Source organism: Ranitomeya imitator, chromosome 5, assembly GCF_032444005.1.
Source record: "Ranitomeya imitator isolate aRanImi1 chromosome 5, aRanImi1.pri, whole genome shotgun sequence".
In the NCBI taxonomy this organism is placed as follows: Eukaryota; Metazoa; Chordata; class Amphibia; order Anura; family Dendrobatidae; genus Ranitomeya; species Ranitomeya imitator.
The window spans coordinates 587,313,635-587,435,530 of NC_091286.1; the positions used below are offsets into that span (position 1 = coordinate 587,313,635).

At 46.1% G+C, this 121,896-nt stretch overlaps 1 protein-coding gene across 3 annotated transcripts; it reads left to right on the forward strand.

Moving 5' to 3' along the window:
• The first annotated feature begins 11,191 nt into the window (after positions 1 to 11,191).
• On the forward strand, positions 11,192 to 96,910 carry LOC138638550 (uncharacterized). Of its 3 annotated transcripts, none has more exons than XM_069727934.1 (12): positions 11,192 to 11,345; positions 15,245 to 15,295; positions 65,471 to 65,530; positions 71,268 to 71,342; positions 74,136 to 74,198; positions 76,909 to 76,950; positions 79,680 to 79,762; positions 83,018 to 83,123; positions 85,163 to 85,280; positions 88,228 to 88,416; positions 92,493 to 92,683; positions 94,663 to 96,910. In XM_069727934.1, the coding sequence occupies exons 1-12, from the start codon at positions 11,249 to 11,251 to the stop codon at positions 96,630 to 96,632; spliced, it is 3,045 nt and encodes a 1,014-aa protein (XP_069584035.1). In that variant the 5' UTR covers positions 11,192 to 11,248; the 3' UTR covers positions 96,633 to 96,910. The 3 variants fall into 3 exon arrangements, with proteins under 3 accessions (XP_069584035.1, XP_069584037.1, XP_069584036.1); XM_069727935.1 differs by having other exon boundaries at positions 11,209 to 11,345; positions 65,471 to 65,526; positions 71,267 to 71,342; XM_069727936.1 differs by lacking the exon at positions 15,245 to 15,295.
• The last annotated feature ends 24,986 nt before the right edge of the window (positions 96,911 to 121,896 follow it).

Genomic DNA, 121,896 nt, shown 5'->3' on the forward strand with positions numbered 1-121,896 from the left:
GACACTAGCTGCCGGGCAAGCAAGCTCCTGCAATGCATATTCTGCCAATTCTGGCCAGGTGTCTAATTTGGATGCCCAGTAATCAAATGGGAATGACGGTTGAGGGAGAACGTCGATAAGGGATGAAAAATAGTTTGTAACCATACTGGACAAATGTTGTCTCCTGTCACTTTGAATTGATGCTGCAGTACCTGTCCTGTCTGCGGTCCTAGAAAAATCACTCCACAACCTGGTCAGAAAACCCCTCTGGCCAACGCCACTTCTGATTTCTGCCCCTCTAACACCTCTGGTCTGCTGGCCCCTGGAGCTCGTGTGAGAACGATCACGGGCGCTGTGTGCAGGGAATGCCAGAAGCAAACGGTCAACAAGAGTTGATTGTTTTGTTGCTAATATTAGTTCCAAGTTCTCATGTGGCATAATATTTTGCAATTTGCCTTTATAGCGAGGATCAAGGAGGCAGGCCAACCAGTAATCGTCATCGTTCATCATTTTTGTAATGCGTGTGTCCCTTTTGAGGATACGCAAGGCATAATCCGCCATGTGGGCCAAAGTTCCCGTTGTCAAATCTGCGGTTGTGCTTGGTTGAGGGGCAGTTGCAGGCAAATCTACGTCACTTGTGTCCCTCAAAAAACCAGAACCCGGCCTTGCCACGCCACCAATTTCCCGTGCCCCCGGGAAAGCTTCCTCATTAAAAATATACTCATCCCCATCATCCTCCTCATCCTCCACCTCCTCTTCGCCCGGTACCTCGTCATGTACACTGCCCTGACCAGACAATCGCTGACTGTCATCAAGGCTTTCCTCTTCCTCTGGTGCAGACGCCTGATCCTTTATGTGCGTCAAACTTTGCATCAGCAGACGCATTAGGGGGATGCTCATGCTTATTATGGCGTTGTCTGCACTAACCAGCCGTGTGCATTCCTCAAAACACTGAAGGACTTGACACATGTCTTGAATCTTCGACCACTGCACACCTGACAACTCCATGTCTGCCATCCTACTGCCTGCCCGTGTATGTGTATCCTCCCACAAAAACATAACAGCCCGCCTCTGTTCGCACAGTCTCTGAAGCATGTGCAGTGTTGAGTTCCACCTTGTTGCAACGTCTATGATTAGGCGATGCTGGGGAAGGTTCAAAGAACGCTGATAGGTCTGCATACGGCTGGAGTGTACAGGCGAACGGCGGATATGTGCGCAAAGTCCACGCACTTTGAGGAGCAGGTCGGATAACCCCGGATAACTTTTCAGGAAGCACTGCACCACCAGGTTTAAGGTGTGAGCCAGGCAAGGAATGTGTTTCAGTTGGGAAAGGGAGATGGCAGCCATGAAATTCCTTCCGTTATCACTCACTACCTTGCCTGCCTCAAGATCTACAGTGCCCAGCCACGACTGCGTTTCTTGCTGCAAGAACTCGGACAGAACTTCCGCGGTGTGTCTATTGTCGCCCAAACACTTCATAGCCAATACAGCCTGCTGACGTATGCCAGTAGCTGCCCCATAATGGGAGACCTGGTGTGCAACAGTGGCAGGTGCGGATGGAGTGTTTGTGCGACTGCGGTCTGTGGACGAGCTCTTGCTTCTGCAGGAGGACGAGGAGGAGGAGGAGGAGGAGGGGGTGCGAACGGCTACAGACAACTGTTTACTAGACCGTGGGCTAGGCAGAACTGTCCCAAACTTGCTGTCCCCTGTGGACCCTGAATCCACCACATTTACCCAGTGTGCCGTGATGGACACGTAACGTCCCTGGCCATGCCTACTGGTCCATGCATCTGTTGTCAGGTGCACCTTTGTGCTCACAGATTGCCTGAGTGCATGGACGATGCGCTCTTTAACATGCTGGTGGAGGGCTGGGATGGCTTTTCTGGAAAAAAAGTGTCGACTGGGTAGCTCGTAGCGTGGTACAGCGTAGTCCATCAGGTCTTTGAAAGCTTCGCTTTCAACTAACCGGTAGGGCATCATCTCTAACGAGATTAGTCTAGCTATGTGGGCGTTCAAACCCTGTGTACGCGGATGCGAGGCTAAGTACTTCCTTTTTCTAACCATAGTCTCATGTAGGGTGAGCTGGACTGGAGAGATGGAGATCGTGGAACTAGCGGGGGTGCCGGTGGACATGGCAGACTGAGAGACGGTGGGAGATGGTATTGTTGCCGCCGGTGCCCTAGATGCAGTGTTTCCTACTACGAAACTGGTGATTCCCTGACCCTGACTGCTTTGGCCTGGCAAAGATACCTGCACAGATACAGCAGGTGGTGCGCTAAATGGTGGTCCTACACTGCCGGAAGGGATGTTGCGTTGATGACTAGCTTCATTGGCCGAGGGTGCAACAACCTTAAGGGACGTTTGGTAGTTAGTCCAAGCTTTCAAATGCATGGTGGTTAAATGTCTATGCATGCAACTAGTATTGAGACTTTTCAGATTCTGACCTCTGCTTAAGGAAGTAGAACATTTTTGACAGATGACTTTGCGCTGATCAATTGGATGTTGTTTAAAAAAATGCCAGACTGCACTCTTTCTAGCATCGGATACCTTTTCAGGCATTGCAGACTGAGCTTTAACCGGATGGCCACGCTGTCCTCCACCAGGTTTTGGCTTTGCCACGCGTTTTGGGCAAGATACGGGCCCGGCAGATGGAACCTGTGGCGATGTTGATGCCTGCTGCGGCCCCTCCTCCTCCTCTGCTTCAGAACTGCTGCCGCCTGCACCCTGTTCCCCCAATGGCTGCCAATCGGGGTCAAGAACTGGGTCATCTAATAACTCTTCTTGTACCTCCTGCGCAACTTCGTCTGTGTCACCGTGTCGTTCGGTGGTATAGCGTTCGTGATGGGGCAACATAGTCTCATCAGGGTCTGATTCTTGATCAGCACCCTGCGAGGGCAATGTTGTGGTCTGAGTCAAAGGACCAGCATAGTAGTCTGGCTGTGGCTGTGCGTCACTGCACTCCATGTCAGATTCAATTTGTAATGGGCATGGACTGTTAACTGCTTCACTTTCTAAGCCAGGGACGGTATGTGTAAAGAGCTCCATGGAGTAACCCGTTGTGTCGCCTGCTGCATTCTTCTCTGTTGTTGTTTTTGCTGAAGAGGACAAGGAAGTGACTTGTCCCTGACCGTGAACATCCACTAACGACGCGCTGCTTTTACTTTTACCAGTTTCACGAGAGGAGGCAAAAGAGCTAGAGGCTGAGTCAGCAAGATAAGCCAAAACTTGCTCTTGCTGCTCCGGCTTTAAAAGCGGTTTTCCTAATCCCAGAAAAGGGAGCGTTCGAGGCCTTGTGTAGCCGGACGACGAACCTGGCTCCACAGCTCCAGACTTAGGTGCAATATTTTTTTCCCCACGACCACCTGATGCTCCACCACTACCACTACCCTCATTACCAGCTGACAATGAACGCCCCCGGCCACGACCTCTTCCACTAGACTTCCTCATTGTTTTAAAAACGTAACCAAACTAACGTTATTTGTTGCAGTCACACAACTTACACGGTGAGCTATAACTTCAGTATGATTTAGCTACCCCTTTACAGGTTGGTGAGACCACCGCGAAAATCAGGCACAATGTTACACACTCTTTTTTTGGTGGCTGCAAATTAGAGAGATGCCCCACACGCAGGACTGTCACTGAAGCACAAATGTTAATATTAATGTCACACTATTATTTGTTTTTTATTTTTATTTTTTTCAGGAACACTTTAGAAACCCCCCCAAAAAAAAAAGAAATTTGATTTTTGCAGGGAGAATTTAGAAAACAAATGTAACAAACTATATGCTTTCTATGGGCCACTGAGTGAGAGATGACGCACACAGGAATCAGGAGTGGCACACAAGCCCAGAGGCCAATATTTTTCTACCAATGATTGATGGAGTTATTTTCTCTGGTAGATTTTGGAACCCAAATCAAGGAAAAAAAATATAGGCTTTCTATGGACCACAATTGGAGAGAGAGAGAGAGAGAGAGAGAGAGAGAGAGAGAGAGATGGCACACCCAGGAGTCAAGACTGGCACACAAGCAGAAAGGCCAATATTAATCTCCCACTGTTTTTTTTTTTTTTTTTTTTTTTGTCAGGGAGACTTTAGAAAAAAAAATAATAAAAAAAATATGATTTTATCAGGAAGAATTTAGAAACCAAATAAAATAAAATGATTTTTTCAGGGAGAATTTATAAAACAAATAAAAACAAAAATAGGCGTTCTATGGCCCACTGACTGAGAGATGACGCACACAGGAATCAGGAGTGGCACACAAGCCCAGAGGCCAATATTTTTCTACCAATGATTGATGTAGTTATTTTCTCTGGTAGATTTTGGAACCCAAATCAAGGAAAAAAAATATAGGCTTTCTATGGACCACAATTGGAGAGAGAGAGAGAGAGAGAGAGAGAGAGAGAGAGAGAGATGGCACACCCAGGAGTCAAGACTGGCACACAAGCAGAAAGGCCAATATTAATCTCCCACTGTTTTTTTTGGTTGTTTTTTTTTTTTTTTTTCAGGGAGACTTTAGAAAAAAAAATAATAAAAAAAATATGATTTTATCAGGAAGAATTTAGAAACCAAATAAAATAAAATGATTTTTTCAGGGAGAATTTAGAAAACAAATAAAACCAAAAATAGGCGTTCTATGGCCCACTGACTGAGAGATGACGCACCCAGGAGTCAAGACTGGCACACAAGCAGAAAGGCCAATATTAATCTCCCACTGTTTTTTTTTTTTTTTTTTTTTTTTTCAGGGAGACTTTAGAAAAAAAAATAATAAAAAAAATATGATTTTATCAGGAAGAATTTAGAAACCAAATAAAATAAAATGATTTTTTCAGGGAGAATTTACAAAACAAATAAAAACAAAAATAGGCGTTCTATGGCCCACTGACTGAGAGATGACGCACCCAGGAGTCAAGACTGGCACACAAGCAGAAAGGCCAATATTAATCTCCCACTGTTTTTTTTTTTTTTTTTTCAGGGAGACTTTAGAAAAAAAAATAATAAAAAAAATATGATTTTATCAGGAAGAATTTAGAAACCAAATAAAATAAAATGATTTTTTCAGGGAGAATTTATAAAACAAATAAAAACAAAAATAGGCGTTCTATGGCCCACTGACTGAGAGATGACGCACACAGGAATCAGAAGTGGCACACAAGCCCAGAGGCCAATATTTTTCTACCAATGATTGATGTAGTTATTTTCTCTGGTAGATTTTGGAACCCAAATCAAGGAAAAAAAATATAGGCTTTCTATGGACCACAATTGGAGAGAGAGAGAGAGAGAGAGAGAGAGAGAGAGAGAGAGAGAGATGGCACACCCAGGAGTCAAGACTGGCACACAAGCAGAAAGGCCAATATTAATCTCCCACTGTTTTTTTTGGTTGTTTTTTTTTTTTTTTTTCAGGGAGACTTTAGAAAAAAAAATAATAAAAAAAATATGATTTTATCAGGAAGAATTTAGAAACCAAATAAAATAAAATGATTTTTTCAGGGAGAATTTAGAAAACAAATAAAACCAAAAATAGGCGTTCTATGGCCCACTGACTGAGAGATGACGCACCCAGGAGTCAAGACTGGCACACAAGCAGAAAGGCCAATATTAATCTCCCACTGTTTTTTTTTTTTTTTTTTTTTTTTTCAGGGAGACTTTAGAAAAAAAAATAATAAAAAAAATATGATTTTATCAGGAAGAATTTAGAAACCAAATAAAATAAAATGATTTTTTCAGGGAGAATTTAGAAAACAAATAAAACCAAAAATAGGCGTTCTATGGCCCACTGACTAAGAGAGAGAGAGAGAGATGGAACGCTTAGTACTGGCACACAAGCCCAAAGGGCAATATTAATCTCCCTTTTTTTTTCCAGGGAGAATTTCTAAAACCCCCCCCAAAAAAAAAATAGGCTTTCTATGGCCCACTATTTGTGAGAGAGATGGGACGCTCAGGACTGGCACAGATGGCACGCTCAGGACTGGCACAGAAGCCCAGAGGCCAATATTAATCTCCCTTTTTTTCTGGGAGAATTTATAAAACCAAAAAAAAAATTAAATAGGCTTTCTATGGCCCACTATTTGTGAGAGAGATGGCACGCTCAGGACTGGCACAGATGGCACGCTCACAACTGGCACACAAGCCCAGAGGCCAATATTAATCTCCCTTTTTTCAGGGAAAATTTATAAAACCAAAAAAAAAATTAAATAGGCTTTCTATGGCCCACTATTTGTGAGAGAGATGGGACGCTCAGGACTGGCACAGATGGCACGCTCAGGACTGGCACAGAAGCCCAGAGGCCAATATTAATCTCCCTTTTTTTCTGGGAGAATTTATAAAACCAAAAAAAAAATTAAATAGGCTTTCTATGGCCCACTATTTGTGAGAGAGATGGGACGCTCAGGACTGGCACAGATGGCACGCTCAGGACTGGCACAGAAGCCCAGAGGCCAATATTAATCTCCCTTTTTTTCTGGGAGAATTTATAAAACCAAAAAAATATTTAAATAGGCTTTCTATGGCCCACTATTTGTGAGAGAGATGGCACGCTCAGGACTGGCACAGATGGCACGCTCACAACTGGCACACAAGCCCAGAGGCCAATATTAATCTCCCTTTTTTCAGGGAGAATTTATAAAACCCCAAAAAAAATAAAATAGGCTTTCTATGGCCCACTATTTGTGAGAGAGATGGCACACTCAGGACTGGCACACAAGCCCAAAGGCCAATATTAATCTCCCACTGTATTTTTATCAGGGAGAATTTATACACCCCACAAAAAAAAATACAGAAAAATGAAAAGGCTTTCTATGGCCCACTATGTGAGAGAGATGGCACACACAGGGATGGCACTCTAGCAGAAATGCCAAATTGCCAATCTTAATCTCCCACCAAAAAAAAAAAAAAAAAAAAACAGGGAATGTCCTACAATTACTATCTCCCTGCCTGCAGTAATCTCAGCCAGGTATGGCAGGCAGCTACTATCTCCCTGCCTGCAGTAATCTCAGCCAGGTATGGCAGGCAGCAATAAGGAGTGGACTGATGCACAAATGAAATAAAAAGTGTGGACAAACAAAAAAGATAGCTGTGCAGAAAGGAAGGAACAAGAGGATTTGTGCTTTGAAAAAAGCAGTTGGTTTGCACAGCGGCGTACACACAGCAATGCAGCTATCAGGGAGCCTTCTAGGGCAGCCCAATGAGCTACAGCGCTGAGGGGAAAAAAAAAAACTTCCACTGTCCCTGCACACCGAGGGTGGTGTTGGACAGTGCAAATCGCTGCAGCACAAGCGGTTTTGTGGTTAATGGACCCTGCCTAACGCTATCCCTGCTTCTGACAAAGCGGCAGCAACCTCTCCCTAAGCTCAGATCAGCAGCAGTAAGATGGCGGTCGGCGGGAACGCCTCTTTATAGCCCCTGTGACGTCGCAGACAGCAAGCCAATCACTGCAATGCCCTTCTCTAAGATGGTGGGGACCAGGACCTATGTCATCACGCTGCCCACACTCTGCGTTTACCTTCATTGGCTGAGAAATGGCGCTTTTCGCGTCATTGAAACGCGACTTTGGCGCGAAAGTCGCGTACCGCATGGCCGACCACGCACAGGGGTCGGATCGGGTTTCATGAAACCCCGACTTAGCCAAAAGTCGGCGACTTTTGAAAATGTTCGACCCGTTTCGCTCAACCCTAATAGACAGCTTTTGAAACTTGATGGCCATCACAGTCCCCCAGAACCAGTTCCCCAGTCTCCATTACTTCTCTAAGAAAGTTATGCCTGCCCCACACCAGTATGTCACAGACAATATCACCTGTTCCCTAAAAAAAATCTATGTCTGCCAGATTTTGCATTTCTCCACTGACGCCTGAATGAGCAAACATGGGCAGGAGCATTACATCTCACTGACTGGGCACTGGGTAACTCTGGTGGATGTTGGGGCAGGCGATCAAGGGGCAGCTCCACAAGTTTTGGAATCCTGAAACCTTTGCAGGACAAACATCAGTATCTAACACTTCCTCCATTGCTTCTGGCTCCTCCACCTTCAGTAAAGCCTCCACCTGCGCCCTCACCTCTCACTTAATGAGAAACAAGTTCCAACAGTGCAGAGAGAATTCACCCTCGCACGGCACTCTGCAGCCAGGGCTCACTGCAGTCAGGCAGTGTTCAAATTAATATGCATTGGAGATTGCAGTCAAACAGCTCAAGAATTGTGGACAGTTATCCAGGCCAAGTTAGGGCATTGGCTGTCTCCATTGAACCTGGAGCCAGGAAAGGCCATAATGGTGCAAACTTGATGGTGGCCTTACGCAGGGGCAACCTGACACACATGCCTTGCATGGCTGACATCCTCAAACTGGTGGTACAGCAATTCTAGAGCACACCTAGACCCCTTACTTTGCAGTCTCCTGCTAATTAAAATCACCTGTGCCAAATGGGAGGAGTGCTGGTCCAAGAAAGAGACAAGAACATGCTTTGTACAAAAAGAAAAAAAAGAGCATGAACCGCACATCCCAAAATCATACGTTGATCTAAAGCCGCTAGAACAAAGCATGTTCTTGTCTTTCTTGGACCAGCACTCCTCCCATTTGGAACAGGTGATTTTAATTAGCAGGAGACTGCAAAGTAAAGGGTCTAGCCCATTTTGTCTCTCACTGAAGAGCTGGAGGAAGGTGAGTTTCAATGCTCCTTTCATTTTGGTGCTGGTGCTGTGTGGCGGCCATTGTTGCTGTGGCTTTGTGCTGGTGGGGCGGCGCGGTCTGGAGTCTTGGGGGCTCAGTCTCGCAGCATGGGCGCTGTGGGGCAACAGGCCGTCCGCCCTGCTGGTGCATGGCCGCTGTGGCGGTGGTCGCCGCACGGCTCCGCTCTGTTAGGGCGGTAGGACTCACTATGAGGTTTGCCGTGAAGTGGCAGTGGGCTTCATACAGTCTGATCAGAATGTTAAACTGAAAACCTCATGTTCAGTATATAAATTTTTGCCTAGCGGCTTTAGATCAACGTATGATTTTGGGATGTGCGGTTCATGTTCTTTTTTTTTCTTTTTGTACAAAGCATGTTCTTGTCTTTCTTGGACCAGCACTCCTCCCATTTGGCACAGGTGATTTTAATTAGCAGGAGACTGCAAAGTAAAGGGTCTAGCCCATTTTGGCTCTCACTGAAGAGCTGGAGGAAGGTGAGTTTCAATGCTCCTTTCATTTTGGTGCTGGTGCTGTGTGGCGGCCATTGTTGCTGTGGCTTTGTGCTGGTGGGGCGGCGTGGTCTGGAGTCATGGGGGCTCAGTCTCGCAGCATGGGCGCTGTGGGGCAACGGGCCGTCCGCCCTGCTGGTGCATGGCCGCTGTGGCGGTGGTCGCCGCACGGCTCCGCTCCGTTAGGGCGGTAGGACTCACTACGAGGTTTGCCGTGAAGTGGCAGTGGGCTTCATACAGTCTGATCAGAATGTTAAACTGAAAACCTCATGTTCAGTATATAAATTTTTGCCTAGCGGCTTTAGATCAACGTATGATTTTGGGATGTGCGGTTCATGTTCTTTTTTTTTCTTTTTGTACAAAGCATGTTCTTGTCTTTCTTGGACCAGCACTCCTCCCATTTGGCACAGGTGATTTTAATTAGCAGGAGACTGCAAAGTAAAGGGTCTAGCCCATTTTGGCTCACTGAAGAGCTGGAGGAAGGTGAGTTTCAATGCTCCTTTCATTTTGGTGCTGGTGCTGTGTGGCGGCCATTGTTGCTGTGGCTTTGTGCTGGTGGGGCGGCGTGGTCTGGAGTCATGGGGGCTCAGTCTCGCAGCATGGGCGCTGTGGGGCAACGGGCCGTCCGCCCTGCTGGTGCATGGCCGCTGTGGCGGTGGTCGCCGCACGGCTCCGCTCTGTTAGGGCGGTAGGACTCACTACGAGGTTTGCCGTGAAGTGGCAGTGGGCTTCATACAGTCTGATCAGAATGTTAAACTTAAAACCTCATGTTCAGTATATAAATTTTTGCCTAGCGGCTTTAGATCAACGTATGATTTTGGGATGTGCGGTTCATGTTCTTTTTTTTTCTTTTTGTACATTATTACAACACTTCCTTACTCACTAGGTCTTAATTGAAACTTCAATTCAAAGCTCTAAATGCTGGTCCAGACCCTGATACATCATGCATGGACCATGGCTCTCTGCTTCTGTGCCATTATAAAATGTTCTATTGTGGCTCAATTGATGCCACTTTCTATGGTGTCTGCCCCTAATTTTAGCTGTTTTGGGAAGCTTTTTGTCACCCCTTTATGTGTTGTGTATACTTTTGGTTTGCCTCCCATTGAATTTAATGGTGTTCAGGTAATCCTATTAGGAAGTTTCATCAACCTTTCCCTGAGAAGCTGTGTCCCAAGAGTTCGGAGGCCTCTCAAATCAGGGGGGATACTGTGACATCCTTGCCAGTGTCTGTCTCCTCTTTGTCCGTATCAGTTGATGATACAATATGGTAGCAACGCTTTTGCCTTGGGACTTAAGGTTTTACCCTTATAAGCTTTGAAGTTTATTCTTACCTTGGTAGGATTTCTCCCTGCTGAAACCTCTCAGGAAGGCTGCTGTCTCTTTAACCTTCTGAGATTCAGTCTCGGTTGTTCTTCACTGCCTCCAGCACTGAAGGGGTGTTACAACATCATGAAGATTGGTGGCCTAAGAATGAAGACTGGATTAGAATGAGCAAGCAAGAAGCTAGGCAGAGGTGAGTGAGTAATGTTAATTATTTTAACCCGTTCCCGGCCCTCGTCGCTATATACTTTGATTCATGTAAATCGAAATTCAATAAATATGTAATCCAAACCTATTATTAAATTGGTTCATCTCTAGGGGCTATGATAAATATTTAGCATTGCGTCCTGGTGGTAACATCTAGTTTCACCTAGGGGCACATAAGACTGTTTGTCAATCCTCAGTGGTGCTAACAGTCTTATAGTGTTTTGAAAGCCTCAATCAAAAGTTTTATTATCAAGTCAATTCTGTGTACAAAATTATTCAGTCATTATCTCGAAAAACAGAGATTATTTGCAGATCTGTCTGGGAGGAGAGGTTATGTTTTCAGCTTTGTATTATCAGTCACTTGTGTGTAAGGCAGCGTAGTTGACGAAATAAGGTGTTTAACCAAAGGTCATGTGAGCACACCCAAACTCAAGTTCAAAAAAGGGATTGTGTTGACAGTGCGTCATATTGGGCTTGTATCTACGAGGTTTTATATGCATTTGCAGTTTAAAGTTCATGCAGTCAGTAACACTGAAAACAACCAGGATCCTACACAATATAACCCTGGAAATGCATCATGGCACTGCACCACCAACTCAATCAGTGGCAAAGGTTACTACTGGCGATCCTCTGCTTTCCGCTGCTCCCATTCTACTTGTGCGTGTACTACCTATGTAAGTACTACTCTGTCTTATGCAGTATAGACACATTGATTTGGGAACATTTTGACAGACAATTGGGGTAGAAAAGGCAACACTATTTTTTCATAGTTTGCCTGCTAGCCCATACCTGGTCTATAAATTTGTTGTATGGGAATAGCTGCTTTTTGCAAATTTATGGGCAGATAACCTTTGAATTTCTTTGCATTTTATTGTGTGATCATAACCACCTTCAGGTAATAATTCCAATTATATTCAAGAACATTGCTAATAGGAAGGGAGAGAAGGCAAACGTAAATGTTCACTTGGAGTTTTGTAACATGTCAGTATGATATAAAACACTACTATGTGGCGTGCAACAGAAGGGACCAGAACTGGTCCAAAAACAAGTCCCAGCCATCCCTGTAGAGAAAGCTAAAGGTGTGTTCATTTCATCAGTAAAGTGAAGAGATTTTATTTTTATAGGTTTGGCTCTATGGCTATAACTTTCACTGCATAGGTTGGTAGTGGCCAAAACGCTAAGATAAATGGTGGTCCAGAAAATATTCTTTTATGCACACTCTGACCACAACCATAATAAATACTAAATTTAATAATTACACAAATTAACACACAAAAGATTTACTTAACTTCCAATGTTATTACTCCCAAAGCTGAAATATCTCTTAGATCAATCCGGTCATTTGAGGTAAAACATGGGAATTAATTTCTCAGGAAGCCTTGTCTGTAAGATTCCCTACAACATCTGGATCTCCACAAGGAGAAATAGTGCCCTCTATACCATAGAGTCTGTATGGCGTGAATAGGATTTATTTTATCATGTCATCTCTATGTCTCTGTACATCTCTGTTTGTCTTGTGACCATTGTCACGCCAATCATTTGTTATTCTGCTCTACAAAGCCGTTCTGTATAACTCAGGAGTGTGTAAGGTATTTACGGCTGCAATCAAAGCTCACAGGTGCTTGAGAAAGATCTCCTGAACGCCGGAGGACTGACCTCCGCCCAGATGTTTATAGTGCTCTCCGATACTAAGAAAGCAATAAAACAATAGAGAAACGTAAAAGCACCTGAATACACTTGTATCCAACCAGGATTTTATCTTGGATAATAAGCTCAAACTAAATTATAATACTTATTAACTGTTAACCCCTGGAGGTATTTTCGTTTTTGCGTTTTCGTTTCTTGCTTCCTTCTTCCAAAAGCCATAACTTTTTTTATTTTTCCGTCAAAATGGCCATGTGAGGGCTTGTTTATGCGGGATGAGTGCAATCCCTCAGTTGTTTTTTGTTTGTTTTTTACCATGTTCACTAAATGCTAAAACTGGCCAGAAATTATGATTCTCCAGGTCATTATGAGTTCATAGACATAAATGTGTCTATGGTCTTTTTTATTTAGGTAAGTGGTGAAAGAAAATTCCAAAATTTGTTTAAAAAAATTGTGCCATTTTCTAGTACCCTTAGCGTCTCCATTTTTTGTAATTTCGGGTTTGGTGAGGGCTTATTTTTTGCGTGCCGAGCTGACGTTTTTAGTGATATCATTTTGGTGTAGATACAATCTTTTGATCGCCTGTTATTGCATTTTAATGCATTGTTGCAGCGACCAAAAAAATGTACGGTAATTCTGGGGTTTTTACCTTTTTTCTTGCTACACCGTTAGGGATAGGTTTAATGTTTTTTATATATAGCTATATCAGGCGATTCTGAAAGTGGCAATACCAAATATGTGTCTGTTCGATTTTTTTGATTCTTTTACTTTGAATGCCCCATTTTTGAAAGGGGGGCAATTTGAACTTTTATAATTTTTTATACATTTTTTTTACTTTTGGCATGCTTCGATAGTCTCCATGGGAGACTAGAACCTGCCATAATCCAATCGCCTCTGCAACATGAAGGCGATGATCAGATCGCCTGTATGTAGCAGAATTGCTCACTTGCTATGAGCACCGACAACCAGGTGGCGCTCATAGTAATCTGACAGTGACAACCAAAGGAGTCTGCTGGAGACCTCTGGTTGTCGTGCTAACCCATCTGTGACCCACGATCATGTGACGGGTTCACCGTTGTCATAAATCATGAAGGATTTCTTTGTACAAGTGAATGATATTACTTAAAGGTACCGTCACATTAAGCGATGCTGCAGCGATATAGGCAACGATGCCGATCGCTGCAGCGTCGCTGTGTGGTTGCTGGAGAGCTGTCACACAGACAGCTCTCCAGCGACCAACGATGCCGAAGTCCCCTGGTAACCAGGATAAACATCGGGTTACTAATCGCAGGGCCGCGCTTAGTAACCCGATGTTTACCCTGGTTACCATTGTAAATGTAAAAAAAAACAAACACTACATACTTACATTCCGGTGTCTGTCCCCCGTCGTCAGCTTCCCTGCATTGTGTCAGCGCTGGCTGGCCGTAAAGTAGAGCGGTGACGTCACCGCTGTCCTTTACGGCCGGCCGGCGCTCACAGTCAGTGCGGGAAGCTGACGGAGAGGGGACAGACACCGGAATGTAAGTATGTACTGTTTGTTTTTTTTACATTTACAATGGTAACCAGGGTAAACATCGGGTTACTAAGCGTGGCCCTGCGCTTAGTAACCCGATGTTTACTCTGGTTACCAGTGAAGACATCGCTGAATCGGCGTCACACACGCCGATTCAGCGATGTCTGCGGGAGTCCAGCGACGAAATAAAGTTCTGGACTTTCTGCTCCGACCAACGATGTCACAGCAGGATCCAGATCGCTGCTGCGTGTCAAACTCAACAATATCGCTAGCCAGGACGCTGCAACGTCACGGATCGCTAGCGATATTGTTGTTAAGTTGTTCAGTGTGAAGGTACCTTAAGTCTCATGCACAGATTTCACCCATACTAATGAGTGTGAAAAACGCATCAAAAACGCATGCAAAAAAATGCTTGTATATTATGGTGCATTTTTCCAGTCAACACGTTCATTCAGCAGATTTTTCTGCTGCAAATATTGAATGTGTACACGTACTCTTACTCTAGCTATCTGTATCAGAGAGCTGTTGGCCAAAAAACTACCTGTATCTAGTGAATCTCTTCCAACTCCCCATGAACATGCATGATTGGATCTGAAAAGCTTGTAGAACTAAATAGGATGCTGCAGACATTAGTTTTGGATTGTCATATAGGGAAATAAAGAATTGGACCTGTTAAAATAAATTCCGGCACCATATACAGATTAGATACATGGGTAGCACAGTGGCTCAGTTGTTAGCATTGCCGCGCTGGAGTCCTGGGTTCAAATCCCACCAAGAAAAAAATCTGCAAGGAGTTTGCATATTCTCCCAGTGTTTGCGTGGGTTTCCTCCAGGTTCTCCGGTTTCCTCCAAAGACATACTGATAGGGAATTTAGATTTTGAGCCCCATCGGGGACAGCGATGATTATGTGTGTAGACTGTAAAGCGCTGCGGAATATGTTAGTGCTATATAACAATAAAGATTATTATTATTAGATAATAGGCTAATTGGGCATAAACTGCTCTAGATTGTGAGAACGACTGTGTCTACCATTCCTAGTGTCACTTAGGGACATTATGTGAATTAGCATTTTTGCAATACAAGTATGGGATTGTGGACACCCAGGGGGATTTTATTCTGTTGACTGGGTGGATTTGAAATTTGCAACATATTAATTTATGCTGTGAATTATGGTACAAAGGAAGAATTCTGCAACAAATAAACGCCATTCATGTAGCACAATCCACAATGACATCTACACGTTTTTGGTGTGGATTTTGCTGCAAATTTAACACTAAGTCTAGGGGTTTACGACCAACTTAGACATCAGACTGTGCATCTAAGCAAAAATTCTATCTCACTTACAAGGCAATATTGTGTATGTGTCACCATTCATCCTGCAACTCTATTGATACTGATATGTCATTTGCATCCAGGTCTTAAAAATAAAAATGAAACAGAACCAGATGGAAAATATCAAGATTTAGGTAAGATTTATTTCTTAGTTATATAATAAGACTGTATTAATAATATCGGACAGTAGCGGGCAGTTTGTGGAATTAATCACTCGGAATATTGCCCTAGATCGCTGGAGCGCCCTCCGTACGTTCGGCTGTTGAGGGAGATACAAACAGCAGTGGGGTCTCCAGGTATAGGATATGATCTTAAGTGGAGGTGACTAATAAATAAGTCAATCCCAACCCTGGACAACCTCTGTTTGCCAAAGTCATTTTTCTACAGCATTGTATGTGTCGATCTACAGTGCCTTGCGAAAGTATTCGGCCCCCTGGAACTTTTCAACCTTTTCCCGTATATCATGCTTCAAACCTAAAGATACCAAATGTAAATTTTTGGTGAAGAATCAACAACAAGTGGAACACAATTGTGAAGTTGTCGTCGCCCTGGGCCCTGTCACATGAAGGGGCCCACCGGGAGCCAGGGCGAGGCCACTTCTGTGAGGAGGCAGAACACAGCATAGGAGCAGAGCAGTATAATGTCTGCTCCCATCTGACAGAGACTCTGCAAGCTGGCTAGCACAGTGGCCGGCTGCAGAGTCTCCCTCCTGCAGTGAATGGTGCTGCCTGTCTTTTCCTGGGCTGCAGCTCTGAATATTGACTCTGTGCAGTGTGCACGCTGGGTCCTAGTGCCATTTCACTGACACACAGACACTTCCTGGTCCGGCCTGCAAACTTCATCAGTGGGGATGGAACTTACTAGCTTTACTAAATTCAGGTATGTCACTGTGAGGTGAATGTGAGACCATTGGGGTATTGTGGACCCTGAAAGTAGGTGAGGGAGGACAGGGTTCGGGGGGGAAAATGTGAGACCATGGAGGTATTGTGGAAGAGGGGAGGCAGGGCACAGGGGGGTGAATGTGAGGCAATGGGGGTATTGTGGGGGAGGGGAGACAGGGTACTGGGGGGTGAATGTGACCATGAAGGTATTGTGGGGGAGGGGAGACAGGGTACTGGGGGTGAATGTGACCATGGGGGTATTGTGGGGGAGGGGAGACAGGGCACTGGAGCATGAATGTGACCATGGGGGTATTGTGGGGGAGGGGAGGCAGGGTACTGGGGGGTGAATGTGAGACCATTGGGGTATTGTAGGGGCTGAAAGTAGGTGAGGGAGGACAGGGTACTGGGGGGTGAATGTGAGACCATGGGGGTATTGTGGGGGAGGGGAGACAGGGCACTGGAGGGTGAATGTGACCATGGGGGTATTGTGGGGGAGGGGAGACTGGGCACTGGGGGGTGAATGTGAGACCATGGGGGTATTGTGGGGGAGGGGAGACTGGGTACTGGGGGGTGAATGTGAGGCAATGGGGGTATTGTGGGGGAGGGGAGACAGGGTACTGGGGGGGTGAATGTGACCATGGGGGTATTGTGGGGGAGGGGAGACAGGGCACTGGAGGGTGAATGTGAGGCCATGGGGGTGTGGTGGGTGAGGTGAGGACAGGGCACTAAGGGGGTGGATGTGAGGTGATGGGGGTATTGTTGGGGCTGAAATGGGGGAGGGGGACAGGGCACTGGGGGCTGAATATTAAGTTTTGTTATGTTATTTTATTATATGTACTCCACATGTAATATTTGCTGTCTGGGGGGGGGGTAGGGGGCTTTTGATACGTACCACTTGGGTCTTCTATGAGTACTAGTATAAGAAGCCCCATACAGTAACCAAGAGCTGCATCACATTTACAGCACCACTCCAGTATTTTTTTTTTATTTCACTGCTGGAGCGGAGCTGAAAATCCAAGTCCCCTGCCCCCTGTCTAATACTCACCTTCAGGGGTTTTCATCGGATTTCACCTCAGCTCCGTCTCCTGCAAAATAGAGCAGCCAGCTAACGAATTAACCTCGTCGTCACCTGTGGAAGGAAACTCAGAAACACCCACAGCCACCAGAGGAATTCCATGGACAGAACCAGCCGAAGTACCATTCATGACCACAGGAGGGAGCTTGACAACAGAATTCACAACAGTACCCCCCCTTGAGGAGGGGTCACCGAACCCTCACCAGAGCCCCCAGGCCGACCAGGATGAGCCAAATGAAAGACACGAACCAGATCGGCAGCATGAACATCAGAGGCAAAAACCCAGGAATTATCTTCCTGACCATAACCCTTCCACTTGACCAGGTACTGGAGTTTCCGTCTCGAAATACGAGAATCCAAAATCTTCTCCACCACATACTCCAACTCCCCCTCAACCAACATCGGGGCAGGAGGATCAACGGATGGAACCACAGGCGCCATGTATCTCCGCAACAACGACCTATGGAACACATTATGGATGGCAAAAGAAGCAGGAAGGGCCAAACGAAATGACACAGGATTGATAACCTCAGAAATCTTATATGGACCAATGAAACGAGGCTTAAACTTAGGAGAGGAAACCTTCATAGGAACATAACGAGACGACAACCAAACCAAATCCCCAACACGAAGTCGGGGACCCACACAGCGCCGGCGGTTAGCGAAACGTTGAGCCTTCTCCTGGGACAATGTCAAATTGTCCACCACATGAGTCCACATCTGCTGCAACCTATCCACCACAGTATCTACACCAGGACAGACTGAAGACTCAACCTGCCCTGAAGAGAAACGCGGATGGAAACCAGAATTGCAGAAAAACGGCGAAACCAAAGTAGCCGAGCTGGCCCGATTATTAAGGGGGAACTCAGCCAACGGCAAAAAGGACACCCAATCATCCTGATCAGCAGAAACAAAGCATCTCAGATATGTTTCCAAAGTCTGATTAGTTCGTTCGGTTTGGCCATTTGTCTGAGGATGGAAAGCCGAGGAAAAAGACAAATCAATGCCCATCCTAGCACAAAAAGATTGCCAAAACCTTGAAACAAACTGGGAACCTCTGTCAGAAACGATGTTCTCCGGGATACCATGTAAACGAACCACATGCTGGAAAAATAATGGCACCAAATCAGAGGAGGAAGGCAATTTAGACAAAGGTACCAAATGGACCATCTTGGAAAAGCGATCACAAACCACCCAAATGACCAACATCTTTTGAGAGACGGGGAGATCCGAAATAAAATCCATAGAAATATGCGTCCAGGGCCTCTTCGGAACCGGCAAGGGCAGAAGCAACCCACTGGCACGAGAACAGCAGGGCTTAGCCGAGCACAAGTCCCACAGGACTGCACAAAAGAACGCACATCCCGTGACAAAGACGGCCACTAAAAGGATCTAGCCACCAAATCTCTGGTACCAAAGATTCCAGGATGCCCAGCCAACACTGAACAATGAATCTCAGAGATAACTCTACTAGTCCATCTATCAGGGACAAATAGTTTCTCCGCTGGGCAACGGTCAGGTCTATCAGTCTGAAATTTTTGCAGCCCCCGCCGCAAATCAGGGGAGATGGCAGACAATATTACCCCCTCTTTGAGAATACTCGCCGGCTCAGGAACACCCGGAGAGTCAGGCACAAAACTCCTTGACAGGGCATCAGCCTTCACATTCTTAGAGCACGGAAGGTACGAAACCACAAAATCAAAACGGGAGAAAAATAACGACCATCGAGCCTGTCTCGGATTCAACCGTTTGCCAGACTCAAGATAAGTCAAATTCTTGTGATCTGTCAAGACCACCACGCGATGCTTGGCTCCTTCAAGCCAATGACGCCACTCCTCGAATGCCCACTTCATGGCCAACAACTCTCGATTACCAACATCATAATTGCGCTCAGCAGGCGAAAACTTTCTAGAAAAGAAAGCACATGGCTTCATCACCGAGCCATCAGAACTTCTTTGCGACAAAACAGCCCCAGCTCCAATCTCAGAAGCATCAACCTCAACCTGAAACGGGAGCGAAACATCTGGCTGGCACAACACAGGGGCAGAAGAAAAACGACGCTTCAACTCCTGAAAAGCCTCTACAGCCGCAGAAGACCAATTGACCACATCAGCACCCTTATTGGTCAAATCAGTCAGTGGTTTAGCAACACTAGAAAAATTAGTGATGAAGCGCCGATAAAAATTAGCAAAGCCCAGGAACTTTTGCAGGCTCTTCACAGATGTCGGCTGAGTCCAATCGTAAATGGCCTGGACTTTAACAGGGTCCATCTCGATAGTAGAAGGGGAAAAAATGAACCCCAAAAATGAAACCTTCTGAACTCCAAAGAGACACTTTGACCCCTTCACAAACAAGGAATTCACACGAAGGACCTGGAACACCATTCTGACCTGCTTCACATGAGACTCCCAATCATCCGAAAAGACCAAAATATCATCCAAATACACAATCAGGAATTTATCCAGGTACTCTCAGAAGATGTCATGCATAAAGGACTGAAATACTGATGGAGCATTGGAAAGCCCGAATGGCATAACCAGGTACTCAAAATGGCCCTCGGGCGTATTAAATGCTGTTTTCCATTCATCGCCTTGTTTAATACGCACAAGATTATACGCCCCTCGAAGATCTATCTTGGTGAACCAACTAGCCCCTTTAATACGAGCAAACAAATCAGACAGCAACGGCAAAGGATACTGAAATTTGACTGTAATTTTATTGAGAAGGCAGTAATCAATACAAGGTCTCAAAGAACCATCCTTCTTGGCCACAAAAAAGAACCCTGCTCCTAACGGTGATGACGACGGGCGAATATGGCCTTTCTCCAAGGATTCCTTTATATAACTCCGCATAGCGGCGTGTTCTGGCACAGATAAATTGAACAGTCGGCCCTTAGGAAACTTACTACCAGGAATCAAATTAATTCCACAATCGCAATCCCTATGAGGAGGTAGGGCACTGGCTTTGGGCCCATCAAATACATCCCGATAATCCGACAAAAACTCTGGAACTTCAGAAGGAGTGGAAGACGAAATAGACAAAAATGGAACATCACCATGTACCCCCTGGCAACCCCAGCTGGACACAGACATAGATTTCCAGTCCAATACTGGATTATGGACCTGTAGCCATGGCAACCCCAAAACGACCACATCATGCAGATTATGCAACACCAGAAAGCGGATATCCTCCTGATCTGCAGGAGCCATGCACATGGTCAATTGGGTCCAGTACTGGGGCTTATTCTTGGCCAAAGGCGTAGCATCAATTCCTCTCAATGGAATAGGATACTGCAAGGGCTCCAAGAAAAAACCACAGCGCCTAGCATACTCCAAGTCCATCAAATTCAGGGCAGCGCCTGAATCCACAAATGCCATAACAGAATAGGATGACAAAGAGCAAATCAGAGTAACGGACAATAGAAATTTCGACTGTACCGTACCAATGGTGGCAGACCTAGCGAAACGCTTAGTGCGCTTAGGACAATCGGAGATAGCATGAGTGGAATCACCACAGTAAAAACATAGCCCATTCCGACGTTTGTGTTCTTGCCGTTCAGCTCTGGTCAAAGTCCTATCACATTGCATAGGCTCAGGCCCATGCTCAGATAGTACCGCCAAATGGTGCACAGCTTTACGCTCACGCAAGCGTCGATCGATCTGAATGGCCAAAGACATAGACTCATTCAGACCAGCAGCCGTGGGAAATCCCGCCATGACATCCTTAAGGGCTTCAGAGAGACCCTTTCTGAAAATTGCTGCCAGGGCACATTCATTCCACTGAGTGAGTACAGACCACTTTCTAAACTTCTGACAATATATCTCTGCTTCATCCTGACCCTGACACAGAGCCAGCAAGATTTTCTCTGCCTGATCCACTGAATTAGGTTCGTCATAAAGCAATCCAAGCGCCAGGAAAAACGCATCAACATCACGCAATGCCGGATCTCCTGGAGCAAGGGAAAATGCCCAGTCTTGAGGGTCACCACGTAACAAAGAAATAATGATTTTTACTTGTTGAACAGGGTCACCTGAGGAGCGAGGTTTCAAGGCAAGAAACAATTTACAATTATTTTTGAAATTCAAGAACTTAGATCTATCACCAAAAAACAAATCAGGAATTGGAATCCTAGGCTCTGACATCGGATTCTGAACCACAAAATCTTGAATGTTTTGTACACTTATAGTGAGATTATCCATCAAAGAGGACAGACCTTGAATGTCCATGTCAACACCTGTGTTCTGAACCACCCAGATGTAAAGGGGAAAAGAGAGACAAAACACACTGCAAAGAAAAAAAAATGGTCTCAGAACTTCTCTTATCCCTCTATTGAGATGCATTAGTACTTTGGGCCACTTGTACTGTTATGACCTGGTGGTCAGGACAATAATGGACCTGGTGGATAAGAGCACACGGAATGACCTGATAGTTACTGATAATATAGTACGAGCTCTGGGACGTGGGAACTCTGCTGACCGCAATCCCTAATCCTATCAACCACACTAGAAATAGCCGTGGATTGCTCCTAACGCTCCCTATGCAACTCGGCACAGCCTAAGGAACTAGCTAGCCCTGAAGATAGAAAAATAAAGCCTACCTTGCCTCAGAGAAATTCCCCAAAGGAAAAGGCATCCCCCCACATATAATGACTGTGAGTAAAGATGAAAATACAAACACAGAGATGAAATAGATTTAGCAAAGTGAGGCCCGACTTACTGAACAGACCGAGGATAGGAAAGGTAGCTTTGCGGTCAGCACAAAAACCTGCAAAAGACCACGCAGAGGGCGCAAAAAGACCCTCCGCACCGACTCACGGTGCGGAGGCGCTCCCTCTGCGTCCCAGAGCTTCCAGCAAGCAAGACAACAAACAAAATAGCGAGCTGGACAGAAAAATAGCAAACCAGAGAAAAACAAGCAGGCAACTTAGCTTCGGCTGGGAAGACAGGTGACAAGAACGATCCAGGAGTGAACAAGACCAATACTGGAACATTGACAGGTGGCATGGAGCAAAGATCTAAGTGGAGTTAAATAGAGCAGCCAGCTAACGAATTAACCTCGTCACCTGTGGAAGGAAACTCAGAAACACCCACAGCCACCAGAGGAATTCCATGGACAGAACCAGTCGAAGTACCATTCATGACCACAGGAGGGAGCTTGACAACAGAATTCACAACAGCACTGTATCTACACTATATGGATGAAAAATTTGGGCCATACTTCTTAATAATTGACTTCAGATTTTGTATTTAGTCTCCTTACCACAGATGTAGAAAATCTAGCGCATCGTCGTGACATTTTCCTGTACTAACATTTAGAAAAGCATGGCTCTTTCTATAGAGCTCCACTAGTACCAGCTCTGTCCTGTAATAGGAGCCTCTGTTGTATGTCAGGTCATGCATGCAATTTCTTCCCTGATCAGTAGGGTTGAGCGAAACGGGTCGGTCATTTTCATAAGTCGCCGACTTTTGGCAAAGTCGGGTTTCATGATACCCGACCCGATCCCTGTTTGGGGTTGGCCATGCGGTACGTGACTTTCGCGCCAAAGTCGCGTTTCAATGACGTGAAAAGTACCATTTCTCAGCCAATGAAGATGGAAGTGTGGGCAGCGTGATGACATGGGTCTCAGTCCCCACCATCTTAGAGAAGGGCATTGCAGTGATTGGCTTGCTTTCTGCAGCGTCACAGGGGCTATAAAGGGGTTTTCCCGCCGACCGCCATCTTACTGCTGCTGATCTGAGCATAGGGAGAGGTTGCTGCCGCTTCGTCAGAAGCAGGGATAGTGTTAGGCAGGGTACATTAACCCCCAAACCGCTTATGCTGTAGCGATTTCCACTGTCCAACACCACCTTTTGTTTGCGGGGACAGTGGAGGCTACATTTCTTTTCCCTCAGCGCTGTAGCTCATTGGGCTGCCCTAGAGGGCTCCCTGATAGCTGCATTGCTGTTTGTACGCCGCTGTGCAAACCAACTGCTTTTTTCAAAGCACAAATCCTGTTGCTCCTTCCTTTCTGCACAGCTATCTTGTTTGTCCACACTTTTGACTTTTTTGTGCAGCAGTCCACTCCTTGTTATTGCTGCCTGCCATACTTTGCTGAGATTACTGCAGGGAGATGGTAATTGTAGGACAGTCCTTTTTTTTTTTTTTTGTTTCGTTATATCTCTTCAAGCCACTTTCTGCCACAGAAAATATACTCTAATATAGTGGCCCAGATTTATTCACTAGTCTCCCTGAAGAAAAAAAAAAAAGGGTGCAGATTAAAATTGGCAAATCTGCATCAGTGGCAGTCCTGTGTGTGGCATCTATGTCTCATTTTCTGGCACAGAAAACATACAGTCTAACAGTGGGCCTGATTTCTTGCCAATTCTCCCATCAATAAAAAAAAAATAGTGGAAGATTAAGATTGGCATTTCTGCTTCAGTGCCAGTCCTGTGTGTGCCACCTGTCTCAAATTTTGTGCCACATTAAACCTAGTGTGTAATACTGGGCCAGATTTCTTTTAAATTCTCCCTGAAAAAAAAACAGTGGGTGATTAAGATTGGCATTTCTGCTTCAGTGCCAGTCCTGTGTGTGCCACCTGTCTCAAATTTTGTGCCACATTAAACCTAGTGTGTAAAACTGGGCTAGCTTTTTTTAAAATTCTCCCTGAAAAAAAAAAGTTGGAGATTAAGATTGACAATTCTGCCTCATTGCCAGTGCTGTGTGTGCCACCTGTCTCAAATTGTGTGCCACATTAAACCTAGTGTGTAATACTGGGCCAGATTTCTTTTCAATTCTCCCTGAAAAAAAAAAAGTGGGAGATTAAGATTGACATTTCTGTTTCAGTGCCACTCCTGTGTGTGCCACCTGTCTCAAATTGTGTGCCACATTAAACCTAGTGTGTAATACTGGGGCAGATTTCTTTTAAATTCTCCCTGAAAAAAAAAAATAGTGGGAGATTAAGATTGGCATTTCTGCTTTAGTGCCAGTCCTGTGTGTGCCACCTGTCTCAAATTGTGTGCCACATTAAACCTAATGTGTAATACTGGGCCAGATTTCTTTTAAATTCTCCCTGAAAAAAAAAATAGTGGGAGATTAAGATTGGCATTTCTGCTTCAGGGCCAGTCCTGTGTGTGCCACCTGTCTCAAATTGTGTGCCACATTAAACCTAATGTGTAATACTGGGCCAGATTTCTTTTAAATTCTCCCTGAAAAAAAAATAGTGGGAGATTAAGATTGGCAATTCTGCCTCATTGCCTGTGCTCTGTGTCGCATCTGTCTCTAATTTTGTGCCACAGAGCATATACTGTATAAGAGTGGGCCACATCTCTTCAATATTCTCCCAGAAAAAATAAAAAGGGGGAGATTTTTTTTGGTAGTGTCTGCATCAGCGTCAGTCCTGTTAGTAGCATATCTGTCTGCCACTGAAGCAGTGTACTGTTATACATTGGGCCTGATTTTCCCTGCAGTCTCACCCACCTATAAAGGGATATATAAATCCAACAGAAGTTTGAGTTCACCTTGTAACTGGTTTTACAGTAACAAATACCATTAGTTGGGTTACGTTTTTCAAACAATGAGGAAGTCTGGTGGAAGAGGTCGTGGCCGTGGGCGGTCATTGCCAGCTGGTAATGATGGTAGTGGTGGTGGAGCATCAGGTGGTCGTGGGAAAAGCAATATAGCACCTAAGTCTCGAGTTGTTGAGCCAGGTTCGTCGTCTGGCTACACAAGGCCTCGAACGCTCCCTTTTCTGGGAGTAGGAAAACCGCTTTTAAAGCCGGAGCAGCAAGAACAAGTTTTGGCTTTCCTTGCTGACTCAGCCTCTAGCTCTTTCGCCTCCTCTTCTTAAACTGCTAAATGTAAAAGCAGTGCGTTGTTAGTGGATGTTCACGGTCAGGGACAAGTCGCTTCCTTGTCTTCTTCACCAAGAACAACAGAGAAGGATGTGTCAGGCGACACAACGGGTTACTCCATGGAGCTCTTTACACATACCGTTCCTGGGTTAGAAAGTGAAACAGTTAACAGGCCATGCCCATTACAAGTTGAATCGGACATGGAGTGCACAGATGCACAGCCACAGCCAGATTACTATGCTGTTCCTTTGACTCAGAGCAGAACATTGCCCTCGCAGTGTACTGATCCAGAATCAGACCCTGATGACACTATGGTGCCCCGTCACGAACGCTATACCACAGGCTTACACGGTGACACAGACGAAGTTGCACACGAGATAGAGGAGGAGGTCATAGATGACCCAGTTGTTGACTCTGATTGGCAGCCATTGGGGGAACAGGGTGCAGGCGGCAGTAGCTCTGAAGCGGAGGAAGAGGAGCCGCAGAAGGCATCAACATCGCAACAGGTTCCATCAGCTGGGCCCGTATCTGGCCAAAAACGCGTGGCAAACCCAAAACCAGTTGTAGGACAGCGTGGCCATGCGGTTAAAGAAGCTCAGTCTGCAATGCCTGAAAAGGTATCCAATAGTAGAAAGAGTGCAGTCTGGCATTTTTTTAAACAACATCCAAATGATCAGCGCAAAGTCATCTGTCAAAAATGTTCAACTACCTTAAGCAGAGGTCAGAATCTTAAAAGTCTAAATACAAGTTGCATGCGTAGACATTTAACCACCATGCATTTGCAAGCCTGGACTAACTACCAAACGTCCCTTAAGGTTGTAGCACCCTCGGCCAATGAAGCTAGTCAGCAACGCTATATCCCTTCCCTCACTGTAAGCCCACCATTTCCAGCACCACCTGCAGTAAATGTGCAAGTGTCGTCGCCAGGCCAAAGCAGTCAGGGAATCACCAGGTTCGTGGTAGGAAACACTGCATGTAAGGCACCAGCAAGAATACCATCTCCAACCCTCTCTCAGTCTGCCATGTCCACCGGCACCCCCGCTAGTTCCACCATCTGCAGCTCTCCAGTCCAGCTCACCCTACATGAGACTCTCGTTAGGAAAAGGAAGTACTCATCCTCGCATCCACGTACACAAGGTTTGAACGCCCACATTACTAGACTAATCTCATTAGAGATGATGCCCTACTGGTTAGTTGAAAGCGAAGCTTTCAAAGCCCTGATGGACTACGCTGTACCATGCTACGACCTACCCAGTCGACACTTCTTTTCGAGAAAAGCCATCCCAGCCCTCCACCAGCATGTAAAAGACCGCATCGTCCATGCACTCAGGCAATCTGTGAGTACAAAGGTGCACCTGACAACAGATGCATGGACCAGTAGGCATGGCCAGGGACGTTATGTGTCCATCACGGCACACTGGGTTAATGTGGTGGATGCAGGGTCCACAGGGGACAGCAATATTGGGACAGTTCTGCCTAGCCCACGGTCTAGGAAACAGTTGGCTGTAGGCGTTCGCCCCCCCTTCTCCTCCTCGTCCTCCTGCAGAAGCGAGAGCTCGTCCACAGACCGCAGTCGCACAACCACTCCATCCGCAGCTGCCACTGTTGCACACGAGGTGTCCCATTATTGGACACCTAGTGGCAAGCGTCAGCAGGCTGTATTGGCAATGAAGTGTTTGGGCGACAACAGACACACCGCGGAAGTTCTGTCCGAGTTCTTGCAGAAAGAAACGCAGTCATGGCAGGGCACTGTACATCTTGAGGCAGGCAAGGTAGTGAGTGATAACGGAAGGAATTTTACGGCTGCCATAGCCCTTTCCCAACTGAAACACATTCCTTGCCTGGCTCACACCTTAAACCTGGTGGTACAGTGCTTCCTGAAAAGTTATCCGGGGTTACCCGACCTGCTCCTCAAAGTGCGCAGACTTTGCACGCATATCCGCCATTCGCCCATACACTCCAGCCGTATGCAGAACCATCAGCAGTCTTTGAACCTTCCCCAGCATCGCCTAATCATCGACGTTGCAACAAGGTGGAACTCCACACTGCACATGCTTCAGAGACTGTGCGATCAGAGGCGTGCTGTTATGTATTTGTGGGAGGATACACATACACGGGCAGGCAGTTGGATGGCAGACATTGAGTTGTCAGGTGTGCAGTGGTCGAAGGTACAAGACCTGTGTCAAGTCCTCCAGTGTTTTGAGGAATGCACATGGCTGGTTAGTGCAGACAACGCCATAATAAGCATGAGCATCCCCCTAATGCGTCTGCTAATGCAAAGTTTGACGCACATAAAGGAGCAGGCGGGCGAAGAGGAGGAGGACAAGGAGGATGATGGGGATGAGTATTTTTTGAATGAGGAAGCTTCTCCGGGGCCAATAGAAACTGGTGGCGTTGCAAGGCCGGGTTCAGGTTTTTTGAGGGAGACAAGTGACGTAGATTTGCCTGAAACTGCCCCTCAACCCAGCACAACCGCAGATTTGACAACTGGAACTTTGGCCCACATGGCGGATTATGCCTTACATATCCTCAAAAGGGACCCACGCATTATTAAAATGATGATCGATGATGATTACTGGTTGGCCTGCCTCCTTGATCCTCGCTATAAAGGCAAATTGCAAAATATCATGCCACATGAGAACCTCAAACAAATATTAGCAACCAAACAAGCAACTCTGGTAGACCGTTTGATTCAGGCATTCCCAGCACACAGCGCCGGTGATGGTTCTCACACGAGCTGCAGGGGGCAACAGGGCAGAGGTGTTAGAGGTGCACAAATCAGAAGTGGCGTTGGACAGAGGGGTTTTCTGATCAGGTTGTGGAGTGATTTCGCAATGACCGCAGACAGGACAGGTACTGCAGCATCAATTCAAAGTGACAGGAGACAACATTTGTCCAGTAGGGTTACTAACTATTTTTCATCCCTTATCGATGTTCTCCCTCAACCTTCATTCCCATTTGATTACTGGGCATCCAAAATAGACACCTGGCCTGAATTGACAGAATATGCATTGCAGGAGCTTGCTTGCCCAGCAGCTAGTGTGCTATCAGAAAGAGTATTCAGTGCTGCTGGTTCAATATTGACCGAAAAAAGGACTTGTCTGGCTACCCAAAATGTTGATGATCTAACCTTCATTAAAATGAACCACTCATGGATTTCGAATTATTTTGCCCCACCTTTCCCGGCTGACACCTAGCTCTCCTATAAAAAGGTCTCGCTTGTGGACTGGTCTTACTGACTGTTCCAATCTCTTAATTTGCAGCAGCTGTTTGTCCAGCATACATGTTTACACCTCCCTAAATGGGCTAACTCCCCCCACGGGGCCGTGGTCTCGCCACTTGGCGCAAGCACCTGTGAGAGTGCCGTTTGTCTGAAGAGGTGGGTGTTCCCGTTTTTGGTCGATGGCACTGCCACTGGGTCCCTCATAGTACAATAAAGTGTCTCTGGCGGTGGTGGCGCGCAACCAACGTCAGACACACCGTTGTAACATGAGGGGCCCTGGGCCTGTACCGCCGGCCACAAGAGAGTTCCCCCCCAGCTCAAACACTGTTCTACCACTTGGAAAATTATCTCTCACAGCTCCACCAATGTTTAGTCTATGCGCTGACATCCTTCAATGCCTGGCACTGACAATACCAATTTGTTGACATGTATGATGCTAATTAAAATAGTCAGGGTCAGTGTCTTATATTGACACCAGGAAATACTTAGCGCCAAATTACTAGGTCTGAAACTCAGCAGAGGAGCCCACCCCTGTACCTAAGTATGCCACCCTTTTGTTTTTTGGTTTTGTTGTTTTGCGAGACATTAACATCTATTTATTTTTTGGGAATACTAACTGTGTCAGACACTCCTTCCAATCGTCCTCCGTTGACCACACCAATGCTGCCTGTGTACCCCTGCGAGATAATTCAAACTGCTTTGAGCCTATTTTTTAAAATTTTAGGCCTACTAAGTCTGTCTGCGGTCCCTCCTTCCATTTGTCCTCCGCTGAGCACAACAATGCCAACCGTGTACCCATGTAACTTTTTTCAACCTGCAGTGAGCCTACTTTGTGGTGTAAGGCCTACTAGCATTGTCTGTCTGCGCCACTTAATACAGCTGTCGTCCTCTTAAAAAAAAAGGCTGATTTTCAGCTTGTCAGAATTATAAAACTGCATTGGGGCCACAAGTTTTGTTGTGGTCTACAAACTGAGTCTTCCGCTCCAAGGTGTTCTCTCTGTTGCCTCTCCCTCGCTTCTATCTTGAAGCTCTTGTTAAGTAGTTGTTGAAACAACACTGCATTAGGCCTACAAGTTGGGTCTGGGTTGTAGAGACAGTGTCTGCCGCTCCAAGGTGTTCTCCTGGTTGCCTTTCCTGAGCTTCAATCTTCAGGCTCTTGTTAAATAGTTTTTTAATCGAACAACTGCAGTGGGGCTACTAGTTTGGTTGGGGCCTACTAACGATGTCTGCCGCTCCTATGTGTTCTCCTGGTTGCCTTTCCTGAGCTTCAATCTTCAGGCTCTTGTTAAATAGTTTTTTAATCGAACAACTGCAGTGTGGCTACTAGTTTGGTTGGGGCCTACTAACAGTGTCTGCTGCTCCAAGGTGTTCTCCTGGTTTCCTGCCCTGAAATTCCATTTTCAGGCTCTCGTTAAGTAGTTGTTGAAACAACACTGCATTAGGCCTACAAGCTGGGTCATGGTTGTAGAGACGGTGTCTGCCGCTCTAAGGTGTTCTCCAGTTTGCCTCTCCCTAGCTTCTATCTTGAAGCTCTCATTAAGTAGTTGTTGAAACAACACTGCATTAGGCCTACAAGTTGGGTCTGGGATGTAGAGACGGTGTCTGCCGCTCCAAGGTGTTCTCCAGGTTGCCTCTCCCTAGCTTCTATCTTGAAGCTCTCGTTAAGTAGTTGTTGAAACAACACTGCATTAGGCCTACAAGTTGGGTCTGGGTTCTACAAATGGTGTCTTCTGCTCCAAGGTGTTCTCCAGGTTGCCTCTCCCTAGCTTGTATCTTGAAGCTCTCGTTAAGTAGTTGTTGAAATAACACTGCATTAGGCCTACAAGTTGGGTCTTGGTTGTAGAGACGGTGTCTGGCGCTCCAAGGTGTTCTCCTGGTTGCCTTTCCTGAGCTTCAATCTTCAGGCTCTTGTTAAATAGTTTTTTAATCGAACAAACTGCAGTGGGGCTACTGGTTTGGTTGGGGCCTACTAACGGTGTATGCCGCTCCTTGATGTTCTCCTACACTGAACAAACCAGTGCCGCCTGTTTACTTCTGTTACCAATTTGGAACTGCATTTAGCCTACTTACTGATTTGGGCCTACTCACTGTGTCTCATTACAGTTGTACTCCACTGAACAAAGCAATGCCCCCTGGTTAGTCCTGTTACCAATTTTGAACTGCATTTAGCCCACTTTATTATTTGGGCCTATATCTGTGTTTCCTCCTCATCCTGCCCATTGCCAAGCCAGTGATAGATGAGTCTGCTGGTATATTGACCCAGAACGCTACATTCACCGTTCATGCTACACAGCCAGAATATGACCCTGCTGAAAGTCAGGTTCCCCTTCCCGCATACCATACCACCTTACACAGGGACAAAGAAGAAGGTGCAGATGAAAGTGCAGGTTCCTTCATCAGGTGGGGGGGAATACTCATTGGCGACATCACTGGCCCCTCATAGTACACAAAAGTGTCGCTGCCAGTGGGAGGCGCCCCCGCCGTGCAATCACACCGCCAGTAGGCATGGCCAGGGACGTTATGTGTCCATCACGGCACACTGGGTTAATGTGGTGGATGCAGGGTCCACAGGGGACAGCAATATTGGGACAGTTCTGCCTAGCCCACGGTCTAGGAAACAGTTGGCTGTAGGCGTTCGCCCCCCCTTCTCCTCCTCGTCCTCCTGCAGAAGCGAGAGCTCGTCCACAGACCGCAGTCGCACAACCACTCCATCCGCAGCTGCCACTGTTGCACACGAGGTGTCCCATTATTGGACACCTAGTGGCAAGCGTCAGCAGGCTGTATTGGCAATGAAGTGTTTGGGCGACAACAGACACACCGCGGAAGTTCTGTCCGAGTTCTTGCAGAAAGAAACGCAGTCATGGCAGGGCACTGTACATCTTGAGGCAGGCAAGGTAGTGAGTGATAACGGAAGGAATTTTACGGCTGCCATAGCCCTTTCCCAACTGAAACACATTCCTTGCCTGGCTCACACCTTAAACCTGGTGGTACAGTGCTTCCTGAAAAGTTATCCGGGGTTACCCGACCTGCTCCTCAAAGTGCGCAGACTTTGCACGCATATCCGCCATTCGCCCATACACTCCAGCCGTATGCAGAACCATCAGCAGTCTTTGAACCTTCCCCAGCATCGCCTAATCATCGACGTTGCAACAAGGTGGAACTCCACACTGCACATGCTTCAGAGACTGTGCGATCAGAGGCGTGCTGTTATGTATTTGTGGGAGGATACACATACACGGGCAGGCAGTTGGATGGCAGACATTGAGTTGTCAGGTGTGCAGTGGTCGAAGGTACAAGACCTGTGTCAAGTCCTTCAGTGTTTTGAGGAATGCACATGGCTGGTTAGTGCAGACAACGCCATAATAAGCATGAGCATCCCCCTAATGCGTCTGCTAATGCAAAGTTTGATGCACATAAAGGAGCAGGCGGGCGAAGAGGAGGAGGACAAGGAGGATGATGGGGATGAGTATTTTTTGAATGAGGAAGCTTCTCCGGGGCCAATAGAAACTGGTGGCGTTGCAAGGCCGGGTTCAGGTTTTTTGAGGGAGACAAGTGACGTAGATTTGCCTGAAACTGCCCCTCAACCCAGCACAACCGCAGATTTGACAACTGGAACTTTGGCCCACATGGCGGATTATGCCTTACATATCCTCAAAAGGGACCCACGCATTATTAAAATGATGATCGATGATGATTACTGGTTGGCCTGCCTCCTTGATCCTCGCTATAAAGGCAAATTGCAAAATATCATGCCACATGAGAACCTCAAACAAATATTAGCAACCAAACAAGCAACTCTGGTAGACCGTTTGATTCAGGCATTCCCAGCACACAGCGCCGGTGATGGTTCTCACACGAGCTGCAGGGGGCAACAGGGCAGAGGTGTTAGAGGTGCACAAATCAGAAGTGGCGTTGGACAGAGGGGTTTTCTGATCAGGTTGTGGAGTGATTTCGCAATGACCGCAGACAGGACAGGTACTGCAGCATCAATTCAAAGTGACAGGAGACAACATTTGTCCAGTAGGGTTACTAACTATTTTTCATCCCTTATCGATGTTCTCCCTCAACCTTCATTCCCATTTGATTACTGGGCATCCAAAATAGACACCTGGCCTGAATTGACAGAATATGCATTGCAGGAGCTTGCTTGCCCAGCAGCTAGTGTGCTATCAGAAAGAGTATTCAGTGCTGCTGGTTCAATATTGACCGAAAAAAGGACTTGTCTGGCTACCCAAAATGTTGATGATCTAACCTTCATTAAAATGAACCACTCATGGATTTCGAATTATTTTGCCCCACCTTTCCCGGCTGACACCTAGCTCTCCTATAAAAAGGTCTCGCTTGTGGACTGGTCTTACTGACTGTTCCAATCTCTTAATTTGCAGCAGCTCTTTGTCCAGCATACATGTTTACACCTCCCTAAATGGGCTAACTCCCCCCACGGGGCCGTGGTCTCGCCACTTGGCGCAAGCACCTGTGAGAGTGCCGTTTGTCTGAAGAGGTGGGTGTTCCCGTTTTTGGTCGACGGCACTGCCACTGGGTCCCTCATAGTACAATAAAGTGTCTCTGGCAGTGGTGGCGCGCAACCAACGTCAGACACACCGTTGTAACATGAGGGGCCCTGGGCCTGTACCGCCGGCCACAAGAGAGTTCCCCCCCAGCTCAAACACTGTTCTACCACTTGGAAAATTATCTCTCACAGCTCCACCAATGTTTAGTCTATGCGCTGACATCCTTCAATGCCTGGCACTGACAATACCAATTTGTTGACATGTATGATGCTAGTTAAAATAGTCAGGGTCAGTGTCTTATATTGACACCAGGAAATACTTAGCGCCAAATTACTAGGTCTGAAACTCAGCAGAGGAGCCCACCCCTGTACCTAAGTATGCCACCCTTTTGTTTTTTGGTTTTGTTGTTTTGCGAGACATTAACATCTATTTATTTTTTGGGAATACTAACTATGTCAGACACTCCTTCCAATCGTCCTCCGTTGACCACACCAATGCTGCCTGTGTACCCCTGCGAGATAATTCAAACTGCTTTGAGCCTATTTTTTAAAATTTTAGGCCTACTAAGTCTGTCTGCGGTCCCTCCTTCCATTTGTCCTCCGCTGAGCACAACAATGCCAACCGTGTACCCATGTAACTTTTTTCAACCTGCAGTGAGCCTACTTTGTGGTGTAAGGCCTACTAGCATTGTCTGTCTGCGCCACTTAATACAGCTGTCGTCCTCTTAAAAAAAAAAGGCTGATTTTCAGCTTGTCAGAATTATAAAACTGTATTGGGGCCACAAGTTTTGTTGTGGTCTACAAACTGAGTCTTCCGCTCCAAGGTGTTCTCTCTGTTGCCTCTCCCTCGCTTCTATCTTGAAGCTCTTGTTAAGTAGTTGTTGAAACAACACTGCATTAGGCCTACAAGTTGGGTCTGGGTTGTAGAGACAGTGTCTGCCGCTCCAAGGTGTTCTCCTGGTTGCCTTTCCTGAGCTTCAATCTTCAGGCTCTTGTTAAATAGTTTTTTAATCGAACAACTGCAGTGGGGCTACTAGTTTGGTTGGGGCCTACTAACGATGTCTGCCGCTCCTATGTGTTCTCCTGGTTGCCTTTCCTGAGCTTCAATCTTCAGGCTCTTGTTAAATAGTTTTTTAATCGAACAACTGCAGTGTGGCTACTAGTTTGGTTGGGGCCTACTAACAGTGTCTGCCGCTCCAAGGTGTTCTCCTGGTTTCCTGCCCTGAAATTCCATTTTCAGGCTCTCGTTAAGTAGTTGTTGAAACAACACTGCATTAGGCCTACAAGCTGGGTCATGGTTGTAGAGACGGTGTCTGCCGCTCTAAGGTGTTCTCCAGTTTGCCTCTCCCTAGCTTCTAGCTTGAAGCTCTTGTTAAGTCGTTGTTGAAACAACACTGCATTAGGCCTACAAGTTGGGTCTTGGTTGTAGAGACAGTGTCTGCCGCTCCAAGGTGTTCTCCAGGTTGCCTCTTCCTAGCTTCTATCTTGAAGCTGTCGTTAAGTAGTTGTTGAAACAACACTGCATTAGGCCTACAAGTTGGGTCTGGGTTCTACAAATGGTGTCTTCCGCTCCAAGGTGTTCTCCAGGTTGCCTCTCCCTAGCTTCTATCTTGAAGCTCTCATTAAGTAGTTGTTGAAACAACACTGCATTAGGCCTACAAGTTGGGTCTGGGTTCTACAAAAGGTGTCTTCCGCTCCAAGGTGTTCTCCAGGTTGCCTCTCCCTAGCTTCTATCTTGAAGCTCTCACTAAGTAGTTGTTGAAACAACACTGCATTAGGCCTACAAGTTGGGTCTGGGATGTAGAGACGGTGTCTGCCGCTCCAAGGTGTTCTCCAGGTTGCCTCTCCCTAGCTTCTATCTTGAAGCTCTCATTAAGTAGTTGTTGAAACAACACTGCATTAGGCCTACAAGTTGGGTCTGGGTTCTACAAATGGTGTCTTCTGCTCCAAGGTGTTCTCCAGGTTGCCTCTCCCTAGCTTGTATCTTGAAGCTCTCGTTAAGTAGTTGTTGAAATAACACTGCATTAGGCCTACAAGTTGGGTCTTGGTTGTAGAGACGGTGTCTGGCGCTCCAAGGTGTTCTCCTGGTTGCCTTTCCTGAGCTTCAATCTTCAGGCTCTTGTTAAATAGTTTTTTAATCGAACAAACTGCAGTGGGGCTACTGGTTTGGTTGGGGCCTACTAACGGTGTATGCCGCTCCTTGATGTTCTCCTACACTGAACAAACCAGTGCCGCCTGTTTACTTCTGTTACCAATTTGGAACTGCATTTAGCCTACTTACTGATTTGGGCCTACTCACTGTGTCTCATTACAGTTGTACTCCACTGAACAAAGCAATGCCCCCTGGTTAGTCCTGTTACCAATTTTGAACTGCATTTAGCCCACTTTATTATTTGGGCCTATATCTGTGTTTCCTCCTCATCCTGCCCATTGCCCAGCCAGTGATAGATGAGTCTGCTGGTATATTGACCCAGAACGCTACATTCACCGTTCATGCTACACAGCCAGAATATGACCCTGCTGAAAGTCAGGTTCCCCTTCCCGCATACCATACCACCTTACACAGGGACAAAGAAGAAGGTGCAGATGAAAGTGCAGGTTCCTTCATCAGGTGGGGGGGAATACTCATTGGCGACATCACTGGCCCCTCATAGTACACAAAAGTGTCGCTGCCAGTGGGAGGCGCCCCCGCCGTGCAATCACACCGCCCTACTTTGAGGGGCCATGTGCCAGTGCCAATGCCAATGAGTGGGCCCCCCCCTGCTTCCTCAGGATCACAGCACTTGCAAAGTTTAAATACTTACCTCTCCCTGCTCCACTCCAGATTTCCTGGGCCCACTAAATACTTGAACCAGCCCTACCCTCCACAACTTTAGCCAAATGACCCCCAATTTCCAATGCCTTACTATTATTATAAGGTAAATTAAGATTGACAAGCTTCAGTAACAAGAATGGATGTTTTTGCCATTAAAATGGGCACTGTAGGTGTTTTCCTGGCCTCCACTCACTGCCGACTATGCTCCCCCATTGACTAGCATTGGGTTTCGTGTTTCGGTCGATCCCCGACTTTTCGCGATAATCGGCCGATTTCACTCGACTCGACTTTTGAGATAGTCGGGTTTCGCGAAACCCGACTCGACCCTAAAAAACTAAAAGTCGCTCAACCCTACTGATCAGTGTTCCACAATCACCTATGAGTAGTGTTGAGCGATACCTTCCGATATCGGAAAGTATCGATATCGGATAGGATCGGCCGATATTCAAAAAATATCGGATATCGCCGATACCGATACCCGATCCCAATGCAAGTCAATGGGACCAAAATATCGGAATTAAAATAAACCCTTTCTTTCCTTGTAGGTTCATTCTACATGAAGGAAAACAACTAAGAATAATGCAGGATGTATTTGGGGAGGTGGCGGAGACATTAAAGTCATAGAGGTTTAGCCCAATCAAATAGAATAGCATGTTTTTTTTTTTTTTTTTTTTAAGACGTTCGGAGTGACAAAGATATTGACTATGTAAATATTTTTTTTTATTTTGTCAGATATTGATGTTTCACTATTCCACGCCCTTCCCCTTCTTTTTTTTTTACTTTTCCCACACTTTCATCTTCATCATCATCAGCATCTTTGACATCAACTTCTTCTTCACCTTATTCATCTTCTTCTTCATCCTTTACCTTTATTTTTTTTTTTTTATTACATTCTTCATATTCATTTTATTCAACTATTATTATTCTTCCTATTCTACATATTCATTTTATTCAACTGTATTATTCTTCCTATTCTACTTCTTCATCATATTCTCATTTGTGACAGGCATTCCCGTAGTTGTTATCCATAAAAGTTGGAAGATTACACCATTCGTTCTGCCAGTCACAAAAGTTACATTTGTCCGCGTTCAGTTTGGCCTGCAGCATCAGGCTTTATCCAGGGGCACCACGAGGAGGAACGGACTCACCCCCATACACTGCTTAGTCTTCTTCTGCATATAATTGAGATAATATCTTTTGCTCTGATATTAAGTGTTATGCTTAATGTTCTTCTGCTCTTTGTTTTGCAGCCTCTTGTTCTTCTGCTTCTCGGTCTTCCATGTCGTCGTCTCCAGTGTCGTCATCTCCGCCGTCGTCTTCTCCGCCGTCGTCATCTCCGCCGTCGTCGTCTCTGCCGTCGTCGTCGTCGTCATCGGGGTGGTCTTCCGGGTAGTCGTCGTCGTCATCGGGGTGGTCTTCCGGGTCGTCGACTTTAGGGTCTTCAACTTGGAAATGTAGCAGAAGGTAAAAGAAGGCTGAGAAAATGCCAAGAACCTGATGATGGAACTGGAACTCGGATGGCTACCCGAAGGTTCAAGAGCCTAGGAACTACCGAGGACCAGCTGACGTTACTGGAACCCGGTTACTAAGCAGGAGGTACCCGTGCTAAAAAGCACTACCAAGGACCGCCTGATGTTGGCGGAAGTCGGATACCCAGAAGGAGGCACCTAAGCCAAAGGCTCTGCCCGGAACCAGCTGACGGTACTGGAACCAGGATGGGGAGCAGAAGGTACAAGAGCAAAAGACACTGCCGAGAACCAGCTGACGGTACTGGAACCCGGATGGGTAGCCGAAGGTCCAAGAGCCAATGGAACTACCGAGGACCAGCTGACGTTACTGGAACCCGGTTACTAAGCAGGAGGTACCCGTGCCTGAAAGCACTACCAAGGACCACCTGACGTTGGTGGAACTTGGATACCCAGAAGGAGGCACCTAAGCCAAAGGCTCTGCCCGGAACCAGCTGACGGTACTGGAACCAGGATGGGGAGAAGAAGGTACAAGAGCAAAAGACACTGCCGAGAACCAGCTAACGGTGCTGGAACCAGGTGGTGGACCCGAAGGCCCACAGGAGAGGAGAGAACAGCTAGGCCGCGAGGCAGCCGCAGTTACCGAACCCCAACAGTCCTACAGGGGGAGCTGGGCCTACTGGCACTACAGAACCAGCCTTGACTACCAGTTCACGCAGCCCACATAGGAAGCTCCTAAACTGGAGGCACCCTGGAGTTGGCTAACCCGACCGCACCACGACGGGGCAAGCATAGGCGTCTCAGTGAGCTTGACACAACCCGGAAACAGCTGACGGTGCTGAAACCAGGTTTGGCACGAGGGAGTACCTGTGACAAAAACACTGCCGAGAACCAGCTGGCGGTGCTGGAACCCAGATGCGTTGCCCCAGTGTGCAAGAGCCAATGGCACGACCGAGGACCAGCTGACGGTGCTGGAACCCGGTTACTAAGCTGTAGGTGCCCGCGCTTAAAAGCACTACCAAGGACCGCCTGACGTTGGCGGAACTCGGATACCCAGGAGGAGGCACCTAAGCCAAAGGCTCGGCCCGGAACCAGCTGACGGTGCTGGAACCAAGTGGTGGACCCGAAGGCCCACAGGAGAGGAGAGAACAGCTAGGCCGCGAGGCAGCCGCAGTTACCGAACCCCAACAGTCCTACAGGGGGAGCTGGGCCTACTGGCACTACAGAACCAGCCTTGACTACCAGTTCACGCAGCCCACATAGGAAGCTCCTAAACTGGAGGCACCCTGGAGTTGGCTAACCCGACCGCACCACGACGGGGCAAGCATAGGCGTCTCAGTGAGCTTGACACAACCCGGAAACAGCTGACGGTGCTGAAACCAGGTTTGGCACGAGGGAGTACCTGTGACAAAAACACTGCCGAGAACCAGCTGGCGGTGCTGGAACCCAGATGCGTTGCCCCAGTGTGCAAGAGCCAATGGCACGACCGAGGACCAGCTGACGGTGCTGGAACCCGGTTACTAAGCTGTAGGTGCCCGCACTTAAAAGCACTACCAAGGACCGCCTGACATTGGCGGAACTCGGATACCCAGGAGGAGGCACCTAAGCCAAAGGCTCGGCCCGGAACCAGCTGATGGTGCTGGAACCAGGTGGTGGACCCGAAGGCCCACAGGAGAGGAGAGAACAGCTAGGCCGCGAGGCAGCCGCAGTTACCGAACCCCAACAGTCCTACAGGGGGAGCTGGGCCTACTGGCACTACAGAACCAGCCTTGACTACCAGTTCACGCAGCCCACATAGGAAGCTCCTAAACTGGAGGCACCCTGGAGTTGGCTAACCCGACCGCACCACGACGGGGCAAGCATAGGCGTCTCAGTGAGCTTGACACAACCCGGAAACAGCTGACGGTGCTGAAACCAGGTTTGGCACGAGGGAGTACCTGTGACAAAAACACTGCCGAGAACCAGCTGGCGGTGCTGGAACCCAGATGCGTTGCCCCAGTGTGCAAGAGCCAATGGCACGACCGAGGACCAGCTGACGGTGCTGGAACCCGGTTACTAAGCTGTAGGTGCCCACGCTTAAAAGCACTACCAAGGACCGCCTGACGTTGGCGAAACTCGGATACCCAGGAGGAGGCACCTAAGCCAAAGGCTCGGCCCGGAACCAGCTGACGGTGCTGGAACCAGGTGGTGGACCCGAAGGCCCACAGGAGAGGAGAGAACAGCTAGGCCGCGAGGCAGCCGCAGTTACCGAACCCCAACAGTCCTACAGGGGGAGCTGGGCCTACTGGCACTACAGAACCAGCCTTGACTACCAGTTCACGCAGCCCACATAGGAAGCTCCTAAACTGGAGGCACCCTGGAGTTGGCTAACCCGACCGCACCACGACGGGGCAAGCATAGGCGTCTCAGTGAGCTTGACACAACCCGGAAACAGCTGACGGTGCTGAAACCAGGTTTGGCACGAGGAAGTACCTGTGACAAAAACACTGCCGAGAACCAGCTGGCGGTGCTGGAACCCAGATGCGTTGCCCCAGTGTGCAAGAGCCAATGGCACGACCGAGGACCAGCTGACGGTGCTGGAACCCGGTTACTAAGCTGTAGGTGCCCGCGCTTAAAAGCACTACCAAGGACCGCCTGACGTTGGCGGAACTCGGATACCCAGGAGGAGGCACCTAAGCCAAAGGCTCGGCCCGGAACCAGCTGACGGTGCTGGAACCAGGTGGTGGACCCCAAGGCCCACAGGAGAGGAGAGAACAGCTAGGCTGCACGGCAGCCGCAGTTACCGAACCCCAACAGTCCTACAGGGGGAGCTGGGCCTACTGGCACTACAGAACCAGCCTTGACTACCAGTTCACGCAGCCCACATAGGAAGCTCCTAAACTGGAGGCACCCTGGAGTTGGCTAACCCGACCGCACCACGACGGGGCAAGCATAGGCGTCTCAGTGAGCTTGACACAACCCGGAAACAGCTGACGGTGCTGAAACCAGGTTTGGCACGAGGGAGTACCTGTGACAAAAACACTGCCGAGAACCATCTGGCGGTGCTGGAACCCAGATGCGTTGCCCCAGTGTGCAAGAGCCAATGGCACGACCGAGGACCAGCTGACGGTGCTGGAAACCGGTTACTAAGCTGTAGGTGCCCGCGCTTAAAAGCACTACCAAGGACCGCCTGACGTTGGCGGAACTCGGATACCCAGGAGGAGGCACCTAAGCCAAAGGCTCGGCCCGGAACCAGCTGACGGTGCTGGAACCAGGTGGTGGACCCCAAGGCCCACTGGAGAGGAGAGAACAGCTAGGCCGCGAGGCAGCCGCAGTTACCGAACCCCAACAGTCCTACAGGGGGAGCTGGGCCTATTGGCACTACAGAACCAGCCTTGACTACCAGTTCACGCAGCCCACATAGGAAGCTCCTAAACTGGAGGCACCCTGGAGTTGGCTAACCCGACCGCACCACGACGGGGCAAGCATCGGCGTCTCAGTGAGCTTGACACAACCCGGAAACAGCTGACGGTGCTGAAACCAGGTTTGGCACGAGGGAGTACCTGTGACAAAAACACTGCCGAGAACCAGCTGGCGGTGCTGGAACCCAGATGCGTTGCCCCAGTGTGCAAGAGCCAATGGCACGACCGAGGACCAGCTGACGGTGCTGGAACCTGGTTACTAAGCTGTAGGTGCCCGCGCTTAAAAGCACTACCAAGGACCGCCTGACGTTGGCGGAACTCGGATACCCAGGAGGAGGCACCTAAGCCAAAGGTTCGGCCCGGAACCAGCTGACGGTGCTGGAACCAGGTGGTGGACCCCAAGGCCCACAGGAGAGGAGAGAACAGCTAGGCCGCGAGGCAGCCGCAGTTACCGAACCCCAACAGTCCTACAGGGGGAGCTGGGCCTACTGGCACTACAGAACCAGCCTTGACTACCAGTTCACGCAGCCCACATAGGAAGCTCCTAAACTGGAGGCACCCTGGAGTTGGCTAACCCGACCGCACCACGACGGGGCAAGCATAGGCGTCTCAGTGAGCTTGACACAACCTGGAAACAGCTGACGGTGCTGAAACCAGGTTTGGCACGAGGGAGTACCTGTGACAAAAACACTGCCGAGAACCAGCTGGCGGTGCTGGAACCCAGATGCGTTGCCCCAGTGTGCAAGAGCCAATGGCACGACCGAGGACCAGCTGACGGTGCTGGAACCCGGTTACTAAGCTGTAGGTACCCGCGCTTAAAAGCACTACCAAGGACCGCCTGACGTTGGCGGAACTCGGATACCCAGGAGGAGGCACCTAAGCCAAAGGCTCGGCCCGGAACCAGCTGACGGTGCTGGAACCAGGTGGTGGACCCCAAGGCCCAGAGGAGAGGAGAGAACAGCTAGGCTGCGAGGCAGCCGCAGTTACCGAACCCCAACAGTCCTACAGGGGGAGCTGGGCCTACTGGCACTACAGAACCAGCCTTGACTACCAGTTCACGCAGCCCACATAGGAAGCTCCTAAACTGGAGGCACCCTGGAGTTGGCTAACCCGACCGCACCACGACGGGGCAAGCATAGGCGTCTCAGTGAGCTTGACACAACCCGGAAACAGCTGACGGTGCTGAAACCAGGTTTGGCACGAGGGAGTACCTGTGACAAAAACACTGCCGAGAACCAGCTGGCGGTGCTGGAACCCAGATGCGTTGCCCCAGTGTGCAAGAGCCAATGGCACGACAGAGGACCAGCTGACGGTGCTGGAACCCGGTTACTAAGCTGTAGGTGCCCGCGCTTAAAAGCACTACCAAGGACGGCCTGACGTTGGCGGAACTCGGATACCCAGGAGGAGGCACCTAAGCCAAAGGCTCGGCCCGGAACCAGCTGACGGTGCTGGAACCAGGTGGTGGACCCCAAGGCCCACAGGAGAGGAGAGAACAGCTAGGCCGCGAGGCAGCCGCAGTTACCGAACCCCAACAGTCCTACAGGGGGAGCTGGGCCTACTGGCACTACAGAACCAGCCTTGACTACCAGTTCACGCAGCCCACATAGGAAGCTCCTAAACTGGAGGCACCCTGGAGTTGGCTAACCCGACTGCAACACGACGGGGCAAGCATAGGCGTCTCAGCGAGTTTGACACAACCCGGAAACAGCTGACGGTGCTGAAACCAGGTTTGGCACGAGGGAGTACCTGTGACAAAAACACTGCCGAGAACCAGCTGGCGGTGCTGGAACCCGGATGCGTTGCCTATCAAAGTTTGTCTTCCTACAGCCCCAACTAGCGGTGTTGGAGCAAAGAGTAAGCAGGGGGAGCAGAGTGTAGGCCGAAGCCTGCACTGGAGTCAGCTTTGTGTCTGCGTTGCGTTTGCAGGACACTTTGCCGGCTACACAGTGGGGGAACAGCAGGCGGTGCTGAACCCCACTAACACATTGGCTGGTGTTTTTCTCTGTGCAGCTAGCACTTCTGGGCAAAAACTAGCGTTGTTAGAGCCCAGGGTCAGCAGGAGGAGGAGAGGAGCAGAGTGTAGGCCGAAGCCTAGTTGAACCAATTTCAAAGGTAACCTTTAACCCCCCCTCAGGTGTTACAAAGTACAAGAGCCACACCTTGTGCAGCATAGGTGTCCCAAATAACGCCTTTGTGCTTGGCGCAGCTTCCTGAGCGTTGTTTTTTGCTGTACAGGAGTCTGCGCTCTTGTGTTATCCCTTGGCAATGCCCTGTTAGCGCTGCCCGTCTTATGACCTCATTTCATGTTGGCCGCTGCGGTTAACGATGGCCATAAATCCCAGACCCACAGTGCCTTTTCATAAAGTCACACTGCGGTGCTGGGATTCGTGGCCTTGAGCAGTAAATATTTTCGACGCTCACACACGTCCTTACACCTGCTTCAGACTGGGCGGCCTCTGCTGATCCCTTTTCGCATGCCGCGGCCATGAGGCCGCACAGTCTGAAGAAGGCGGAAGGAGATGAGTGACGACAGGCGAACATATGCACTGCTCGTGCCCATAAACCACACCCTCGCTGACAAAATAAATAAGACAACGAGGGGCGTTGTTTCACGCAGGGCGGATGCACAGGCGCAGCCAGCTAAACATGATGTCAAAAGACGGGAAGCGCTACCAAGGGGGGTGCTGCGTATCATTAGTGTTATGGCTGGCAATCAGGCAACACAGCGTGCAGTAATCAGCGCACATACAGAGATCTGGCAATAACCAAAAACAATAGGACGAGCTCTGAGACGTGGAATCTCTGTAGACTGCAGTACCTGATCTATCCTCACACAACTATAAGCAGCAGTGGATTGCGCCTATCACTACCTATGCAACTCGGCACTGCCTGAGGAGCTGACTAGCCTGAAGATAGAAATACAAGCCTGACTTACCTCAGAGAAATACCCCAAAGGAATAGGCAGCCCCCCACATATAATGACTGTTAGCAAGATGAAAAGACAAACGTAGGAATGAAATAGATTCAGCAAAGTGAGGCCCGATATTCTAGACAGAGCGAGGATAGCAAAGAGAACTATGCAGTCTACAAAAAACCCTAAACGAAAACCACGCAAAGGGGCAAAAAGACCCACCGTGCCGAACTAACAGCACGGCGGTGCACCCCTTTGCTTCTCAGAGCTTCCAGCAAAAGTTAATAGCAAGCTGGACAGAAAAAACAGAAAACAAACTAGAAGCACTTATCTAGCAGAGCAGCAGGCCCAAGGAAAGATGCAGTAGCTCAGATCCAACACTGGAACATTGACAAGGAGCAAGGAAGACAGACTCAGGTGGAGCTAAATAGCAAGGCAGCCAACGAGCTCACCAAAACACCTGAGGGAGGAAGCCCAGAGACTGCAATACCACTTGTGACCACAGAAGTGAACTCAGCCACAGAATTCACAACAGTACCCCCCCCTTGAGGAGGGGTCACCGAACCCTCACCAGAACCCCCAGGCCGACCAGGATGAGCCACATGAAAGGCACGAACAAGATCTGGGGCATGGACATCAGAGGCAAAAACCCAGGAATTATCTTCCTGAGCATAACCCTTCCATTTGACCAGATACTGGAGTTTCCGTCTAGAGACACGAGAATCCAAAATCTTCTCCACAATATACTCCAATTCCCCCTCCACCAAAACAGGGGCAGGAGGCTCCACAGATGGAACCATAGGTGCCACGTATCTCCTCAACAACGACCTATGGAATACATTATGTATGGAAAAGGAGTCTGGGAGGATCAGACGAAAAGACACCGGATTGAGAATCTCAGAAATCCTATACGGACCAATAAAACGAGGTTTAAATTTAGGAGAGGAAACCTTCATAGGAATATGACGAGAAGATAACCAAACCAGATCCCCAACACGAAGTCGGGGTCCCACACGGCGTCTGCGATTAGCGAAAAGCTGAGCCTTCTCCTGGGACAAGGTCAAATTGTCCACTACCTGAGTCCAGATCTGCTGCAACCTGTCCACCACAGAATCCACACCAGGACAGTCCGAAGACTCAACCTGTCCTGAAGAGAAACGAGGATGGAACCCAGAATTGCAGAAAAATGGAGAGACCAAGGTAGCCGAGCTGGCCCGATTATTAAGGGCGAACTCAGCCAACGGCAAAAATGACACCCAATCATCCTGGTCAGCGGAAACAAAACATCTCAGATATGTTTCCAAGGTCTGATTGGTTCGTTCGGTCTGGCCATTAGTCTGAGGATGGAAGGCCGAGGAGAAAGATAGGTCAATGCCCATCCTACCACAAAAGGCTCGCCAGAACCTCGAGACAAACTGGGAACCTCTGTCAGAAACAATATTCTCAGGAATGCCATGTAAACGAACCACATGCTGGAAGAACAAAGGCACCAAATCAGAGGAGGAAGGCAATTTAACCAAGGGCACCAGATGGACCATTTTAGAAAAGCGATCACAGACCACCCAAATGACCGACATTTTTTGAGAAACGGGAAGGTCAGAAATGAAATCCATCGAAATATGTGTCCAAGGCCTCTTCGGGACCGGCAAGGGCAAAAGCAACCCACTGGCACGTGAACAGCAGGGCTTAGCCCTAGCACAAATTCCACAGGACTGCACAAAAGCACGCACATCCCGTGACAGAGATGGCCACCAGAAGGATCTAGCAACCAACTCCCTGGTACCAAAGATTCCTGGATGACCGGCCAGCACCGAACAATGAAGTTCAGAGATAACTTTACTAGTCCACCTATCTGGGACGAACAGTTTCTCGGCCGGACAACGATCAGGTTTATTAGCCTGAAATTTCTGCAACACTCTCCGCAAATCAGGGGAGATGGCAGACACAATGACTCCTTCCTTGAGGATACTCGCCGGCTCAGATAACCCCGGAGAGTCGGGCACAAAACTCCTAGACAGAGCATCCGCCTTCACATTTTTAGAGCCCGGAAGGTATGAAATCACAAAATCAAAACGAGCAAAAAATAACGACCAACGGGCCTGTCTAGGATTCAAGCGCTTGGCAGACTCAAGATAAGTAAGGTTCTTATGATCAGTCAAAACCACCACGCGATGCTTAGCACCCTCAAGCCAATGACGCCACTCCTCGAATGCCCACTTCATGGCCAGCAACTCTCGGTTGCCCACATCATAATTACGCTCAGTAGCAGAAAATTTCCTGGAAAAGAAAGCACATGGTTTGAACACTGAGCAACCAGAACCTCTCTGTGACAAAACCGCCCCTGCACCAATCTCAGAAGCATCAACCTCGACCTGGAACGGAAGAGAAACATCAGGTTGACACAACACAGGGGCACAGCAAAAACGACGCTTCAACTCCTGAAAAGCTTCCATGGCAGCAGAAGACCAATTAACCAAATCAGCACCCTTCTTGGTCAAATCGGTCAATGGTCTGGCAATGCTAGAAAAATTACAGATGAAGCGACGATAAAAATTAGCAAAGCCCAGGAATTTCTGCAGACTTTTTAGAGATGTCGGCTGAGTCCAATCCTGGATGGCCTGAACCTTAACCGGATCCATCTCGATAGTAGAAGGGGAAAAGATGAACCCCAAAAATGAAACTTTCTGCACACCGAAGAGACACTTTGATCCCTTCACGAACAAGGAATTAGCACGCAGTACCTGGAAAACCATTCTGACTTGCTTCACATGAGACTCCCAATCATCTGAGAAGATCAAAATGTCATCCAAGTAAACAATCAAGAATTTATCCAGATACTCACGGAAAATGTCATGCATAAAAGACTGAAAAACAGATGGAGCATTGGCAAGTCCGAACGGCATCACCAGATACTCAAAATGACCCTCGGGCGTATTAAATGCCGTTTTCCATTCATCTCCCTGCCTGATTCTCACCAGATTATACGCACCACGAAGATCAATCTTAGTAAACCAACTAGCCCCCTTAATCCGAGCAAACAAGTCAGAAATCAATGGCAAGGGATACTGAAACTTAACAGTGATCTTATTAAGAAGGCGGTAATCAATACACGGTCTTAGCGAACCATCCTTCTTGGCTACAAAAAAGAACCCTGCTCCCAATGGTGACGACGATGGGCGAATATGTCCCTTCTCCAGGGACTCCTTCACATAACTGCGCATAGCGGTGTGTTCAGGTACGGACAAATTAAATAAACGACCCTTAGGGAATTTACTACCAGGAATCAAATTGATAGCACAATCAAAATTCCTATGCGGAGGTAGGGCATCAGACTTGGACTCTTCAAATACATCCTGAAAGTCCGACAAGAACTCTGGGATGTCAGAAGGAATGGATGACGAAATAGACAAAAATGGAACATCACCATGTACTCCCTGACAACCCCAGCTGGTTACCGACATAGAGTTCCAATCCAATACTGGATTATGGGTTTGTAGCCATGGCAACCCCAACACGACCACATCATGCAAATTATGCAGTACCAGAAAGCGAATAACTTCCTGATGTGCAGGAGCCATGCACATGGTCAGCTGGGCCCAGTACTGAGGCTTATTCTTGGCCAAAGGTGTAGCATCAATTCCTCTCAACGGAATAGGACACCGCAAAGGCTCCAAGAAAAATCCACAACGTTTAGCATAATCCAAATCCATCAGATTCAGGGCAGCGCCTGAATCCACAAACGCCATGACAGAATACGATGACAAAGAGCACATTAAGGTAATGGACAAAAGGAATTTGGACTGTACAGTACCAATAACGGCAGAGCTATCGAACCGCCTAATGCGTTTAGGACAATTAGAAATAGCATGAGTAGAATCACCACAATAAAAACACAGTCTGTTCAGACGTCTGTGTTCTTGCTGTTCTACTTTAGTCATAGTCCTGTCGCACTGCATAGGCTCAGGTTTACTCTCAGACAATACCGCCAGATGGTGCACAGATTTACGCTCGCGCAAGCGACGACCGATCTGAATGGCCAAGGACATAGACTCATTCAAACCAGCAGGCATAGGAAATCCCACCATTACATCCTTAAGAGCTTCAGAGAGACCCTTTCTGAACAAAGCCGCTAGTGCAGATTCATTCCACAGAGTGAGTACTGACCACTTCCTAAATTTCTGACAATATACTTCTACATCATCCTGACCCTGGCATAAAGCCAGCAGATTTTTCTCAGCCTGATCCACTGAATTAGGCTCATCGTAAAGCAATCCCAGCGCCTGGAAAAATGCATCAACATTACTCAATGCAAAATCTCCTGGTGCAAGAGAAAACGCCCAGTCCTGTGGGTCGCCGTGCAAAAAAGAAATAATAATCAAAACCTGTTGAATAGGATTACCAGAAGAATGAGGTTTCAAGGCCAGAAATAGCTTACAATTATTTCTGAAGCTCAGGAACTTAGTTCTGTCACCAAAAAACAAATCAGGAATCGGAATTCTTGGTTCTAGCATCGATTTCTGATCAATAGTATCTTGAATCTTTTGTACATTTACAACGAGATTATCCATTGAGGAGCACAGAGCCTGAATATCCATGTCCACAGCTGTGTCCTGAAGCACTCTAATGTCTAGGGGAAAAAAAAGACTGAAGACAGAGCTAAGAAAAAAAAATGATGTCAGGATTTCTTTTTTCCCTCTATTGGGAATCATCTGGCGGGGCTCCTTGTACTGTTATGGCTGGCAATCAGGCAACACAGCGTGCAGTAATCAGCGCACATACAGAGATCTGGCAATAACCAAAAACAATAGGACGAGCTCTGAGACGTGGAATCTCTGTAGACTGCAGTACCTGATCTATCCTCACACAACTATAAGCAGCAGTGGATTGCGCCTATCACTACCTATGCAACTCGGCACTGCCTGAGGAGCTGACTAGCCTGAAGATAGAAATACAAGCCTGACTTACCTCAGAGAAATACCCCAAAGGAATAGGCAGCCCCCCACATATAATGACTGTTAGCAAGATGAAAAGACAAACGTAGGAATGAAATAGATTCAGCAAAGTGAGGCCCGATATTCTAGACAGAGCGAGGATAGCAAAGAGAACTATGCAGTCTACAAAAAACCCTAAACGAAAACCACGCAAAGGGGCAAAAAGACCCACCGTGCCGAACTAACAGCACGGCGGTGCACCCCTTTGCTTCTCAGAGCTTCCAGCAAAAGTTAATAGCAAGCTGGACAGAAAAAACAGAAAACAAACTAGAAGCACTTATCTAGCAGAGCAGCAGGCCCAAGGAAAGATGCAGTAGCTCAGATCCAACACTGGAACATTGACAAGGAGCAAGGAAGACAGACTCAGGTGGAGCTAAATAGCAAGGCAGCCAACGAGCTCACCAAAACACCTGAGGGAGGAAGCCCAGAGACTGCAATACCACTTGTGACCACAGAAGTGAACTCAGCCACAGAATTCACAACACATTAGAAAGGAAAGTCACACCTCAGGGACAGTGGAATGGTCTCAATGAGACACATTTTGTACGTGTTGAGTTCCACGTGGGCAAGGAGAAAAAGTCAGCCACCTTGTACAAATGCAGCAGTACTGCTGAACAAGGTGGCTGTGATACATAGAAACACCTGGGGGTGGGGGGCAGGCTCCCTTCAATTTCAGTTCATGTGCCTGCATGGCGTTTGCAGGGCACGTTGCCGGCTACACAGCTGGGGAACAGCTGGCGGTGCTGAACCCCACTGACACATTGGCTGGTGTTTTTCTCTGTGCAGCTAGCACTTTCAGGCTAAAACTGGCGGTGTTATGAGCCCAGGGTCAGCAGGAGGAGGAGAGGAGCAGAGTGTAGGCTGAAGCCTGCACTGGTGGCAGCTTTTGTTCTGTTGTGCCTGCGTGGCGTTTGCAGGTCACGTTGCCGGCTACACAGCTGGGGAACAGCTGGCGGTGCTGAACCCCACTAACACATTGGCTGGTGTTTTTCTCTGTGCAGCTAGCACGTCCGGGCAAAAACTGGCGGTGTTAGAGCCCAGGGTCAGCAGGAGGAGGAGAGGAGCAGAGTGTAGGCCGAAGCCTAGTTGAACCAATTTCAAAGGTAACCTTTAACCCCCCCTCAGGTGTTTCAAGGTACAAGAGCCACACCTTGTGCAGCATTAATGCTGCACAAGTAAAAGGTTGCTCTATTTAGTTTGCTCCTTGTACACGCTGAATAAAACACGTACACTATTTAGCCCATTATACTGTCAAACAGTAGTGGAGGCGTGACTTGTCTTTTTAAGGAGATGCAGCACAGGTGTCAAAATTTACACCTAGGTGCTGGGCGCAGATTCCTGAGCATTGTTATTTGCTGTACAGTAGTCTGCGCTCTTGTTATCCCTTGGCCATGCGCTGTGAGCGATGCCTGTCTTCTCACCTCATTTCATGTTGGCCGGTGCGGTTAGCGATGGCCATGAAACCCAGACCCGCAGTGTCTTTTAATAAAGTCACACTGCAGAGCTGGGATTCGTGACCTTGCGCAGTAAATTTTGTCGCCTGTCCCTCATGTCCTTACACCTGCATCAGACTGGGCGGCCTCATCTGATCCCTTCTCGCATGCCGCGGCCATGAGGCCGCACATTCTGAAGAAGGCGGAAGGAGATGAGTAAAGACAGGCGAAGATATCCACTGCTCGTGCCCATCAATCACACCCTCGCAGTCAAAATAAGTAAGACAACGAGGAGCGTGGTTTCAGGCAGGGCGGACGCACAGCCGCAGCCAGCCAACCAAAGATGTCAGAAGACGGGCAGCGCTAACAAGGGGGGTGCTGCGTGTCATTAAAAAGGAAAGTCACACCTCAGGGACATTGTAATGGTCTGTAATGAGACACATTTTTTACGTGTTTAATTAAACGTGGGCAAGTAGACAAAGTCAGCCACCTTGTACAAATGCAGCAGTACTGCTGTACAAGGTGGCTGTTATACATAGAAACACCTTGGGGTGGGTGGCAGGGTCCCTTTAATTTCAGTTCATGTGCCTGCGTGGCGTTTGCAGGTCACGTTGCCGGCTACACAGCTGGGGAACAGCTGACGGTGCTGAACCCCACTAACACATTGGCTGGTGTTTTTCTCTGTGCAGCTAGCACGTCCGGGCAAAAACTGGCGGTGTTAGAGCCCAGGGTCAGCAGGAGGAGGAGAGGAGCAGAGTGTAGGCCGAAGCCTAGTTGAACCAATTTCAAAGGTAACCTTTAACCCCCCTCAGGTGTTGCAAGGTACAAGAGCCACACCTCGTGCAGCATTAATGCTGCACAAGTAAAAGGTTGCTCTATTAATTTTGCTCCTTGCACACGCTGAATAAAACACATACACTATTTAGCCCATTCTACTGTAAAACAGTAGTGGAGGCGTGACTTGTCTTTTTAAAGAAAAGCAGCCCAGGTGTCGAAAATAACACCTTGGTGCATGGGCGCAGCTTCCTGAGCGTTGTTATTTGCTGTACAGGAGTCTGCGCTCTTGTTATCCCTTGGCCATGCGCTGTGAGCGCTTCCTGTCTTCTGACCTCATTTCATGTTGGCAAATGCGGTTAGCGGTGGACATGAATCCCAGACCCACAGTGTGTTTGGAAAAAATCACACTGCGTGGCTGGGATTCGTGCCCTTGGGCAGTTAATATGTTTGCCGCTCACACATGTCCTTACACCTGCTTCAGACTGGGCGGCCTCATCTGATCCCTTATCGCATGCCGCGGCCATGAGGCCGCACAGTCTGAAGAAGCCGGAAGGAGATGAGTTAAGACAGGCGAACATATGCACTGCACATGCCCATCAATAACACCCTCGCAGCCAAAATATATGAGACAACGAGGGGCGTTGTGTTGAGCAGGGCGGACGCACAGGCACAGGCAGCCAACCAATGATGTCAGAAGAAGGGCAGCGCTACCAAGGGTGGTGCTGCGTATCATTAGAAAGGAAAGTCACACCTCAGGGACAGTTGAATGGTCTCAATGAGACACATTTTGTACGTGTTGAGTTCCACGTGGGCAAGGAGAAAAAGTCAGCCACCTTGTACAAATGCAGCAGTACTGCTGTACAAGGTGGCTATTATACATAGAAACACCTGGGGGTGGGGGGCAAGCTCCCTTCAATTTCAGTTCATGTGCCTGCGTGGCGTTTGCAGGTCACGTTGCAAGCTACACAGCAGGGGAACAGCTGGCGGTGCTGAACCCCACTAACACATTGGCTGGTGTTTTTCTCTGTACAGCTAGCAATTCCGGGCAAAAACTAGCGGTGTTAGAGCCCAGGGTCAGCAGGAGGAGGAGATGAGCAGAGTGTAGGCCGAAGCCTCCACTGGTGGCAGCTTTTGGTCGGTTGTGCCAGCGTGGCTTGTGCTGGACACGATGCCGGCTACAGAGCAGGGGAACAGCTGGCGGTGCTGAACCCCACTAACACATTGGCTGGTGTTTTTCTCTGTGCAGCTAGCACTTCAGGGCAAAAACTAGCGGTGTTAGAGCCCAGGGTCAGCAGGAGGAGGAGAGGAGCAAAGTGTAGGCCGAAGCCTAGTTGAACCAATTTAAAAGGTAACCTTTAACCCCCCCTCAGGTGTTGCAAGGCACAAGAGCAACACCTTGAACAGCATTAATGCTGCACAAGTCAAAGGTTGCTCTCTTCATTTTGCTCCTTGCACACGCTGAATAAAACACGTACACTATTTAGCCCATTATACTGTCAAACAGTAGTGGAGGCGTGACTTTTCTTTTGAAGAAGACGCAGCACAGGTGTCAAAATTTACACCTAGGTGCTGGGCGCAGACTCCTTACCGTTGTTATTTGCAGTACAGGAGAGTGCGCTCTTGTGTTATCCCTTGGCAATACCCTGTTAGTGCAGGCCGTCTTATGACCTCATTTCATGTTGGCCGGTGCGGTTAACGATGGCCATAAATCCCAGACCCACAGTGCCTTTCCATAAAGTCACACTGCGGTGCTGGGATTCGTTGCCTTGTGCAGTAAATTTGTTCGCCACTCACACATGTCCTTACACCTGCTTCAGACTGGGCGGCCTCAGCTGATCCCTTATTGCCTGCCACGGCCATGAGGCCGCACAGTCTGAAGAAGGCGGAAGGAGGGGAGTGAAGACAGGCGAACATATGCACTGCTCGTGCCCATCAATCACACCCTCGCAGTCAAAATATATGAGACAACGAGGGGCGTTGTGTCGGGCAGGGCGGACGCACAGGCACAGCCAGCCAACCAATGATGTCTGAAGACGGGCAGCGCTAACAATGGGGGTGCTGCGTGTCATTAAAAAGGAAAGTCACACCTCAGGGACATTGTAATGGTCTCTAATGAGACACATTTTGTACGTGTTGAGTTCCACGTGGGCAAGGAGAAAAAGTCAGCCACCTTGTACAAATGCAGCAGTACTGCTGTACAAGGTGGCTGTTATACATAGAAACACCTGGGGGTGGGGGGCAGGCTCACTTCAATTTCAGTTCATGTGCCTGCGTGGCGTTTGCAGGTCACGTTGCCGGCTACACAGCAGGGGAACAGCTGGCGGTGCTGAACCCCACTAACACATTGGCTGGTGTTTTTCTCTGTGCAGCTAGCAATTCCGGGCAAAAACTAGCGTTGTTAGAGCCCAGGGTCAGCAGGAGGAGGAGAGGAGCAGCGTGTAGGCCGAAGCCAGCACTGGTGGCAGCTTTTGGTCAGTTGTGCCAGCGTGGCTTGTGCTGGACACGATGCAGGCTACACAGCAGGGGAACAGCTGGCGGTGCTGAACCCCACTAACACATTGGCTGTTTTTTTTCTCTGTGCAGCTCGCATTTCCGGGCAAAAACTAGCGGTGTTTGAGCCCAGGGGCAGCAGGAGGAGGAGAGGAGCAGAGTGTAGGCCGAAGCCTGCACTGGTGGCAGCTTTTGGTCAGTTGTGCCAGCGTTGCTTGTGCTGGACACGATGCCGGCTACACAGCAGGGGAACAGCTGGCGGTGCTGAACCCCACTATCACATTGGCGGATGTTTTTCTCTGTGCACCTAGCACTTCCAGGCTACAACTGGCGGTGTTATAGCCCAGGGTCAGCAGGAGGAGGAGAGGAGCAGAGTGTAGGCCGAAGCCTAGTTGAACCAATTTCAAAGGTAATCTTTAACCCCCCCTCAGGTGTTGCAAGGTACAAGAGCCACACCTTGTGCAGCATTAATGCTGCACAAGTAAAAGGTTGCTCTCTTAGTTTTGCTCCTTGCACACGCTGAATAAAACATGTACACTATTTAGCCCATTCTACTGTAAAACAGTAGTGGAGGCGTGACTTGTCTTTTTAAAGAAAAGCAGCACAGGTGTCGAAAATAACACCTTGGTGCATGGGCGCAGCTTCCTGAGCGTTGTTATTTGCTTACAGGAGTCTGCGCTCTTGTTATCCCTTGGCCATGCGCTGTGAGCGCTTCCTGTCTTCTGACCTCATTTCATGTTGGCCGTTGCGGTTAGCGATGGACATGAATCCCAGACCCACAGTGTGTTTTCTAAAAATCACACTGCGTGGCTGGGATTCGTGGCCTTGTGCAGTAAATATGTTTGTCGCTCACACATGTCCTTACACCTGCTTCAGACTGGGTGGCCTCATCTGATCCCTTATCGCATGCCGCGGTCATGAGGCCACCCAGTCTGAAGAAGGCGGAAGGAGATGAGTGAACACAGGCAAACATATGCACTGCACATGCCCATCAATCACACCCTCGCTGTCCAAAAAAATAAGACACCGAGGGGCGTTGTTTCGAGCAGGGCAGACGCACAGGCGCAGCCAGCTAACCAATGATGTCAAAAGACGGGCAGCGCTAACAAGGGTGGTGCTGCGTATTATTAGAAAGGAAAGTCACACCTCAGGGACAGTGGAATGGTCTCAATGAGACACATTTAGTACGTGTTTAATTAAACGTGGGCAAGGAGAAAAAGTCAGCCACCTTGTACAAATGCAGCAGTACTGCTGTACAAGGTGGATGTTATACATAGAAACACCTGGGGGTGGGGGGCAGGCTCACTTCAATTTCAGTTCATGTGCCTGCAAGGCGTTTGCAGGTCACGTTGCCGGCTACACAGCAGGGGAACAGCTGGCGGTGCTGAACCCCACTAACACATTGGCTCGTGTTTTTCTTTGTGCAGCTCGCATGTCCGGGCAAAAACTGGCGGTTTTAGAGCACAGGGTCAGCAGGAGGAGGAGAGGAGCAAAGTGTAGGCCGAAGCCTTCACTGGTGGCAGCTTTTGGTCGGTTGTGCCAGCGTGGCTTGTGCTGGACACGATGCCGGCTACACAGCAGGGGAACAGCTGGCGGTGCTGAACCCCACTAACACATTGGCTGTTGTTTTTCTCTGTGAAGCTCGCATTTCTGGGCAAAAACTGGCGGTGTTAGAGCCCAGGGTCAGCAGGAGGAGGAGAGGAGCAGAGTGTAGGCCGAAGCCTAGTTGAACCAATTTCAAAGGTAACCTTTAACCCCCCCTCAGGTGTTGCAAGGTACAAGAGCCACACCTTGTGCAGCATTAATGCTGCACAAGTAAAAGGTTGCTCTATTTAGTTTGCTCCTTGCACACGCTGAAGAAAACACGTACACTATTTAGCCCATTATACTTTCAAACAGTAGTGGAGGCGTGACTTGTCTTTTTAAGGAGACGCAGCACAGGTGTCAAAATTTACACCTAGGTGATGGGCGCAGATTCCTGAGCGTTGTTATTAGCTGTACAGGAGTCTGCGCTATTGTGATCCCTTGGCCATGCGCTGTGAGCACTGCCTGTCTTCTCACCTCATTTCATGTTGGCCGTTGCGGTTAGCAATGGATATGAATCCCAGGCCCGCAGTGTGTTTTCAAAAAATCTGCCTTGTGCAGTAAATATGTTTGCCGCTCACACATGTCCTTACACCTGCTTCAGACTGGGCAGCCTCAGCTGATCCCTTATCGCCTACCACGGCCAGGAGGCCGCACAGTCTGAAGAAGGCGGAAGGAGATGAGTTAAGACAGGCGAACATATGCACTGCACATGCCCATCAATCACACCCTCGCAGCCAAAATATATGAAACGAGGGGGGTTGTGTCGGACAGGGCGGACGCACAGGCACAGACAGCCAACCAATGATGTCAGATGACGGGCAGCGCTACCAAGGGGGGTGGTGCGTGTCATTAAAAAGGAAAGTCACACCTCAGGGACATTGTAATGGTCTGTAATGAGACACATATTTTACGTGTTTAATTCTACGTGGGCAAGGATAAAAAATCAGCCACCTTGTACAAATGCAGCAGTACTGCTGTACTAGGTGGCTGTTATACATAGAAACACCTGGGGGGGTGGGGCCAGGTTCCCTTTAATTTCAGTTCATGTGCCTGCATGGCGTTTGCAGGTCACGTTGCCGGCTACACAGCAGGGGAACAGCTGGCGTTGCTGAACCCCACTAACACATTGGCTGGTGTTTTTCTCTGTGCAGCTAGCACTTCCGGGCAAAAACTAGCGGTGTTTAAGCCCAGGGTCAGCAGGAGGAGGAGAGGAGCAGAGTGTAGGCCGAAGCCTGCACTAGTGGCAGCTTTTGTTCTGTTGTGCCAGCGTGGCTTGTGCTGGACACGTTGCCGACTACACAGCAGGGGAACAGCTGGCGGTGCTGAACCCCACTGACACATCACCTAGTGTTTTTTCTGTGTAGACAACACTTCCAGGTGGCAACTGACAGTGTTGAAACCCAGGGAATCAAAGAGGAGCAGAGTGTAGGCCGAAGACTGCAGTGGAGCAAGTTGAAAAGAAACCTTTAACCCCCCCCCCCCCCAGGCATTTGTTGCTGAAAGAGCCATCTTGTACAGCAGTAATACTGCACATGGAAAATGGTGGCTCCGAAAATTATGCTCCTTGCAAACACTGAAGTACACACTCATATAATGTGTCCCCTCACACTGTCAAACCATCCCGGAAGTGGGACTTTCCTTTGTAATGTGACACAGCAAAGCCGTCATTCCAACCCCCTTGGTGCCGTGCGCCACCTCCTCAACGTTGTTTGGTTCTGTCACGGAGCCCGCGCTGTAATGTTATCCCTTGGCCATGCACAGTTAGCGGTGCCCGTCTTCTGACATCATGTAGGTGTCAGGCTGGCAGTGCCTGTGCGTCCAAGCTGCCCGAGATCCAACCTTGCAGTGTCATCTAATGTAGTCCCACTGCGGGCCAGGGATCCATGGGCATGCGCAGTGCATATCATCGCCTCTCACTCACCTCCTTCCTGCTTCTTCAGACTGTGCGGCATCACAGCCGTGGCATGCTATTAGGGATCAGCTGACGCCACCTAGTCTGAAGAAGCGTGAAGAAGGGGAGTGAGAGGCTAGTATATGCACTGCGCATGGCCATGGATACCAGGCCCACTGTGGGATCACATTAGACGACACTGCGAGGTGGGATTTCGGGCAGCGTGGACGCACAGGCGCAGCCAGGACGACAACAAATGATGTCAGAGGACGGGCAGCGCAAACTGTGCGTGGCCAAGGGATAACATAACAGCGCAGGGTCCATGACGGAATCAAACAACGCTAAGGAGCCAGCGCACGGTGGCAAGGGGGTAGCAATGACGGCTGTGCTGCGTCACATTACAAAGGAATGTCCCACCTCCGGGACGGTTGGACGGTGTGAGGGGACACATTACATTAGTGTGTAGTTCAGCGTTTGCAAGGAGCATAATTTCAAGTGCGACCTTTCCCTTGTGCAGTATTAGTGCTGCACATGGTGGCTCTTTCAGTAACAAACGCCTGGGGGGGGGGGACAGGTCCCCTTACATTTTAGTTGTGCCAGCGTGGCGGTCACATGACACGTTGCCGGATACACAGCTGGGGATCAGCTGACGTTACTGAACCCCAATAACAGAGGAGCGACTGTTGACTGTGCAGACAGCACTTCCAGGCACCAACTGGCGGTGTTAGAGCCCAGGGACAGCAGGAGGAGCAGATTGGAGGTATTGCCGCACACACAGCTGGGGATCAGCTGACGTTACTGAACCCCAATAACAGAGGAGCGACTGTTAACTGTGCACACAGCACTTCCAGGCACCAACTGGCGGTGTTAGAGCCCAGGGACAGCAGGAGGAGCAGATTGGAGGTATTGCCGCACACACAGCTGGGGATCAGCTGACGTTACTGAACCCCAATAACAGAGGAGCGACTGTTAACTGTGCACACAGCACTTCCAGGCACCAACTGGCGGTGTTAGAGCCCAGGGACAGCAGGAGGAGCAGATTGGAGGTATTGCCGCACACACAGCTGGGGATCAGCTGACGTTACTGAACCCCAATAACAGAGGAGCGACTGTTAACTGTGCACACAGCACTTCCAGGCACCAACTGGCGGTGTTAAAGCCCAGGGTCAGCAGGAGGAGCAGAGGAACAGAGTGTAGGCCGAAGCCTGATTGGAGCAAGTTGAAAGGGAACCTTTAACCCCCCCCCCCAAGACGTTTGTAGCTGAAAGAGCCATCTTGTGCAGCACTAAGGATGCAAAAGGAAAAGGTTGCTCTTTTAATTATGCTCCTTGCAAACACTGAAGTAAACACTAAAAATGTGTCCCCTTATACCGTTCAACCGTCCCGGAGGTGCGAATTTCCTTCGTAATGGGACACAGCACAGCTGTCATTCCTATCCCCTTGGTGCCGTGCGCTGCCTCCTCAGCGTTGTTTTAAGCTGTCACGGAGCCTGCGCTTTTCTGTTAGCCCTTGGCCATGCCCAATTAGCGCTGCCTGTCTTCTGACATAATTTGGTGTCAGGCTGTCAGTGCCTGTGCGTCCACGCTGCTCCAGATCCCACCTCGCAGTCTCGTCTAACGCAATCCCACTGCGGGCCTTGGATCCATGGGCATGCACAGTGCATATACTCGACTCTCACTCCCCTCCTTCCCTCTTCTTCAGACTGTGCGGTGTCACGGCCGTGGCATGCTATTAGGGATCAGCTGACGGCGCACAGTCTAAAGAAGGCGGAGGGAAATGAGCGAGAGCCCGAGGGGAAGATATGCACTGCGCATGCCCATGGATCCCAGGCCCGCAGTGTGACTCAATCAGAAGACACTGCGAGGCGGGATCTCGGGCAGCGCGGCCGCACAGGAGCAGCCAGCCTGACACCAAATTATGTCAGAAGACAGGCAGCGCAAATAGGGCATGCCCAAGGGATAACAGAACAGCGCAGGCTCCGTGACAGCTTAAAACAACGCTGAGGAGGCAGCGCATGGCACCAAGGGGGTAGGAATGAAGGCTGTGCTGCGTCACATTACGAAGGAAAGTCCCAGCTCCGGGACGGTATAACGGTATCAGTGAACACATTTTATAAGTGTTAAGTTCTGCGTGTGCAAGGAGCTAAACCAAAAGAGCTACCTTTTCCTTGTGCAGCATTACTGCTGCACAAGATGGCTCTTTCAGTAACAAATGACGGGGGGGCGGGGGACAGGTTCCCTTACATTTAGGTTGTTGTGCCAGCGTGGCGGTCGCAGGACACATTGCCGGCTACACAGCTGGGGATCAGCTGACGTTACTGAAACCCAATAACACTGGGTCGTATGTTTTTACTGTGCAGCCTGCACTTCTGAGCCGCAACTGGCGGTGTTGGAGCCCAGGAATAGCAGTTCAGGTGGTAGAAAGATGAACACAGCAGGAGACCTGGATGACACCCAATTACTTAATCAGGCAGAGGAGTGGCAAATTCCTGCGAGATCCAGGCCTGGTTCATTTTCAGGAAAGTAAGCCGGTCAACGTTATCGGAGGACAGTCGCATGCGACGGTCTGTTAGTACACCACCTGCGGCACTAAAGACACGTTCCGATAAGACACTAGCCGCAGGGCAAGCCAGCACCTCCAATGCATACTGGCTTAGCTCTGGCCATGTATCCAGCTTAGAGACCCAAAACTTGAACGGGGAAGAGCCGTCTGGGAGTACAGTAAGAGGGCAAGCCATGTAGTCTGTCACCATCTGACGGAACCGTTGCCTCCTGCTGACTGGAGCCGCCGGTGATGGTGTAGACATTTGGGGCGGGCACACAAAAGTGTGCCAGAGTTGTGCCATACTGGGCTTGCCTTGGGCAGAGGCACTGCTTCTGCTCCCTCTTTGGGCAGAGCCTCCCCCACTGCCTCGATGCACTGAGCTGCTTTGTAAAGCACTAGCAGCACTCCTCTCAGTTGGACAGGAGAAGATGATGGAATTCACCAATGTGTCGTGGTACTCCCGCAATTTACGCTCCCGGGTCAACGCTGGGATGAGGTTTTGGACGTTGTCCCGGTAGCGAGGATCGAGGAGGGTGAACACCCAATAATCAGGCATGTTGACAATGTGGTCGATGCGGCGGTCGTTTCTCAGGCACTGCAGCATGAAATCCACCATGTGCCAACTGGCCCAGAAACGCTGTCCCCTGCTTGAGACATGATCTCTGCCCGCTCGTCATCACCCCACCCTCGCTGTACACACTGACCACTGGACAATTGTGTCGCTCCCTCCTCTGGACGGAGCTCTTCCTCCTCCATTGACTCCTCCTCATCCTCCTCACAAATTGGCCCCTGCGTACCCCTTTGTGAGGAACCACGTGGCGCTGACTCTCCAGAAGCTGATAGAAAAGGTGACTCCTCATCCTCCACCTCTTCCACAACATCATCCCTTAACCCTTGCAAAGTTTGCTGAAGCAGGCAGATAAGGGGGACAGTCATGCTGACTAGTGCATCATCTGCACTTGCCATCCGCGTGGAATAATCAAAAGGACGCAAAACCTGGCAGACGTCCTTCATAGTGGCCCACTCTGTGGTTGTGAAGTCTGATCGGCGCTGACTGCGACTTCTTTGCGCCTGATGCAGCTGGTACTCCATAACTGCTTGCTGCTGCTCACACAACCGCTCCAACATATGTAACGTGGAATTCCACCGGGTAGGTAGGTCACATATGATGCGGTGTTCCGGAAGGCGGAATCAGCGCTGCAGAGCAGCAATGCGGGATCTGGCCAAGCTGGAACGCCGCAAGTGAGCACACTCTAGGCGGACCTTGTGCAGCAGGGCATCAAGATCCGGATAGTCCCTCAGAAAACTCTGCACAACCAAATTGAGCACATGTGCCAGACATGGGATGTGAGTGAGGTTGCCAAGGGCCAAAGCTGCCACCAGATTTCGGCCATTGTCACACACTACCATGCCTGGCTGGAGATTCGCTGGCAGTAACCACACATCGCTCTCCTGCTTGATGGCATTCCAGAGCTCCTGCGCTGTGTGGCTTCGATTCCCCAATGAAACTAGTTTCAAGACGGCCTGCTGACGTTTGGCCACGGCTGTGCTCATGTCGGTCATAGGTAAACGTTCACGGGTCCATGTGGAGGTGGACTGTGACGGCTCCTGCAGAGTTGATTCTGAGGAACTTGTGTAAGAGGAGGAGTCAATGCGTACAGACTGGATTCCTGCAATCCTTGGAGTGGGCAGGACACGTCCTGCGCCACTCGCACGATCTGTACCTGGCTCAACAACATTAACCCAATGGGCAGTGAGGGAAACGTATCGCCCCTGTCCATGCTGACTGGTCCACGCATCGGTGGTGAGGTGGACCTTGCTACTGACGGCATTCAGTAGCGCATGTTTTATGTTTCCCTCAACATGCCTGTGCAGGGCAGGGACAGCTTGCCTGCTGAAGTAAAAGCGGCTGGGCACCTTGTACTGTGGGACTGCCAATGCCATCAAGTCACGGAAGCTGTCAGTCTCCACCAGCCTGAACGAGAGCATTTCCAGGGACAACAGTTTGGCAATGCCTGCATTCAGAGCCTGTGCTCGGGGGTGGTTGGCCGAGAATGCCCGCCTTTTCTCCCATGCCTGTACTACCGATGGCTGTAGAGTAGACTGGGAGTGTGAGGATGACTGGGAAGGTGGTGCTGTGGGTGGAATTACACAAGGTCTCTGGACAACAGTGCCAGAGGTTCTTCCATGGCGATCCTGGGAGGAAGCCAAACCAGCTGTGCCTGAGCTGGAGGAAGAGGCAACACGAGCTGAAGAGTTGGTAGCTGCCGCTGTTGGTTGGCCTACATCTTCAGTATGTTTCTGTAACTCCACCGCGTGCCTGGTCCGCACATGTTTCCACATATTTGTGGTATTGAGGTTGCTGACATTTTTCCCTCTTTTTAATTTCTGATGACACAGCTTGCATTTGACAAAACAAATGTCATCTGCAACTGTGTCAAAAAAGGACCAGGCACTGCAAGTCTTGGGAGCGCCCTTTTTGGCTTTGGAAAGAGACAGGCTCCTAACGGGTGCCAAAGTGGAGGCTACAGGCTCCGCAGTCTTCCCCCTCCCTCTCCCTCTTTGGCCCGTAAGGGGAATCTCTTCCTCAGAGCTGCTCCCACCACCTTCCTGTTCCTCACGCCACGATGGGTCAACGACCTCATCATCTCCACTACCCTCTGCCACCAACTGCTCCTCCTGGGTAGTCTCGGCAGCACAGTACGCACCAGAAAGCGGCACCTGAGTTTCATCATCAGATGCGTACTGCGCTGTGGTCACCGGAGGCACTGGCCCACCCGCCTCTTCAGAGTCAGAGAGACAAAGCTGTTGGGCATCACTGCACACTGCCTCTTCTTCCATTTCTCCAATGCTGCTTGGCTGGCCCCCTGTTTCCAAGCCAAGAGATTCAGAGAACAGAAGTAGAGACGGCTCCTGTCCTGGGCTCTCTGATTGCCTGGCCAATTTGGCAGGTGGTGAAGAGACAGATGGCTGCTCTCCAGTGGTCTGTGCCTGAGAGAATGTGGCACTAACTGAAGTCGATGCCGAGGCGTTAGCTGCCATCCACCCGACAACGGCTTCAATTTGGTCTTCACGCAGCAGCGGTGCACGGCGCTCTCCGACAAAGCTGCGCATGAAGGACTGTTCCCTGCTGAAACTGAGTGACGACGAGTCACCGGCGCCCGCAGCAGGCACAGAATCACCACGTCCTCTCCCTGCTCCTCTCCCTGCTCCGCGCCCACGCCCACGTGCCTTACTCCCTGCCCTCTTCATCTTGGTTGACAGATAAAGATAAGCAGAAAAGTACTAAGGCCTTAGTGTGCTTATTCCTGAAATGCTCCTCCTAACAGGTGTAAGAAACACTAATGTTGTAAAGTGTGGACTAAACTTTATTATTTTTCAAATGTGGCCTACACAAGTGTTAAGTTGTGTTTGGTGAACTTTACTTTTTTTTTTTTGCAGATCGGGCTACAGAGCTAGTTTAAATCACACGGAGACCATGCAGACAGCCGTAAACAGCGCTGCAAGGCCCAAAAAACCTCCTCTAGGTTATCCTATTTAGTGTTTTTCCACCATTTAGCTGGAGACGGGTGGAAAGACACTAATAGGGAATTTTTTTAAAAAATTTTAAACAGGCTGCGCTATTTGAAAAAAAGGAAATTTTTTTCAAGGTATGAGGCAGTAACGCACCCTGAGCTGAATCCAACCGGCTATGGCTGCACACAGACTACAGGGCGAGCTGCGCTCACACAGAGACCGTGCAGACAGCCGTAAACGGCACTGCAAGGCCCAAAAAAACCCCTCTAGGTTAGCCTATGTAGTGTTTTTCCACAATTTAGCTGGAGACGGGTGGAAAAACACTAATAGGAAATTTTTTTTTAAAATTTTAAACAGGCTGCACTATTTGAAAAAAATGAAATTTTTTTTCAAGGTATGAGGCAGTAACGCACCCTGAGCTGAATCCAACCGGCTATGGCTGCACACAGACTACAGGGCGAGCTGCGCTCACACAGAGACCGTGCAGACAGCCGTAAACGGCGCTGCAAGGCCCAAAAAAACCCCTCTAGGTTAGCCTATGTAGTGTTTTTCCACAATTTAGCTGGAGACGGGTGGAAAAACACTAATAGGAAATTTTTTTTTTAAAGTTTAAACAGGCTGCACTATTTGAAAAAAAGTAAATTTTTTTTCAAGGTATGAGGCAGTAACGCACCCTGAGCTGAATCCAACCGGCTATGGCTGCACACAGACTACAGGGCGAGCTGCGCTCACACAGAGACCGTGCAGACAGCCGTAAACGGTGCTGCAAGGCCCAAACAAACCCCTCTAGGTTATCCTATGTAGTGTTTTTCCACAATTTAGCTGGAGACGGGTGGAAAAACACTAATAGGAATTTTTTTTTTAAATTTTAAACAGGCTGCACTATTTGAAAAAAAGGAAAATTTTTCTCAAGGTATGAGGCAGTAACGAACCCTGAGCTGAATCCAACCGGCTATGGCTGCACACAGACTACAGGGCGAGCTGGGCTCACACGGAGACCATGCAGACAGCCGTAAACGGCGCTGCAAGGCCCAAAAGCCCCCCTCTAGGTTATCCTATGTAGTGTTTTTCCACAATTTAGCTGGAGACGGGTGGAAAAACACTAATAGGAAATTTGAGAAAAAATGTGCAGCAGGCTGCACTATGAGTAAAAAAGGACAACTGTGTGAGGCAGTGTGAACCCCCCCTGAGCTGAATACAACCGGGTATATGGCTGCACACAGACTACAGAGTGAGCTGCACACACACACACACAGAGACCTTGCAGAACGCTGTTAAAACAGCGCTGCAAGGCAAGAGCAAGGTGAACAGTGAAGAACACACAGCGTTTTGCTAAATTAGCCTTTGGAAAGGAAAATAAAGCAATTAGCTATCTCAACTGGCCCTCAGTTAGAACACAGCGTCCTGTCCCTAACTGAAATCACAGCAGAGTGAGCGCAAAATGGCAGCAGCGTTTTTTATAGTGCAGAGTGACATTATTTCAGCAGCCAATCACAGCCTTGCCAGTACTTACATGCCCACCATGCTAAACAGGATGTGCCCACACTTCCAATCATTCCTCATTGGCTGCTGCGTTCAGTTTGAATTCTGGGAACTTCCGATTCCGGTATCTGATACGCGGGAAGTATCGGAATTCGGTATCGGAATTCCGATACCGCAAATATCGGCCGATACCCGATACTTGCGGTATCGGAATGCTCAACACTACCTATGAGTAGTAGTATTGAAAAAATAATTACGTTTTTACGAATCACAGTAACTCCATCATGAACTGGAAACCTTATAAAGTGTCTGCTGTAAAGTGTAATGAAGAGGGATAATGCTATGGGTTTGTTTTCAGCGGTCAACCTTAGTTCCTAAGTTCCAGTGAAGGAAAATCTTAATGATTTAGAATACAAGACATTTGGAAAGTTGTACGCTTCCAACTTTGTGAGAACACTTTGGGATGTCCCTTTCCTATTCTGGATTGACTATTTCCTCATGCACAAACACATAGCTGGGTAGTTTGATGTGGAAGAACTTGGCTGTTTGCCCTGGACCTCAGCCCCATCCAAGACCCTTACAATGAACTAAAACAGAGATTATAAGCCCAGCTCTTTCTTCCAACAACAGTGTGTGACCATCCGAATACTCTTTTGGATGAATTAGTAAAAATTCCAAAAGGCAAGCTCCAAAATCTTGTAAAAAGGTTTCTCAGAAGAGTAAAAGGAAGGGGTGAGAGGGTGGAGGAAACCCAAGATTAATGCCTATGAATTTAGAAAATGATGCCATGAAGGCTCCTGTTAGTGCAACGTGGAGGTGTCCCAATACTTTTGACCATACAGTGTATAATGCTTAACTACAACATTATATGGCAATGTGCCCATGATTCGGAACTAGCAGCGCTTTGGATGCAGCATATTTTCCCTGCACTCAAGGTAAATCCATGTGTGTTCACTGAACCACGCTGATTTACCGCATTCAGTACATTCTATTAATTCAATTTCTCTTGCAGAGACTTGCATCTCCGCAAGACAAATTGATATGCTGCGGTCCTGAAAGATGTGCTGCATGTCATTTTCTACGGGTAGTCTGCAGGTTCACATAGTCGCATTGTGGACATGGGATTTCTAGAATTCCCATCCACTATGCAGTCACATGTGGCTGCTGCGGGTTGGACGCTGCATAAATACGCAGCGTCCAGCCTGCAGCATTTCCTGAATGTGGGAATGTACACAATCTTGCCTTGCCCAGGCGTGTACTACGGAGGACAGAGAATGAACTTCAATCCAATATTGCGGCCAGCATGCAGCGAGCGGGTAAGGAAAGGGTGAATCAAACACCCGAAAACTCCGCCCATATGACCGAAAACCGGTCCCGCCAAATTCAGGTGACAGGTTCCCTTTAAACTTCTTTCCATTGTAAGCGTACAAGAAATGAGAAATGAATAATGGCTCTTCTATTTATAATTTAAAAATCTTGTCTTACAGAAGTTTCCAACAATACCCCCGAGGATGTAAGAACGAGACTGTCAACCAATAATAATAATGGTATGAAAGAAACTCATGTTCTATAGTAAATAGTATATACATGTAAAATAATGGCTGCATATGAAATAGAATTATAGCTAGGCTTTCCATCATTTGTGACAATCATTAAGTTACTTCTACTAGCCCTTAAAAAGGAAATTTATTTTCAACAAACTTTGCATAAATCAATAGTACAAGCAAATAAAGGAAACTTTGCAATATATCTTATCAGAGAAGTTTTCTTCTTTCTCCACTTATGCACTTCTTCTTACACTCCCTGCCTCCTAAATTTTGTCATCACTTTGAAAAAAAAAAGCTCATTCCATCGTACTCAAGACAAATTGGACAGCTAGCACAGTGAGGTGTCAAATTCTAACTCCTATTATTTACCATGGAGAAGGATAGGGAAACATGGAGTGAGGAGCAATGTGAGAAAACAAGCAGAGGGAGACAGAGACAGATTGTGTCATTGTGCTGGATTCACATACACACTGCTCAATACTTCTGAATAATTTCTTCCATTCTGCTTTTGTTTCTCTTGTATGATAACTAAGGACTGAAGGTCAGTAATTTCTCATGTCTATATGTGCTGCGTATCAAAGACATCATAGCAGCTAGTCTCCTCACACCATCAATTTTAAACTGAGAGATAGTCTGCAGAGGGGAAACAGGTGGAAAAGTAGCATTCAACTAATATTTTACAGAAATAGTGTGACTCCTCATGTGCACACGGAACAGCATATTCTGAAATGTTTTTTTTTTTAACTTTTAAAGTTGATACCCTGGTCAAGGTGGAATGGCCCATTGTCAAACGGCACTTGGAGTACATGTCATTGAATGTTATCTGGCATGCTCCCAAATCTTATTAACCTGAATATATTGGGTTAATCTGCAGGTTAACACTAGGACTACTGGTATAGTCATTTTGACTACTTGCACTTCAGCAGTTCTAGTCGGGGTCACAAGTCCAGCAGTCCTAGTGTTAATAGTGTTCTAAAGCTGCCTGGCTGCCACAGTGAAAGCCCCACTACCAGTAGAAAATTAACTTTATTCCTCCTGACAGCCTCCGGCTTTCAGTCATAGAGGTGCAGCTTGCATGGCTTCAGTCACAACTCAGTACATAGTAAGTGGTGGCAGTGAGCACATCCGGCACATCAACTGACAGCTTGCTCTGCACTGATACACTGCAGTCGGCTGTCAGTTACTGTGCCAGGATGTGCTTACAGCCACCACTGACTATGTTCCTACAACCCACAAAATAGTTTGATGTCCAAACAGCCTTCCCTATGTAATATGAGGATCCTATGGCCCCCATGGTATGTTGTCCCCACAGCCCCCTTATATATAGTATTATGTCCCCAGAGCCCCCTATATGTAGTATGATGGCCTGAACAGCTCCTTATATGCTGTATTATATCCTTCACTGCCACTCTATATATACTATGATGGGCCCCTCAGCTTCTATATATGTAGTGTGATGTGATGTCCACACAGCTCCTCTATCTAGAGTATGAGGCCTCTCATCCTCTGCATATAGTATGATGGACCCCACCGCTCTCTAAATACTGTATTACAGTTAAGTCCATATATATTTGGACAGAGACAACATTTTTCTAGTTTTGGTTATAGACATTACCACAATGAATTTTAAACAAAACAATTCAGATGCAGTTGAAGTTCAGACTTTCAGCTTTCATTTGAGGGTATCCACATTAAAATTGGATGAAGGGTTTAGGAGTTTCAGCTCCTTAACATGTGCCACCCTGTTTTTAAAAGGACCAAAAGTAATTGGACAGATTAAATAATTTTAAATAAAATTTTCATTTCTAGTACTTGGTTGAAAACCCTTTGTTGGCAATGACTGCCTGAAGTATTGAACTCATGGACATCACCAGACGCTGTGTTTCCTCCTTTTTGATGCTCTGCCAGGCCTTCACTGCGGTGGTTTTCAGTTGCTATTTGTTTGTGGGCATTTCGGTCTGAAGTTTAGTCTTTAACAAGTGAAATGCTGCTCAATTGGGTTGAGATCAGGTGACTGACTTGGCCATTCAGGAATAGTCCACTTCTTTGCTTTAATAAACTCCTGGGTTGCTTTGGCTTTATGTTTTGGGTCATTGGTCATCGTTTCATACTACAGATGGACAATCAGTTTGGCTGGATCTGAGCACACAGTATGGCGGCTCTGAATACCTCAGAATTCATTCGGCTGCTTCTGTCCTGTGTCACATCATCAATAAACACTAGTGACCCAGTGCCACTGGCAGCCATGGATGTCCAAGCCATCACACTGCCTCCGCCGTGTTTTACAGATGATGTGGTATGCTTTGGATCATGAGCTCTACCACACCTTCGCCATACTTTTTTCTTTCCATCATTCTGGTAGAGGTTGATCTTGGTTTCATCTGTCCAAAGAATGTTCTTCCAGAACTGTGCTGGATTTTTTAGATGTTTTTTAGCAAAGTCCAGTCTAGCCTTTTTATTCTTGATGCTTATGAGTGGCTTGCACTGTGCAGTGAACCCTCTGTATTTACTTTCATGCAGTCTTCTCTTTATGGTAGATTTGGATATTGATACGCCGACCTCCTGGAGAGTGTTGTTCACTTGGTTGGCTGTTGTGAAGGGGTTTCTCTTCACCATGGAGATTATTCTGCGATCATCCACCACTGATGTCTTCCGTGGGCGCCCAGGTCAGGTCTTTTTGCATTGATGAGTTCACCAGTGCTTTCTTTCTTTCTCAGGATGTACCAAACTGTAGATTTTGCCACTCCTAATATTGTAGCAATTTCTCGGATGGGTTTTTTCTGTTTTTGCAGCTTAAGGATGGCTTGTTTCACCTGCATGGAGAGCTCATGACCACATGTTTACTTCACAGCAAGACCTCCCAAATGCAAGCACCACAACTCAAATCAACTCCAGGCCTTTTATCTGCTTAATTGAGAATGACATAACGAAGGGATTGCCCACACCTGTCCATGAAATAGCCTTGGAGTCAATTGTCCAATTACTTTTGGTCCCTTTAAAAACAGGGTGGCACATGTTAAGGAGCTGAAACTCCTAAACCCTTCATCCAATTTTAATGTGGATACCCTCAAATGAAAGCTGAAAGTCTGAACTTCAACTGCACCTGAATTGTTTTGTTTAAAATTTATTGTGGTAATGTCTATAACCAAAATTAGAAAAATGTTGTCTCTGTCCAAATATATATGGACTTAACCGTATGTTCCGAAAAACCTGCTATATATAGTCACCTATTTATTATGTGATGGTCCTACAACTCCCTTTTCTTAGTGTGATGTCCCTACAGCTCTTTACATATAGTATGATGATCTACTAGCTCCTTCTATAAAGTATGATGTCCCCGCAGCCAATCTATATATAGAATGATGTCCCCATAGCCTCTCTATATATATATAGCTCTGGCAAAAATTAAGAGACCACATCAAAACCATGGGCAGCCCAATCTCATCTCCAGACCAGAACCCCATTGATAACCTCTGGAATGTAATCAAAAGGAAGATGGATAGTCACAAGCCATCAAACGATTAAATTGAAGCAGTGTGAAAGATTGGTGGAAATTATGCCAAGACGCATTAAAGCTGTGATTAAAAATCATGGTTATTCCACAAAATATTGATTTCTGAACTCTTCCTGAGTTAAAACATTAGTATTGATGTTTCTAAATGATTATGAACTTGTTTTCTTTGCATTATTTGAAGTCTGAAAGCACTGTTTAAAAAAAAAAAATTGACCATTTCTCCTTTTGAGAAAAAAAATACAAAATTTATTGCTTGAAAATTCGGAGACATGTTATCACAAGTTTACAGAATAAAAGAACAATTTACATTTTACTCAAAAATATACCTATAAAGAGAAAAATCAGACAAACTGAACATTTTGCAGTGGTCTCTTAATTTTTGCCATAGCTGTACTATATATATATATATATATATATATATATATATATATATATATATATATATATATACAGTACAGACCAAAAATTTGGACACACCTTCTCATTTAAAGATTTTTCTGTATTTTTATGACTATGAAAATTGTACATATAATTTAGACCTGGCCTATTCAAATGACTCTTCCCAAGAATACATGAAAAAACAAAAAAGAGCAGCGGAAGCAAATGTCATAGGTATCCAAAAAGAGCAAAATTTTATTAATTACTATTAAAAAAACAACTTTCTTTTATATATAAAACATATTCTATACCGTCCTCTGGGAGATACACATGCAATATATAACCGCAGGCGCAAGGGCACGTGCAACAACCATACCATATGTTTAGAAGATCAATATGCACAGAAACAACTATTACACAGTAAATTAATGGGCAGAGTAATATATATTATTATTCACGATCAATCCAGACTAGTTACTATATGTCTCTTATTTGTGGGGATCACTATCCCCTTATCATAATATGCATGGACCGATACCAGAATAGTTAATTGTATGCAATACATAACCTGCACGTGCAGGTTATGTATTGCATCCATATTCCTTATCTTTGATATGCGCTTAGTATGGGGCATGGTGTGGTTACCAGCCCCTTATGCACAGCATCTCTATGATTACAATTAACTATTTAGTGGCAGTAATGTTAACTGGTTTACAGAGCACTAAGCACTTTACTTCATGTTTACTTTTTTCTGGTATCGGTCCATGCATATTATGATAAGGGGATAGTGATCCCCACAAATAAGAGACATATAGTAACTAGTCTGGATTGATCGTGAATAATAATATATATATTATTATATATTGCATGTGTATCTCCCAGAGGACGGTATAGAATATGTTTTATATATAAAAGAAAGTTGTTTTTTAATAGTATTTAATACAATTTTGCTCTTTTTGGATACCTATGACATTTGCTTCCGCTGCTCTTTTTTGTTTTTTTAATGAAAATTGTAACTTCACACTGAAGGCATCAAAACTATGAATTAACACATGTGGAATTATATACTTAACAAAAACGTGTGAAGCAACTGAAAATATGTCTTATATTCTAGGTTCTTCAAAGTAGCCACCTTTTGCTTTGATGACTGCTTTGCACACTCTTGGCATTCTCTGACACGTTTCAATGCAGCCATTGCCTAAGATCCGGGGTTCCTGGTTAGAAGTTCAGAGGCAGAGCCCCGGATCCCTGATGCTAGCGATGCCCCTGCTTATGACTGAATCTCCATAGAATTATTCCCCTAATACAATTTATGTTTATTTGTCTGTGACAAACTCATCAGAATGGCAAACAGTATTGTAGAAATATGGCACTTCTTACTGTGTCAAGGTCATTGAAATTAGGGAAATGCTAGTTGTCATACTACAGTTTTTTGACACTTTCACTTTTTTGCTAAACACATCTTATTGTTGTATGCATAAAGCCAAAAATTCTTCCAATCAATGCTAGTTCAGCATGGAAAAAATGATTACGGTACTATACAGGACATGATCGCCTTTTCTGTGACACTAAGGCGTGGCATAGGTTAATAATTGCTGCACAGAAAAGTTGACTTTTCCTCCTTTCATTTATAAAACATTCCTATCATTCCACAAGGTTTCAAAGGTTAAGGAGAGGCAGATGTGAAATAGTACTTATTAAAGAAGCATGCTCTATTTTCACTTTAGAACTCAATATAATTCGATTATTATTGACCATAATGACATATAAGGCAGACTTACTCCTCGTAGTTGACCAGGTTGTTGGTATTTCTTATGCTGTGTAACATCTGCTGTTATTTTCTAGTCACCTTGGAGGATGAAATAAACTCTTGCACTGCAGAAAATAAACAACAAGCAGTTCAACCAGCCATTGAATCTGGTAAGACCGCCATTATAAACACCCATAAAAATATTAATAGGAAAGTCACAGAGTAAATGTGGAGCGCCCCCAGACGCAGGGCTGCGGGGTACTCGGTACCGGTCCTCTCTGTCTAAGTTCTAGGGTTGTCACGGTGGCTGGACCCGGTCCATGACCCTGCTAAGGGGCGTCCAATGAAAGGTGATACAAGTTTGTCAAGGTTTTGTGATGCCACCTGTGGTGTTCGGTCAGAGTGACCGACGCTGCTTGGGGCCCACTGGGGTGGTGTTATGGCAGCTAGACGGAATACCTTCCCACAGGTGAAGTGCTTTCCCAGGGCTTCCCAGTAGTGTAGGTGGTGATGATGTGAGGCACGGTTAATAACGAGGACACAGGGTTGCAGTCTCTTTACCTTTTACTGAAGACTTCGGGATCCACAATCCAGAGCACTGCTAACAGGGCTGACTGAGACCGGCCGGTCCGAAAGCACATCCAGAGTTCCCTTTGCAGGCGGAAATCGTTGCCTACCAACTAGCGCCTGTGCGTTGTAGTCCTTCCCTGCTGTGCACCACGGGATAATCCTCACAACTCTCGTATCAGTTCTTTCTCTTCTCCGTCACCCAAGTTTATCTGGCTAGGACGCACCCATATGACGGGTAGGCTCGGAGCTATTCTGGGACCCTAGAGACGCCCCTCTCCACGTTTGCCCCCTATGTCTTCTTAGGTGATTTAAGGTAGACAGCCAACCTATAATCAACTGTCCTGCCGCTGTTTAAAGTAATGCATGGAGTCAGTTACTTCCTCGGCGTTCCGGCCACTGGCTACGCGCCTCAGTAGGATGTTGCCGTTCTCGGGGCACAACTCCTACTGGTTCTATCTCCTTGTGCTGTGATCTCATTTCTCACTTCTCCACAATATCCTTCACTTTGTGTCCTTTCTTAGGATGCCGCCGCAAGGTAGTGCAGTCACGGCTCCATAACGTTCTGTCCTTTCTGCTAGGTACCTGCCAGGAACCCACCCCTGACAGGTCCTCCCTGGAGCTCTCCCAGGCTGCGTTCTGTCCTAACTTCCTATCCAACCCCCAGTTTTACCAGAGTGTGAGGAGTGGCCTAATACATAGTGCCTTTTGCTCCCCCTGGTGGCCGGAGTGTGAAGTGTAATGTGTGACTGTGATACCTGGTCAGGTGAACTCCTTTAGTGCAATCAGACATAACATCACTCCCCTTAGTGGCAGAGCGACATTACTGCAACGACCAGGACTCTGGGGTGCTGCAAATGCATCTTGGGTTTCAGAAATAACAGTGAAAAATGAGTTCAGACTCCATTATGACATTAGTGTATAGGAAAGGTACTTAGTACTAACACCCAAAGCCAACCTTAGGGGTTTTATTACTAAAGGAGAAGGAGTACCATTAGCACTAATAGGAATTTCACTGGCCCCAATGACTAAGATCATATGTTGTATTTATGACACACCTTCCAATACTTAGATATTGGTGATAACCTATCTTTGGGATGGGTCACCAATATCAGATGGGTGGAGTGCGGTAGGAACTGAGCTGTAGAACTTGGCGATGGCAACTCTACTGTGTTTGGAGTGGATTTATTCCGGCTCCATAAACTGGTTACCTAAAGTCACCAATGGAGCTGCAAACAACTGATCAGTAGAGGTCCCCGGTGTCAGATCCCCATCAGTCTCATATTGAAGGCATTAATATAGGTCATCAATATCTACGTAGTGGAGAACCCCTTCATGGGGAGCATCACAGGAGGGACATACGCAGAACTAGATCCAACCAAAGGATGGTTCGCTGGGCTGCTAACATGTCGCACATCCTTAGGCCTCTAGCATTTCGCTATCCGTATGCAGACTTGTACGTGGTGCAAACATAGTGCCTACACATCCATTTTCACACAATAATTAGGGAATTTGCTAAGACTGGCCAAAACAGAAGCACACTCAGATGCAGTGTCGGACTGGGGTGCCAAGGACCCACCAGAAACTAACTCCAGGGCCTCACTTTTCTGCTACATGCAAATGTGACATTATCCATAATCACAAATGTACAATGTGATTCGAGTACGTATTGCCAAGTACTGGTCAAATAAGAGGGTAGTGTCTAACTCTTCCACAGTATCCCACCGGAGGATTCTCCTGTGGGCCAGTCCAAGCCTGCTCAGATGTACCACAGATTTATTTCAGAAGCATGCATCTCTTAATAATAATAATAATAATAATCTTTATTTATATAGCGCCAACATATTCCGCAGCGCTTTACAGTTTAACAGTTTGAAACACAACAGTCATAAGTAACAACGTTAACAATACAATAATTAAAGCGAAATAAGACGACCCTGCTCGAGAGAGCTTACAATCTACATTGGGGTGGGGGAGATACAAAGTACAGATGTGTATTTACAATGATGGATTTACAATGATCTCTTACTATAGTTAGCAAATCCTGGGATAAAAAATGCTGTAAAATAATTTGTATAAAATAAGATTTATGCCAGATATGAACAGGTCTACATGTACGCTTTATTCAATTAATTTAAAAACAAACAATACCTCATTAAATCATAATTTTTTTTTAGATATACAAGATTTCTGCTATAACGTACAACCGATTTCTAGTTTATATTATGAGGAAATCTATCAGAAATTGGGTGCCCCTTCTCTCCCACTAAACCCCAACAACTTGTCCTGTCTCTTTTACATGAACATGATTTTCAGACAAAGAAACTTGTGACAAACCTGCCAGTGAATACACACGTATTGCCTCCTGTATATCAGTGTTTTTACTCTTTATAAAGGAAGGAAAAGCTCTTACGAGAACAAGGAAGAAATCAAGCGAAAGAAAAGTAATCACAGTTCTGGTGAGTAATCACAAAGTAAATAGCCTGGGGTTATTGCCTGCACACCCACAGAGGACGGAATAAGATGTAAAGAACAACTAGATTAAAAAACACTTTCTCCTCTTATCAATTGACTATAGTGAGCGCTCACGAGCCGACCATGGTGAACGCAGGGTCTCTGTAAAGACAGTAAATAGATTTGTTTTATGGAAGCGGAACTAAATAGAAGTCAATGGACAAAAAATATATACTAGGTAGTTACAGTCTTCGTCTTCAGGAAGTATTGGAAATAAGGAAGATTAGGAGACGGGTTTATGATCAATTTCCTCACAAACACTATGGGGCCAAAAGTATATGGCCAACTGACCAATATACTTGTGAGCTTTGTTGGACATCTCATTCCAAAACCATATTGCTGCCACTACGGTGTAATGGCAATAACAATGTCCTAGAGGAATTTATACAACATTTTGAAATGTGAGGATGATTGAAAAGGTCTCTCTCTCAATTGGCATTCTAATTCATCGCAAAGGTGTTTCATTGGGTTGAGGTCATGGTTTTGTACCGGCTAATGGAGTTGCTCCAGAAAAAAAAACAAACCTTGTTTGCATGGACTTCACTTTGTACAAAGGGACAAAGTCATAGTAAAGCAAAGAAAGGCCTTCCTCAAGCTCTTGCTTGAAAGTTGGAAGCATACAATTACCAAAAATGTATTTGTATGCCATAGTAATACCATTATCATTTATTGGAAATAAGCAATTACCAATCAGGGGTTGTTTAAATGCCTGTTTACACAGGCAGACCAAAGGAAACAATGTGCACTGAGCAATCCATACTAGATCATTCAGCGTGCTTAGTCTGCCAATCCTCAGCAGTGTGAGTACTGTATTCACAGGATGATGCACCTCTGAGAACGATGAACAAGCATGTACAGTGGGGAAAGAAAGTATTTAGTCAGCCACCAATTGTGCAAGTTCTCCCACTTAAAAAGATGAGAGAGGCCTGTAATTGACATCATAGGTAGACCACAACTATGAGAGTCAAAATGCGAAAATAAATCCAGAAAATCAGCTTGTCTGATTTGACAAGATTTATTTAGCAAATTATGGTGGAAAGTAAGTATTTGGTCATCTAAAAACATGCAAGATTTCTGGCTCTCACAGACCTGTAACTTCTTCTTTAAGAGGCTCCTCTGTCCTCTACTCATTACCAGTAGTAATGGCACCCGCTGGAACTTGTTATCAGTATAACAGACACCTGTCAACAACCTCAAACAGTCATACTCCAAGCTCCACTATGGTGAAGACCAAAGAGCTGTCGAAGGACATCAGAAACGAAATTGTAGCCCTGTACCAGGCTGGGATGACTGAGTCTGCAATAGGCAAGCAGCTTGGTGTGATGAAATCAACTGTGGGAACAATAATAAGAAAATGGAAGACATACAAGACCACTGATAATCTCCCTCAATCTGGGGCACCACGCAAGATCTCATCCCATGGGGTCAAAATGATCACAAGAACGGTGAGTAAAAATCCCAGAACTACACGGGGGACCTAGTGAATGACCTGCATAGAGCTGGGACCACTGTAATAAAGGCTACCATCAGTAACACATTACGTTGCCAGGGACTCAGATCCTGCAGTGCCAGATATGCCCCCCTGCTTAAGCCAGTACTTGTCCGGACCCATCTGAAGTTTGCTAGAGAGCATTTGGATTATCCAGCAGAGTATTGGGAGAATGTGATATAGTCTGATGAAACCAAAGTAGAACTGTTTGGTAGAAACAAAACTTGTCGTGTTTGGAGGAGACAGAATTCTGAGTTGCATCCAAAAACAAGATACCTACTGTGAAGCATGGGGGTGGCAACATCATGCTTTGGGGCTGTTTCTTTGCAAAGGGACCAGGACAACTGATCCGTGTACATAAAAGAATGAATCGGGCCATATATCTGAGATTTTGAGTGCAAACCTCCTTCCATCAGCAAGGGCATTGAATATGAAATGTGGATGGGTCTTTCAGCATGATAATGATCCCAAGCACACTGCCAGGGCAACAAGGAGTGGCTTTGTAAGAAGCATATGAAGGTCCTGGAGTGGCCTAGCAAGTCTCCAGAAATCAACTCCATAGAAAACCTTTGGAGGGAGTTGAAAGTACATGTTGCCCAGTGACAGGTGCAAAACATCACTGCTCTAGAGGAGATCTGCATGGAGGAATAGGCCAACATACCACCAACAGTGTGTGCCAACCTTGTGACGACTTACAGAAAACATTTGACCTCTTCATTGCCAACAAAGGATATATAACAAAACATTGAGATTAATTTTTGTTAATGACCAAATACTTTTTTTCCACAATAATTTGCAAAATAAATCTTGTCAAATCAGACAAGGTGATTTTCTGGATTTGTTTTCTCATTTTGACTCTCATAGTTGTGGTCTACCTATAATGTCAATTACAGGCCTCTCTCACCTTTTTAAGTGGGAGAACTTGCACAATTGGTGGCTGACTAAATACTTTTTAACCCACTGTAGCTTTTTTCCTGAACAAATTAGGCAAGTAGTATAAGCAGTATAACAAAAGCATGACTTTCCACAGGATTTAGCCTAAATAACAGAAATGCTTTAATGAAATATGTATCTTCTCAATATCTGCATAACAGTAGAATAATTCTCCAATAATTCCAAGAAGCAACAATGTCTCTCCTGATTGTATCTCTGTGTCTCTGTTACAGATCACATACAGAACAGAGAAAGCAACCCGACATCAGCAAACAGTAAGATAATCATTATACAGTTAGGGCCAGAAATATTTGGACAGTGACACAATTTTCGCGAGTTGGGCTCTGCATGCCACCACATTGGATTTGAAATGAAACCTCTACAACAGAATTCAAGTGCAGATTGTAACGTTTAATTTGAAGGGTTGAACAAAAATATCTGATAGAAAATGTAGGAATTGTACACATTTCTTTACAAACACTCCACATTTTAGGAGGTCAAAAGTAATTGGACAAATAAACATAACCCAAACAAAATATTTTTATTTTCAATATTTTGTTGCAAATCCTTTGGAGGCAATCACTGCCTTAAGTCTGGAACCCATGGACATCACCAAACGCTGGGTTTCCTCCTTCTTAATGCTTTGCCAGGCCTTTACAGCCGCAGCCTTCAGGTCTTGCTTGTTTGTGGGTCTTTCCGTCTTAAGTCTGGATTTGAGCAAGTGAAATGCATGCTCAATTGGGTTTAGATCTGGAGATTGACTTGGCCATTGCAGAATGTTCCACTTTTTGGCACTCATGAACTCCTGGGTAGCTTTGGATGTATGCTTGGGGTCATTGTCAATCTGTACTATGAAGCGCCATCCAATCAACTTTGCAGCATTTGGCTGAATCTGGGCTGAAAGTATATCCCGGTACACTTCAGAATTCATCCGGCTACTCTTGTCTGCTCTTATGTCATCAACAAACACAAGTGACCCAGTGCCATTGAAAGCCATGCATGCCCATGCCATCACATTGCCTCCACCATGTTTTACAGAGGATGTGGTGTGCCTTGGATCATGTGCCGTTCCCTTTCTTCTCCAAACTTTTTTCTTCCCATCATTCTGGTACAGGTTGATCTTTGTCTCATCTGTCCATAGAATACTTTTCCAGAACTGAGCTGGCTTCTTGAGGTGTTTTTCTGCAAATTTAACTCTGGCCTGTCTATTTTTGGTATTAATGAATGGTTTGCATCTAGATGTGAACCCTTTGTATTTACTGTCATGGAGTCTTCTCTTTACTGTTGACTTAGAGACAGATACACCTACTTCACTGAGAGTGTTCTGGACTTCAGTTGATGTTGTGAACGGGTTCTTCTTCACCAAATTAAGTATGCGGCGATCATCCACCACTGTTGTCATCCGTGGACGCCCAGGCCTTTTTGAGTTCCCAAGCTCACCAGTCAATTCCTTTTTTGTCAGAATGTACCCAACTGTTGATTTTGCTACTCGAAGCATGTGTGCTATCTCTCTGATGGATTTTTTCTTTTTTTTTCAGCCTCAGGATGTTCTGCTTCACCTCAATTAAGAGTTCCTTTGACCGAATGTTGTCTGCTCACAGCAACAGCTTCCAAATGCAAAACCACACACCTGGAATCCACCCCTGACCTTTTAACTACTTCATTGATTACAGGTTAACGAGGGAGACGCCTTCAGAGTTAATTGCAGCCCTTAGAGTCCATTGTCCAATTACTTTTGGTCCCTTGAAAAAGAGGACGCTATGCATTACAGAGCTATGATTCCTAAACCCTTTCTCCGATTTGGATGTGGAAACTATCATATTGCAGCTGGGAGTGTGCACTTTCAGCCCATATTATATATATAATTGTATTTCTGAACATGTTTTTGTAAACAGCTAAAATAACAAAACTTGTGTCACTGTCCAAATATTTCTGGCCCTAACTGTATATCCTATATGGAGTGCATCTTCATATCTCCTTATAGTTTAACACAGAAATATAATTTCAAAGATATGAACAATTTATTAATTGCACACGACGTCCTATTCTTCGAAAAAGAAACAAAAAATTCAGGGACCAAGAGTGAAGGAGTAGATACATAACTAAATACTGCCCTGGAAAATGTGCAAAAGTGGAAAGTTTTTAACCCACATTTACCCATGGAGAGTTCAATTCATGTATCTGCCAGAGACTTGTGTAAGCCTAGCAATAACCTCAAACCCAACGAATATCTACGAAAACTACAATGTTCTCCTCTGTCACACTGATCTTTACTGGAGTGTTTTCCAGGATTAGATAAACATGGCTGCTTTTTTTTAGAAACAGCACCTGCCTCGACCAAGGGTTGTACTTTGTGATGCAATTCAGGCCCGTAAATGCTCATATCAATGTAAAGGAGAGAAAGATTCATTTTTCATTGCACTAAAAATATGGATAATTCCATTATTGGCCAACTGTTAGGGTTCATGCAGACATCCACAGATCTCGGTCCAATCAAGGACCGCAATGCGAGTGGCTGCGGGTCTCCTGACTGGAGCATGACAGTTTCATATGTTTTTATGAGGCTGTCATGTTCTGGTCGGGAGAACCACGGCAAGTCCATCCATTACGGTTTGTGATCGGACCGAGATCCATGGACGTCTGCATGAGCCCTTATAAGTTAATAAGACACCTTTGAATATTTCTAACCAGCATAGAATCTTCTATATTTTTACAAACTCAATGATGAAATTTTTGTTTTCTGTGACCTTCGTTGCCATCAGTAAACCTAATATTCTTGTAAATCTTTTTTAACTGTGCAATACATATTAATGGCCATAGCATGAAACTTCTTTACGCCATCCAATATATTAGGCACCAATATATTGGTCATCAGGGATCTGGCACCAAAGTTACCTCTGCACCTCCTACAGCTATACCCCTGTTCCCAGCTGAACTGTTATAAGGTTAAATCAAATGTTGATAAATGAGGCTGCTAACTGTTTTCTGCTTTTGTTTTACACAGCTTATCCCTGGGACAAAAGAAACCTGAAGTCTCTAGAGGTAGACTTGAGTGTTTTTGAGAACATGGACCTCCATGCCACAAAGGTACAATAATGTTCTTCCACTGAGTTCATATTTCCAATAATTATCCTTTTTATATGGATCCAAGAAATAAAAATATATAAAAAAACAAGACATGTAGCTACGGTGACTTGAACATAGTAGTAGAGCACGCCAAATACGCTGAGCTCGCTCATCACTTATGGCTATTAATCAGATCTATTCAACAGCATAAGGAATGTTACCTCTCGTCATGAAATTGAAAAGTGAGGGTTATCACAGACCCGTTCTGCCCCAGCTTTGCACACTTTGTTGGAGCTGGGCAAAAGTAGAGTAGAAGCGGTAAAAGTTTTAAAAATTTGTATAGCCTCTTGTATAAAACATTTGCAACATTTCAAAACCTTTTGTGCTGCAATTCAGGCCAGAAAGCTGGGATGAACCTAGGCCGGTTTCTAGTGGTCAGCAACAATAGCAAGGTTTCTTGGTGCCAGGGCTCATGGTGGCCTACCACCTCTCATACCACAAGGGCTTAACAGATGCATAAACAGTTATGAAGCCTCATCAAGGCACACAAACAGGGCAACAGCAACAATTAAAATTAGGGGTAATATGATAGTTTGGGTGTGCTCACATCTGCGTATATGAAGTAGCTGAGATTCTCTGAGATGAGTTCAAGAGTGCCAGGTGAGTGTCATGTGTTTTTTCCTCATCTATCATCTGTATGATATGCGTATGCAATTTGTATGCAATGCGTTTTTGACATCAGCTTTTACATACAGTAATTCCTTGTCATTTCATGCTAGCTTTCTAACTAATCAAACAATCTTGTATACAGATATAGATAGATCTAGAAAAAGAAAACAAAAAGCAACACCAAAAGAAAACAAGGGGTGCAAAAAATCCTTCCAGGTATATACCAAACCTCATACTATAGTCCAAAAAATGAAGGCAGCACTCCAATAGGAAAAAAGAAAGTGATTTATTGGCCCATGTGCGACGTTTCAGTCCAGGATGTGGACCTTTCTCAACCTTGAGAAAGGTCCACATCCTGGACTGAAACGTTGCACATGGGCCAACAAATTACTTTCTTTTTTCCTATTGGAGTGCTGCCTTCATTTTTTGGACTATAGATAGATCTAGAGATAGATAGATATATGTCATTGAGATATATAATCAGTGCTTGATGTGGGGTCTTGCTTATTTTTATTTAACAAGCTGAGGGAAAGCAGATAGCTTAGAGCTGGTCTTAATAGTCTGGGAATGGGGCAATAAACATGGAGCTTCCCAGGCTGTTAATATCATCTTACAGCTGCTTGCATAGCTTTACTGGTTATTAAAAAGAGGGGATGCCCCAAAAAAGTAATGTGTGGTACAAAATCTGGTCTCCTTACTGACCTCAGCGCTCATCACTGCAGGCACATTCTCACGCTACTGTTCTGACTGGCGTACTGAGTGGTTGCATCATGTTACCGCTCAACACAACATGTGGATGTAGCAGAGTTGAGGATCATCGTGAGACATCTTTATTATGGAATTACGGTAGACACGTGTGTATAAATTTCATTTCTATGGTAATAAATGGCTAAAAGAGGGTTGAGAAGTGTTTTTTTCAATGAAATCACTATTCTCAGAGTTGTCTTTATTACTTTTGACTATGGGGTTAGTAATGGGTGTGTCTGATATATATCTCCATAATTATTAACCACTGAGTTTGATGTCAGCTGACATAAAACAGCTGACCTGACGTCAACCCCAAAACTATTACCCCACTAACCAATGCACCAAGGCAAGTGGGAAGAGCCAAAGCTAAGAGCCAGAATTGGGGCATCTAATGGAGGTGTCATTTCTGGGGTGGCTGGGGTCTGGAGTTATTAGTCTGGGAAGGAACCAATATCCATGGCCCATTCCCAGTCTATTAATATCAGCCTGCAGCTTTCTGCTTAGCCTTTGCTGGTTATTAAAAATAGGGAGACCGCACATAATTTTTTGGGGGTGTCCCCCTTTTTAATAACCAGTAAAGGCTACGCAGACAGCTGTGAGCTGATATTAATAGCCTGGGAAGCTCCATGTTTATTGCCACCTTACCAGACTATTAAGACCAGCTCTCAGCTGTCTGCTTTTCCTCAGCTGGTTAATAAAAATTAGGGGGACTCCACTCCATTTTTTTATTTTATTTATATCTTTTTTTAATTAAATACAAGTACAGAAAACTATACATGCACTGTACTAATTGTATATCTCAATTACCTCTTTCTATCTATATGTATAATTGTCTAAGGATTTTTCCGTCTGTCTGTCTGTCCAGGAAATCCCGCGTCTCTGATTGGCCGAGGCCGCCAGGCCTCGACCAATCAGCGACGGGCACAGCGACGATGATGTCATAAAGGACGTAGACATCCCGCATCTGATTGGTCGAGGCCGCCAGGCCTCGACCAATCAGAGACGGGCACAGCGACGATGATGTCATAATGGTTGCCATGGCGACGATGATGTCATAAAGGTTGCCTCGACCAATCAGCGACGGACACAGTCTGCCGCGAATTCTAGAATCATCATTGTCCATATACTACGGGGACATGCATATTCTAAAATACCCGATGCGTTAGAATCGGGCCACAATCTAGTATATATATATATATATATATATATATATATATATCTCTCTCTCTCTATATATATATATATGCAAAAAAAAAAAGGAAAACAGCACACAAAAAATAATAGAAAAAGTGGGCTTTAATGCCTGGACGGCGTGGCAACGTTTCGGATTTCCAATCCTTTTTCAAGCCGTCCAGGCATTAAAGCCCACTTTTTCTATTATTTCTTGTGTGCTGTTTTCCTTTTTTTTTTTTTTTTGCATATTATTGGAACCATTGGAGTATTGGTTTGGAGAGCTTTGCACTACAAGTTTGGTAATATGATGCTGTTCTAATTTTTATATATATATATATATATATATATATTCTATCTATATAGCTATTCTATCTATTCTATTCTGACGGTTCATGCTGTGAATTTACTGTACTCGGCATAAAAATTGGCACCCATTGACTTGCATTGGTGAGTCTCGACTGTTTTACATCTCTATGCGTAGCATACTACGATTTTTTTCCTCACCTCAATTCCAGGTGAGGAAAAACTCGCAGATGAACACTGCCTAATTGAATAATATTGTGGAGTTCCATGCAATGTATTCTCACATTACACTCGACGATTTTATACACAGATGTGAGCGAACGCTTACTACTCTACCCTGCAGGCTTATATGTAAGTGAGATGATGATGCTCTCCCTCTGACAGGTGACTGGTGTGACATTGGAACAGTTAGTAAATGAACTTACAAGTGGTGCTAACACAGATTTGGAGAAGACTCGAGTTATCTGGATGTGGATTTGTCATCATATCGGTATGTTATATGTGTCATCTAAAGATTAGTACAATGTTCTCAAATAAAACATTCTGGATTCAATCCAGAACGAAGGTCATAATTTTGAGATCCAGTAGGCGTGTAGTACATTTCTTTTATGCTACTTTTGATAGTCATATATTCCAGTGTTACTACATTTTGCATTTCCTAAGACAAGTCATAATTTGAAACTTTTGGGCCTCATTGAAAAATCTGTAATAGCCCCCTCCATACGTCATGTGCTATATATAAAGTTTAAAGGGGTGGTCAGAAATCCAAATTATGGTCATTTTCATCCTAAATCCCTATCTATTTAATGCCATAATCTAAACTATTTTCTAATATACTCAAATTAAAAATCCCCTATCCTTTCCTAACTACACTATCCAACTCCTTTTGTCTTACTACTCCCTTTTTGATGATGCTTTGTTAAAGAATCCCAGTGCATGCAGGGATAGTCAAACGAAGCGTCATTAGGGGGCAGAATAAAAGGGGAGAAGCCAGTGCTGCTTATGGTCAGAACTCAATACAAAAAGTGCACGTGCACATGCCACCCCGCCACGCCAAGGCATTCTCATAATGGGGCAGTCCTATTCTACGATTCTTATATTCACTGTGCCATTACGGCCTCCTAAATGTGTTGGAAGCAACACCACATAAATCCCACTTGATGTTTTTTATATTCGCTGAGCCATTACGGTCTCCTAAATGTATTAAAAGCGGGACCATATTGAATGCAAACTGTACCTGTAGCATTTCATTATCACTCCCATGGAGCCAGAAAGGGTACACGCAGATAAAGGTCGACCAGGTCCAAACATAGACATTTCAGATCGGACCTCCACACTGCCTGACCAGCACCACAGATAAAGAGTGAGACAAGCCCAGACACAGGTGCACAAATCAAACAGACCCTGGGGCAGGGGCTGCGGTCACTGCTGCAGCCTCTACCCACTCTCTGGAATGAAGAATCATCATTGATGCCCTTTTCAGGGGCTGGGCTAGTCCTAGTGTGATGTGCACAATATCAGTGCGCTCCCTCACCTGCTAAGATCAGCAGTAACAATCTGGTGGCATCACTTGCAGGGGCAGTGCTGATCTTTGCATGCCAGTTATTCTGACACTGTACACTAACAGAGAGCTCTGTTGCCATTACTGCTGATCTTAGCTGGCGAGATAGCGAGCTGTCATCGTGCACATCACACATTGCACATCATGCAGCTCAGCCCCTGAAACAAGCGTCACTGATGACACTTCATTTCAGGGAGGGAGCAGGGGCTGAAGAAGTGACTACAGCCTCTGCCCCCTGTTTTAGTATCTCTGAATTCACTAGGAATGTTTAACGAAATGTCATCAAAAAGGAAGTGGAAAAAAATACAGGAAGTGTAGTGAGGAAAGTATAGGGAATTTTTAATTCAAGTGTACTAGAAAATAGTTTACATAATGACATTAAATAGATAGGGATTCAGGATGAAAATTAATTTGGATTACGGACCACCCCTTTGAGGTCCAGTAATGTTGAAAAAAAAGGCCATTATAGGCACCAGGGCGTGAGTGCTTCTTTTGATCCGCATATAGTTATAACTTTGTTTCTGTGATTTGTAGTAGGTGTTTGGACTCTTACTTCTTGAATCTTAGACTGTAGATCCCAAAACTAGAAAAAAATGTCTTTAGCCCCTACATCTAGAGAATCAATGCATGTTCTTTTGTATAGTAGTAAATTCTATTGCTATCTGACACATACAATATATAATCAATGATGGCTAATGGGTGATAAGAGGGAACCCTGCCAAAAAAATCATAAACCTTAACAGTAAGCAATCTACTTCTCTGTCAGCTTCTATTGCTCACGACTAAAGCTCATGACCTTGTTGAAGATTGCCATATTTTGGAATCCTTTATTTCTTTGCTTGGCCAGTCAAACTATTTAAACCCATGAAGACATTTTTGATAAATATAGCATAAATGTATAACTCCCTTACAAGACTTTACAACATACCGTACTTTAAAAGAGTAATTTCTCCCTCTTGTTATCTCAGAGTATGACACCACAGCGCTAAAGAATAAAGACCTGGTATCATCTGACCCAAAAGTCGTGTTTCGCACCAAGAAAGGTGTTTGCACAGGATACAGCGCACTCTTTGAGCACATGTGCAGGTGATGTTCATCATGGCCTTATATTAATCCTCTTTTAACCAAATCAATATTTATATATCACAGGTTGCATGCAGGCAGAAGATTTTATAGGTTAAAGATTTTATCTTTATGAGAAAAAAGTCCACGTGCTCAGCTTCTATGCAAATCTACATGTCTCAGCTTTCTTGGTACACAGCTCAACAACTGAGCTGTGCTAGATCTGTAGCAGAGAAACCTCATCCACACCACTGCTTTCAGTGTACAATGTGTAGTGACAGGGAGCTGCTAATTAGTGATGGGGGTGTAGTTGGACTAAGATGCACAAAGCCCGTTTTCCTGTACTGATGATCTCCTGCTGATGAAACACTGTGTTACACAAAATGGGCTTGCTAGGGGAGGTGCATCCTCTACACCCAAGGTCCGGTTGAGCGCACGGTCCAATGGTGTTGGAAACAGTTGGTGGATTTACTGGAAGCCACAGGTGGACACTTAGAGATAAAATGAAAGTCTTGAAGGGGTCCTGGAAGCTGCAAGCAGACAAAAGATGTCCTGAAAGCGGCAGGCGGACACATTGAAGCAAACTGAAGGTTTTAAAGGGGTCCTTGAAGCTTCAAGCAGTGAGGAGACATTCTGAAAGCTGCAGGTGGGCACATAGAGGCAAACTGAAAGTATTAAAGGGGTCCTGAAAGTCACAAATAAGAAGGTGAAGTCCTGCACCCACAGGTAGCAACGTTACTGGAAACTGCAGACATGCAGGTGAAGTCCTGAAAACCACTGGCAGTTAGCAGGGTTACTAGAAACTACAGACAAATAATTCAGGGATGGGAAATCACAGACAGCCAGGAGACATCCTGATGACTGTTGGCTGGAACTGTGCAAGACAACTATGAAAGTTACTAGCAAGTCTTAATACAATACCTTATACCAGTGGTCCCCAAGCTTTCTGACCTTGAGAGCCACATTCAGCTCTGTAGGAGGGTCATGAGCCACATCCAGCTTCTGCCCCCCTCACAGTAGTGGCAATCAAAGCCCCCATTACGGGTGTAATGATAACCAAAGCTTTTCCACACAAATTACCCCAAAGCAGTATACCAAGATCCAGGGGTTCCCACCACACCCCATCACAATCAGAATTCTCCTATCATGCACTCCCAACACAGTCACATCCCTCTTCAAGCACCTCCTCTGACCAGTAGTATCATCCTCTCTCCAGCGTACCATACTTAAATTATCTCTAATCCTCCAAGACCAGTAGAAGTGTACCCAAATCTGCTCTTCTCTGCAGGGCCACTCACAAAGTTCACCATTTTGAGATGTGCTCTTCATACTAAGTTACTAAATCTGGAGCTAATGCACCAAGCTGGCAGACAGCCGCGAGCCACAATTCATGGGACCGCGAGCGACCTGTGGCTCCCGAGCTACAGGTTGGGGACCTCTGCCTTAGAGCAATAGCCCTTATATAAGCCTAGAAATTACAACACATGGGAGCAAGCCGGGATATTTGCAAAGCCTGGTGTGGAGCACAAGAAAATCTAACAAACTGGGGCAGGTGCGTAACCTATTGATTGTATTGAATCCACTAAACAAGGCCCAGTAAGTGACATATCGCTGTCATAAGCATCTCTATAGCAAGAACCTGCTGATAGATTCCCCTTAGTGGTAACACCACATGGAGGAGGAACTAAATCTTAATGGTTCAGACAGAAAAAGTGACACTGTTGCCTAGAGATGCAGAACTTCACTAAAGAACAGGGACCATGAAAAATAGTGTAACCCTCACCCCTCTCAGGTCCCCGTTCACTTTACACAAGCCAATTGGCAGGACTTTGTTATTTTACACAAACCTCAACAAACAGAATTTGAGATAGTCGTTCCTTCTTGCCCAGGTCCTATTCTACCAACCAAGCTTTGCTTCTTGTCTACTTCTAACTGCTTCTCCCAGTATACAGGCAGGAATCAGTAAAAAACTGAGACGTCTGTCATGTAACTCAATGAGTCTAATAGAAGAACCGGGCAACTTCCTAAAGGATTAACCATATTTCAAGTTTTGTGAATGGAGGGTGTAAAATCATCCCCTTATAAGTGCATCAATGCTTCTTCCACTCTCCTATACATAACCATCGAGAAGAAACCCCTTATAAAATATAACTTTTAATAAATATATTCTGAAAGCTGTTACATGAAATTCTGGAACCTTACAATACCACAGTATAGTGTTTGCAGAGCACTGCTTAATTTGACATTGTGTCTGGGTGTTTACTGAATATTAATATATTGATTATTCCTGTGTATATTGGCATACAGCAATGTTTTTGTTAGTGTTAGCACTTATTGTGTAGTAAGGGTGCAGATTAGTAGATCTAGGGCCATTCGACGTTAAGCGGGAGCACCACTGTGTATCATTCAGGTTGGCTAGATAGGGTTAACATAGGATTGTACTAGGGACCTCTAAATATATCGTTTTTTTATCAATTATGCATGGCCCTATCATTTATAAGCCCCTTCATTATTTTAATATATGAGTGACCTTGTAAGTTTTTAGAGCATATTTATTAAAAGTTATATTTTATAAGAGGTTTCTGGAGGTTATATGTTATATGGTCCCAATTGATACCATTTTTAGTTGTTTGTTTTGTCCTTCCATTCTACTATGCTTGTGTATTTTGTGTGTAGGTTGTAAGTCTGAAACTTTACTTGTGAACTGTTTTTGAATTGCAAGAATTAAACCATTCATTATCAGCATCGTCTTTTGGAATGCCAAGTTGTTTCCTACAAAGTTGTATTACAGAGCACAACCCTATTTGAGCAGCCTAACAAGTGTGAGTGATGTGTATGTTACTTATTATTACTTATTTTAACAGGATATTTCCTATAGTGTGCTTCTACTCTACCTCTTACCAGATACTGTACTTACATGTAGAATATTTATGTAAAATATTACTAAAGGAATAACCTTATCCTCCAATAGACTTGCTGGTGTTCAGTGCCGCTCCGTTAGCGGCTACTGTAAAGGAACATCGTTCAAGCCACGGCAGACAATATCTGGGGACTCAGATCACGCTTGGAACATGGTATTTTTGGAGGGACATTGGCACCTGCTGGACTGCACATGGGGAGCTGGACAAGTCGATGAGCATATAAACAAGTTTGTTTTCCAGTAAGTGGTCTGTTCTTTATATTTTCCAAGTTACAGTACTTAGTAAGTATAAGTGTTGGTAAAAAGAAAGTAGAGCTCATAAGAGGAAAAAGTATGTTCTCCTTGGGCATCTTCACTTCTAGATCTCATGCACAGGGCAGAAATATAGAGATATACAAATGTAACACCCCAGGGTCCTTGTTGTTACAGTGGCATTGCTTTCCTCACGGGGAGAGTGATGTCACTCTTGAAAGCGAGGGAAAATCTTCTTTATCAGGTAACCACAAACATACATGTTCACACTCCAGGCAAGAAGAGGGAGCTCTGATCCAGCTTGTGGGTGGCTCCTCTATATATATACCTTTATATATATTCTGGTCTGGAGGGAAAGTAGTTAGTTCCTGACAGGGAGTGCCACACAGAGACTGGAGCAGTCTGAGGCAGAGAGGAAAGCAGAGGGGCCGTGGAGCCAAGAGGGTGCTGCAGCTCCTGGACAGAGATAACACAGAAGGAAGAACGGCTTGCAGTGAGCATGCAGGAGAGCGGCGCACAGGAGAGTGACAATTGGGGAGGACAGCTGTGACTGGGCTACCTCCCTGCAGAGAGCAGACACCGGTGGCCGGAAGACCGAGGTTGTGAGGGATTCCAAGACTTACAGCAGAAACCGGCAGGACAGCTGGACTACACGTCACCTGTCCACCCTAATACCCAGGAGACACAGTGGTGCATAGAGCCCGGGTCATGATAGAGACCCCGTAAAAGGTTTGAGCCACCTGTCATACGGGTTAGTGTCCCACCTTTAAGGAGGACAGAGAGAACAGTGAGGACCTTGACAGAAGCCAAAGGCAGCAAGGGACTACACCATAGCGCTAGTAGGAAGGCTTCTAACTCCACCTGGTAAAGGGGACTTTGAACTCGCTTCCAAGCTGGCTGGACCCTGCCTGTACCTGTGATCTGGTGCCCTAGACTGTGGTTGCCTGAAGTCTTCAGTAAACCAGGTAAAGAGACTGCAAACCTGTGTCCTCCATTTCTTTATGCACTACCCACCATCTCCATCTACACACTGGGAGCCCTGGGGACCCAGCTTCACCTGTGGGAAGTTATAGCATCTTAGCTGCCATAACATCACCCCAGTGGACCCCTTTAAGCAGCGTCGGTCACCTCTGACCGAGAACCACAGGTGGCGTCATGAACACAAACTTTATTCAAAACCCCTTCAAAGACTTTTCCCTTAAATGGGCACCCAGGACCACAGACTGGGTCGCTGCCGCCGTGACACATCCCCTTAAGTACCGGGCCCGGTGCCGAGTACCCCACGGCCCTGGCGGGCATTCCACAAACATTTTATAGAGAAGCAGAAAGTCTTTTTTCTGTACTATGAAGCAGTAGGAACCAGGTGTGCCTCTATGGCAGGGCTAAACATTTTGTTTTCCAAATGAGAAACTGTGACTGTTGAGGATGGTTGAACTAACAGGACAAAATTATTTTTTATTATTAGTAATATAATTATTTTATCACTTAATATTGAGCAGAACCATATATCTTAACTAGCGGCTACTGTCAATAAATGTTTGATAGGGCTTATTGTAACATGTATTCATACCTGTAGCAGCTAATCGAAACCACATTATTTACTGTTTTTTGCAAAGTTTAAACATTATATCAGTCCTGTTAAGTATAGATAATAATAATCTCTATTTTTATATAGCGCTAACATATTCCACAGTGCTTTACAGTTTGCACACATTATCACATGTACCATGATCAACATATCCCCCCACACAGTATGATACCTCCATAGCAATTCACAGTTTGTTCTCCCACAGTTTCCCCACACATTGTGATGACCACACAACGCCTCTACATACACAGTATGATGAGCCACAGCCCTCAACACACATATGATGACCCCACAACCCCTCCACACATAAACACAGTATGAAGTTCCATAGTTACCCCCAAACAGTATAGAGTCTTATATTTTCCCCTACAGAGAATAAAGTCACATAGTTTCCCCTACACAGTATACTGTCTCCACTGCTCCACACACATGATATGATGGCTTTCAGAGGCCCAGACACAGTATAATGCCCCCAGAACTCCTCCCACACATTCTATTATATCCCCCATTGTCCTCTCACACAGTATGAAGGCCCCACAGTCCTCACACACAGAATGATGCTCCTACAGAGAGACATTTGGTAAATTCTAAAAAGTTAATTTGTTTTCTCATTAATGTACATTCTGCACTCCATCTTGACTGAAAAAAAGACAGAAATGTAGCCATTTTCAGGTCTTTCCAAAGATGCTCAATTGGGTTTAGGTCAGGGCTCTAGCTAGGGCAGTCAAACATGGTCACAGAGTTGCTCCGAAGCCACTCCTTTGTTGATTCAGCTGCGTGATTAGGGTCATTGTCTTGTTGGAAGGTGAACCTTTGGCCAAGCCTGGGTTACAGAGTACTCTGGAAGAGGTTTTCATCCAGAATATCTCTGTACTTGAACATGAACGCATTCATGTTTCCTTCAATGGCAACCATTCGTCCTGTCCCTGCAGCTAAAAAACACCCCCATAGCATGATGTGCCACCACCATGCTTCACTGTTGGGATTGTATTGGGCAAGTGATGAGCAGTGCCTGTTTTTCTCCACACGTACCACTTAGAATTATCACCAAAAAGATCTATCTTCTTCTCATCAGACCAAAGAATCTTATTTTTCATAGTCTGTGAGTCCTTCATGTGTTTTTTTAGCAAACACTATGCAGGCTTTCATATGTCTTGCACTGAGGAGAGGCTTCCATCGGGCAACTCTGCCATAAAGGCCCGACTGGTGGAGGGCTGTAGTGATAGTTGTCTTTGTGGAACTTTCTCCCATCACCTTACTACATCTCTGGAGCTCAGCCACAGTGATCTTGGGGTTTTTCTTTACCTCTCTCATCAAGGTTCTTCTCTCACGATTGCTCAGTTTGGCTGGTCTAGGAAGACTTCTGGTGGTCCCAAACATTTTCATTTTAAGGATCATAGAGGCCTCTTGAGTACTGCAGAAATTCTGTTATAACCTTGGCCAGATCTGTGCCTTGCCAAAATTCTGTGTCTGAGCTCCTTGGCCAGTACCTTTGACCTCATGATTCTCATTTGGTCTGACATGCACTGTGAGCTGTGAGGTCTTATATAGACAGGTGTGTGCCTTTCCAAATCAAGTCCTATCAGTTTAATTAAACACAGATGGACTCCAATGAAGGAGTAGAACCATCTCAAGGAGGATCACAAGGAAATGGACAGCATGTGACTTAGATATGAGTGTCTGAGCAAAGGGTCTGAATACTTATGACCATGTGATATTTTGGTTTTTATTTATCAATAAATTAGCAAAAATTTCTACATTTCTGTTTTTTTTTAGTCAAGATGGGGTGCAGAGTGTACATTAATGAGAAAACAAATGAACTCTTGAGAATTTACCAAATGGCTGCAAAACAAAGAGTGAAAAAATGTAAAGGGGTCTGAATACTTTCCGTACCCACTGTATGCAATAATACAGACATATATACAAACAATCTGAAACAGGTCAAAAAACACGAAAAAGTAAACCAGCTCACCAGTATAATCTTGTACACGGACCATAGCATTCAAGTGAAAGTCCTAAAATGCATCATGCCGCTTAAGAGCAGGTAAGCCGCTCAAAACACGTAGAATCTGTACCTCATTTTTATGATGTTACTCTGTCAAAACATGTTTTTATTAAATATTCAGTAAAGATGATTTTGTGCTCTATCCCTGTAGTTGGACTAAAGGTGCATTTTTGGGCTCTGCAACAACCCGCTGCAATTAATGAATGCATACATTCCACTATTGTGACACAAGTAAAAAGAGTTAACATTTTTGATCAAAAGTCTACAAGTCATCTAGCTGTGATATTTATAGTAGACATTTTATATATTGAACATGGACAATATATGTAATCGCACACATTTATTCTAATTCAGTACAATGCCCTGCTCACAAGTGACTTTGGGCAATGTCTCAAATAATTCCTGTCACATTTAATAATAATGATACTTTTCCACCATTTCTTATTTTTCTTTTTTCTTCTTTCTTCCAAGGTACAATGAGTTTTATTTCCTGACTCATCCTGCTCTCTTTATTGGCGATCACTTCCCGGAGAAAACAGAGTTTCAATTACTGGAGCCAGAAGTGTCCCAGAAGCAGTTTGTGCTAAGCGTTCACCGCAGAAGCCACTTCTACAGCTTAGGACTGATTTCTTCTCAGCCAGAAGCAGCTGTTATTGAAACAGGTAAAATATTCTCACTAGATTATTGATGACGTCCAGCTTGGTTTCACATGGAAGCGTTTTACTCCATTAATTCTATGGTGCAGAACAATGGGGAAAGAAGTTTCCCCGCCTTGCTTGTGTAACACACAGGTGCTTGGATGCAGCAACACAGACGCGTAGAGCAGGGGTTAACTATTAATTAATTGTTCAACAACAATGAACTCCTTGCAGGGAGTTAACAGGGAAAAGGGGATGCAACGGTTGTTTAACTAAACAGTCTTAAAGGCCCCTTCACATTAAGCGACGCTGCAGCGATACCGACAACGATCCGGATCGCTGCAGCGTCGCTGTTTGGTCGCTGGAGAGCTGTCACACAGACCGCTCTCCAGCGACCAACGATGCCGATAACCAGGGTAAACATCGGGTAACTAAGTGCAGGGCCGCGCTTAGTAACCCGATGTTTACCCTGGTTACCATCCTAAAAGTAAAAAAAAACAAACACTACATACTTACCTACAGCCGTCTGTCCTCCAGCGCTGTGCTCTGCACTCCTCCTGTACTGTCTGTGTGAGCACAGCGGCCGGAAAGCAGAGCGGTGAAGTCACCGCTCTGCTTTCCGGCTGACCGACGCTCACAGCCAGAGCAGGAGGAGTGCAGAGCACAGCGCTGGAGGACAGACGGCTGTAGGTAAGTATGTAGTGTTTGTTTTTTTTTACTTTTAGGATGGTAACCAGGGTAAACATCGGGTTACTAAGCGCGGCCCTGCGCTTAGTTACCCGATGTTTACCCTGGTTACCAGTGAAGACATCGCTGGATCGGTGTCACACACGCCGATCCAGCGATGTCAGCAGGAGTCCAGCGACGAAATAAAGTTCTGGACTTTATTCAGCGACCAACGATCTCCCAGCAGGGGCCTGATCGTTGGTCGCTGTCACACATAACGATTTCATTAACGATATCGTTGCTACGTCACAAAAAGCAACGATATCGTTAACAATATCGTTATGTGTGAAGGTACCTTTAGTTGTCAGATTCACTTATCGTGGCTCCAATATCCGTCACTTTCGGGAAGTCTAGTGGGAAATGGGATGCCACGGAGGTCGGTGCAGATTCTTCAGGCGTCCTCACCCCACACACGGTCCCTTCTGGCGGGGCGGGTGGTCACCGATTTTGCCCGCTGAGCCCCTAGTCTATTCAACTGCAGAATAGAGCAGAATAGTAGAGCTCTCCGCAAGATTTCCCTCGGCACATGTCTCTCTGAGTAGCCGCCATCACCTCAATGGCTGTTCTGCAATGCTCTGCCCGGCGTGCGCTCCTCTGTATGCCGGCCAATACCTGAACATCTGTGCTGTGAAGCTCTGCCCGGCACACATCTCCCCGTGCTCCCGCCAATATTGGTAGGTCTCTCAGGCGGCCGCCCTGTCTCTGCATGCTGTGCCCTATCGCTCTCCTCACTGCAGCCGCGGTCCGCACCCGTTCAGCACTCTGGCGGAAAGCCCTCTTCAGTTCCTGCGCAAACCCCTTTTTACCTACTTCCCCTGCTTACTCCCTCTTCACCCAGGTTACCGGCTTGCTCCGTCTGCAAACTCATTCCCTCCAGCAACAGGAGGTTCGGCCCCAGCAGTTCTGGACCCGGCCCTTCTGCAGCACGTGCAGCCCGGTCCTCTCTTCTACACCTTTGTAGGCAGAACAAAGGGTGCTGACAAAAATAGTACAGTTTGAAATTAATTTTCTAATTGTGTTTAATGCAAGTGCATGTAAAGTAAAATTAGGGAGAGGGAAAATAAAACCAAACAATATTAACAAGTAACCACAACACTTTTTTTACCCAAGTTGCAAAATTATCTGTTGTACCTGAATTACACACACATGCTCTAAAAAGGTAGCCAACACTATATCTATATGTTGAATCATTTCCTGGTATTGGGAAAATACATTTAGTTAAGACATAATGGAGATCAGTATTATTATAGTAACTAGGAATGTTTTTTCTTTTCCAGAAAACGGGAAAGTATCCATCACTGTAGACAGCCAGTACGACCTGCTCTTCCTCTTCGCTCTACAAGAAACAGAAGATCCTGGTCTACTAAAATTCATTGATCATGAAGCCAAGTTTGATATTTATCCCCAAAAGACTGGTCAACACATTTTACAAATTTATGCAAGGAAACAAGATACAAAAGAGGTCTACCAGATGGTTTTGGATTACAGAATTGATTGCAAAGTTATTGACAACCAAATGAAGATTCCCAAATGCCTCAATAACCCTGTTGGCCCAAGCTCGTTTTCAGAGCAAACTGGGCTCTACTCCCCTTCACACGAAGATCCAGTCATTTATACAAATGATGGGTGCTGCTCTGTAAGTTTTGCCATGAAGAAAAAGCTAAAACTTACAGCCTGTCTCAAATCCAGTGATGGAAAAAACATTCTTAATCATATTATACAAGCAGTACAAGAACAAAAAGTGGAGTTTAGTGTTCATCTGCCACAATCTGGTCATTATGTTCTCCAAATATTTGATGCTGGTATTGGGTATGTCTGCAACTATCTCATAATATGCTCAAATCCCAATGTCACATGTCTGCCATTCCCAACATTGATACGTAACCCAGCTGGCCCCAATCCGGACACAGAGAAGGCGGGTCTTCTCCAACCTTCACATCTGGACCCAATAATTCATACAGATGATGGATGTTGTACTATCAGTTTCAAGCTCAACAACTATCTAAAACTAAGCAGCAGCTTAAAGTCTGATAAAATACAGACTATACTATACCATGTTATACAGAGGGCAGAAAAGCATAAAGTTGAGTTTAATATCCGTCTTCCCAACTTTGGTTTTTATGTTTTCCAGATATTTGACAGCAATAATGGTTTTATCTGCAACTACTTATTGCATTGTTCAAATCCTAAAGTGAAATGGCCGCCCTTTCCAAGTATTCTCCATAATCCAGTAGGCCCCAATCCAGACACAGAAATGGCTGGACTACTCCAGCCTTCACATCCAGACCCAATTGTGCACACGGAAGATGGAAGTTTCATCCTCAGCTTTTCTACTAACCGAATATTAAATGTCACAGTTAGTCTGAAATCTGAAGAAGTCCAGATCGCATCGGAGGGTATGCATGTTTTACAGAGCACACAGAAACATAAGTTAGAGCTTAATGTTCGCCTCCCACGCTTTGGCTCTTACGTTCTTCAGATATTTGATGGCTCTGCCGGCTACATCTGTAATTATCTAGTAACATGCTCAAACCCCAAGGTGAAATGGCCATCTTTCCCTTCTAGTCTCCATAATCCTGTGGGACCAGGTCCAGATATAGAGAAGGCTGGCCTCATTCAGCCTTCACACCCTGATCCTATAATATATTCAGAAGATGGTCGATTTACTATCGGTTTTGCATTTTTGCGGGAATTAAGCATTTTTCCTACTTTACACTCTGATGAAATACAAATGACTCCAGAGATGACTCAAAGACACATCTTCCAAACTCTAACAGAGGGCAACGTGCAGATAAGGGTCCACCTTCCACAGCCAGGAACATATGTACTGCATGTGAATGTGAAACCTAAAAACAGTAATGTGTACAAACACCAGTGTAACTACCTCATTATATGCAAAAACCCCACAGTGAAATGGCCACTATTCCCATTAGCATACACAGACTGGGCTGAACAATTTGATCTTGTTACACCACTGGAAGGTGTTCTGCCTGAAAATAACAATGTTTCCTTCAAACTTCGGATTCCTGATGTTGCTGAAGTGAGCATAAAAGGAAACACCTTTTTTCCTTTGTTACTCATAAAGGATGATTACTGGGAAGGAACTTGCAGTACAGAGAATTGCAAATACATGTATGTCGTGATCTGTTCTAAGGACGACCCAACAACTAGGAAGTTTGTTTTACAGTACCAAGTGGGGGAGAAGAACCTACACAGTGGATGGAACAAAAGTGTGTCCTTCAAATGAATATGTTTTTACTATTTATTCTTTTTTTTTTTTTACTGTATAGTGTTACTCTAAATTTTGATGTAAAAAAAATCATCATAATTTATTGAGAGCGATGTACAAATTCATTCCTAAGACCAAGTGCAACATACACATTATATTTATTGTGTAAGATATTATGTTTACAAAGGTATTGTAAGTTTTCCTGGCCTGTTATTATACTGTACCAGTCACACAAATGTTTGCTTTTTATTATTATTTTTTTTAATCTAAGAATAAATGGTATTGGTATGTCAATACGTCATGTCATCGCGTCAGCTGTGTACCGCCGGAGAGTCAGCGCATTGGAGACAGCAACAGAAGCAGGGTGCCTGGGAGCGGGACCGAGTTGAGTATGTGGTGTTTTTTTTCATGTGTATGAACATGGGGATTCTATGGGGTGAACATGGGGATTCTATGGGAGTGAACATGGAGATTCTATGGGGGTGAACATGAAGAGTCTATAGGGTGAACATGGGGATTCTATGGGGTGAAAATGAGGATTCTATGGGGTGAACATGGGGATTCTGTAAGGTGAATGTAACAACTCTGCTGGCATCATGGCATGGCCTCTCATCTCTCACACACCATCTTACCCACTGCTCCATGTCATGTTGTGTTCTGTCTGTTGCCAGCTCCATATTCTGTGCCTCTGCTCTCTGCATGCTTCCTGGCTGTGTGGATAGGGGGGCGCCAGAACTCTCTGGTTCTTATAGAATCAGGGTGCACCTGTCTAATGTGTTCCTGACCAATTACCAAGAAGCCTCCAGTATTTAGGGCAGCTCCACCCTGTGGACTGGGCCTGTGCAATGTGTTAACTCAGTTAGTGTTTTGCTTCTGAGCTGCCAGGCCTTGCTCTGTGTTTCTCCTTCTAGAGGTTCTACACCTAGCTTTGCCTTGATCTTGTCTGTCTGCCCTCCAGGAGGCTGTATATCCTGGTCTCAGTGTTTCTATTCTAGCTTTGCCTTGGCATATGATCTCAAAAATTTCCCTGATGGCTAAACAAGTAAAAAAAAATGGCATAATTACTGAGCTAAGCTCCTGGAAGACCAGGGACTTAATCACGATAGAGCAAAGGGAAGCTCCAAAATGGGACCCGATGCAGCTGCACAGGTTGATCCACTGCTGTGTCTGCCCCTGGTGTGTAGGGGAAAGCCACCAAAGCCAAATGTGTTGCCTGTTATATTGTTAATCAAACATTCAACTTTACCTTCCTGTAAAAAGATATACCAGCCTCCACGTAAAGTTCTTTTGGTCATTTTCTGCTGCTTTTACTGTTTGGAAGATGAAACAACATCGTTAGGTGTGTATCAATTCAATCAAGGCATTAACTTTATACTCTTCATTCGCCAAGAAACTTAGATCCCGAATTAAGATCTAAGTATGTAAACACTGAAAATCATAAACTAGGCACCAAGTCGTAGTATATGGGGAGAATGTCACCTTTAACCCCTTAACGACCGCCGATACGCCTTTTAACGGCGGCAGTTAAGGGTACTTAAACCACAGCACCATTAATTAACGGCGCTGTGGAAAAAGTCAATAGCGCCCCCCAGAGTCGGATTTTCTCCGGGGTCTCGGCTGCCGGGGGTAGCCGAGACCCCAGAGAACATGATTCGGGGTTTTTTTTACCGACCCCGCTTTTGCGATCGCCGGTAATTAACCGTTTACCGGCGATCGCAAAAAAAAATGCGATTTCCCTTTTAATTTCTCTGTCCTCCGATGTGATCGCACATCAGAGGACAGAGAAATAGGGGAATTCGGGGACCCTGTCATACTTACCGATGTCCCTGGGTCCTCCTGCGTCCTCGCCTGCCCGCCGGCGTCTTCTTTGGGAAACAAAATGGCAGGCGCATGCACAGTGCGCCCGCCATCTGTCGCCATCTGCCGGCCGGCAGGAGAAAGCAGTTGGGGCTAAAATTAGGGTTAGGCTTAGGGCTAGGGTTAGGGTTAGGGCTAGGGCTAGGGCTAGGGTTAGGGCTAGGGTTAGGGCTAGGGTTAGGGTTAGGGCTTGGGCTAGGGTTAGGGTTAGGGCTAGGGTTAGAGTTAGGGCTAAACCTAGGGTTGGGGCTAAATTTAGGGTTAGGCTTCTTTCACACTTGCGTCGGTACGGGGCCGTCGCAATGCGTCGGCCCGACATACCGACGTACGTTGTGAAAATTGTGCACAACGCGGGCAGCGGATGCAGTTTTTCAACGCATCCGCTGCCCAATCTATGTTCTGGGGAGGAGGGGGCGGAGTTACGGCCACGCATGCGCGGTCAGAAATGGCGGATGCGAGTACAAAAAAAGTTACATTGAATGATTTTTTGTGCCGACGGTCCGCCAAAACACAACTGATCCAGTGCACGTCGCGATCCGTCGGCAATACAAGTCTATGGGCAAAAAACGCATCCTGCGGGCACATTTGCAGGATCCGTTTTTTGTCCAAAATGACGGATTGCGACACATGCCAAACGACGCAAGTGTGAAAGTAGCCTTAGGGCTAGGGTTAGGGTTGCGGCTAAAGTTAGGGTTAGGGCTAGGGTTGGGGCTAAAGTTAGGGTTAGGGTTGGGGCTAAAGTTAGGGCTAGGGTTGCGGCTAAAGTTAGGGTTAGAGTTGGGATTAGGGTTAAGATTTGGATTAGGGTTGGCATTAGGGTTACGCTTGGGATTAGGGATAGGTTTGGGATTAGGGTTAAGGTTAGGGTTGGGATTAGTGGTGTATTGGGATATGAGTTAGGTTTGAGGTTAGGGTTGAGATGAGGATTAGGGGTGTGTTGGATTTAGGGTTTTGATTAGGGTTATGGTTACGGTTGACATTAGGGTTGTTTTGGGGTAAGAGTTGTGATTATCGTTAGGGTTGAGATTAGGATTATGGATCGGGTTGGGATTAGGGTTAGGGGTGTGTTGGGGTTAGGGTTGGAGTTAGAATTGGGGGGTTTCCACTGTTTAGGTACATCAGGGGGTCTCCAAACACGACAGCCAATTTTGCGCTCAAAAAGTCAAATGGTGCTCCCTCCCTTCTGAGCTCTGCCGTGCGCCCAAACAGTGGGTTACCCCCACATATGGGGCATCAGCGTACTTGGGATAAATTGGACAACAACTTTTGGGGTCCAATTTCTCCTGTTACCCTTGTAAAAATAAAAACTTGGGGGCTACAAAATCTTTTTTGTGGAAAAAAAAATATTTTTTATTTTCACGACTCTGCATTCTAAACTTCTGTGAAGCACTTGGGCATTCAAAGTTCTCACCACACATCTATATAAGTTCCTTTGGGGGTCTAGTTTCCAAAATGGGGTCACTTGTGGGGAGTTACTACTGTTTAGGTACATCAGGGGCTCTGCAAACGCAACATAACACCCACAGACCATTCTATCTAAGTCTGCATTCCAAAACGGCGCTCCTTCGTTTCCGAGCTCTGCTGTGCGCCCAAACAGTGGTTTACCCCCACATATGGGGCATCAGCGTACTCGGGATAAATTGGACAACAACTTTAGTGGTCCAATTTCTCCTGTTACCCTTGTGAAAATAAAAACTTGGGGGCTACAAAATCTTGTTTGTGGAAAAAAAAATATTTTTTATTTTCACGACTCCGCATTCTAAACTTCTGTGAAGCACTTGGGCATTCAAAGTTCTCACCACACATCTAGATAAGTTCCATGGGGGGTCTAGTTTCCAAAATGGGGTCACTGGTGGAGGGTTTCTACTGTTTAGGCACATCAGGGGCTCTCCAAACGCGACATGGCGTCCGATCTCAATTCCAGCCAATTCCACATTGAAAAAGTAAAACGGCACTCCTTCTCTTCCAAGCTCTGCGGTGCGCCCAAACAGTGGTTTACCCCCACATATGGGGTATTGACGTACTCAAGAGAAATTGCACAACAACTTTTGTGGTCTAATTTCTCCTGTTACTCTTGTGAAAATAAAAAATTGGGGGCAAAAAGATCATTTTTGTAGAAAAAATGCGATTTTTTATTTTCACGGCTCTACGTTACAAACGTCTGTGAAGCACCTGGGGGTTTAAAGTTCTCACCACACATCTAAATAAGTTCCTTAAGGGGTCTAGTTTCCAAAATGGTGTCGCTTGTGGGGAGTTTCCACTGTTTAGGCACATCAGGGTCTCCCCAAACGCAACATGGTGTCCGATCTCAATTCCAGCCAATTCTGCATTGAAAAAGTCATAAGGCGCTCTTTCACTTCCAAGCTCTGCGGTGCGCCCAAAAAGTGGTTTACCCCCACATATTGGGTATTGATGTATTCAAGAGAAATTGCACAACAACTTTTGTGGTCTAATTCCTCCTGTTACCCTTGTGAAAATAAGAATTTGTGGGCGAAAAGATCATTTTTGTGTAAACAAATGCGATTTATTATTTTCACGGCTCTACGTTATAAACGTCTGTGAAGCACTTGGGGGTTCAAAGTGCTCACCACACATCTAGATAAGTTCCTTAAGGGGTCTAGTTTCCAAAATGGTGTCACTTGTGGGGGGTTTCCACTGTTTAGGCACATCAGGGGCTCTCTAAACGTGACATGGCGTCCGATCTCAATTCCAGCCAATTCTTCATTGAAAAAGTCAAACGGCACTCCTTCACTTCCAAGCTCTGCAGTGCGCCCAAAAAGTGGTTTACCCCCACATATGGGGCATTGGCGTGTTCAGGAAAAATTGCATAACAAAATATATGGTTACATTTCTGTTTTTACACATGTGAAAATAAAAAAAATGGTTCTGAATTAAAATGTTTGCAAAAAAAAGTTAAATGATCATTTTTTCCTTCCACATTGTTTCAGTTCCTGTGAAGCACCTAAAGGGTTAATAAACTTATTGAATGTGGTTTTGAGCACCTTGAGGGGTGCAGTTTTTAGAATGTTGTTACACTTGGTTATTTTCTATCATATAGACCCCTCAAAATGACTTCAAATGTGATGTGGTCCCTAAAAAAAAAATGGTGTTGTAAAAATGAGAAATTGCTGGTCAACTTTTAACCCTTATAACTCCCTAACAAAAGAAAAATTTGTTTCCAAATTGTGCTGATGTAAAGTAGACATGTGGGAAATGTTATTTATTAACTATTTTAAGTGACATATCTCTCTGATTTAAGGACATAAAAATACAAAGTTTAAAAATTGCAAAATTTTAAAAATTTTCTCCATATTTCCGTTTTTTTCATAAATAATCGCAAGTAATATCAAAGAAATGTTACCACTATCATGAAGTACAATATGTCACAAAAAACAATCTCAGAATCAGCGGGATCCGTTAAAGCGTTCCAGAGTTATAACCTCATAAAGGGACAGTGGTCAGAATAGTAAAAATTGGCTCGGTCATTAAGTACCAAATTGGCTCTGTCACTAAGGGGTTAAAACAGATTCCTAATGTTTATTTTTGTACATTCAAAATAAAGAACTAAGCTAAAAAACTACATGGCTTACTGGTGGACTGTCTGAGACACATGAGGAGGTGCTCCTGAATTCTCTGAGCAATGAGTAGTCAATTGAGGAGTATAAGGCAGAAGCAGAAGAGTGACAAGTGGGATGTGGAATAACCAGGCAGAGCGTGGATTAAAGGGGAAGATGAGTATTTGATAGAAGATCACAAGTAGGGATGTTGCAGGAGTCTTTGCAAGACATGATGATGGCATCCACTAGAATTTTTGAAGACAAAGTAAAGGCAAGGGCATCTTTAAGAAATGATCTTCGGTTAGAGACAAAAAAAAGGACATTAAAGAGTGCCCCTTTACAAAAACTGCAGTGCGCCAAATAGAGGAATGGAATTTGCCATCAATTCTGTAACTGCTCAGTTTAGGTGTATCAGTAATGTCATGTTCCACGAGTTGGGAATCAAATAGCATTGTATAGAATTATTGCAGTTGCGTTGCTCTGCAATACGTTTTGCCTTTTTGAAGTTTGTTGTCCCTCTCCCTCTGCCTACCTCACTAGCTCTGATGTCAGTAACTCCTCCTTTCTTCTACATTCTCTGTATGGCAGCCATCTTAAGAGCTACATCTCTTCAGATAAGGTACAGAATAGTCTTTTTTACCTACTGCAACTGTTGCAGCTACTGACTCTGTAATTGTGCATAACTACAAGAATTCAGTTTGAATACAAAACTTCTTCCGGAATCTTTGTATTTGCCTCTCTAATCAAGTCAAGCTATCTGATGATATCTCCTTGTGCGAGTAATGGTACATAGCGACATCACAGAAATGGCGTCTCAAAATCAGAACACTCGCAGTCTGGTTATGGAGTCAGAATGAGTAGTAAGATGGTAAAGTAAAAGGTATAGTCAATGATATAACTTCTTGAAATTAAACAAAGCTATGAGGCACTAAACAAAAGATTCAGATGTTCTCCCATTAAGAGCACTCAAGGATACGCATATAATTTTGTGAGGTATCTTATCTTTGTTTTTCTGCAGCAGAACCTAATTACATGATAAACATGGCTGATCAGACAGTGTGAACAGTTTGACAACTGGGATGTTAGAAGAGTATCAGGAAGGAACCATGACCTACAGAAATAAAATCAGCTCTACAGACCACTGTAGCCGTGATGTCTACGTTTCTAAACTCTGTAAGTAGGCAGTGTTGTGTGCAATATGTGATTTGTGCAATACTCTATTATGTGTGTATGCAAATATAATTTGATGACTGGTACAATAAATTTGATAACTTCCTGGCAGTGTTTGATAGCCATAATTGTTCAGGTGCCTAGCTACAAATCACTGATAAACACAGTTGACCAGGCCATTCCTTCTAGCATAGATGCATGTTACAGGTCTTGGCCCGGACTATGCTGCAGAGGGAGCCAGGGTTAGCTGGTGTGAGGAACACACATAGGGAACTGAGTGACTTGCTTGTAAGGACTTGCGGCCTAGCGGGAAATACCGGTGACCCCCATTACAGCCAGTAATATTATTAAAGTGCTTAAAGGACAGTAGTGGTGGCCTATCGTCATGAGTGATATGCATGATACTTGAATCAGAAGAATACATAGAAGCCGTAACCATCGAGAGACGGAAAAATGAAAAAGTTATGGCTCTGAGAAGAAGGGGAGCAAAATACAAAAGCACAAAAATGAAAAATCACAAGGTGATGAAGGAGTTAAAAGTTCTGAAAAGACATATAGCAGTGGTGGCCTATCATGGTGAGTGACATTCGTGAGACTTACATCAGAAGAATACAACAGCGCCGTTCCCATCGGGAGACAGATAGAATAGGGAATCAGATATTGAAACTGCTATATATGTCTGCAGTATCATTAATATTGTGTGAATTGTTAACCTGCATCCAAGCAATGAACTGTTTTTTTTATTAACCCTTTCATTCAACCTGTGCTAGGAAAAAAAATAGCTGTAGTTGGTTACTTCCGCCTTAGCATATCTCTGTGCATTGCATCCTAATAACCTGTTTACACCAGCACTTGGCTACACCAGTCACATGGAGAGTTCCTGTGATCAGGTAAACAGAAGACTGGCAGGAGGACCGGAGAGGTGACGCTGGAGCGGTATCATTTTAATGCCAATCCCGACTATTTCATATCTTAGAAAACCTCCGTAAAACTAAAAATTTCAATTCTATATTCATTGATGAGTGAATAAATCCTTTCAGTACGTACCATTCATATGAATTAATAAACTGATGTGCCATTGAATAGTACCTACGTTTTTTTCAGTCCTCAGTGATGTTTCATGAGTATTTCTATGCCAAAACCAGGAGTGTCACCAAAACACAGAAACAAGTGTCAATCTTTCAATTATATTTTTTCTCTGAATGTTCCACTCCTGGTTTTGGCATATAAACACTGATGAAAAATCATTTGACATAAAATTTATAACCAATGTAAATAGCCATTTATATTGTTCCTAATATATTTTTTGAACAATCTGACAACTTACGCATTCAATGCTGTATACTATTTCCTTTAGTGCTGTTCGTACTCATTGATAAACCACATTCTGTGAAACACCATCCACATTGACATTTTAGGATTTTTCTATTGATTACTATTTGGACTATATATTTGTTACTGTCTCAGGATAATACAACACAACATGTAATTAAAGTTATCAGCACACATTTAGTACAAAATGATTTATTATACTCCCCTACGGTGAGGTCTGATGGGCGTCACTTCTGTAGATGCGTCATTTCCTCTCTTCTTGCGATCTCCATCCACCTCCTTGCTTTGTGTGGATGATGCAAAGGTGTACTTCTTTCTGCCCTGCCGAAAAAAGAGAGAAGTATGCCAGTATGCCTGCGTAGGAGGACAAAGGATGACACTGTGTGGATGATGTAGGGGGCATCATTCTCATGAAGCAAGAAGGTGGACGTGCAAGAGCCATCATTTCTTGAGGCAGCGCAAGCCAAGTAAGATCCCAATGACATTAGGAGAGCTGGACTATTGATCGGTGCATGCACAAACCTAGGGAATGACTGTGCCTGTGCAAGATCTCAAGCAAGGAAAGCAAGAGATAACAAGATACAGTCATGACCAGAAGTGTTGGCACCCTTGAAATTGTTCCAGAAAATGAGGTATTTCTCCCAGAACATTATTGCAATTACACATTTTTATTATGCACATGTTTATTTCCTTTGTATGTATTGGAACAACACAAAAAAAGGCAAACTGGAAATAATTTCACACAAAACCTCAAAAATGGGCAGGACAAAATTGTTTGCACCTTTCCAAAATTCTGGTTTTAAGAATGTGATGCTTGTTCACACACACATGTGACAAGTAATAGGTGTAGGCAATATGAAAATCACACCAGAAACCAGATAAAAAGAGGAGAAGTTGACTCAATCTTTGCATTGCGTGTCTGTGTGTGCCCCACCATGCATGGAATACAGAAAGAGGAGAAGAGAATTGTTTGAGGACTTGAGAATCTTAATTGTTAAACAATATCAACACTCTCAAGGTTGCAAGTCCATTTCCGGAGATCTTAATGTTCCTTTGTCCATTGTGCACAACACAATCAAGAAGTTTAGAACCCATGGCACTGTAGTTAATCTCTGTGGACAAGGAAGGCAGTGAAAATTGATGAAAGTTTGCAATACAGGATAATCCCGATTGTGGATGAGCAGACTCAATCAAGTTCCAGAGAATTTCAAGCTGTCCTGCAAGCTAAGGCTAGGTTCACATTGACTAAGTGCAATCCGTTTAGCGCATATGCTAACGGAATGCGCTAACGCAATGTGCAAAAAAGGGATTGCGTTAAGCGATCCCGCTACCGCAGATGCCCGATCTGGGCTAGCGAGAACGGACCCAAAAACGCTGCAAGCAGCGTTCGAGGTCTGTCAGAAAATAACAGGACATCGCTAACGCATGCCAAAAATGGCATACATTAGCGATGCGTTAGATACATTGCGGTCAATGGGTGCACTAACAGATCCGTTACATTGCGTTAGTGGCGCTATGTAACGGATTCCGTTAGCTGACTGCCACTAACGCAATGTGAACCCAGCCTAAGGGTGCAAAAATGTCAGCTTGAACTATTCATTGACATTTGAATGAAATGAAACGCTATGGTAGGAGATGCTGTAGGACCCCACTGCTGACACAAAGACATAATAAAACTAGACTGCAGTTTGATAAAATGTAAATGAATCAGCCAAAATCCTTCTGGGAAAGCATCTAGTGGACAAATGAAACCAAGATAGAGCTTTTTGGTAAAGCATCATTCTACTGTTTATCGAAAACAGAATGATGCCTACAAAGAAAAGAACACAGTACCTATAGTCAAATATGGTGGAGGTTCAAATATGTTTTGGGGTTGTTATGCTGCCTCTGGCACTGGGTGCCTTGACTGTGTGCAAGGCATCATGAAATTTCAAGATTACCAACAGATTTTCTGTTGCAATGTAGTGCCCAGTGTCAAAAAGCTGGGAAGCTGGGTTTGAGTCCTAGTTCATGGGTCTTGCAGCAGGACAATGACCCCAAACATAGTTCAAGGAGCACACAGAAATATATGGAAACAAAGTGCTGAAGAGTTCTGAAGTGGCCAGCAAAGAGTGCAGATCTAAATCCCAATGAACACCTGTGGAGAGATCTTAAAATTGCTGTCGGGAGAAGGTGTCTACAAATATGAGAGACCTGGAGCAATTTGCAAATGAAGAGTGCTCCAAAATTCCAGTTGAGCGATATAAGAAGCTTGTTGATAGTTATAGGAAGCGATTGATTGCAGTTATTTATTCCAAAGGGTGTGCAACCAAATATTAAGTTGAGGGTGCCAAAAATTTTGTCTGGCCCATTTTGGGGGTTTTGTGTGAAATGATGTCCAATTTGCATTTTTTTCTTGTGTTTTTTAATGTTGTTTCAAATAAATATGAAATAGGAAATAAATATGTGTATAAAAAAAACGTGTAATTGCAATAATTTTCTGGGAGAAATACCTCATTTTCTGGAGCAATTTCAAGGGTCCCAACACTTTCAGCCATGACTGTATCTCAATTAACACTAGTCTCATCTAATGGCAGAGGCAACCAATGGCGACTCCCGCTGGCTGCCCCCTCTAGTTACGTCTCTCTACAAGGTAATTATACTGCATCAGGAAAGACTCTTTCAGTGACAAATTTCATCCCAGACTGGATTTTCAGCATGTACTGTTCAAAGTCTTTTGAAGAAGACCCAAAGGGAAACATGGAAGACTATAGACACAGTGGTCGGCTGAGGATACTTAGTGCAGTAGATGAAAGACACGTGTTTAATTCCCCTCAAAATCAGGGGCTATCCAGCAGTGTTATCAGACAATAGCCCTAAAAAGACATCCAATGTCGAAGAACTAGCTTCAGAGAAAAAAAGAAAGAGTACTGGAAGTCATGATGTGACACCCTTAAAGCCTTGATTTCAACATTATCAACTCTGTCTGTGATTACGCGAAGATACAAAAGAATCTTCACAAGACTACATCCATGGTACATTTGTGGTTAGTTCCCAAGATGTTTGGAAGAACTTCCCTGCTGAGTTAATGTAAAAAATGTGTTTCAGTGTACCTAGAAAAAATGATCACATTGTAAATAAAAAAGGTGGTCATACCAAACATTGATTAGATTTACCGTAGATTATTCTTTTGTTCTTAGGTTAGGTTATGAATATCAGATTAGTGGAGGTATGACACGCAACTTCTCCACCAATCAGCTCTTGTCTGCTAAGAAGTTGAAAGCGTTAACATCCAAAAGCTGCTGGAGCAAATAACAGCTGTTCTTTGGGTTGCTAAGTGTCGGACCATACAAGTCCAATAATCATAACTTATCCTGTAGCTAGTTTATCATTACCTGTAATCGGAAACCCCCTTTAAATTTGTTTGAAATTTTGATTCATTCTAGTCCAATAAATTGCTATTTTTCTATGTCCCCTGTGAGAAGTGAAGAATTTTAGCTAGATGCTGATTGAGCATATATTGCTGCCATATTTTGAGAGACTTTTAAAGGCTCTAATTTTCTGTATGATGAATTCTTTAGATGAAAGAACAGAAGGAAAACCTTGTATCAGCATCCTCTGTAGACTTTTCAGTAACAAAGGTGAGAAATATTACTTTTGTATTCTTCAGTAATGTTGCATAAAACATGTTTGTTCTACTCTATTATGAGTTATTTTGAATATGAATCCTATTGGGCATACAAGTTAGAAACATGGTTAAGGTGCGAACATGGGATTTATAAACACACATGATGTATTGGTAAAAACAACATTTATAATACAATCTGATAACCTTATACAGCCACTATCATAATGTTTTATCTCACTTTTCCGTTCAACTCTTTTTTGCTTTCAACTCTTTTGCTTAGACAATCAATTTTTGTTATAAAAGTCCCCTTAACAATATAAATTGATCACAGGATGCCTGACCAAAACGTCAGTGATCAGTCTGTGACCCGAAGTATTTAATTTCCTTACAGTGCCACCAAATGGCATATGAAGGTATAACAGATGCTGTGTGCAGCTGAACTATGCTATGGGCAGCCAAGGAGGATTTTGAGCATGTGACACCCATTGAATAACTCAAGATATATTAAGGGGAATCTGTCACTAAATTTTACAATCCAAACTCTGTGCATTAATAAATAGTTTTTCTTGATCTAATAACACTTGTGTAAATCTGTGCCTATAATTATGTTTAACATTTTTCTGTCTGATATAAAAAAAAACATATTATGAGTGAGCTCTACCATTGTGTGTTTTGGATCATTGTCATTTTGGAAAACTGCACGTCTGCCAAGAGCACAGAGTGATGTTAGCACCATCTCTTTGATTGTAGAGCAGTACATTGTGAATTCATGATATCATCAACGAAATATAGAACGAAATATAGCTCCCGGTCACCTGCAGCCAGAGCCGGAAAAAGGTATTTTAGTGCCCTAGGCAGGTGAAGCCGATGGTGTGCCTCCCCAAAGAACCCACAGCCACTAAGTAAAAGAATTGCTCAGATGCTAAGGTAGCAATTCCGATAACACCCCCCCTCCTCCTGCTCTGACCACCACTTCCACTAGAATTGCAGCCTTTTTCTCCTAAAAATACCAGCAAAAGTAAAAAAGTGGTTAATTTAGGGATGAGGCTTAACAGTTAGATATAGAATCATTCATTGTTTGGGAACCAATCACACAATGCGAGGGACAAATAGCAATTTTCATGCCTCTATATCTCCATAATGTCCCCTGCCAGGCTAACCTCTCTCCATATTGTTCCCACATTTCACGCTGTGCCCACTACATATCAATTCTGTGCCCCCTCTTCACTCTATGCACTCATACTGCCCATCATATTGTCCTCTTCAAATTGTACCCCCTTCCTCACATTGTTCACACACATGGTATGATGGATATCTTAGCTGCCCATAAAGTATATCCACAATAATCCCACAATATAGGCTACGATGTCCATCACAGACCCCTATGCAGTATGAAGTCCGCCACAGCCCCCCATCATAAAGTTTGGTCCCCACAACAGCCACTTATATATAGTATGATGTCCACCACAGCCCTCTATATACAGTAATGTCCTCCATAGTCTCCCTTATAACAAGATGTCCTTTACAGCCCCCTTGTAATATCCTCACAGTCAGCTGCTCTTGCAATGTCTACACAGCCAGCCCCTCATAATGTCCCCACAGCAAACCCAACTTGTAATGTCTGCATAGCCAGACTCTCATAATGTCCCCACAGTTAGCATCTCGTAATGTCCCCACAGCCAGCTACTTGCATTGTCCACACACGCAGTCCCTCAATGTCCACACAGCCATCCTCTCGTAATGTCCCCATAGCCTGCTCCTCATAATGTCCAGATAGCCAGCTCCTCATATTGTCCCCATAGTCAGCCCCTCAATGTCCACACAGCAAGCCCTTCATAATGTCCCCACAGCCAGCCCCTCAGTGTCCACACAGCCATCCCCCATAATGTCCCCACATCCAGCCCCTCATAATGTACCCACAGCCAGACGCCAATGTTTACAAAGCCAGCCACCCGTAACGTCACCACATCCAGCCTCTCAATGTTTCTACAGCCAGCCCTTCTTATGTCCCCACAGCCAGCCCTTCAAAGTCCACACATCCAGTCCCTCATAATGTACCCACATCCAGCCCCTTTATTTCCACACAGCCAGCCCTTATAATGTTCTAAAAGCCAACCCCTCATTGTCCACACCGACAGCCCCTCAATAGGTCCCCAAATACAGACCCTCTATGTCCCCACAGCCAGCCCCTCTTATGTCACAACAGCCATCCACTCATAATGTCCCTACATCCATGCCCTTACTATTCCCATATCCAGGTCCTCAATGTCCCCACATTCAACCCCTCTTAAATGACAAAAAAGACATCCCCTAATGTTATAGCGCCCATTTATTTGCATAGTAAAATAATAAAAATTAAAATATATTTTATGCTCACCTAGTCCAGGCTCCTTGTCTCCTCTTTTAGCGTGTTGCATTGTATGTTAGAAAAATGTATATCTACACAAAGATCCAAGCCTCAGAGAATGGCAGCTCTGTAGAAACTGTTGGGGGTAAGAATACAAAGAGAGAAGAACAGAAATGACACTATTGTAGGTGTTTACTATAGGCCACCCGGACAGACTGAAGATAAGAATGAACTCTTTTTTACATCAGATGCCTCTGTTCTCAAAATGTACAACATGGTGGTCATGGGAGATTTTAACTATCCATATTGTTATCTTCTATTGCTGACAGCTTTATCTTTCAAAAGATAGAAGAGAGAACAAGAGGATCTGCAATTTTGGACCTAATTATTACCAACAGGGATTTGGATTGCAAGAGGAGGAAGACCAGATAGGACTCATACTTTAAAGTTGTACTTCAGAAAGGCAGATTTTAATGGACTCAGAAAGAGGGTAGGAAATGCCCAATGGCTGGAAGTTCTAAAGGACATAAATGTCCAAGAAAGACGGGAGATTGTGTTAAATTAAAATCTCACTGCACAATCTGTAACAATCCCAGAAAGAAGGAACAATTGGAAGCATTTAAAGAGACCAAGAAGGATGAACACAGAACTGAATCACATGTTTAAAAGGAAAATACCATCTAGCTGCCATAACATCACCCCAGGGGACCCCTTAAAGCAACGTGGGTCCCCCACTGACCGAATACCACAGGTGGCATAACGAACATAAACTTTATTCCCTTTAAAGACTTTTCCCTTTTACATGGGCGCCCAGGGCCACGGACCGGGTCGCCGCCACCATGACATCCCCCTGTGAAACACCGGACCCGGTACCGAGTACCCCACGGCCCAGGTGGGGCGACTCATTACAATATGTCACCAACTTGACCATTCCATGCCTAGAAGACGAAAGCCCTGCTATGTGTAGCAGAAGCAATCAGTCTGTAAGAACTAAACCTAAAAATCCCACACATATTTGTCAACAACTTGTTTCTCTGGATAGTGAGGTTCTTCAAAGGCCTCCATCACACAGAATTTAAAGGGGGTTGTTCCATGAACAAAGTATAGTTTATTCAATAGATTCTGGAATAATAAGTTCCACAATTGGATGTGTGAAAAAAAATGTTCCTGCGCTGAGATAATCTTATACATGTGTTCATGTTACATACTGCATAATGGCTATAAGGACATAATGGCTATAAGGACATGGTCTCCACATTCCAAAACTCCTGCCCACGGGAGGACGCAAAAGGGAGTATACAGACATGATAGCATGGAAACGCAACTGATACTTTTTGTAAAGTAAAATATTTTCCTGCCTGTTTTTAAACAAGTTGTAACTTGCAGAAATAATCACCTGCAATGCAATGCTGTAATGCATGTATACTCTCTTCTACTTCTTCCTCTGCCCAAGATATGTGGTAAGTGCAGACACAGCCATTACACAGAACACAGCAGGGGCACGTTTCTAAGATTATCTCAGCACAGGAGCAATTTTTTACACATCCAATTGTGGAAAACCTCTTCAAAGGAATTGGACAACCACAACTGGTCCCCTACTCTCTGACTCCATAAATTCCTCTATAATATTCATCTCCTTGTAACTTTTTACATGGTTCTTGCCAGAATTATGCTCATCCAAGCTCCATAAATATTTGCATTTGTTAAAACTTTGTTATTTAACCCCTTAACGACCACCGATATGCCTTTTTTATGGTGGTCATTAAGGTATCAAAAAAAATCTTCGACTCATCTCGCCAAAAATAAGCCCCCATACAACTCTGCTGGCAAATGAAAAAGGTACCGTAATACAATGTTGAGACAAAATGCCTATTGTTTATTAAAAAAAAAAAACATTTTTAGTGTGTGACAGTAGCAAAACTTTAATAAAAACATAGTATAAATTTGGTGTTGCTGTGATCGCACCAACCTGAAGAATAAAGACATCTTATCACTAATACGACACAGTGAACTGCACAAAAATGAAAATAAGAACAATTATTCTACTAATGTTTCTTTTTGTTCATTCTGACAACTCCCCTGGGTTTAATGTGTTTACGTGTATTTGAATGTGTAAGGTTGCGATATGGATGTCAGTGGTGATTTTATAAGGTTAGCCTTCTTTAGCACAGTTCCTGTTAGTTGGGACATGGAGTTAACTGTATAGGCCAGCCCTTAAGGGGGAAGGCGCTCTGGGGGTTTTCTGAGAAAAGGGAATCCATGTCAGTTGTGCAGAGGAAATGAAACAGGGAAGACAGGTTGACTAGTAGTGGAACTACAAAGCTCATCATGAAAAGGATCTAGTTACAGAGGCTGCAGGACAACACATCCAAGTGATGACTGCAAGAGAAAGGCTTAGAAGTCTGGGAAATGTACTGTCATTGAGAAAGGGACATTAGGCCAAGGTAGCGCTCTGCTGTATGTACTGGAGGTACAGTCCAGCGAGAAGGGGACCTTGGGGCAACGTAACACCCTGCTGTGGGTACTGAAGGTACTGTACAGCAAGAAGGGGACCTTGGGACAAGGTAGCGCCCTGCTGTGGGTACTGAAGGTACTGTCCAGTGAGACGGGGATGTTGGGACAAGGTAGTGCCCTGCTGTGGGTACTGAAGGTACTGTCCAGTGAGACGGGGACGTTGGGACAAGGTAGTGCCCTGCTGTGGGTACTGAAGGTACTGTCCAGTGAGAAAGGGACCTTGGGACAGGGTAACGCCCTGCTGTGGGTACTGAAGGTACTGCCCAGTGAGAAGGGGACCTTGGGACAATGTAGCGACCTGCTGTGGGTACTGAAGGTACTGCCCAGTGAGAAGGGGACCTTGGGACAAGGTAGCGCCCTGCTGTGGGTACTGAAGGTACTGTCCAGTGAGACGGGGACGTTGGGACAAGGTAGCGCCCTGCTGTGGGTACTGAAGGTACTGTCCAGTGAGACGGGGACGTTGGGACAAGGTAGCGCCCTGCTGTGGGTACTGAAGGTACTGTCCAGTGAGACAGGGACGTTGGGACAAGGTAGTGCCCTGCTGTGGGTACTAAAGGTACTGTCCAGTGAGAAAGGGACCTTGGGACAGGGTAACGCCCTGCTGTGGGTACTGAAGGTACTGCCCAGTGAGAAGGGGACCTTGGGACAAGGTAGCGCCCTGCTGTGGGTAACGAAGGTACTGTCCAGTGAGAAGGGGACCTTAGGAAAAGGTAGCACACTGCTGTGGGTACTGACGGTACTGTCCAGTGAGAAGGGGATCTTGGGACAATGTAGCGCCCTGCTGTGTGTACTGAAGGTACTGTCCAGTGAGACGGGGACTTTGGGACAAGGTAGCGCCCTGCTGTGGGTACTGAAGGTACTGTCCAGTGAGACGGGGACATTGGGACAAGGTAGTGCCCTGCTGTGGGTACTGAAGGTACTGTCCAGTGAGAAAGGGACCTTGGGGCAAGGTAACACCCTGCTGTGGGTACTGAAGGTACTGCCCAGTGAGAAGGGGACCTTGGGACAATGTAGCGACCTGCTGTGGGTACTGAAGGTACTGTCCAGTGAGACGGGGACGTTGGGACAAGGTAGCGCCCTGCTGTGGGTACTGAAGGTACTGTCCAGTGAGACAGGGACGTTGGGACAAGGTAGTGCCCTGCTGTGGGTACTAAAGGTACTGTCCAGTGAGAAAGGGACCTTGGGACAGGGTAACGCCCTGCTGTGGGTACTGAAGGTACTGCCCAGTGAGAAGGGGACCTTGGGACAAGGTAGCGCCCTGCTGTGGGTAATGAAGGTACTGTCCAGTGAGAAGGGGACCTTAGGAAAAGGTAGCACACTGCTGTGGGTACTGACGGTACTGTCCAGTGAGAAGGGGATCTTGGGACAATGTAGCGCCCTGCTGTGTGTACTGAAGGTACTGTCCAGTGAGACGGGGACTTTGGGACAAGGTAGCGCCCTGCTGTGGGTACTGAAGGTACTGTCCAGTGAGACGGGGACATTGGGACAAGGTAGTGCCCTGCTGTGGGTACTGAAGGTACTGTCCAGTGAGAAAGGGACCTTGGGGCAAGGTAACACCCTGCTGTGGGTACTGAAGGTGCTGTCCAGCAAGAAGGGGACCTTGGGGCAATGTAGCGACCTGCTGTGGGTAATGAAGGTACTGACCAGTGAGAAGGGGACCTTGGGAAAAGGTAGCACACTGCTGTGGGTACTGAAGGTACTGTCCAGTGAGAAGGGGACCTTGGGACAAGGTAGTTCCCTGCTGTGGGTACTGAAGTTGCTGTTCAGCGAGAAGGGGACCTTGGGACATGGTAGCTCCCTGCTGTGCCCCGGGCGGCACAATGTGGGGGCGGCTATCAGCACGGCTGCGCGCACTCATTCTCTGCTCCTTCCTCCCAGCATTATGAGGACTGGAGCAGAGCGCTGGCAGTGCGCGCGGCTGTGCAGAGTTGCTGGCTGCAGTGTAGCAGGGGCACACAGTCACACACGCTGTGACTCACCCCCGCACCTGCAGTCAGCAGCAGAAGCTCCGATCCCGCCCCTCCAGCAGCGTCACAGCTCTCACAATGTGAAGAGCCATGGAGGGGCGGGGCTAAATGTCGGGGGCGGAGCCACGGACAAGCAGGAAGAAGAGGCAGAAGGAAATATGAAAATCAGAGCGGGAGACAGAAAAGATGTGAGAACAGAGACAGAAAACAACAGAGAGGCAAGACACAGGTGAGAAGTATATATGTATATATATATATATATATATATATATATTGTAGCATGGCTAAAGGGTTTGTAGTCGATGGGAGGTATGTGCCACATAAGTGCCTGGTTGCTGTAATGTAGCCCGGAGTATTCCTGTCTTTCACATAATCTTGTATATGTGTTTCAGGACCTGTGGTAATGTCAGACCACATGGCTAATCATGTGATGGGTTACTGGGTGGGGTTAGCTCTTTATAAGACTGGCTAATCCTTTACACAGCAGATATGTGTGGAGGTGAAACCCTCCTGAGTGTGTTACGGCTTCAGGACTGAGCCGGATGAACTGGACACTTGCTTTTCTTTGCCTGAACCAAAGGCCCATTTTGCTTTCTGTTATTTGCCACATGGTTTATGAAGCAATAAACCCAGTGAACTTTAAAGGAACACGTCTCCTGAGTGTCAGCCGTCGCAGCTGAGTGAGTGAAATCCTTACAATTGGTGGAGAATGCGGGCAGCGTTCCCAGCGGAGACGTGAGTTTATTTTTGAATGTCCTGGGTCAAGGCTGTTGCAAGCCAGCAAGCATTGCCGGAGAAAATGGAGGACCTGCTGAAACACTTGGTCCAGATGCAGTCACAGCAGGAGAAAAGGCAGCAAGAGACCAACAGGCTGTTGATGCAGCAGATACAACAGAGCCAGCAGGAGCAACGGCAGAGTCAGCAGGAGCAACGGCAGCAGATGCAGCAGAGCCAGCAGGAGCATCAGCAGCAGATGCAGCTTCTGGCAACCGCCATCCAGGGCAAGGCGAGCGCCCCAACCCCAGGTTTGGCTGATGACACCCACGTCCGGAAGACGGTAAGACGCGCATTGCAGAAAATGATTCCCGGGGATGATGTTGAGGCCTTCCTGACGGTGTTTGAGAGGGTCGCTGAGAGGGAAAAACTTCCGCCAGAGCAGTGGGCAGAGGTACTTGCGCCATACCTGACGGGAGAACCCCAGAAGGCGTACTATGATTTGACCTTGCAGGATGCCAAAGAGTATCACAAATTGAAAGCCGAGATTCTCGCACGTTTGGGGGTGACACTGACTGTCAGGGCACAGCGAGTTCACTCCTGGGGCTATCACCGGGACAAACCACCTCGTTCCCAAATGTTTGATCTGTTGCACCTGGTCCAGAAATGGCTGCAGCCAGAATCCTCTGCGCCTGCACAGATGGTAGAACGGGTGATGATGGATCGGTTTGTCCATTCCCTCCCGAGGCCTATACAGTCTTGGGTTGCCCAGGGTGATCCCCAGAATGCCAACGAGCTGATCGGACTGGTTGAGAGATACCAAGGGTTGGAAGGCTCCTTCGGGAGGCAGCCCATGCCGTACTGGGGGTCCCAGAAGGCAGCTGAGTCCCAAAAAGGGGTGGTGCGTCCAAGGTCACAAAGGGCGGGGGAGGTGGTGCCCAAGGTCCCCACGGGTGATATTATTTGTTGGAGGTGCCACAAGCCAGGACATATAGCTGCCCGTTGTTCCCAAACCACTGAGCAGATGGACTGCAGCATGGGACGCCGTTGTTCATACTATGCGTATCCAGCCTGTAGCGTGAACTCTCCATCCAACGAGGGACCTCAAGCGTGTCCCGTAAAGGTGAACGGTCGAGCAGTAACGGCACTGTTAGACTCGGGGAGCCTAGTGACCCTGGTGAGGGCCACTTTTCCTCTCCACCTGCTCCCAGGAAAGAAGGTCGGAGTGCGGTGCATACATGGTGATGCAAAGGACTACCCTATGGCCAGGGTGGACATTGAAACGGCATGTGGCACTGAGTCCCACATAGTCGGCGTGGTTCAGGACTTGTTGCACCCTATAATTATTGGCCGGGATTTCTGTTTGTTTTGGGATTTGTGGGGAAATGGTTCTGAGCTCCCTGGCAGGGAACCAGTGAACCCTGGAAGGGTATCGCCACACCCAGAGGCAGACAGTTTTCCTTTTTGTGGTCTGGTTGGGGATGAGGAGGAAGTATCCCCTACATCTGACATTCTGGAGTTAGAAGTTACCGGTGAAAATTTTGGGACTGCCCAACATAGGGACCCCACTCTGAGGGAAGCCTTTAATAATGTCACAGTTATTGACGGGGTGGTACAGGAGCCGGGGGCAGACACAAGATTTCCCCATTTTCTGTTGAGGGGGGAGTTGTTGTACCGTGTCACGAAAATACGGGAGGAGTTGGTAGAGCAGTTGATAGTGCCGGGTCCGTATAGACGGAAAGTGTTGGACATGGCCCATTCACACATCTTGGGTGGACACCTGGGGGTGGAAAAAACGCAGGAACGGGTTGTGCAGAGGTTCTATTGGCCTGGGTGTCACCGGGAAATAGTGAACTATTGCAGGTCCTGCCCTACATGTCAGCTAACTGCTCCTACTCCTCATTTCCGGAACCCCCTTGTGCCACTGCCCATTATTGAGGTACCGTTCGAGAGAATTGCCATGGACTTGGTCGGTCCCTTAGTTAAATCAGCTCGGGGCCATCAGTATATATTAGTCATCCTGGACTATGCCACACGCTATCCTGAGGCAATTCCCTTGAGAAATTTTTCCTAAAAAAGCATAGCCCGCGAGTTGGTCCATGTCTTTTCTCGGACAGGTCTGCCAAAGGAGATCCTGACTGACCAGGGTACAACTTTCATGAGCAAGGTGATGAGGGAGTTATGCAAAGCCCTGAAGATCTCCCAGTTGAGGACCTCGGTGTACCATCCCCAGTCAGATGGCCTTGTTGAGAGGTTTAACAAGACACTAAAGAGCATGCTGAGAAAAGCTATAGAGAAAGACGGTAGAGACTGGGATTGTCTCTTACCCTATCTGATGTTTTCCATTCGTGAAGTTCCCCAGGCCTCCACAGGGTTCTCACCGTTTGAGCTTCTATATGGCCGACATCCACGAGGACTCCTGGATATAGCCAAGGAAACCTGGGAGGCCGAAGTCACACCCCACAGAAGCGTCATTGAGCATGTGGCCCTGATGCAGCAGAGGATTGCAAAGGTGATGCCTATCGTGAAAGAACACCTTCTCCAAGCACAAGAAGCTCAAGCCAGGGTCTACAACCGGTCTGCAAGAGTGAGGCAGTTCAATCCGGGAGACCGAGTTCTTGTGTTAGTTCCAACGGTGGAAAGCAAGTTCTTGGCCAAATGGCAAGGGCCATATGAGGTTGTCGAGAAACTTGGTGAGGTAAATTATAAAATTCACCAACCAGGAAGACGGAAACCATTCCAAGTTTACCATGTCAACCTCATCAAGCCATGGCAAGATAGAGAGCCGACAGCAACTCCATCATTGTTAAGCAACCCAGAAGGTGAGGTTGGAGCGGTTACTATAGCAGAGACGCTATCAAAGACCCAGAAACAGCAGTGTCGGGAGTTACTCCAGAAAAACAGGGACCTGTTTTCAGAATTGCCAGGATACACGAAGGTCATAGAGCACGAGGTCCTAACAGAGCCACATGTGCGGGTGAATGTGAAACCTTATCGTATTTCTGAGGCTCGTCGAGAAGTTATCTCCAAGGAAGTGGAGCGTATGTTGAGGCTTGGGGTCATTGAGGAATCCAAGAGCGGTTGGTCGAGCCCAATTGTCCTGGTCCCAAAACCTGATGGAGAGTGGAGGTTTTGCAACGACTATCGGAAGTTGAATGAAGTCTCCAAGTTCGACGCTTATCCCATGCCCCGTATTGATGAGCTCATCGAAAGGCTTGGGCACGCCAGATATATATCCACCTTGGATTTGACAAAGGGGTATTGGCAGATCCCCATGGCACAGGAAGCCAAGGAGAAGACGGCCTTTTCGACACCTGATGGATGCTTCCAATATGCCCGGATGCCGTTTGGCCTACAGGGAGCTCCGGCGACCTTCCAGAGGGCTATGGATAGAGTCCTTGCACCCCATAAGGCCTACGCTGCTGCGTACCTAGATGATATCGTCATCTTTAGCCCGGACTGGGAGAGTCATCTGGAGAAAGTCCAAGCGGTGTTGGATGCTATAAGAGAGGCCGGATTTACTATAAACCCGAAGAAGTGCGCCTTGGGTAAAGAAGAAGCTAAGTACCTTGGATACATAGTGGGTCATGGAGAAATAAAACCCCAAATCAATAAAGTGGAGGCAATCCAAACATGGCCAAAACCAGTTTCCAAGAAACAAGTTAAAGCCTTCCTGGGAATCGTGGGATATTACAGGAGGTTCATCCCAAACTTCGCCACGATGGCTGCGCCTCTGACTGACCTGCTAAAAGGGACAAAATCAGTAATGGTTAAGTGGTCCGAAGAAACAGAGTCAGCCTTCCAAGAAATGAAAAACGCTTTGTGTAAGCAACCCGTTCTGATGGCCCCAAACTTCAAGAAAGAGTTTATTCTTCAGACAGATGCCTCAGATGTTGGGGTGGGAGCAGTCCTTTCCCAAGAACTACATGGGGAGGAGCATCCTGTTCTCTATCTGAGTAGGAAGCTGTCCTCATCTGAAAAGAACTACTCAGTCATTGAGAAGGAGTGCTTGGCCATAAAATGGGCAGTGGACACATTGCGGTACTATCTGCTGGGACGTAAATTTAGACTGGTATCTGACCATGCCCCGCTTAGGTGGATGAGAGAAACGAAAGGAAGAAATGCTAGAGTCACCCGTTGGTTCTTAGCCCTGCAGGACTTCAGTTTCCATGTGGAACATAGGGCCGGAAAGCTGCATGGTAATGCGGATGCCCTATCGAGAATCCCTTGTTTAGTGGGGGAAAGTGCCAAGCCCCACGGCTTTAGGCAGAGGGGGGAGGTATGTAGCATGGCTAAAGGGTTTGTAGTCGATGGGAGGTATGTGCCACATAAGTGCCTGGTTGCTGTAATGTAGCCCGGAGTATTCCTGTCTTTCACATAATCTTGTATATGTGTTTCAGGACCTGTGGTAATGTCAGACCACATGGCTAATCATGTGATGGGTTACTGGGTGGGGTTAGCTCTTTATAAGACTGGCTAATCCTTTACACAGCAGATATGTGTGGAGGTGAAACCCTCCTGAGTGTGTTACGGCTTCAGGACTGAGCCGGATGAACTGGACACTTGCTTTTCTTTGACTGAACCAAAGGCCCATTTTGCTTTCTGTTATTTGCCACATGGTTTATGAAGCAATAAACTTTAAAGGAACACGTCTCCTGAGTGTCAGCCGTCGCAGCTGAGTGAGTGAAATCCTTACAATATATATATTACATCATTGTCTAAGGGTCGCACTTCCGTCTTTCTGTCTGTCCTTCTGTCTTTCTTTCTTTCACGGATATTCATTGGTCGTGGCCTCTGTCTGTCGTCGCTGATTGGTCTCGGCAGCTGCCTGTCATGGCTGCCGCGACCAATCAGCGACGGGCACAGTCCGATTAGTCCCTCCGCTGCAGTCAGTGCCCGGCGCCTGCTCTATACTCCCCACAATCAGCGCCCGCTCCATAATCCCCTCCAGTCACCACTCACACAGGGTTAATAGCAGCGGTAACGGGCCGCGGTGTAACGCACTCTGTTACCGCTGCTATTAACCCTGTGTGTCCCCAACTATTTACTATTGATGCTGCCTATGCAGCATCAATAGTAAAAATATGTCATGTTAAAAATAATAAAAAAATGAAAAAACCTGCTATACTCACCCTCCATCACCTTTCCCGCTCCTCGCAACGCTCCAGTGCCCGCTCCATGCAAGCGGCAGCTTCCGGTGCCAAGGATGGTATGTGAGAAGGACCTGCCATGACGTCACGGTCATGTGACCGCAACGTCATCACAGGTCCTGCGCTCATACCAACCCTGGGACTGGAAGCTGCCTCGTGCGATACAGGGCCAGAATTCATCGGAGGGTGAGTATATGTTTATTTTTTATTTTAAGTCTGTATACTATGTGGCTCTGTGCTGTATACTCCATCACTGGGCAATATACTACGTGGCTGGGCAATAAACTACGTGACTGGGCAATATACTACGTGGCTGGGCAATATACTACGTGGCTGGGCAATATACTACGTGGCTGGGCAATATACTACGTGGCTGGGCAATATGCTACGTGGGCTGTGCAATATACTACATGGCTGTGTTATATACTACGTGGCTGTGTTATATACTACGTGGCTGTGCTATACGCTATGTGGGCTGTGCTATATACTGCGTGGGCTGTGTTATACACTACGTGGCTGTGCTATATGCTACGTGGGCTGTGTTATATGCTATGTGGCTATGCTATATTTCTCTGCTGTATCTGCATCATGAATCATGCTATGTGTTAAAGGGGGGGCCCACTGAGACTCTTTCGCCCGGGGCCCTCTAAAACCGCGGCCGGCGCTGCAGCTGTTTAACGCTATTGACGTGCGGGCCCGCGCCCGTACGTCAATAGTTAACAACAGCCACCAGCCATTTGGAGGCTGGCAGCTGAAGTCGGCCGCAGCGCACACGTCGACGGCTTCTGACGTCATTGTCAGTCGCCGGCGAGTGCACGCTTCAGCTGCGTGGAGAGAGCAGGAGCGCGGTCAGGTAAGCAGAACTTGTTTTTTTTTTTTTGCAGACCCTATCATGTGTGTTGCCCTATTTTTGGTAACCTTTGTGTGTATTGAGCCAAGGGGGGGGGGGGGCGCCAAACTCGGGAGCAGCCCCGGGCGGCAAAAGCTCTAGCTACGCCCCTGGTGGGTACTGAAGGTACCGTCCAGCGAGAAGGGGACCTTGGGGCAAGGTAACACCCTGCTGTGGG

What these genes read in the sequence shown, in the direction of transcription:
- LOC138638550 (XM_069727934.1), top strand. Translation starts at nt 11,249, where the DNA reads ATGGCACTGCACCACCAACTCAATCAGTGGCAAAGGTTACTACTGGCG. An exon ending in GTCAACCAATAATAATAATG is followed by an intron (nt 65,531 to 71,267) that starts GTATGAAAGAAA and finishes GTTATTTTCTAG; the next exon opens with TCACCTTGGAGGATGAAATA. An exon ending in AGCAGCTGTTATTGAAACAG is followed by an intron (nt 92,684 to 94,662) that starts GTAAAATATTCT and finishes TTTCTTTTCCAG; the next exon opens with AAAACGGGAAAGTATCCATC.